Here is a 124,040-nt window from a genome sequence, read left to right on the forward strand (position 1 = left end):
TTTCCCGCGAGAGAAATTCCACGACTGGTTAAAAATCTTCAAGCTTACAGCAAACATTTTTCTTAATTTTTAAATTATGAATGAAAAGAACCTTGAGAAATTGTTTGGAAAAAGTGTAATTTTTTGTTTTGTGATAACAATGGAATAAAGCTTCACCTTAAAAACTCGGGGACTGGATGATTTGAACGCGGCACGCTGTAGTTTTTCAACATGGCCGTAGAAGCGTGCTTCAGTATGAAGCTGCAACATATTGATGTCAGACTTCTCTCATTTTCGGTGAAAAATTCTGTGAAATGAAAAGAAGAAACGCCACATATCAGTAAAAGAAACGTTTTTCATGTTATGCACGAAAACCTTTACGTAAAGTACATTCCGGGCTGCAAAATTAGTTTCTTGGGTGTTACCACATGAGTGGTTTAGTTCCATGCATTCAATCTTTTAAAATTTGCAAAATAACATAAATAAACTGACCTTTTTTTTCTCTTCACTTAGCCTCAGCAGCTTTGAAACTGTTGTTTACGGCGGTCACAACTTAAAATAGTTGGCCAAGGAAGGAAAACGCGACTTTTCTAAGCAAATATTTTGCGTCAACACAATGTTGTGGCGGTGTTTGTCATCTTTCCTCGCGATGAATGAATAAAGTTTTGCAAACTGCGCCCTTAACCTCTTCACCACGTGGGAAAATACGCTCCGTTCATTGGTTGCTTCAATGCACGGGCTTTTTTTTATATCATACTTCATTAGTTGTTGTTTTTTAATTGTCCTGGCAAACATGAATGAAATCTTTTTCTAACTTTGTTAGTTGTTTTTACTGTTCAAAGCTATTTTTTTTTTTATTTTGTTAAACAGGTGTCTGATGGTGGAGTTACGAAAGTTCCCTTTTCGCATTTATATAACAGGGAAAAAAGGATTTTTCTTCAGACCTGTCAATTTGAAGTCACTTTTGTCCCACGTGGGTCAGTTCTGGTTTTCCATTGGCTCCTTAATTAAGGATTAATTACCTCGTTTAGTTTGCACGAATTTGCACGGGCTTTTCTACGCCATACGTCTTTTCAGTGGAATTCGGCGTTTGTCAACATCAATCTAAGAGTTTTTTTATCTTAAAAAGTTGTGAATAGTTCTCGTTCGAAAGCTCCACAAAAATTTCTTGAAAGAGGTTAAATCTTCAGGTCGACTTGTCTTGGAGGTCTGGATTCTAAGGTAAGGTAAGACCGCGAGAAGTCTGGAAAACAAGATGGCGGTGAAGTTGGACGAATTGACAAATGTTAGAACTTTCCGAGCCTAGCAAAGTTCAACAATGGTCTTGGATTCAGGATAGTCCTCTGAAAAATGCTTACTCCAGTCTTTGAACTGAGCCAAGATGATGAGTTTGTTGTAGTCATCATCAAGACTCCGTATGTCAAGGTATGAATGATAAGGAATCATATTGTGAGCACTTCATGCACGTGGGAAAATTGTTTCTGTTTGCAAAATATATCGATCGTCTTAACTTTAGGTTAGCATTACTCTCTCGAATGTATTTTTTTTTAAACTGATATGCATCATTCTGTAGCCTGCCGATGTCGATTTCTGCATTAACGACACGGAATTTAAATTTTATGTCAAGCCATACTTCCTAAGGTAAGCATGTGACAAATAAACATAAGTTATAAGTTTTGCTCTTGAACTATGTTAAAATTCGCTGTGTCTCTATGTCTGGCAGCCTGACAGGTTTTTCAAAATACTCCGTGTCCGGCAGTCAAAATTATTTTTTAAAACTTGTAGTTAACAATGTCAAATCCTTGTTTATATGGCTGAATACTAATTTTGGTGAGCCCGGCACCCGGTATATTGGGATTTATAACGTAGACTATCATAAAGTGACCGGCAGTCAAAACGTTTGAATAGCTGTCCGGTTAGCCTAAAAAGCACTGCAGTTAGTCTAAAAAAGTACTGCAGTTAGCCTAAAAAGCATTCCGGTTAGCCTGAATAGCACTCCGGTTAGCCTAAATAGCTCTCCGGTTAGCCTGTGTACAGTTAGCTTTCAATAATGCTAAGGGTAACTCTATAATAATTAAAAAATTCCGAAATATGCCAGCCGGTTGCTGTGGCGCAGTGGTTAGGAGCATCGCTTGCCATGCCGGCGACCCGGGTTCAATTCCTCTTCGGGTCACCTGTCTTAAAGTTGTTTTTGCGGTGGTTTAATTAATAAAAAAATTTCTAAGTCTAACTGCCGGACACGGAGTATTCTAAAAAACCTGTCCAACTGCTGGACATGTAGCCACAGCACTTAAAATTTGGGATACTATGCATGGGATACTATTATCCAGTCATTTAGTAAACTAGTTATTTTAGTAAACTAGTTATTAGCTATTGACTTTAGTTAGGTGTCCCCAATTTAATAGCTAATCTATGGCTAAATGCACTGACACGTTAATAAAGTTTTCATTCATTCATTCGTTCAAAGCCAATTATCCACTAGTCGGTTAGCCCCCAACCAGAGGTCGAATACACTGACTATTTCTAGTGAATAGGAGAGCGGATGGTTGGGGTGAACACGACTAGGTGCAAAACCTCCACATATTTGCTCTCATGTTGGTGCACGGTATAGCATAAAAGTCTTATTTGGGGGCTAACGTCTAACTGATGGATCATGTGTACTAAAGACATTCGTGGTCGAGTGTTGCTCGATACCCTCGATCGATACCCTTGATTTATACTCAATCGACACTCCATCGACATCTCGGTCGCCAGTTGGTCCAGAGTTGACTAATTTTTGATCAATTCAAATGAGTCGGTCGACAGTACTCAGCCGATTATCAACCAACTGTTGGTCAAGTGTCAAAAGAGTTTCCACCGAGTATCGATCAGGATATCGATCAAGCTTTGATCAAGAAGCCTATCAAGGGTATTGATCAAGAGTATCGATCGACACTCGACCATGGATGCCATTAGTACACATGATCCTAACTGACCAGGGGTTAATTAACTTGGGGGCTACTGTAAATGATCTACATTCCCCACTCAGTAACTCACCCACCTGAGCTTGGCCCTGCATTCCACCCTGTCTCGCTAAGATCTCTGATCGGTGACATAACTGTCATACAATACACTGATGTATAGCCATCTGATTTCTTTGAAATGCCAAAGTATAGATATAGACTTCTAGTTAAGTGTAAGCCAAGGCAAGACTTCAGGAGACATCAATACTTTGGATCAATTTTATATAGCTTAAAATTGTATTTTTGTCTTAGGCTTAATTTACCAGGAGAGATTGTTGAAGATGGAAGGGAGTCAGCATCATATGATGTTGAGAAAGGTAAAGAAATGAAGTCTGGTTGCAACAGAACATGTACTGTGGGCCCCAGTAGGGGTACTCAGACATACTTTTTGGGTTGAAAATTTACACCCTCAGTATTTTTTTCGGTCAAAAGATCTGTCACAGTTTTCTTTTAGGTCTTAAAAACAATATACTGTAGTGTCACAGTGAAGACCTGTGTGATTATGTGGAGCACAAGGGAGGATGAAGAGGCATTAATGGGCATACTAATTTCATTAGCTTATTGATGTAAAATCTTTCATTAGAAGAGTCTGTTTGATTGAATAAACCAGTACTGAGGTATTTAAGTCTTGTGTTTTTTTGGGTAGGAAATTTTGATACCAGGTATTGTTTTGGGTTCACGATATAAAGCTCTGAAGCGGCTCATGCAATTTCAGCTTTTTGAAAAACTCACTCGTGCAAATTAATTCCAAATTGAACTCAAAACCATATGATTACCTATACTAACTGCAGATACGTACCCCATGTTATAAATGTTTTATTCAAGTGAAAAGTCAATTTCAAGTAAAAATCCGGTACTTCTCAGTGAGAAATTTCCATCTCCTGTACTACCCAGGAAATATGCGATAAGGTTACCACACCTTATTATCTTATTTCCCCTTTATTATCTGTCAAGTGGTCACTTACAGGAGGTTAAAAACAAAGGAAAATGTCAAACTTGTAGCTCTAAAAGTGGTCACGGTCGCTTATGAGAGGTGGTTGCTTACAAGAGGTTCCAAATATATGTATGGTGATTTGACTTGGAAACTTTTGGTATTTGTGGTCTTTATTTATGGAATTACTTATGGCTGCTGAGGAGAGGTGGCTGCTTACGAGAGGTGGTCACAACCAGAGGTTTGACTGTATGTGCAACCATTCTTACCTATCCAAAATTGTAATCCATCAAATATTATCACTTGTGCAGGGCTTGAAACCAACTTGAATTCGAGTTCACCCTTTGGACGAGCAGCTCTCAAATTTTGCTTGTCCTGGGCAAGTCTTAGTTTACTTTTTTTATTTAGTTGGCAGATGACTTACCTGGGCCCTTGCCCGTCAGGCAAGTAAGACTGAAATGTTACTTGCTTAGCAGGAAAATCTACTTGTCTGGGACGACTAGACGACACTTTTTTTGAGCCCTGTTGTGCATGATTGGTCTGAACTTCGGCTGGTTTACCACCAAATACGTTATTGCCAGGGCATTGTAGAATAAAGAATCCAATTTTTCAATACTGCAGGGACATTCACAATTAAGCTTCCCAAGCTACATCCTGGAGAGACTTTTGAGAACCTGGACCTATTAACAACACTTTTGGCACCAAGAAAGAAGTCCCCTGTGGGAATTAAACCCCTCATTGAAGTTGTTGGTATGCTATTATCAATGTTGTTTCTGCATTTTCTTTACAAAATTATTACAAGTGAGGTTATGTGAGAGGTTAAGCGCCATGCTGAAGATTGCACAGCAAAATGACTCCTCCCAGCACTCAAACCCAGATGCCATGACGCATAGTTTAACATGCTACCTATTACTGTTTTCAGGGTTACTATGTTTTATTGAGTTTTGATAAATCTATTGTATTGAAGGCAGTGATGACAGATGTAAAGACAATAATCAAGAAAATGAGAGTAGCAGCGATGATGATGATGATGATGATGATGATTACAATAACTTTGACTGGGAATTTGATCAACAGTTGGCAACATTGCATCAGGTAGTATTATTATGTATGAAATCATTGCACACTTGCCTTATAAAAAGTTTACTTAGAACACTCAAGCGTTACATTATTTTGATTTTTGCACAAAAGTGAAAAAATTGTTTTTAGAAGTGCATTTTTAACAGCAGAGCAAGTATTGCTTCATACCAGTAAATTTCTACCCTTTATAATTGTACATAGCATGCATGTTACATTGACTAAAAAATCTCCCTAATTTATCCTTCAGGAAAATCCAGACACCAGCCTTGGGAATACAAAATATGGATTTGCCAATCAAAAGAGTGGAATATTTAAAGGACGGGAAGTGAGTATGAACTGGAAATAAAAATGCTGCTGGGACAAAATGCCTTGCAAGTGAAACAAAGAAAGGACCCTTTTACCTTGTTGAGATAATTTGTGACAAAAGTAGCAGAGCTGTAAGTTATTTTTTACAGTTTTACTTGAATGCGTAGTATCACTGTCCATTTAATTTATCACTTATGCTACAAAAGAGTGTATGTAGTGATGCTATTACAGCAGTGCATGTAAATTTGACAGTCTTATGAGGGATTACTAACAGGAAACTATAGCATCCAACTGACATTGAGGCCTTAGGCGTGTCATGGCGCAACAAGAATGGATGATGCTGATGGTGATTGTTGTGATGATGATGATGATCCAACTGATCTTAGTGTTCAAACAATCAAGACTCTTTTGTAAGAATTATACAAATCATGCATACACTAAGTAAACCAATTTAACAAAATAACTGAATGTGTTATTGTGATGATGTCATGCTGTTTATGGTAAATGTATGTAATTTATGTTATTTAACAACAGGCAGAACTTCATGAGATATCAGAGATAACTGATCCTGACTCTATGACCCTGAAAGAAAGACGAGAAGCCAGGCTTGCAGCTGAGGACATCAAGTTTGATGAGGAATATTATCTGTAAGGGATTTATTATAAATGTAACTGGGAATCCAAGGTGTAAAGATCTTCGAGACTTAAAAAAAAAAAAACAAAAAACACAAGAACAGCTTTGTGAAGGATTTGTAATTCAGTTATACAAACAACATACATACGAAACCAAACAAAATATTCCAGTGTTATTTTCAGCTGAAGCCTCACAAGAGAGTTAATTACAAGAAAATATCTAAGTTAGGACCAAAACCAAAGTTTTCCATAATGGGACGTCCATATTATCAGGGTGTCTGTAAAGTAAGGTTCAAATGTAATAAAGGTAGTGAGAACAATAAATTTAAAAAAGATAAATAGTAAGAAAACACTTTAATTTCATTAGACCAGCCTCTGGGTTATGCCCAGCTATCTGCTAATGAAAACCCTGGAACTCACCTTTGATATATAATTGTAATTATGTTTTTTTTTTTTTAACAAAATCAGGGCTGATTATTTTAATGAAGATCAAATTCAACATCTCCTGGACTACAAGCCACCTTGGGAGGTCGAATATCTGCGATACAAAGAAAACCTTTCCAAGGTACATTTCATTTGCAGCTATGTGAATTGTTAAAGGCTAATAAGAATTAGTTTTTCATTTGTTTATGTTGTACATATAGTTCAGTTTTGTCCATGGTACAATTAGTTTCTGAACCAGTACAACATTTACAAGAAACATTGTACCACTGTATGCACTCATGTAACAAGATACAAGAAAGACTTAATTAAGAGCTACACTGTACTTACATGCATACATGCAAAGCTAATGAATTAAACAAATGTTTATAACAGAAAGAGCTAGGAAAACTATCATTTAGCGCAAAAAAAAAAAATGCAGGACACTTTTGACATAATTTGGTGATCCTCTTGCACTTGGCATGCTGGACGCATGTCATAAGGAACATAGTAAATGACCTGTGGCTTGTCACCAGTCTCACTCGGTGGTTGTATCATCTGCCCAGTGTGATGAAGGTCACAAGTTTTACCTCTGTCAAGATCTTAGATTTTTTTCTTTGTCCCAGACGTGACATCTAAATGAAAAGTTTCCCAAGACATCTACTTTCAACTTTTTTATTTATATTAATAATAAAAAGTTATTGAAATTTAGCAGCTTACATGTACTTCAGTTTTGCTCCTCCAAAATGTTGTAAACATTTTTATCAATACTGATGAGTGATTATACTGTCTTCTTTTCTGTTAAATTATTCTGCAGGATAAAACAGAACATTCAAGTGGGGCTGATGAGACAACAGGTACATCAACGAGTATAGAGAAAAATTACCACAATAATATTGTTGTGAACCCTGTAGTGTTTTATGGTACATCTCCATGTACTTGTACAGTTTTTAAAAAATATCATTAATTTTATCAGGTGAGTAGAATAACAGCTTAAGGTTGGTTCTTATAATTAAATAAAAGCATCTTTTTGAGCCATCTTTGTTTTTATTCAGTTCAGTTTACAGATGAAGAGAAAGACCAGTTAAGAAGGCTTCCAAATAAGGATTATATCCTTTAGGGTGCAACATTACAATGTTAAATACAATTTTAATAAATTGTTACCGTTCTGTACTATTCTTGTTCTGTAGTTTTAATTTGCTGGAAATCTAATTTTAGTTTGTAATTTTGCATTTAAATTTCCCTTAAAACGTTATTCATCCTCTCTTTTCAGACAAGCCCTATCCTTGAAAACCCTTAATTACATTTTTTTAAAAGGATTTTCAGGCTTTTTACTTTGTAGAGTGACTTGTAGGAGTCACCTAAAGTTTTTCTTTACATGTACAGTCGAGCATTTTTCCAGGGGGGAGGGGGTGTGGGGGGGGGGGGCAGGAATTGTGCCGTTGTGAGAGTATTTGCCTCCTACTAATGTGGTCAAATCCCAGACCTGGCATTACACTGTACATTTGTTGTTGGTTCTTAGCTTACACAGAGGCGTTTTTCAGGTTCTTTGGTCTTCCTTCCTCTACAAACACCTACACTCCAAATTCTTATTCAATCTTTACATATTGAATTAACATTTCATAACTTTTGTGGCTATTAAATAAGTCACAATGAATATTACCTTACATTTTGTACATTTTTACTGGCTGATGAAATTATTTTACCATAATTTTGGCCCCATTTTAAAATTTCTTTAAATAATATACTGGAAGCAATATATTTCACTCTTATTTGCTACCCCATAAAAGATAAACTGTAACATGACCTTAACTAAGTTCAAACCTTCTAGATGACAAAGAGGAGTTTCCACTGTTCCTTGGTCTTGTGGACATTATATACACATACACATATAATCATCGGACTACAGAAGGAGAAAATACGGTAAATATTTCATAGTCCTGCACTTAATAATTTCATATTAGTGGTTATAATTAGTGGTTATAAATGTGTCCCATGACCAAATATTCCCCAGCTAAAACTGGGGAACATCCAAGTCATATTCCCCAATTGTCCAAAGATCTTGGGTGTTGCCAAAAATATTTGAAGGATAATAAACATGGTAATCACCTCCATTTTGACTTCTTGGAACAGATACATGTAATGCCTGCAGACAAATATTCAAGTATATTTTTGTGCCAGATGGAGGCTATTGTTTATTTACCATAAACAGACTACAGTTTTGGGTGGTTCATAGTAGTGGGAGGAGTTTTACCACAGAATTGTGTGTGGCCAAGAGCAACATAATATTATACTTCTTTAAAGTGCTCTCTAAACTTCCCTACACTTATGTACAGTGTAGTGAGTTTGATAGCACAGCTTTGCTAGAGATATATGTTATAGAATATTTTGAAGAAGCTAGCTGCAGAACAAAACTAGAATTTTGCCAAGAATTTGAGATAGTTGCTAGTGATAATGATCAGTTGCTGGCTTCTAATGACAGCCCTTAGTTAGTTAATCTGATCCAAAAATTTACAGGCAGAAGCTCTTAACAAAACTTTTCATCTTGCTCAACATCACAACAGTAAACACAAAGATCAGTGTTCAGTCCTAAATTTTCTATAGTGTACTGCAATGTAGCTCTCAAATGTACTGGACCAGAGGGTGCCTTCCACTATTATTATTATTATCATTGTTATTAGTATTATTAGTGTTATTAGTATTATTAGTATTATTAGTATTAGTATTAGTATTATTATTATTATTTAATTTGTTGTTTCCAGGTTGAATCACCGTGGACTATTTCCAGAATAAGTTCCACATTCTCATGGTTTGAGGTAAGAAAAATTGTAATTGAAAACTTGTACAGGTCCAGCACATTTCAAGGTTAAGAAGGCAAAACTGTGAACCCCATCCCAAAGATCTAAATTTGCAAGTTGTGTAAAGAGTCTGTAAGTCTGGACAATGTTTGAAGTCTTCTGACATCTACTTCACATAAAACTCTGGAATGTCGTTGAAGTTGTAACAAGATGGTTTTTTCAGAGAGGTTGATGTCATCTACAACTGTAACAAAACTTTCTGTTGAAAATTTTGATTTTGATTGTTACCTTGATCCTGGGAAAGAGGAAAAGAAACAAATATGGCTTAGAATAAAGGGGGGCACCGCAATTATTAGAAAAATAGGTAGGATATTTTTTCATACAAGGATATTTATAGTATGTTACAAATTGCAATCCTTGAATTTATCTAACGTGGCAGTAATGATGGTCATGATACCAGATTTTTTTTGTGTGTGTTTCCAGTCTTTTAGCAGCATTTATGATGTTGTGATATCTTGTGTCCGTCGCTCATTGTCCTATCCTCTCTATCGCCACTGGTCACTGGTCATGGCAGTTTTAGAGGACACCAAGAGAATCTTCACACTTGGTATGTGAGTTGGATTTATGCAGTTACAGTGGAACCCTGCCTTTAACGGCCACCTGGTTAATATGGCCAGATTTGTGTGGCCTCTTGGTGACTGGATTAACAAGGTTCCACCGTACTTCAATTTTTAGCCTGCAAACAGGCTCCCAGCGAGGGCGGAAAAAAAATTTGGCATGCAAAAGCGTGATTCCATGAGCAAAGTGAGTGGGAGTCGGAGCGTGAATCCGCGAGCGAAGCGAGTGGGTCCCTTGTCACCAGACCGCTCTTGGCTTGTCCCACTCGCCCTAGACTACACTCAGCTAGCTCGCTCTAAAACCAACCGGGAGCCTGTTCGCAGGCTATTCAATTTTGTAAATGTCATGCTTCTTAAAAGTATCATTTACAGTGTAACCTTTTTATTCCAGTTGAAGTGTGCAAGCTCAAAAGTGAATTTTAAAAAATCCAGATTTTGTTCCAGGGAACAAACTTTGCAACAAGTGGGATTTGCCACCGTGTTTAGTATCCAAAAATAATCCTTGGGGCGAAGAGGATACAAGAACCCCAGGGAATTACAATGTAAGGGATGAGGACTACAAGTTGGGAAATAACCCCTGGGATGGGGTGACCATGTAATAGGAGATGATCATTAGGGAGAAGGTATACTAACCCCTAGGGGACTGAAGGGTGGGAGGCTGAACTGGAGAACAATCTCAAGGGCGACATAACTGTGCACAGGGGAATATAAATTCTCTGGGGGGACTCCCATATAAAAAGGGCGGGGTGCTCATTGTGCCCTTTGGGGGTTTAGAAAGCAGTTTTAGTACCTCTCAGGGTGTTCAGCCTCAAAAGTTCCACAGCGGGAGCTTTTTGCAGGGAGATGAGATGGGATGAGGAACTGTGAAGTATGGGACAATAATATGAGCAGCTTTGACTTTAAGATGAGGCAACTTTGCATTGGGAGGTAATTCGTGTGATGGGGTAACTATCCCCTGAGGGAAATTGGGTGAAGCAACTGTGTACAAGAGTGCTATCCTTGGGACATGCCCTCCATTATCAATGCCTTTTATATTGTATTCCTAGGTCGTAGACAGCTGTTAAAGTGTTTACTGGAAATCCACTCCCTGTGTCGTGAGGAGGACCCTTGGTTCCTGCTAAATGAACTTTACTTGACCGATTACTGTGTCTGGATTCAGAAAGCCAGGTAGCAACCTGTGTAATATTTCTTTTTGAGTTTTGTTATCCTTTCCAACGGAGGCAGGTTAGCGTAGTGTACTGGACTTAAGTCCGGGCATCCCGCCTTTCACCTGGCCAGCTAGTCAGCCTTTGCTGCTTCTGTATGCATTGTTTTTGTCAGTATTTGTTTCATAAACAGGGCCCCACAAGCTTCTAGCCTAAAGCACAAACTTTTTTGTTTCACTGTTTTTTTTTTCGCGAGGGAGGGGGCTTTTTTCAAACGATTGTAACGGTGTTGTATTTTATTCTATTAAGGTCAAGTGATGATGTGGTTCAGTGGTCAGTATATTTGATATCGTTTTCTTTCGTCTTTCTCTTGGAACAGCCGCAAGAAGCTTTCTTCTTTAGCGCAAGGCCTTCAGCAGGTAATCAAAATTCCAGTTACATTCTAGAGCACTTAAACAAATTAGTGCCTTTCCCTCAGTTTAGCTAAGAGACTAACTTACCTCGCGAGAGTCTCGTGTGACGAGACAACGAGGCAAGGGAATGGTTTCGGTAATTGTTTATACAATTTGAAATAGTAAGCTTGTGCAGCTTTTGATTTATTGTCGCGAGTTAGGTATATCTTTGCCTCTACACTCGCTTCTGTGTTGTTCCCATTGCAACGGCTGTTCTGCATTCTATACTGCACATTGCCCCAACGGAATCCAGATATTTTAAAGGCGTAATAGCAAAGGCTGTTTTCAACCTTTCTTAAGTAGAAATATTAAATTTGGTGTAAAACACTCGAACCGTACAGATAATGTTTATATACCTTGTATTTCCCTGTCCATTAGATCCAGATTCATAAAAGCGACTTGTCCTGGCAGTTAGAGGAACTGGAATTGGCTGCTAGTCTGGTTCTAAAAGAAGAACGAAATAACGAGCAAGGAAAGAGACTGGAATCATCGGATCCACGCGAATTTGAAGAGAGCGATGATTCTACGGAAACCGATGAAGACGAAGACGAAGACGGAGACGGAGACGAAGACGAAGACGAAGACGAAGACGGAGACGGAGACGAAGACGAAGACGAAGACGAAGACGAAGACGAAGACGGAGACGTCGACAATACCAACGACAAAGACGATGATGACGTTGTCGATGATGGTCGTGGCCATGATGAAAATGTTAAAGGGATTATTACTAAAGCTGATTTCAATACAGGCAGCAAAGAGCCGGGCTCGTTATTAGGCAATAACAATGACAAGGAAACGGACCTGTAGCAGTTACAACTTTCTTTATGAAAATCAGCGTTAATACCTCTAGTCTTACTTCCGCTGAATAATGGATGCCTACTTGGCTAATTGTACTTTGCGAAATGGTACTTTGCAAAACGAAACGAAATGAAATCTTTACTTTGCGAAATGAAAAATCTGTACTTTGCGAAGTACCATTTCACAAAGTGCAATAAGTCTTCCTACTTAGCATTGCCGCGTGAATGTTTCGTTACATAACGGAGCGATCGACGTCTGGTCATATCCGCTTTCAAGTGCAGCCTGTCACATTTTCTTGACAGGACAGTTGCTAGTGCGTCGAATGCACCTCAAAGGTCCTTTGGCTCAACTCCAGAATTATTACTTGATATGGACTGCAAACCAGTCGTTTTCGGACGTTTTCGAAAGGCGCGATCCTCGCGTGTGAAGTGCGCGAGCCTCACACGCCCGTTTTTCTCTCCCCATTCTTCCTCGCCGTTTTTACACTCGCTCCAGACCTTTCGTTCGAATATTGACCGTCTCTCGCGTTCGCAAAATATACGACTGTTTTGCAGTCTATACCTGATATCATGATAGTTTAAAATAACAAGGCTTTATTGGTACAGCATACTGAAATGTCAAGTTACTCGGGAAAAAACAGCCGACGAGTCAAGAATTTGAAACTGTAACAACAATGATAAGTGAAGATGGTGATTTTTTTTTGTAACAACAATCTTCACTGAAATGCCATTTTCGTTATTTTTTTTCACGTAACAACAATCTTTATTTACTTAAAAACAGAATGCCAATACAATGCGTCTTACACCCTTCTGTTGTGAGTTTAATGTTAAACTCTGGCCATGAGAGGTGAACACGTCATCTCGGATCGGACTCGATTGGAGATCATCTTCAAATGACTCAAACTCTTGTCATCTACATCGCAAAAACTTTATGAACACTAATGTTTTCTTGTACGTAAATGACAAGAGAGGGTTATCTTCTGCTTTCTCTGTCTATGGCTACCACCATCTTATCTTATCCTGCAGAATGAACGCGTGACGAGCCCGAACAACGTCTGCTTAGGAGGACCCTGGGAGGGTACCACCAGCTGGGCTGTCTCCAACTTGTCAATTCTTTGATTCATCATTTCCATAATCCTCGGAGCTAAGTTGAAAGCATATTAGATCGAAAATGGCCCATTCGTTCCGCAATTTTAACAGAATTAGCTTGCGTGCATTACTTCTGAAGTGCTGCACAATACCCTTTGTCACGATTTAACACCGTGGTCTTCGTTCCGCACCACTGACATGCATGATTACGAAAGAACTGTACGACACGCGTGCGTATACTGTAAAATTGAAAGGTCACCTTAAAAATAGATAAACAATGAAAAACCTTATTTAGTCTATAAGTTGGCTGGAGAGGGGAGTGTGTGGTTCTCGGAGTTTGATGCGGAAAAATTTCGAGAAAACCCAAACAGACGAGTACAGTCTGAAACCGTTGTTTTTCTCTCCCAAACTAACCTCATTTCTCCTCAGAAGTAGCTTTGCAAACCAAGGCGAAGTCTATATTTTGATATTCCAAAACTACTTCGCTTTACCATTACAGAGTGCTGGAAATAATTTCAATGATAGCAATGCTCCTTGACTTTACATTGTAACATCGAGTGTTGACAGGAAAGGCCAACGGTAAACCGATCAGATTTTGAATGCTAGAGGGCTGTCTTCACCCCTTCTCTAGTCTGGAATTGTTCTCTAGAAATTTTTCGGTTTTTGCTTTACAATGTCTTCCTACCCTCGACATAACTTGAAACAAGCTATTTTAGAAACAAAATAGTAACCGTTGCAGTGTCGCTCGTGTGTATTGCTTGCGTGTTTTGATTGTTGGCGCGCCGAGATAGGCGCGGCTAGTCATGCCGAAGTGATCTCCTCGATAATGGGAAACTACCGCGCTGGGCGATGATAGTAAACAAGCCCTGAAAATGTAGAATCTTACAGTAACCTTTCTCAAAATCCCAGTGTCTTCACCTAGAAAATCGCCTCATCAATGTTGCTTTATCACAGTTTGAATCGTGACTGAACCGCGGTATTGTTCAAGAGAATGAACAGTCTGGCGAAAGTGTCAAGTAATTCCATTCAAGATGTAGATTATTTCCGGGGGAACTCCCCGAAAAGGACGGGGGACGGGGGACGGGAGTGCTCGTTGGAAATTTTGAAAAGAACCCCTTTGGTCCTTAGATGTACCAAGATCCTGTTTTGTGGGCGCGGCTTGAAATTTTTTTCATCCTTATAGTAAGATCGTAACAATTCTAACGCAACACATTCATCTCCAGTCATATATTTTTTTTCGGCTCAATGTCCCAAAGAGTATTGTAAAAACTCCCGCTGTAGACCTTTAGAGGCTGAATGTCCTGAATATCCCAAGAGGTACCAAAAGCGGAACGACGAACATCCCCTCCCCCCCCTCCATCCTTTTCATATGGGAGTCCCCCTGGGAGATTATTTCTGCGATTGGGGTAATGTTAGCCTGATACTCTTACTGTGTGTATTGTAACAAGAGTATTTGTGTGTACGTGCACGTTATCTGCAAGGGGTCACAACCGACGGATCTGGGCAAGCTGTTACAACAATGGCAAAGGAGGGCGACAAAACAAACCTCATCTTGAAAATCCTGGTCGCTGTTCTCGCTTTATTATCTCTAGCTCTGCTCATCGCATTAATTGTGGTCGCCACGAGAAATAACAAGGAACCTGTGGAAAATGGCTCGTCCTTCGGCGCCGACGACTTCTGCCCGGAAACCACGGAGTTGACAGCACCAACTACGGTCCGCTCGAGAGGTCTGTACGATGATTTATCCAAAGAGGAACTCATTGCCGTACGAGATTACATTATTAAGGAACCGTCCCTGAATGTGAAAGCTTATGAAGATGCGAACATCAACGACAACTACATTTATTTGATTGAGCTGCAGCAACCTCCTAAAGCCGACGCGCTCGCTTACCTCGATGGCAACGCCCAGAAACCCGAGCGCAAGGCTCGAGTGATTATCTACAATGGAGGAAAAAACGTCCCAGATGTGAGAGAATACCTCGTGAGCCCGGTAGATAAACCGACTAAACATGAAGAAACAACTGGTCCAGGGCAGAAATATCCGATTCCGTTCAACTCGCGATTCCCCGACCCTAAAGAGATTGATATAATGGACAAAATGATACGCAACTTGACCAAACAAGTAGATGCGCTGCTCGAAGAGAGTTATGACGGCTATAAGATGTGGGATTGCAACGAGCGCTGCTTAACATGGGGTCTAGCTGCACCGAGTACGTTCAAGATTAACCAACGAAAAACCTGGACATGGCTGATGAGGGACTTGATCGGGTATTACATTCATCCCGTCGGGTTTGAAATTCTCTTGGAGACCGGAGGGAATGATGTGTCACTCTGGAAAGTTGACAAAATATTTTACAATAACGCAACTTATGACAATGTCACAGATTTGTTGAATGCCTTCAACGCTGGATCAAAGATGTTTGTTGCTGCCCCTGCGGATAAAGGGAAGTTTTCCTCTTACGAACGCCGGGGGCCCCCACAACCCCCAAAGCCCTTGAGAAACCCCCAGATATACGAGCCTGATGGGAAGCGGTACACGGTCAGCGGACGCCATGTGGAATACATGGGCTGGAGTTTTGACTTCCGGTCTCGCACCTCTTCCGGTATCCAGCTGTTTGACATAAAGTTCAAAGATCAGAGGATTGTCTACGAACTGAGCCCACAGGAAGCTGAAGCGTTCTATTCTGGCTGGGCTCCCAAACCGATGTTCACAAATTTCCTCGATACTGCTTGGAACATGGGCTCCATGAGTTTTGAGCTGCTGCGTGGTGTTGACTGTCCTAACACGGCCACATACTTTGATCTGACGCATTTCATTGGACGAAAAGACCCGGCCGTGTACAAGAACGCCGTTTGCGTGTTTGAACAGGACATGGGGATTCCCCTGCGTAGACATTACGATACAGATTTCAAAGGCAGTTACAATTTCTACGGTGGGGTCCCTGGAAGTGCACTCATCTTGCGCACAGCCTCAACAACATACAACTATGATTATGTCCTTGATTACATCTTCTATCCTAATGGAGTGTTGGAGGTCAGGACCACCACCAGCGGCTATGCTCAAACGACCTTCTATACTCCAGACGAAGACCCATACGCATATCAGATCCATCCCAAAATGGCGGGAAGCCTGCACGACCACATCTTCAACTACAAAGTTGACATGGACATCCTGGGCACAACAAATTCTCACGAAACTGTTGAGGTCGAACTGGAAAACATCACCAATCCTTGGTTCCCTGGTGACTACCACGTGCAGAAGGTTCTAAAGCGACGAGTGCGGACGACCGAAGATAACGCCGTGTACAACTACAATTTTCAGACTCCCACCCTGTTGAACTTCTACAACAAGAATGAGAAAAACAGCTTTGGCGTCTATCGCGGCTACCGCGTTCAAATCCGGGACATGATGAAACAGATGTACCCACTAAACTGGCCAATGATAAGGGGCGCGGCGTGGTCTTTGAACCAAATGACTGTGACCAAGCGAAAAGAGGACGAGGAGAAGAGCTCGTGTATCTATAATCAACTTGACATGGCTGACCCTGTGTTAGACTTCAGCAAGTTCGTTGATGGCGAGAACATCGACCATGAAGATCTGGTTGCCTGGGTAACCATTGGAATGATGCACGTGATGCACTCTGAAGATGTTCCTAATACAGCGACCCCAGGGAACTCCGCAAGCTTTTATCTGAGGCCCTTTAGCTACTTTGAAGAAGATCCTTCTATGAGCTCTTATGATGGGGTTGTGATCAAGCCCACAGAAAAAGGAGCCGATATCGACACTTTGGGATCTCCGAAGACAACGTCGACTTGTGCTCCTAACAACAAGCCCTTTGAGTTCTTCGGTCATTATGGCAACTATTAGAACAAACCTTCAATAGACAGAACTTTCTTTAAAGGATTTCAACTCATTAGATCTACAAGAACAACATATACATTCATTCTGAAAGTAACTAGAGACTGCGAATTTTCATCAAAATGTGTTGCCTAAGTGTATTTGAATTCAAGCCCTGAGCCATTCCTTCATTTGAGCGTCAAGCAATGCATCACGCAGCGCGAAAGAAGCATTGCGTGACAACCCAAACTAAGTTCCTCGAAGTTAAACATTTATATACTGAGTCATTATATTCCCGTTTCAAAGGAAAATGAAGGTTTTATTTGATTAGTTTCAATAAATTTGGTTTCGTTACTGAAAGTTTTCTTTCTTTGTTGTTTCATGCTTTGTTGTGTATCATTTTACAGTAAATGGGTTCGGTTGGGGGGCGAAGCAAAATAGGACAGTAGGGGATCACTAATCAAGTCTGTCTCTCTTTTAAGACAAGGAAGAAAGAACTTCAACAAGGGTAATAAATTCGTGTTCAGTTTTGAAAGCCAATATCCTCTTCAATATTTAGCTCGATTTTCACTGCCCTCTTAAGTCCTGTCTCTGTGCCTACCCGAAGAGAGGAGCGTCCGGGGGCACTCCCATATAAAGAGTACGGGAATGCTACTGGGAAGTTTTGAAAAGAACCCCTCAGAGGTACCAAGATCGTGTTTTGTGGGGCGTGGCTTGAAAATTTTTCACCCCTAAGGGTACACCAATTCTATAACAACACATTGTCTGCTGTGATATTTTTTCGGCTCAATACCCTAAAAGGTACTGCAGAAGCTCCCGCTGTGGACTTTGAGGCTGAGTACCCGAAGAGATACCAAAACCGCTTGTTTAACCCCTAAAAGGTACGACGAACACCCCCGTTCTTTTTATAAGGGAGTCTCCTCCCCTGGGAGGTTTCCCGAACAGCGGCTGCTAATCGAGCCTTCTTCAATAGTACACTAAAAAAGCTACAAATCTAATCAATTACTTAGTTTCAGAGAGCTCTTTAACTGTTTGGAGTCAATTTGTATCTGGCATATGGTACCTAATGATCCACAAAAAAGGTAAACCATGACGTCATCAGCGGTCGCCCTATTTAGAGAGTAACAATGTCACTGTTTTTTTTAACGTTACATTGTTGTCACTCCCAATAAAAACGTGCGTTGCCATGCATAGGCTGATAATGTGCGCGATCCGGTTTACTGTCGTGGTAAAATGCCAGAGCTTCCTGTGCAGTGGGAAAACGGAGTTACGCGCAAGCTCGTAAACGCGCATCTTTGTTGCGTGTTGTTTGCTACAAGTTTAGGAGAAGTTGCGCATAGATCATCAATTTGCGCGTACAGTTATGTTTAATTTACAAGTTAAATGGTCCACAAATTCTTTATTTGGGCGTGGACAGATCCCTGAACAAACATTTTCAATCGTTGTATTGTTTAACTTTTGTCAACCATGACTGGTTCACAAACCGCAATCTGAATAATATCAATTGTAATGCAGATATAGCATCCAAAGTCAGGAGTTTTTCGAGAGCCAAGCTACTTCACTTTAATTGATTCAAAGCGGACGGATTGAATGCACGACTTCAAAGACCCCGTCTGCACTACGACGGAGGAATTTGAAAACGGAGGTTTTACTCTGAAAACGCATCACATGTTTTCCATCCACAAGACGCCGGAGGGATTTGAATACGCGCTCCAATCACCGGTCATTTCAGTTGAATTTGTGTTTGAGGAAAACTCGGTTGATAGGGAAATGACATGATTATCTTGACGCCATCGTTTCCGAAAAGCTTCGTTTTCAAAACGTTTTCAGTCCACACGAAAACGAAAATTCGGCGTTTTCAAATTCCTCCGGTTTGAAGAGCGTTTTCAAAAAGCTCCGTTTTCGTGGCGGATTAATTAGTGTGGACGGTACAAGCCTAACCGTAGAAATAAAGCTGCGTTTTCAAATGCCTCCGGCGTACCGGCTGCCTTACATTTTTGACGCTATATAGTTATGTTGTGCTTTTACTTGCTTGGCCATTTCGTGAAGCGATAGGGTGGATTTTGACTGGCGAGACTTGTCCCAGGAGTTTTCATGGTTGTCCAGGAAAAAAAAATCAGTTAAAAAAAAACAATAAAAAATTAAAAATTAAAAAAACTGATATTGTGAGAATTAAGTCACCATTCAGCTACCCTGCCCGCCAATTATATTTAAGATGACGTCGAGGAACCAGTTCAGGTTGTAGTATACACTGCTTGGCAATTAATTGTGTTGAAATGTTGTTGTGATCAACTCCCATCCTTGAATTTCTTCCTGCTTGATGACGTTTCAGTAGCACATCTACCGGTGAATATTATGCTTCCGGAATTGGTTTTCCGTTATATTCATAATTTATGTATGGTCCGCAAGCTATGCTTTCCTTTAAATACAATAGCAAATGTTTCTCTTTGTAAACGTTCACTTTGGAAACAGATTAAATCGTGTGAGAAGCCTGAATTCCATGACAATAGAAGGTAGTAGCCTAGCTACAGGCAGTCCGCCCTCTTTGCCCCTACTATATGTCGAGCGAAAAAGCTAGGGGAAACAATTGTTCGCCCCGCAATTTTCACTCGCTTCGTTTTCCCTTCTTGCTTGTCAGGTTAAGGAGAACGAAGCGCTGCTTTTAGACAAAGGAGGTGGCTGAAATGCAGGATATTAAAGCTAATGAGCAGACTTGCTTGCGGAAACTTATTGATTAGTCTTCAACGCCCAGTTAGGTTGAAAGCTTTCTCTTTCTATTAAACTACAGTTCTCATGATGTGAGCTTAAGTCGAGAGTTGATGCCATAAAAGTCCTTCTCTGAACTATACTAATAAAATGATCACTTGTCAAATATAAGAGCAAACTTGTCGAGCGGTGAATATGGCTTCTCTTGACACGCGAAGCAGAAATTTATCCGAGCAAGAGATTTCTCTACAGGTTACGAATTTTTCTTTAAAATGTTGGGAAAATGCTGTTGAATGAATATGGGTTGATTAAGTCATCATCAATGCCGGTTCCTTAAAATAAGAGATGATTTTATGACGAATAGTAAAGCGTGGTAAAAGCGAAAACTATAAAATAGATATTCAGTCATCATGCAAACAATTACGTCATCGATCACGTGATCATGGCGCGCCCAGCCGGAGATGCCATACAATCCGCTCATATCAACCGTTGACTCGGCGAGCAGCTTTCAAACTTTACAGCACTGTTTTCCTAGATCGGAGCTATTTTCAACGAGTCTAAGCTTGGATTTTTGTACCCAGTTATTCTGAGGTGCCTGTGGAAAGGTAAGCCATGGCTTAACGTAAAGACTCTGTGTTTTCGCTGCCAGAATAAGCTCGAGTTTCTGTTGTTTGTACAATTTTGTCTTCTCAACTCAAATTGAATCGGTAGATAATTCCCTTACATTAGTTTGTGTTTTTGTGAATTGTGGCTTAGAATGAGTCACCGGTCTTTATATCATATACATCTTTGTTGGTTTTACCTCAAAAGTAGCTACAATTGATTCGTTTAAGCTCGATCACACAGACAGCTTCTACTCGTAAAGTGTGAGGTCAGTTTCAAGCCGACTTTTGATAGGTTCTGGAATCCACGGTTTTCATCAAGGAAATAGTTATATCGTTAACAAAATAGCTTGATGAAATATTTTTAAAACAGTATTGTAGATCGTAGTTAGCGCTAGGGGTTGTTCTACCGCAAATTGAGTTTAAGTTAGTTTGGGCACAACGTGAGTCAGCTTTCTTTCATGTAGTTATTGACGATTATTTCGAAAACCTCCAGCTGCCCTTTCTCCACCATGAGAGACGAATTAAACCTTATATGCCTGGTTGATCGAAGACATCCACATTTTCTTTTCGATATAAAAACCATCGTTTAAACTTTCTTGTTAAATGTAAACTTATTTGGTTTAGATTTGAAATTCGTGCGTGATATTGTCAACTCGCTATCGAGTTCCGGCTCAGCTTTTGAGCTTCACACATCTCATTTGGACTATTTTGCCTTGTTTAGAACTGCCCTAGAAATTATCTTTACGACTAATACATGTGTGTGTCATTCAACTTCACGACATATGCTATGTAACGAGCGAATGAATTGTTTGATTTCGTCTAAATGTAAGAATCGTGTGCCTGAATTACATTGTGCTGAGTTAAACTACTAAGTACACGGCATAAAATTTTAACCTAAGCTTTATATCTTCGCTTTTGTGTACTGGATTTACATTTGAGTATGACTCGATCTTTGTGGGAAGACATGTTCGTACAATACCGGCGCAGGTCTGTCTCTATAGTCCATTTCAAAAGGAACGTATTTAGTTTTTTTTATACTGTATATTTTATATCGAAGTGGCTCCCCGGGTGTAATTTACATGTACGTTGTTTGTGTGGAAACTGAGACATGAATTCATTTGCTGTTTACATGAATAAAATTTAAATTTTGTTTCGGGATCTAACCAACAAATAACCTTCCGGAAGATGCCATAGGAGCTATACAGACAGAGCTCGAATGTTCTCACGACCTTGTTCAAAGCAGGGCAAATGATTGAAATCAGAAGGCTATTGTACCTAATTGCCATTCTTGTCAAAATGGTGACACTTTGAACGTGGGTGTGATTCAATCCACATTTAAGTTCTCCTTATTTTGTCTTCAAATTGCCTATCAGACAGTTAATGAGAATAGCAAGAATCATCAATTCCATTTGCTAAACTTCAGATATTGTATTGATGTGCCACCAAAATGCAAATTTTCAGAGCAAAATCTTGGTTATGCATGGCCTTATGCACGAGCTACATCACAGCCTGGCTCTATATTTTAAAAGTTTTTGCATGCTCTTTTGCCTCTGAATGTAGAGAAAAAGTAGCACTAGAACATTTTTAACCACGCGGCCATGGGCCGAGCGCGGTTCATGGTTTACCCATGGTTTTTTTTTTCGATTTGTAGGTGACCAGACCCAAGCTTTCACTCGGCCAAGTTTTGAGTCACGCAACCAGTGATGTTTACTCGCCAAAAGCTGTTGAAACATTAATAAATCTCATCTCTGATACTGACTTTCGTGGGAAAAAAATTAAAAACCCAACTTTCGTCAAAAATTATATTTTTTCAGCAGAAATTTCGCTCGGAACATATACATATTTATATTCGTTTTAATCATCGATGAAATGACCTTTTCCGGATATTTTTCCTTCGGGGTCAACAAAAACCTCCGATTACAAAATCACGCCGAACCCACACGTTGCAAAAAAATCTCTTCAAAACCCTGATTTTGAAGCGATATATCACTTAAGCGTTAATAGCTACCACACATTGGCAGGCGGTAAATCTATTCCTTAACAAGCCAGCTTTATCGTGTTAAAATTTCAGTGAAATCAAACAAAACCAGAATTAATTAGAATTTTTTTGTGACCTCACTCCCCAGACTTGACCTAACAAAAGAAGCCACGGTCGCCCATAGCAACCGAAAAACACGAACATAACAAAGCTGACGTTTCGGCAAAAAAACTCCAGAATTATCGCCTGAGAGCTTAAACTTGAATGGGAACATCTTTTTCGAACTTTTTTCAACTGATTTAGACGAAAGACTGGCCTCGGCGGGCTACAAAAAAGACCAAGAGAAAAAACAGAACAAGACAGCAGAACAAACCGATAATATTTCATCGCGTGGCTTTCGGCGCAAAAACGAAAATACAGTTTACTTCTGGATAAATTCAGCCTTAGAAGCCAGCAACTGGTCCCAAATTACTTTCTGTATCCTTACAAATGTCCTGATTTCCATCTCCGAAAGATTTTGCCCCAATTTTGAGCAAATAAACATTTCTCCACGGCGACCGCCATTACGGTGGCTTGCATACTAAATTAGCTAACTTAACAAAATTCTCCCGAGGGGGGGATATGACATTTGGTGAGAATCAAAAGTAACGCCAATTTTCTGTCACGTTTTCAATCTGTGGTCACTGGAGTGCTAAGCGAACCGTTAAATTTTTAAAGCGCGGTTATAAGATCTAACAGATCTTCTTGTTGTATCTAGCTTATCAAGATAATTCATAATTTGTACTGAGCCATGTCCACCAGCATGTTGTGCATCCTTGCTACAGTTTTTAAAGAATTTTTTATCCACTAAAACTTCTTAAGGTTCGATCAATAATATCGTGTTCTTTCCCACTGAAGATTGTTAAACCTTTTTTGTTGCTACCTTAGTGACATCCATACACTTTCTAGCAATATTTTGCCCCTTGAGAAGCTACTCTGTAAAGCCCTCATAAATTCGAGAATACTCAAGTTCCCTTAAAATAACCGAATAGATAAAAAATTTTTAGTGCAACCTAAAATTAACCTACAGAGCTTTAAGGTGATTCCTTAGTATTGCATTGTGCATCCCTACTGTGCACGATTTTTGTGTCATTAGCGTGTGCGCATGAGTGCATGCGCGTACAAAACGCAAGAGATTTCCCTCAAACTAAGCTCTACAGTGAAATAAGTGCTCCTTTTCTCTTAAACGAGCATGGTGACCCTGACTTTTTATTTCATAATTTTAATGGGAACAATATCCTCAATAATTGAGAAAAAAATTAGCAGAAATCTATGGCTACTTTTTTTGGCAAATGAAATAAATACTACAAAGGGAGACAAAACGGACCCAACAGTGCATGTCCAAAATGACATTTTTAACAATCCCAAAACAACAGACATTCAATTTCTCATATCGCGAAAGTTTGAGGTGACAATCCTCCTAAGAAAATCAGAGGGGATTAAAGGCCTTCCAAACAGATAATATACCGAAACAATCCGTTGGGTGCCCCTGACAGGTGGCACAAAACTCCTCTACACTGCAGTTTCATTTACATGTTCATGCCTGACAACACTCGTAAAAACTGAATTCCAGCTTGCCCTTGGGACAAGTAGCTGTAAAGTTTTGCTTGCTCTGGGCAAGTCTTAGTTTGCTCTTGTAATGATTCAGTTGGCAGATGACTTGCCTGATCCCTTGCCCATCAAGCAGGTGAGAGTGAAAAGTTACTTGCCCGGAAGGAGAATCTACTTTTCCCGGATGACCAGCTGCCACTTTTTTGAGCCCTACCTGGGTGACAAAATTCAGTTTAACTCACTTCGAGTTAATTTATTTTGTTTCTTATAGGCAACTGAAGGGCTTGTTTACAATGCGGAGCATTGGTTTCTTAGTCTGGATTTCGTGCCTAACAACGTTTATTTGTGGTAATTATATTTAATATTTATTGAAAAGACAGACAGAGCTAGAACAATGCAAAATGCATCACATGGACAAGATCTGCTTTGAGCTTGATACTTAATTTGCAACAAACTGTAGCCAAAACTTGTTTGTCATCACGTGAACACTTTTTTGAATCCGTAACTGAAACCAATGGTGTGTGCAATGGCCTGAAAAAGAGCCATTTCAACAGAGGTTTGGGATCAATAATATATTCACCTCCACATTACATGAATTGGGTGTCTGCATTTAAGAAGTTAAATTGTATTTTTAGTCTTATTGTTATTTACATGTTTCTTTGCAATTATTTAAGAAGGGAAATTGCACAACTGCACTGATTGCAATCTTCACAATTACTTTGTATACATTTACATTTTCAGGGCAAGTCCAAAAACCCCCTCCAGGGATCACCAAGTTTTTGGAGGGTAATTTACTTAACAGAGATCAGGTGAAGGGAGGCAAGGAATATAATGAACTCAACAATGATGGCTTCAAACTCCCTTGTGAGGCCACAGGCGAAAATCTGCAATGGAGATGGCAACACAATGGAACCAACCTTGTCATATTTTCTGGAGGCAGATTTAAAGTCGAGGGCGATGGTTCTCTAATTGGAGAGAGCCTTCTTCCAGATCAAAGTGGAAATTACCAGTGCTTTGTGAAAGATGCAGTCACTGACAAAGAAACATTTAGTAGAAAGGTTCAAGTTTTAGTAACATGTAAGAGCTTGCATTTTACTCTCTTTTTTTAAAATTAACCTAAACCTTTTTTAGCAGGATTCTTCTAGTATGCTACTACAATTATTATCAGTTGATCAGGCACAATGGGAGTTTGGTGACAAAGTTTTGACCTTAAAATTACCATGTTGTCAGATTCCCATGAGTTCTTTATATACTAACAATGCGTGTGAAAGTCTCCTTGCATGTGATTAAAAGCTCTACAATGTGGAATGTAGAGAGTGTTAATTAGTATATGTACTAAATACATAGTTTTGCTTTAATTTGAGTCAGATGGAGTGTTCAGTTTAGGTTTCTTTTCTTGGATAAAGTGCGTTTCATAAATTAAGTATTCAGATTTCCCAGGACATTTCTTAAGGATGGTGAATTGCTCACAAAGATCTTTGTTCATCTGATTGTGGGCATCACACAGGTGTTTTCCAATAACTGAGTGCTTGTGTTCAAAAACATCCCCAAAAATTAAGCATTTGCTTATCATTTGTAGAACATGGTGTAATGGCTCATATACCGTGATGGCTAAGCCAATGAAAACTCTTGAATTGCATCATCCAGTGATCCAGTTTTTAACAAGAAGATCTGTTAGGTCTTATAACCGCGCTTTTAAAATTTAACTGTTTTCTTAGTATTACAGTCGCAACGCAGTGCATATTCCAAAGCAATCTTTGATGATTCATTGATTACTGTAGACATCACAGCACTTGATCAACATAAACTCTATTATCGCACCATCAGTCGTAGCCGTTGTGACATCTCCGATGACGTAATAGTCTTAATCTGGAAGTTTCTTCGGGATATGTATGGGCATGAAGATACGAACACTGTTACAAACCGCTTTCTTTCTTTAAAGTCACGATTAAATTTAATTGTTTTTTTCCCTTGAGTTAAGGGTTAGCAAAGAAGTCACACGAGTCACATAATTCAAGAATTGCGTTATCTACGGCTATCTTTAGTACGGTGGTTATTTCCCTATCAATGACGTAATCTTTGCACGTTCTGACACGTTCTTTGCTTGGCTTCCAAACATTTAAGAGCAGCTTCGCCTAAATATCAACTAGACTTGGAAATAGCGAAAAAATCGAATTTGTTCAAACTCGCCCAGAATGAAGCCCTACGGGCACTAGTTGCAAAAATATTGTTTTAAGTTCGATAAATCAAAAATTATTTTTTTTACGCAATTTTTTTGTTCGATGCCCCAAATCGGCCAAAATCGATCGAAAATGAGCGGCATATTCAGAGGCTCGTAAACTCAAAAGTAAAAATCTTCATAACAAACTGATTGCACGTTGTATTTGTACTTCCTTTCTTGTATATTTAGAGCTAAACAGATCGCGATTTGATTAGAACTAAAATATTTGACGAATTTTCAAAGGTAACAACCCAAGACAGCTAAACAAGAGGTCTACATTTAGCCTATTTTCAAATGCTAAAAAGGCGTTCTGGTACACGGCTTTTCCCAAAACGACTTGTTTGGTCTGAAAGAGCATTGTTTCTTCTTCAAATTAGTGAAATAAAATTTTTGGGTAAATAAAATCGCGAGCGCTGAGATAGCGAACTAAATGCAGTACTTCTTTCTGAAAACGTGACCTTTGACCCAAGCGTAACGAAACCGAATACTGCAAGAAAACCCGGAAGAAAAGCAAACGCTTCGTTATTTTGAAACATTTTCTAGTGATATCTCTCTGAAACCATTATTGCAAGAAACTATTTCCAGATATGAAATGTTACAGGGTCAAAGAAGGAGCTAAAGGGCGCATTTTGACACAATAACTTTGTTTGCTGAGAATTGAAGTCAATGACCGTTAACGAATTCCAGTGGAATTTGCGAACTTGAACTATGTTACCCGATACTTACCTGAATATTTATAGTGATTTATAGAAGAGTCGTCTTCTTGGATTAACCTTCAAAAGAAGCTGGATCCACATTTGGAAACAAATGTTTAATGTTCCGTGACCTGCCCGCTGCTATAAATTCCATGCACATGCCGACCGCATGTTTGTCGTAAAACGAACTGAACTCCACTGACAGTTTCCATAGGCAACCCCAAAATAAACAATGCCGCAAAATGTAAAGTGAAACTCGCTGTCTTCGGGAACAGTTAGAAGCTAGAGTCAAGATCCATTACCTTTAAAAAGTGCTTGATTTTATTTGTTTGTGTCGATTTGTTCACCCAGTATTTCTTACTGTCACGTTCGAATACCGCAAATCGGTCACGTGAAAATACTGCAGACCGTGCAGACTTGTTTGAGCCTTTAATTTTGACTCTTTTTTTTGGCGCTAGTTACAAAATGGTGTTCAATATATCTGAAAGTTTGTCATTTATCAACAGGCAGCACAAGCGCAGTATGTGACTTTTGATTCAATAGACAAACGCGTAAAAGACTTTGTATGGGAAACTTACTCAGTCTGCATGGTCTGCAGTGTTTTGGCGTGACTGATACACAGTATTCGAACGTGACAGTAACTACTGAGTGAACGAAGTAAAATCAAGCACTTTTTAAAGGCAATGGAACGTGACTCTAGCTTCTAACTGTTCCCGAAGACAGCCAATTTCACTTTACATTTTGCGGCATTGTGTATTTTGGGGTTGCCTATGGAAACTGTCAGTGGAGTTCAGTTAGTTTTACGACAAACAGCGGTCGGCGTGTGCATGGAATTTATAGCAGCGGGCAGGTCACGGAACATTAACCATTTCTTCTTTTAGAGGTTTCCAAAGCTGGATCCAGCATCTTTTGAAGGCTAATCCAAGAAGACGATTCTGCTATAAATATAAATATTCAGGTAAGTATCGGCTAACATAGTTCAAGTTCGCAAATTTCACTGGAATTCGTTAACGGTCATTGACTTCAATTCTCAGCAAACAAAGTTATTGTGTCAAAATGCGCCCTTTAGCTCCTTCTTTGACCCTGTAACATTTCATATCTGGAAATAGTTTCTTGCAATAATGGTTTCGGCGAGAAATCACTTGAAAATGTTTCAAAATAACGAAGCGTTTGCTTTTCTTCCAGGTTTTCTTGCAGTATTCGGTTTCGTTACGCTTGGGTCAAAGGTCACGTTTTCAGGAAGAAGTACTGCATTTAGTTCGCTATCTCAGCGCTCGCGATTTTATTTACCCAAAAATTTTATTTCACTAATTTGAAGAAGAAACAATGCTCTTTCAGACCAAACAAGTCGTTTTGGGAAAAGCCGTGTACCAGAACGCCTTTTTAGCATTTGAAAATAGGCTAAATGTAGACCTCTTGTTTAGCTGTCTTGGGTTGTTACCTTTGAAAATTCGTCAAATATTTTAGTTCTAATCAAATCGCGATCTGTTTAGCTCTAAATATACAAGAAAGGAAGTACAAATACAACGTGCAATCAGTTTGTTATGAAGATTTTTACTTTTGAGTTTACGAGCCTCTGAATATGCCGCTCATTTTCGATCGATTTTGGCCGATTTGGGGCATCGAACGAAAAAATTGCGTAAAAAAAAAAAATTTTTGATTTATCGAACTTAAAACAATATTTTTGCAACTAGTGCCCGTAGGGCTTCATTCTGGGCGAGTTTGAACAAATTCGATTTTTTCGCTATTTCCAAGTCTAGTTGATATTTAGGCGAAGCTGCTCTTAATTTTCTTTCCGATCTATGAACTCGCTGCGATGAAACAGTCAAAGGATTTAATTCATTTGCCTAAAACCGCAAGAAATACTCGCAAAATTACAAATAAATTAATGACCGTCGCTTCTGCCGAAATAAACTTCCAAAGTAAACACGATCTTATTTGTCACGTAGCGAAAGTGAAAGCTGCAACGTCAGCGCATTCCATGGCTGACGTAATACCTTTTTTCAGCGTATTAATTATTCCCTTTAAATCCAACGCTTTGATAAAGCGAAAAGAAAATATATTTTACCCACAAAAAAGAAAACAATATCCGTAAAATTGTTCGTGTGTTTATGTTTTAACAGCTTCTGGCGGAAAAACATCACACGTTGGGTGACTCAAAGTTTGGCCGAGCGGAGGTCTGCGTCTGGTCACCGACAAAAAAAAAAAAAATAAAAAATAATAAACCACGGGTAAACCTAGAACCGCGCTCGGCCCATGGCCGCGCGGTTAATAATACATGTTATCTTTCTTTTTGGAGGCAGTGAATTTACACGACAGTCCTGAACTAATTCTTCTCTTGTTCCCAGATATTAGACCTTTTCTGAGTACAGCAGCTCGGACGGAGACCGTTGATCTTGGCCAGTCTCTCCGGATTCCATGTCCTGCACATGGGGCTAGCTATGGAGCTGTCTACACCTGGTCTGGTGCAGAAAATATTGAATTCCCAAGAAATTCTCGTCGAGCCATCTCGCCTGATGGTGAACTGTTTATCATGTTTGTTACTGATGAAGATATTACTAAGACTGAGCAATTAAAAGGCATTAGCTGTACAATAACTGGTGCAAATGCCATTTACAGATCAGGCCCAATAACCCTAAAGAAGCGTCAACAAGGTAACGACTTGCTCTATTACAGTTTCTATTGTCTTACAGTTGGGTGCTGTGGGATATGCAATGAGCTGGACTCTGGAACAAGTGCCCAGGTTTGAGCTTTGGCAGAGGTCTTTGTGTTTCATTAATGTTCTTGGGAAATACTAGAGGTAGTCAGAAACTTATGCAAACCTTTTCATTTCTAAAGGCAATGCAGCTCAGACTATATTGGATGATTTTATGTGCTTAACCTAAAAACCATTTGGTACCTTTTACCAAGTGCCCTGATCACATTTTTCTCAGGTGTTGAATTTTGCCAGCAGCTGGCACTTAGCGACAAACTTGCCCCTGTGGTGGACTGATACTAATTCTGCTTACGTTTCCATATTAGACTTTAAGGATCCTGAAAATTAAAGAGTTGGATTATTTCTGTTGCGACATCATTTAAAAGCATTAATATTATTGTAATAAACATGTGGAGGTGTGATGGCCTGGTTGTTACTGCTCTCGACTCTAGATTGAGCAGTCCAGGTTCAAGCTTGACCAGGAGCATTGTGTTGTGTTCTTGGACAAGACACTTTACTCTCACAGTGCCTCTCTCCACCCAGGTGTATAAATGGGTACTGGCAAGTTTAAAGTTGGGGTAACCCTTTGATTGACTAGCATCTCATTCGGGGGGGGGGGGGGGGGGGAGAGAGTAGAAATACTCCTGGTTGCCTCAGGCTACTGAAATTGGAGATAAGGGCCAGCCAGCCTGATGGGCCACTTGGCCTGTATGTAGACTTTTCATATAAAATGGCTGTTGCCTGGGTGTTTGTAATTCTAGAGTAATAATGTGACACCATCCCAATCTACAACCACCCAGTTGATAGTCTTGACTGTTTTGGTGGTGCAATGTTGGTTGTACAAATGACATGTAAAAGGGGTTCAACTAGTGTACATGTATGTGTTAAAATGTTGTTGTATGGTGTAATAAATTTCATATCATTTTATTAAGACATGATTGATCCTGGGACCCCACAATCCCCTGCTTGGAGAGTAACTCCAGGAAGTGCTGAAACCGCTGTTGAAGGCAGAAACAAGACACTTTATTGTTTTGCGGTTGGAAGGTGAGTGCGACTCTAGTAACAAACAGACATGATCTCTCCTTGCAGTTCTGAAAAATAATTTTTCTTACTTAGCAGGACACATCTCTGTCTTGACCAGGCATTTCAAAGTATTATATGTTTCACACATGGTGGCAGTTTTCAAAGTTCATGTCATATTGTCCAGAGATTTTTTTAGATAATGATAAAAAAGGACATAGAGATCTGTATGAGGTATGATTTTTGACTTGTTTAAAGCAAACATAATCTGGAAACAAGATCTTCAAGACAGAAAACTAGTTGCTCAATTTGGAACTCATACATGGGGTGCTTTCTGTTACTCCGGGCTGACTGGTCAGAGACCCATAGGACAAGCTAAGGAAAATAATTGTGCACGCTCCAGTGGTCTGGATTTTCCCATGCGGACCCCAAATATGGACCATATTGGGAAATTCAGTGTTGGGCCATGCTCATTACTAAGGACACAGTTTTTCCCAACACGGACATCCTGGCCAGCAAATAACATATATTTCTTGATTACTTGCAGGCCTCCACCGACTATAACCTGGAAGAAAAATGGGCAAACTATTGTCACAGGAGATGACTTTGAGATCGCTGGTACCTTTCTAGGAAGACGTCTTGATCTTATCAATGTGAAAAAGGACATACATGAAGATACATACACTTGTGAGGCTGAAAATTCTCAAAACAGTGGAAACCCAAACGTTTTTACAACAATAGTAACAGTGAAAGGTATGTGAAGTTTTAATATTTATAGCTGTTATGTTTTAGTATACATTATCATGGGATAGAGTGTTTGCATTACACGTAAATTAATAATCTTTTTCTCTGCTACAGTTACATACATGGCGAAAAAAGACATGCAAGTGTAATTTATGTCTGCCAGATCAAGAGCATGACAGTGTTCTTTGCAGTTCTGTTGATATATAAAGAAAGAACTCTTCAAGTGATTATTTATGTTTTGTTTCGAAATAAAGTACTTGCGTGAATGTGATATAAATAAAATCCCAGGGAATGAGAAATGAGGAATTTGATATCAAGTCTTGTTTGATTAAGCAGTAGTTTAATGCAGTGTACAGGAGTGTGGCGACCATCTATGCACATAGGCACAAGCTTACCTCTGGAAATCCAAGAAATAATATATTTTCTCTGTAGTCATAAGCACAAATCTTTAGTAATTAAAATCGGCTGGTTTGACAGTCTCTAGTCTCTCCCATTAAACTTGTTATCAAATAATAATTTCAAAGCATGACATATAGACAACATCAAGTTACTAAATAATTGGCATTTTTTTTTCCTTGTGCTTTAATTTATGAAAGTATTCCTTAGGTACAGGGTAGTGGGCCTACCCCCATACTCCCTAGCGTGATTTTCATTTACAGCTTCAACCAGCTTCAACTTCAACTTCACTTTATTTTGCACTTACAGTTTTGAAATTACAATATTAGCATAAAAAAAGAAAAAGCATACATATATAACAGTTAAAGGTGCAATGCTCTATAGTTTGTGCATGGAGGCTAATAGAACCACGAGGTTATCAAGTTAGCCTCCATCTTGTTTGAGTGAACATAAAAAAACATGGGAGTAGAAGGACAAATGTTCATGATTAAATTATGTGAAACATCACAGGTGAAGAGATGCAAATTTTGTAGCACAAGTAGAAACGATTTTCAATTAACTAAGCACACATGGTTGTGCATATTTGTAATGCTGTTAAATGCAATTCAACAAAGTTAACAACAAAGATTAGCTGGTACTTCTGGTCAGCAGTATTTGTATGGTATTATAGGCTCAGTGCACTTTGCCATTGTATTAGCGTGTTTTAGCGTGGCAGTCCCTGCAACATTTTGTCAACATCTTTCTCCCCCTTCCCCTCCATTGCCAGCCATGGGAAAATGAGACTGTCTAGGGGCCGGCTGGTCACAGTGGAGGCCCATAGATATCCCAGGCACCTATCTTCCATACAGCATGATGCAGTTGCTAAAGAAATTTAATGAAACAATACATGTAAATCGCGTCAAGTGGGAATTAAGGACATTCATGCTAATTGTTTTTGTGCGTCCTTACTACGCACGCAAATTCACATTCCACATCATGCATGAGAGCGCGCGTGCGATGGCCATTGCTATAGCTTTGCCTGGATTTAACAATCTGGGAGGTTCGGTGACTCCTACTTTTCTTTCCAGAAACAGATTTTGTTTACAATTATCTCCACATTGTCCAAAAATGAACAAAAAAACAGTGTGGGAAGTTTAAAAAAAATTCAAGATTTCTGTCCACGGGAAATTGAATCCTGCCATCTTGCAGCTGCAAGGCGTGTGAAACTATGGTCACTAAATGCAAACTTGTTCTTTAAGGAACCTCACCAGTTGAATAAATTCACTTAATAGGTCCTCTTAAACAATATTTGGTAGAGAACATTTCACTTCAAAGATCTAATTGCAATATTTTTGGGCTTACAGACACTGTGGCCTTATTTGCTAACAAAGCACAATTTTTTTCAGATGTAGGGTGTTCTTCCAGGCATGTCCTCTCGAAAATGAAGTCAGTGACCAACCATTTTTTTTACATTTCTGACATAACTGACTCATCATCTTTCAGTGGTAAAAGTCTCAGAAAAAAAATCAATGTTGGAAAATTTTTGCGTGAATGTCCTTAAGTTGAGGGACGTCCTCATTTTACAAGACAATCATGTATTGGAACATTTGCTTCCATAGTTCCTCCAAAATGGAAGGACTCAAAGCCTCCTCCAGAAAAGCAAGAGATTGACATCCAGGGAAATGGTACATTACTTTGTGATGCAGTTGGAGATCCTGCACCAGCATTCACGTGGTTCAAAGATGGCGCCAGGATTGTTTCCTCCACGTAAGATTTGAGTATACACCTATATACCACATTCCATGTGTCAATGTGCAGTTCCAGAAAATATTCATACCCACGCTAGGGAAGCTCACTGGAATCTCCATTGAACTATAAAAGTATGAGGTAAAACTGTTTTTTTAAGACCTTAAAGTGGTACTATAACGAAAATCCCATCTTTCCTTTCTAAGCCATTTTAAAACATAAACAAGTAGTCTGCATGAGAAGAAAAACACTGTTTACTATTTTCAAATATCTCTTTTCGTTCCAGAGATATTCAAGTTTTTAAAATATGCAGATTAGCTAAGTGATGACGTCATACACTCAACCGAATTTTCATCAAATATAATGAAGAAAGATATCTCAGCCAATTTGTATCAGAAATGTTTGATTCTTTCCAGTAACATTCTACTAAATGTACTCCACAGTATGAGCTTGACAGATTTGTTACCATTGCAACATACTGGGTTCCAGACCTCTCCAATATCAATGGCTTTTCTGGCCACCTTTGGCATTCCATCTTGATATTTGCTAATAGTGCCACATGTGCATGATCCAGTAAGCATATGAATATGTTGGGTCAAGTTCATGGCCTTTTTAAATATTTTTTGAGCTGAAAATCACTAAAATATTGAAATCAAGTGGGTGGGACTGGAAAAAATGAGTTGCCATGGGAACAGAATTTTTATTGCCGTAGGTGTGTTATCTGTAGAGCTATTAGCCTAACAAGTTTCAGTGGTCTGTGCTGAAAATTGACCAAGATAGCTCTATTTATATACTTGATATAATATTGGGTTGAGTATATGATGTCATCAGTTATCTCATTTGCATATTTTACACATTTTTCAAACTCAAATATCTCCAGAACGAATGCAGATATTTGCAAATGGTAAACAGTGTTTTTATTCTTTCATGCCATTCTATGTGATACACCAAAAAAATCAAGAGGTAAACATTTGATCATAGTACCACTTTAAAGTCAGAGGAAAGATCTGGTTGGTATAAAGTAGTCATGGTCTCTTACCGCCACAAGAGCAGGTGCTTATAGCGCTTTCAATTACAGCATTTGAGTGACATCACAAATGCATGTAAATGTGATTTAGCAGAGTTAACAACAAGGAGTGCAAGTCTTGCCTTTGCGGTCAGCGACGTTTAGATCTACGCATGCACCAGGATTCCATGTGTTCTTGGGCCACAAGGCATTCAAGTAGTTTTGCAATGAGTCAATGTTTCCCATGAGCGCGAAGTTTCAAGCATGGGGACTCTTCTCAGAGGTTGTTTCCCCTCTCCTGTCCCTTCTGAGCAGGCTGCCAATAGTGGAAGCTCCTGGATGTCTTAGGCACTGAACCTCTACTTTGCAAGGCAGTTGTTAAAGAGGGTTTTACAGTAATGATTGAAAATTGAGTTAGTTGTTTCAGACGTGAGAGCTTTGCAGGGTTTTCCCAACAATTTTTCCTTTGGGAGTCCCTTGGACTCCTTCAACCTAAGGTTGAGGGTCCAGAAGAAAAAAGTAGGGGTCCCATGGTTAGAGTTTTAAATTCCAGGAGAACAATCTAATCTTTTGGCCTTCCCCTTTTAGTGAAGTTTCTTCCCAAGGCAATAACAGACTGGTACATATATGTAGTGGTTTGGGAAATACAGTACTGTACTGTATTCCCTAATTTCTTTTCAATGGAGATGTCACATGTTTCATCAAGCATCAGTCCAATAAAAGGTGTGCGAGAATCATTTAGTTTTTTTTATCAAGTTATCTTCAACACATTTGGCCAAAACAGATTCCATCTCCGAAACAATTTTGGGTTTCTTGTAAAAAACAGAAGCATCACTACATCCATTAGCAGCCTGAAGTTCCATTATTGGAATAAAGTTATCAGCAGCAATGTTGTTCTTCACCATAACATATACCGTTCTAAGCTGGACAATGTGTCTTCTTGTGATTTCTGTGTTTCATACTCAGTGTTCTTCTTTGCATTTGCAACTGTCGCTTGAAAGCTTTTTCTGTGCTTGAGGTCACTGATACTCGTAATGTGATCTTTCGAATTTTGGTGCCTTTTCCAGGGCTGACTTCTGATAATTGTTACAGCCAGTTGTTGTGAAAGGGTTTTTCTTACCTGTCATCTTAAAGATTAAGACTCATTTTCTTCTTTCAACCTTGTGAATTCTTCCATCCAAGCTGGCAAGAAAGGCCTCTTTTTTTGCGGGCTGTAATTCCAAATCCACCATCTTGTATTGTGCCCCACAATGCCTCACAATCGCGCGTTAATTCTCAAGCCTCTGCGAGTGAATGTGCCAGATTTGGGAGTTGAAAGATGGACTAAGAAAAAAGAACAAAGATTCCAAATTCTAATTTTATTCTCAAAAGAATTTTTCGCAGATCTATTCAGGTTCAAATTAAGTCAGTAGTAAACTACCATCCTAAACCATGTGCATCCGAGACAACCCGTTCTCCTTGCTGTTTTGTGTCCCTTTAGCATTTTTCAGCCAAACAGTGCATCTCGGATGCGCATTTACGCGTAAGGGAAAACCCTTGCTATGACTGATGCTTGTTATTGACATAATGAGCGGATTTTCCTGATGGAAGCTTTTCAGTTTTATATACTATAATATCTTTTCAACATTATCCTTGTTCATGTACTGGTAACTTAGAACGGTATCACAGCAGTGTGTAAAGAAAGTCGTGTTTGATATGCCAGGGCTAGTGGATTTTCCTGTAACATTAGTAAATTTTGTCTTGTACTTCAGGCTATGAAGATGGAGAGAAGACTTAAAGCTTACCCAAAGAGCAAGCTAAAAATTGGTTTTCTTTGGCCCCTGTAGAGGGAAAAAAATTTGTTGGGGTCGGGGGGGGGGGGGGGGGAGGGGGATAAGGAAAAATGACATACACAAGGATTCCTTGTTCCAGCTTCCTTGTTCCAGCAGGCTGGAAAACTGATTGTTTTTGTTACCCTAAGTTTTTCTTTGTATCCTTCTGCAGTGCCCGGGTACAAGTGACTTCAAATAAGCTGACGTTCAAAAATGTGGAATTGGAAGAAGACGGAGTGTACCAGTGTGTTGCAGAGAACAATCTAGACATGATTGTGTCTTCCACTTGGGTCAATGTGCTAGGTAATTGTTACTCTTAAAGGGGATACAATGGTTTCAATAATATCCGTCGCAGATGGGAAGAAGAGCCTTTCAAACATATACATGATCTCTTAACCTTTTTCATGTAATTGCAGTTCCTGATCATTGACCAACATAACAGTGATGTTATGGTTGGTTTCAAATGCAACTCGGCAGAAACAGTTTTCTGTTGCTTGTTGCTCTTGTTATGGAAAATGCCTGAAAAAAGTTACCGTTTGTTCGTTTTTTAGTAATTTTTTGCTTTTTCATTATATTTTGGTACCTGTTACATGTTATTCTTGGCTGTTGTCTCAGGGTTAATTTCAATTGGCAGTTTCTTTCCACTATAAAAATGCCTGACAATTTCACCAGCCATTTTGACTAGTGAAACCCCAAAACCTACTAGCCAAAACTGCATTTTTACTGGCCTGTTGCTTGTTACATGTAGCTACCAATGGCCTTAAGCCCTGTCCATTCATACATTTTTTTTTTATTGCGATAACATTACATTACATACAAAAATTACCTACTCTACTTACAATGTTAACATAACTTGCAATTTAACAATACTAACAAAACTTACAATGCTAAAATTATTTACGATTTGTTAACATTACTTTCATGTAGGGCATTGGCTAGAATAGGAGGCTTTCTCGCATATTAATTTGTGACTTAGATTTATGTTTCTCAATTTTAATTTTGTTTCATTCATACATTGTGAATGCACTTTAAAAAGAGCTTGACTAATATCCCGCCATCTTATGCTTGGAAATAACCTGTTATATAGTAACAACTGATAACTCTGATTTTCATCTCTGCAGCTAAAGCACCATCATTTAAATTTGGATTTGGTCCATTTTACTTGTTCAAGGATAGTGAAGGCAGATTGGATTGTGAACCAGATGCAGCACCTCCACCAACATTTGAGTGGTCAAAAGTCACTGGAAACAATCAAGGTGACATCAAACATGGAGGTCGCTATAAATTATTTTCAAATGGGACCTTGATGATAGCCAATGTTACACAGAATGATGAAGGGCAGTATAGCTGTAAGGCAACAAACTTCTTGGATACAGACAGTGCGACAGCAGAAGCCAGTGTTCTAGGTAAGTAAAGTCATTCACATACATTATGGTTTCCACCTAACAGGGCTGACAACAACAACAACTTTATTGGTACTCATACCTAGAATTAAAGGTTACAAAAATAAGTTTTAAATAAAATGAGTACAGTACCTGAATACCTGAAATAACTTTAATGGGCTAATTAAGACAAGGCAGCCATCCTTAGTGATTACAGTAATTATTTATCAGGGCCAGATACTAGAGGAGAAAATAAGAAAAAAACACATGCAACAGCACACAAAGCACACACAAAAAAAGACTAAGCATGCAAACAGATTAAGTGACAAATAGTTGGATAAATACCTCTCACTAACCGAGTTCGAAGTCCATAATGTAAGTTATAGACCAAGTTTTTCCCCCCATTGATTTATGGCATGCGTACTTCATGCTTGGGCACAAACAAGGATCTGTAACTTACAGTACAGACCGAGAAGACGAGGTTAGTAAGATATTTATCATATCTCTACTGTGTGTCTGATAGGTTCGGGAACGATTTCTATTCACGCGGAACGGCTTCAGATTTCTGAAGCACGTCGAAAGTAATACAAGTCAGTTTGAAATCATTGTTAAGTTGTTAGCACATTTTAATACACAAGTAATTTAAGGTAAAAGAAATTTTTAAACTTTTACTTGCTATAAAAGTCAAGAGCACTTGGTGATAAATTATGAACCATTTTGGCAACAAAAACAGTGTTAAATTTTAGTGGGCCATACAGTAGAGTATGGCCTGCTAAATTGACCAATCACAACATGCAGAGTAACTGGGAGATAAAGTAATACAGGGTATCGATGAGAAGAGTTATACTTTGCACACAGAGATACAGATATTCAATATGTGCTACAGTGAAACCTGTATTAAGCAGACTCCATATTAAGCGGACAGCCTTTATTAAGTGGACACCAGCTTGAGTCCCAAAATTTTCCGCCTACCAGCGTTCCAAGCTCACTTTTTCAAAACGTTGCCCTTTGGTGACCGTCAATTGTAAAACGGTCGCCATTAAAGAATTTTGGTTGCAAAAAAAAAGAAAAATGCAATATCCAGAGGAGGACACTTTGTGTAACGTTACATGAAGATCTACTGCACTGAGTGGCACGTTTTCAACACTTTCCTTTGCCAAATTGTTACATTCACTTGCTTGCCGATTTAAAGATTGTAATAACAGGTAAGAGAAAGAGAAGGAAGCAAAAACCTGCAATAAGCAGACACTTCAAGGGCTTTTTACTTCTAATACCTCAGCTCAGATTCATTTAACATTGTTCAGCGGTGTTTGTTTTAAAGCTAAGTAGGTTATTCTTATATAAAAAAAGTAAGTTTTCCCAGTCACCCAAGGGCAAACATTAGTTGCCTGTGGCATCTATGCATATCTAGAGCACAGCGTTGCCTAGTGAAACCTTGGGTCAAGATGGGCATTGCAAGGTTTACCAGAATTTGTATTGCTGTTTGTCAAAAGTATTTTTAATGTCACTTAAATGATTGACCTCATTAGATGAAGAGCAACAGAAACTGTAGGACAAGACAAATGTTGCAATGTTTACTGAGATTTGCATTGCTGTTGGTCAAAGTGTAACAGTCCTGTCTTTAAAATCCTTGATCTTGTTTGATTGATGTGCATAGAGAGAACAAGAATTGTGGTTAAGCCTGAGGACAAGTTGGTGAAAGAAGGTGATGCTGTTGACCTAATGTGCAGGGCAGAGTATGACAAGGAATTGGAGATTAGATACTTTTGGAAGCGTGATGATGCCAGAATTGACTACATCCAAAATGTTGTTGAGTGGGATGTGTCGAAAAATGTTCTGACAATTTCGAACATTAAGGTCGAGGATGCTGGTGTTTATACATGTATTGCATATACACCTGAACCAAAAAGATCTGAGGATAGTGCCTCTGCTATCATCAATATTCAAGGTATGTTTGATTTCTCTTGTGTCACATGATTGAGATCTTTTATTTTACAGTGTGATCTTTCAACTCTTGCAGACCTCTCAGTCCCAAGTTCAAAACATTAATACTTCATGAAATAGCAACTGTACAGTTGTTGTAATGCCAGTTTTGAGAGTATGGTGCTTAAGGAGATGCTTTTTATAAGAAAACTTAAACCATTCGTAAACGTGTAAGCGGACTCGATTCGCGCAAAGGTATTCACTTGAAGAACTTGTGATCCTTTGTAATTCTGCTAATTCGTAGACACTGTATATGAATCAAATCTTTGCCTTATTTATTCACTTTGCCTTGAGAATGATGTCACGATGACGCCGAAATGTTGGTTTTTAATATTAATATTCGCCTGCTTATGTTTTAAGAAATCCAGGACTCGACACTAACTTTTCAACTTACTAGCCAAGTGGCTAGTGATTACTTAGATGTTACTAGCCAAAAATATTTATTTACTAGCCAAGTGTTGAGGTTGGCTACCTTATTACATGAAATTTTCACGACACATTTATTTCGCGGTTCGGGTGTGCGCATATTTCGTGACACTTAAATTCACGATTTAAAGACTTTCAGGACTCTGTTTTTCTCTGAGACTTACTTGGAAAAATATCGAGACCCCCAAGACATCACTGTAAAAGCTGTCGAGACTTCTTTACAGACAGGCACCATAGAAATGTTTCAAAGGCAAAACAACTATCTGAACAATACTGTAAACTGTCATTGGCAAAATTTGACTGCTAAAAACAGCTGATTTAAATGTCGAAGGAAATAAATCTTTCTCATCTAATTATTTCTGTAGTGGTAAGTTTGTAAGTATGCATACAACGACAAATCACCCATATATTGTCATGCTAAATGAAATGTTATCCCTTCACAGTTCCGCACCATTTTGCGCATAAAAAAACTTTCGTAACAAAAAAGAGCATTGATGTGTGCTGTCTGGTCTGTCAAATATTTCTTTCAACAAAATTAACATGTTCAGTTCCCCGTTTACGTACCACGTGGTGAAAAGTAGACATACATGCTTAACAGCACATGCCCGGTACCATGATATGTCCACAATGAAATTCTGACATTGTTTCCGAGAAAAGTGTAAATTTTGTGTTTGTCATCCTTGAAGAAGACAGGAACTAGTTCAGCCAATTTCATTTTGTTTACTAGCCAAAGTGGCTAGTGGAAATCGAAAACCTACTAGCCAAAACTAAATTTCTACTAGTCTGTGGCTAGTTGGCTACCAGTAGTGTAGAGCCCTGAAACCATTATTGATGGTGCTTGGTACATCAAGAAAATAATACTTGAAGTACTTTATTGTTTTCTTTGTCCCTATGCTTATCATCATCGTCGCCATTGTCGTCGTCGTCGTCGTCGTCATTGTCGTGATTATTTTGTATTTTGACAAATTTTGAAGTGTCTGGAAATGTGTTCAAGCATGGTCTTGGGTGTTATATCTTCTAAATGAAAACTTAAACTAAGGAGAAAACAGAGAAATGAAACTAAAAATCTATGCCAATTATGATAAGATATCCAAATACCATGTCACAGTTGTGATCTCATTTGCTTAAACTTAACGAATTATTAATGAGTTTGAGACTGCTTTATCTTTACTTAGAACTGAAGTACATGTAGGTAAATGAGACTCTTAAATTCACATTCAGTTTTGGATAATCTTATTCATTATGTTCCACAGGCGTTCCTTTCCCTCCAACCAAACTTGCAATAACAGACACCTGTCAGAATCGAACGACGACTCTCACTTGGGTTACCAGTGCTTCCAATGATGCACCCATCTTGCATTTCCTAGTGGAACAAGAATCAAATCATGAACCTAATGTCTTCAAATTGATCTACAATGTCACAAACCCTAATGCCACTTCTGTTACATTAAATCTCACTGGCTGGGCTACTCTTCGCTTCCGTCTAAGAGCTGTAAACAGACTTGGTCCTAGTCGCCCAAGTGAAGCAACAGGGGCAGGGATTTGCAAAACTTCTCTTGGAAGTAAGTTTTAATTCAATGCCGGGCTTCTTTGAGACAGTACGCAAAGAGCCAAACAGGGGAGCTGTTAATTTGTTGAGCCCTGGAAAATCCCTTAGATCACCCCACATTAGCTGAGGAGACTGCTGGCCAGCATTGTTTCAAGTTCAATATTGTTGAGCCCCACTAAAACAAGTAGAAGTCAGTCTTTTGTTGCTATTGAGTCTTTCCTTACCCAAGAGCATGTGATGATTATAACAATTTTTGACCAGAGAAATCTGTACTGGTAATGGAACTCTACACAGATCTGTTGTCTCCTGGATTAATGGTTTGCATTTTTATCACACATGACAACAAATGTTATTTCACTCTGAAAACTGTTAAGTCTTTAGAACTAAAATTTTTACTAAAGAAGCCCACCACCAAGCCCTTGTAGTTTAGGTGACTGTTTTGCTCGCAGCTTTGTTGTGTGGTGTGCCTCACCAAAAACCAATGACAACAGCAAAAACATTACCCACTCCATGAACTTGGCTTTCCCCAGGCCCAGTTATCAAGTGATCAGCATTGGGAAATTGTTTTGATTGATTAAATAATTCTCCTGATAACTTTGTAAAAAAAAAAAAAATACGGAGACTGTTAAGGAGAAGTTTTATGTTGACAGAGGGGCTTAAAGGGCTTAAAATAATTGTGAGGGGAAATTGATTGTGAAATTGTTCCTACTTTGTTACCAGAACCAGATAAATACCCTGATAACTTACGAGGAGTGCCAAAGGAGGCAGAAAAACTTGACATTGCCTGGACTGTAAGTTTACTAATAATTGTATATAAATTATACTGTAAGCTACTAATCTGTGTTAGGGGTTTCATTAACGTCTTCAGCAGGAGAGGAACTAGTTTACACAGGCAGGCAAAACTATCAGAACTGAACTTCTTTGTAAGAAAATTTTTTGTGCAGGTGGTCAAACCAGTCGGGCAAAATTGTCCTCACAGCCGGTCAATTTGCCAGGTGCCCCTGGCCCCTAATGAAACCCCTATGGTACAGGTGTAGATAAGCTCAGTTGGTATGACTCCTGATTTTTAAAGGTGTTACAATCGTGGGTTCCATTAAGGACCAGGCACGGGGCAAATTGACCAGCTGCAAGGATAATTTTGCCCATCTGGTTTGATAATCTAGGGAAAGTTTTTCTTTTATAGAAGTTCAGTTCAAAAAGTTTCCCAGAATGTGAGAACCAGTTGCCCTGCTGCAGAAAACCCCTGAACAACATGCCAAGGTGTTATGATACAGGAAGACAATAAGTTATGATGCTTTATAAAGAATATGTGGTTTGATAAGTGAAGTATTTATTTACATTTTTCAGGTTGCTTTCATGAACGTCTATTTGTCTGCCAAAAAAATAAAGGGAAAATGATTTTGTTTGTGTGATGTTTTGAAAAATCAATTAACCAAAAGTAATAATATTTTATTATTTGTGAAGATGCAGTGCATCTTAGTGACCAGTATTGCTAAATTCTGACCACGTAGAGAACTAATTGATCAGGCTTCTGCTTTCCATCTTGGACCAGTTTGCTGCATGAAACAGAGTTGATTTCTTTGCTGTTTTGATTTGTCAGCCTATGCCAAGGGTAGATTGGAATGCACCGCAACTCAAGTATGAGCTTAATTACAGAAGAGTCGGAGGTGAACCACCTGATCGTTGGATAGTAGAAAGGTTTAACAGTACTGTTGGTATACTCACTGTACCCGATGCTGGTTATTATAAGCTTTGGGAGTTTAGGATTCGTGCCGTGAACAGTGAAGGACTAGGACCCTGGAGTCCTACTGAACAATCATATTCTGGACAAGACAAACCAGACGGGAAGCCAGGAAATCCAGTGATAGGAGTAATTACGGCACGCAGTGTTGAACTTTCTTGGAATCCTTTACCTGTACCTTCCCGAGGAAGTGTTGATGGATACAGGGTGAGTGTCTTGAAGCCAATGTAGTGTGTGGTACTTAGCCATTATTCTGAGGATTAGATGGCAGCAAAGAATGACAAACAAAAGAGTGTTTGAAATGGCAGAGACAGACAACATAAGCTGCAAGATACAACATACACTATAGGAGGTTGAACTGGTTAGGACACGTACTCACGAGAGAGGGTGTTAAGAACATCAACTGTTCACAGTATTGGGCTTGACACCAAATAATGGCTAGCCCCTGAGGAGATTTGCTTGGTATACATGCATATGTATATAACCCTAATTTTGTTTACAATCTAGATTTATTACTGGGGTGTGAGCAAACTCACCGATCAGACAGCGAGGAGACGTAGACGTGCCATTCCAAGCTACGCAAAGTCTACTAATGTAACTGGAGGTACTACTAAAGAGGCTACAGTTTATGGACTCACACCTTATACAGGGTACACTCTGGCAATCAAGGCATTTAACAGTGGTGGTGAAGGCCCATCAAGTGACGAGGTTACATTTGATACAATTGAGGATGGTATGCTAAGGAAGATTTTCTCTGAATTTGTTACCTGGCGTTGTGTAGTAGAAAATATCCATACCTCCCCCACAGAAGGGATTTTTTTTCCAAGACCCCCCCCCCCCCCCCCTCCTTCCCAACCATCAGGAAATTCCAATTAAACTTGATACATTTCTTTAACTGTTTTGGTCTTAGAGAACCCCCACCCCCACCCACCCTGGAAATTTCAATCCCTTCTGTGGGGAGAGTATGGATTGGATATTTTCTGGAGCTGCACATTATAACATAAAATTAGTATGCAGTAATTTTTCGCACACATTGCAGGCCAATGGTACTGGGGAATTTTATTAGGTAATGAATGCTAGCATGAGCTGTGCGAATGAATTATTTGCAAAGATCACCTAATGAACTCCAAATCCCCTCAGGGCCACCCCACAGGTCACCTACTGTCGAGGGAAAAATCACTGGTTACATTGGTTCAAGTCTAAATTGGCCTAAATGATATTTAGTCACATGTCATACTCGTTGTTTTCAATGCTAGATTTCCAAAAAACGGTAACAGTGTAACTTGTGCGCTAAATTTGCAATGCATGCACATGTATGTGGAAGCTTAGTTGGAAAGTCAGCTTTCTAATCTTCCTGTAAAGAATAGGCTAAATCCTGCCATCTCAAACTGCAAAGGGAAACAAAAATAGTTTGAGATGTCTTAGATTCCCGAAAGCCAACAGTAAGTGACTGAATACAGTCAAACTTCCAATAACAGCCACCTTTCTACAATGGCTGCTTTCTTTTTTTCGCCTGGCAGACAGTCCATACATTCACTCTAATTTTAACCTCTCTACAACTGCCAGAGCATAAGCCTTTCTCCAGAGTACAGAACATTATTTCCTTAAAAAAAGGTCTCTTGGGTGCGTGAACAATGCCCGATTCTTTTTATGTCACCAAGTCTGGAGGTAAGCAATGCAGCACTGTCAAGATCTTCATATTGTTAAGCAGTGTCATTGTTTTTTGTTTAGTTCCTGGACCTCCATCAGACATAGAGGTGTATCCATTTGCGGAGTATATCCTTGTAACATGGAAACCTCCAGAGGAACCCAATGGTGTCATTACGGGGTACCAAGTTGGGTCTGCCGAGTACACAGGCTCCCAGTTCCAGGATATCAATGTGGATATGACAGAGGTGGGTGCTGGTGAGCGTAGGCACCTGCTGTCTGGGCAAAAGGAGTTGTCAGACTATGTCATTGAAATGCGGGCAAAAACTGCACCAGGGTGGGGCGAGTCCGTGAGGAAGACGACAAGTACAGTTAAAATGTCTGGTAAGTCTTAATATGTAAAAGTGAACTCAATTGCCTGCAAATTAGGTCCTTTTCAGCATGTGATCATAGAGCAGTTTTCAATTGAGTGTCGTAAAACCAAGCTTTGGAAAATTGTGGAACTTTGTTTTTTCTCTTTGATTTATGGCACATGTTGTGTAGGTGCTGTGGTCTTTGCAGTCTGAGAAATAGAAAAAAAAAGTTTTGCCTGGAATTGAAAGTATTTCTTGTCATTTCTTCCAGTCATGAAGCAATGATTTTAATTTTTTGTAATGTCCCTTTTCGTTTGTGATCAATTTTTTTTTCTGGGAATAGTGTCTGGCATTAATTTCATTGTTGTTGTTATTGTTGTTGTTTTACAGCTCCTGCTAAGCCAAAGAAGCCGACTGTTACAGGGACGGCAGTTGACGCTGTCAACGTGATTTACAACTTTGACATCGGTGGAGGATACACTCATGAATTCAGAGTCATGTACAGAAAGAAATGTGAGCTTCTTTGATCAATTAGTTATTTAGCTCTCTGTTTCTGTGTGCCAGGAGGCACATAAGTTTGCAACTCTCTCTCTCCAACCAGCCCTGTCTTGTGCCGCACCTTGGCTTTGGCCCAGCTGGCCCACCCCTTCTGTCAGCACTCCTTCTCCACTGTCCTTTCCCTTGTGATCTTTGAAAAGAAAACCTTTGCAGCTTTGCTAGAGAGCTCAACAGGAGACAAATTATCTAGATTTGGTTCCAGTTCCCAGAGTAGAGATTGAGACTTGACTGTATAAATATAATTTTTCACATTTTGTTTTAAGATAGTTGTGCGACGGTATGTAGATTTGTTGGAATGCAGGTTACGTAATTATGTTAAGAAGTGGATTTTTAAGGAGTTGGTGCGTTAGGAGTTGTCACCCGACAGCATCTCCGTTTTTTTATCACTTCATTAAACAAGATGTCCCCTCCTGTATGACTGGTGTTTTCTTACTTGAACTAAGTAAAAAGTTATTTTGTTTTAGTTTCACTGCAGAGTGATTAGATAACAATAATATGTTATATTTTGCAGTGCCTGACGAGGAGTTTGTAAACACATCCTGGGTGAACCACTTTGACGTCCAGAACACAGACATTGGTAACCTTGACAACGAGCTTTACCAGTTCAAGACTGTCGGCAGAAATCCATTAGGAGAGAGTCCACCGAGTGATGTCACTGAAGCAAGACCTCTTCCTGGAGTTGCAGGTACGTTCACCCCTCCCCCTCCACCCCCAGAAATACACCTGCCTCTTGTGCTCGGCTGATGTAGTATTTTGCAAAATGCCAAACCAGCTAGAAGTAGTTAAACTTTTTGGTTTGATACCATAAGTTATCCAGCCAGTGCCTCACCTTCCCTTTCCCATGGGGTGAAAACAGGAAAAACCACTTGTTCCAGGCAACCAGAGTGGACTGTTTTGATCCCTGAAATGTTTTGGGTGTGGTGTGACTTGGGTGTGGCTTTTGGAACAATCTATATTTTATTATTTTTTCTTCTCTAAAAAATTGTGGTCTACTCTATAATGGGATGTTGAATTCTCAGGTCAGGGTCTGGTTACCTAACTAACATAGAGTTTTAAACAGCAGCTCATCCTCCTGGGGTTCCAAGTGCCAATTTTTGTAGCGGAAACTACAAACAATCTGGTTCATGTTTGCTAACAAACTTGTGATTTCATCAGTCACGCTGTATACAGATTTAGGCTATTGAAGCTTTAGCCTGTTCCCGGCTCTCGGCCAGTGGAGACGATCAAAAAAGCGAGAGGCAACCAGCAGAGTCTCAGACCCAACTCATCGCACGCTTGCTTCTTTAATCATTCCTACTGACCAAGAGCCTGGAACTGGCTAATGAAGCTTTGTCATCATCAACTGATTAACACAATATTTCTCTTGTATCTGAATATGACATCAGACTTGATGTTTTCTCTTTGTCATTACAGCTGGCCAGCGTGCTACTACTCCCATACACAAGAGTGCTTGGTTTATTGCGCTGCTGGTTCTGGTCGCCCTCCTGCTCCTGGTGCTGATCATATTTGTTCTCTACACCAGACACCGTGGTGCAAAATATCCTGGTAAGTCAATAAATATTATATCAGACTGGCAATACTGTCACTCGCAGGTGGGGAAACAAGTGACTTGTTAGGTGCGAACCCTGTATTGACTGCAGAAAAGTGATGGCATCTAAAGAAAAGAGAAACTTGCTGGCTACAGGCCTTTAAGTGGCTCGGATCTTGAATTAATTTTTTTTGTCTGAAATATGTAGGGGAAAAGACCTTATAATGAACACCACTATTACTACTTAAAAGGTGTCATTAAAAAGACCAATCACTAGGGTTCCATACGTTACATCCACGTCCGACATAATGAATGGTCACACACTAGGGTTTCATCCATAGACCAGAACCATCTTGTACAGCACAATAAACAGTACCACATGAAAGTACTGCTCAATAGCTTTCATATGGTCACACAAACACCTTTCATCTTCTGACTTAAAGTAAGAATTTCGTAATTTAACCATGTATTGTTTCTGTATAGTTGGTAAACGTGAGAGGAAGAGAGCGGCGCTCATAGATCACGAACCATATGATGAAGAAGAAGGTCCTTTCAACAACGGGTAAGCAGTTGTTATCAATATCTAATTTTTCCTTATGATTTTGATACGGTGAAACTCGTTTAATACCACAGAAACACAAAGTAAATCAAAACATGAATTGCACATCAGCCTTAGCTGGTTTTCATGCGGGTCTTCTATCCTGGTCGAATTGTAATTTGGTGATGTTGGTTTTTGTGGAGGGAGGAAAACTGGAGTACACGGAGAAAACCCTCAGAGCAAGGCGAGAACAAACAACAAACTCAACCCACATATGGCACCAGGCCAGAATCGAACCCGGGTTACATTAGTGGAAGTCGAGTGCTCTGACCACTGTGACACCTACTGCTCCCTTAAAGATGTCCGCATTACGTCAGATGTCTACTTGGGTCAAACACCGTGTACCTCTGAGATTTTGGGGCAAAAAGTTTGTTTTCATTAGCAACATGAGTTTAAGATTAACAAGGATAGCAGCCACATACGGGTCAACACTAGGAAGGGAGAACTAATAATTTTATTGTTCTTCATGTTTGTGCATATGTCCAGTGTGAGGGCGAGGTAAGAAGATGGAATGTATTCGTTCTTCAAGAATTTATGATTGCGCTTGCATTTATGTTAATGTCGGTAGCGAGAGCCAACGCTAAAGAGAGTAATCTTTAGCGTGTTAAGTGACGGTTGTGGCTACAAACGCCTTGCTGATGTCGGCTGTGTTGTTTCTCTAGTGCTCAAGAGAACCCCCCACCCTACCCCAGTCAGGGTTCATTGGACAAAAAGAGTGGGGAGAGCGACCGGGACAGCCTCGACGATTATGGGGAGGGGCCACAGTTCAACGAGGACGGCTCCTTTATAGAGGAATATGGCGACGAGAAGAAGACAGCCCCCGACGAAAAGGACCAGTCCGCATTTGCTACCTTCGTTTAAGGGCCATGTTTTAATGTACCACTGTAGTTTGACGGCTGTAAGAAGTTGAGTGCAGCTTGTTAGCTTAAGAGTGCTGATCAGTGTACCAAGCAAACTGCTTGCCTAAAGAGAAGAAACACCAGCCAGTTAGCTAATCGTAATTGTTGTGTTAGACAAAAGCCTGCGTTAAGGGAGAATGAGCCAAGACAGTCAACGGTTATAATCCTGAGGTAAAGCTAGAAAAAAAAAGTCTCCCACTAAAAAGTTGTTGTTAAGTAGAGTGATAAATTAGAGTTGTTCTTATCAAACTTCACCGGAAAAGCTGATCAGGAAGAGACACGGAAAAAATATGGCAGATGGCGGCGTAAACTGCGTTACACGACGGCGTTGCTTTTTTTAGTGCCACGGTATCTGCTTGCGATTTATTGCAAGGAAAATAGGGTTTTCGTCGTGAATTCTTAATTAAGATTGTATATAAGAACTAGTTGTAGCGAAGCTGTATAAGCCCAGGTTAAACTATGGTTGTTGCGTTCAACGCATTCGAACTGCACTAGAACCGCGCGTGTACCGCAATTTCACCGTTGTCTCACCACGGTTCTCTCCGCGGTCGTGTTCATCGAGAGTTGTCGGAAATTGAGCTTTGACTCGAACAAGTCAATTTATGAATCACACATACGTGTATTATTTATTTTTAATTTTACTCTTCGTACTGTTTAGTGCAAGATTTCGGTAGCTTTTGATTTAGTTAGTCCGAGTTAAGATCATAAATTGGGTCCCTGGCTGAAACCTCGGCGAATCATTCTAGTCTCGCCCTTGAAATGGCTCGCTAAAAAGAGCAAGCTTTACAACTAGGTCCGTATCCATCAGTCCAAAATGATTTTGTCTCCCCATGTCATATCTGTCGAATTTCCATCAAATCGGCATGATCTGAGTTGAGTGGTAAATCTTAAGTGGATCATAATCAACAAGCTTTACTTTTTCATTTTGCTCAAGCAATGAATTAGCGTCTCTCCCCAGTACTACTCGTAATTTTTTCGCTCGTGCCAGGTCCTTTTGGAGAACGGCGTTTCGCTCAACAAATTCCTAAAAGATGAAAAGTTCTGGAATCTAAAAAATTAAGAGTTAATCGTCTGTTAGGTTCGACGTAACTTAAAAACAGAAGGGAAATACCCAAGAGTTGGTCCTTTTTAGGATGAATTTGAATTCCCTCATTCTCAGGCCCGTAGTAAGTGAACTTTAAACGCAAAAAAGGGCGTTTCCCGATGGAAACAAACATTTCTTACAGCAGTTTTGTTATAATTTGTTCATACTTAGGTAACGTTATACATAAGTAACGGTTTCTTCTCATAGTAATGAAAAGGTAGAATTAGTTCTGGTGAAATGTCTCCTGCTGTCGTTTCGTAAATCACAAATTTGTGAGGTATTTTGTAGTCGCTCACTGGCGAAGTTGTGTTTACATTTAATTTTCAATACGTTTTTTCATCAGTGGCCTTTAGAAGAGGTAATGTACTGGCGATTCTGTAACTTTTTGGACATTGGTATATACTAGTAAAAAGAAAAAAAAATTCTTTAAAACTGCTTTTTAGACATGTACAGCGAAATTAAATCGAAAACGATGGAAGCTCTTCAGATCATCTTAAACATATTTACGTTTTGGTTTATACCCAGGTCTCCCACGAACATTTGTGGTACTTGGGAACTCGGTTCTAGTTCCGTTTTCATAGCTATCAATGCGACTAGGCTTGCACGTAATAGTAACGCAAAATATACTTCACAACTAGCTGCGAGAAGCTTCCTAATAGATGCACTAATGTAGCTAAACACATAATGTATCACGTAATTTTTTTTAACACTTGTAGATATAGCGTAGCGGTCCTTGAAAGGTACTGGGTTCGTACGTCCACCCAAAGCAGCAGCAACCTGTATGCATGTTTACCCCCTCCAGGACCCCCTCCGTTCCCCTGAATTCCCCACCCCCACCGCGCACCGAATGTAATTCCCGGTCGAATTTGTCGAGACTAGCCTCACACGCAGACATTCTTTGGACTCGTCACGAGGTTGCGTGACGAGTCCAAAGAACTTCTGCGCGGGAGGCTAGTCTAGACTCAGTCTTCACCCGACCCATTTCTCCAAAGGCTGCGGTTACTCAAAGGTAGTTTTACTCTTCTACTGGTAGTGTTGGATGTACATTTTATTTTACAATGGTTAGTTTGATATTTGTAGAAATAAAGCTGCTAGCGAAGGATGTTTCGTCCACCTGACTTACATTATAAAGCCAAGCCCGTACTCTCGAACTCTCGAGGGAAATGAAAAAGTACGAGTTAGCCCATAGTTGATGGCTGAAAAGCATTTCCAAAGATGAATGATTTGAGTCCACTATGGCGGGGAGTTTCGAGATAACGAGGCTAAACATTGCAACGACGGATGAAGGGAATACTTTCCGAAAGAATTATAGGTTTTACTAAGCGCTTTTCTGTAATCCTCGTTTCTGATTAGTTCTCTGGGGATTTAGTTGTAACAATTGGTGGGTGATCAAGTTTCCTCACTGTTTAGCAAGTCACAGAAAAGATGATAATTCAGCAAACGGTAACCTTTATTACGTAAGATGCACTGCTAAGCTTAATAAGTGATGCGAAAAAGCCACTCATTGCCGGCAAGAACAATTATTCTTGGGGTTCTCATTAAAGCGAATTCAGCGAATAAAACAGCGAGTAATTTAGCTATTCGGAACATAGGGTTGAGACCCAAGGGAACTCCTATATAAAAAGGACCGAGCTGCTCGTTGGAAATTTGGAAAAGAACCCCTAAGAGGTGCCAAGATCCTGTTTATAGGGCGTGGCCTAATTTTTTTTTTTTTTTTTCACCTCTAAGAGGTACCAATTCTAAAAGAACATTGTCTCCTGTCATATTGTTTTCGGCTCGAAGGTACGACTAGCACTCTCGCCCTTTTATATGGGAGACCCTCCGGGGGTAAAGAGCTTCAGTCCAACCCTGAGCAAAAGCCTAATACACTGTCTAACAGACAGTATACAAGTAACATTTCTTTGCGCTAAGCGACTATCTTGGTAAAGCATTGCAATTGAAAGGCGACAAATTTACAACTTCAAAGCAAAGATAACCTAAATCTACTACAGAGGTACGCATTTAAGAACAGATAGTCGAAATCAAGAGAGAATGAAGGGTAACAGAGGTAACCATCCACATAGGCCTTGTTCTCAAGTTATTTTTAGATCTGGTATCCAGTTCTCCTGCGGTTGTTACCACGTGCGTTGCATGCGTAGATGTTTTCTTGGGGGGTGAAAATGCGTGAAAAGTCACGGGCTGTCCACGTAAGCAAAATCCGTGTCTCTGGTTTGGCTACTTCCAGGCCTTCTTCGAATTTCTGAAACCGGGAATGATCTAATTAAATACCTGGAGAGGGCTACCTTGGACATTAGTCCTGTATTATCCTACCCTTTATCCTCTCTTATTGAAATGTGAGGCGACACTCTCCGTTTGATATGTCGTCTCGGAGTTTCTGCATTTTGATTGGCCATTTGAAACTAAGGCCATCAGAAAGTTGTCAAAAAAATGTCGAAAAGTTGCTCAAAATTAATCCAAAACTTTGTTACGTAGCAGCAGTGCGGCGATCTTCATTGCAAGATATTTCAACATAAAACATTTTAAATATGTTTAAGATTTAGTGTGAACAGGACGCTAATGTTAGTGTATATTTGCATGGTGATCAAACAGGAAAGATTATCTCGCTCCTAAGTAATGCACTACAGACTAAATACAGTCTAGGAAACAAGTTCCTTTACAAGTCAGAACCGTCTCCGAGAATTAACTGAGCCCGCAGTTTTCGGCGTAGTTGCCTAGCAACAAAACGTATACTCAATGGCGGCAAACTGACGTGTCAACGTTCGGATATCCCTCGAGTGTGCTCGTCCTATTTCTGATTGGTTGATAAGAATGGGAACCCCTTCGAGCACATCGATAAAGGTTTTCGTAAACGCACTTGTTTCCCTGGCTGAGAAAATTCTTAAAACGATTTGCATTTTAATCTTAAAACAACGAGATTGAAAAACAGTTTTACAACGCTTTTATGGGATACGTGTAGTCTTCATATTTTGCCTCAACTTGTACGACTACAACAATATAGAAAGAGTCCTCATTAAATTACTCAGCTGCAGACAGCACTTCTAAGCTAATTTCTATCGTCACGCAACGCATCTCTAAGGTTTTGCGTGACAAGCTACCTTGGCTGTTGATTGAGTCGTTTTAGAGAAGTATTGCGAGAGAGGATAGGCAAATAAAGACAGCGCAAAAAAGATACAATGAAATAAAATTCTGAGCAAAAAGTTCGCAGCGAAAAGCTAGCAATTATCAAAGAACGAAAAATGTATTTTTTTTGAACGCCACACTGTCGTCAGCCTTCACAGAACTGAGATCAAGGGAACACTTTCCTATGGACCTCTGCTACACAACTGGATGTTTAACCTCTTCTTGTGAAGGTTCCTGCTTATCAATGCTAATTTCACCTACAAAGGAACCGTCTTCTGTGAAATGTGCGTCCGTTCTACCATACTCATCCAGGCTGTCGTGACTCTCGCGGTCGGCCTCCTCCAGTCTTCCTCTCCAGTCCTCGCGCGGTTTGAAGTCGACACGGGCAGGGATCTCTTTTTCTTTTTCTTTTTCATTTTCAATTTCCTTCTCGTGTTCGGCAACTGTTAATATCACAAAATAATACGTTAATCACAGCCCCTTGTATGTATGATAATTTCTGTAATATAGAACGATATCTCTTCGTGGTACTTAAACGTTGTTCCTCATGAGATCTAGGAAAGAGTGCGCGGGTGTCATTTTGGCGGGAAAAATGTGGTAGCCACGTCTTTATAATCCGAGATTTTGCCAAAAAGTTGTTGTGGCGAAAATCAAAGAAAGTTCGCAAAAGGTAAGTCAAAATTGTAAAATAACAAAATGACAAACTTATCAATGGCAGACAATTTTAAATTATCAATCCTACTTCTCACAAACAATAAAGACATCTTCACTGTTAAGATAATGGAGGGCGATATGCTTTCTGTGTAAGCTTATTCACTGAAAACTTGCTATTGAATCTCCACCGTACTCGTAGTCTTACGTATCTCTGCGTATGATTGAAGTTTTTTTTGCCAGCCATGCCAAAGGGTTTACTAAATTTCTCCAGTTCCATTGTTCCCATAAATGTTTCGTCAAACTTTCCTTTAATCGTTTAATATCCCTTGCTCCCTCAAATTAATCCCAAAATATCCCTTGTCCCCTTGAAATAAATGATCATGTTGCCATATTCCCCCAAACCCCAAATTATTATCTACTTTTAGAGCAGATCGGGTCTTATTACAATGTAATTATAATGTTAGAGTGTTGTCATCCTGCTTGCACTTTGCTTTAGCGTTATAGCTGTGGTAAGAATAACGCATGTGTGAAGAACTTCTTTTAAACTGACCTCGAAGCTGGCGCAGAATGTTATTATCCGAGTTAATCAGCCGTTGGATTGTCATAACATACCTAATTCAATCAGATACCAACTACGTTTCCGCGACATGAAATAACTAACGGTATTTCTAGTCCACCCTGGATGGGAGCAAGTCTATCGCAAGGTCACCTCCCCTCCCCCCTCCCCCTCTCCTCCAGCATTAAATTTGACCGTACCCATTTATATCTTTGGGTAGGGAGACACTGGGACGGTAAAGTGTCTCGTCAGAAAATGCAAAACAATACAATATGACTCCGTCCAGGACAATGTAAAGAGAAGTAACGATTAGATCAGGGCAACTCCTTACCTCTAAAATTCAAGCTACGCCTTCGTCTGTGACGTTTAACCAGAACAACAATCACCAAAAGAAGAAAAACGCAGCCTGAGACAATGATGAGTGTGATGAACCAATCAGACTCATACATCGGCGAGCCAACAGCTTTACCTGAAATTCAGTCATAACAAAAATTAGGTTTGATTCAGGCGGTATTATGAATTATTACCGGCATTACCGGCCAGCAGCTAGCATGAAAATCCCTGAAACATTCATTTAATGCTGCCAAAACGCTAGGATGCTCCGGTTCAAACTGGCTACGACCACTTTTTTAAACAGCTTACCGACAACAGGGTCGCCCGCTACAAAAGCTTCAGTGATGTTACTTTCTGGACTTGTTCCGACAGTGTTTTTACCAATAGTCTTGATTTCATACAGCGCGGCAAAGTCCAGATCTTTGATTACAGTAGACTGCATGCGGAAATGATCCACCCATGCAGTTTCCTGAAATTGTTCTCCTTCTCCTGTAAAATGAAAAGAAAAGAATCTCTCTGAAGGGGATTTTACGTCATTATTGAACAGTGTTAAAACGGTTGATAACTAAGGTAACTAGGTCTTGTGTTCTTATCGTTCTTCATGGTCAGTGAATTATTTCGTATTTAGCAGGATCCAATAGGAAATGTCTCTTTGGTTAAAAGGATTGTTGAGTCATTACTGTTATCGTTATCGTTATCGTTATCATTATTATCATTGCTATTATTATTATTATTATTCTCACCTTTCTTTTTGTATAAAACTTTGAACTCGTGTGTCCATCCACCTCCGACACCAAAGTTGTACGTCACATTAAACGCGGCCGGTTCTCCTGTTACGACTACAGTGGGTTTTTCTGGCTTAGCAGGAGCTGTGAAAAGACAACGGACGGATGTTACTAAAACTGGTAACGGGGAACCGTAACACTTCCTTACATTCCCCCAAATTGTTCCCTTTTCTTTTCCTTTGTCTGCCATGTCGAATTCTTAGGCGGGTTACCGCTGTACATTCGTTCCCAGACTCCCGTTCCCGGTTCCCCGTTCCCGGTTCCCCGTTCCCGGTTCCCAGTTCCCCGTTACCAGTTTTAGTAACATCCGACAACGGACATCTATGAATTATCCTGCGAAATTCTTCGCAGAATACTTAGCTGTCGAGTTGGCTAAAACCTTGCCATATTTTCCACAGATCCCAGAAGAAAAACAGTCGGGAACAAGAAATATCCTCCTCATAGTCTATTAAGACTGTTTGTACATGTTAAAGTGTTTCACACGTTCGAGAAAGGGTTATGCTGAAGACGCCAAAACGCCATAGAAATGTGGATTCCAAACAATACATCACGGAGTTTTGATTCAGTTGGGGACCAGTCTATTTGAAACGAATAATCAAACCGCACAAACGGGACTTTTTTCTCTCGATCTACGGAAAAGTTGCGCAATTGGAATTAAAAAAAGGTTACGCTTTTAAATCTTGCGGTATGTCATGACGTAGGTAGTCTATCGCTTAAAACGTCTCACCTGACTTTTTCATAGTTGTTGTAGTTGTTCTTAAGCTGGCACCCCAGCCCTTCGACGTTCTCGCTCGCAATTCCACAACATAGCTTGTTTCAAATCTCTCATTACCCAACAATTTCTTATATACATTGGGTTGTACTGTCTCCATGGTAACTACCACACTCTCGGGCGATAACGCACTGTACTCAGCGGACCCCACTTGGTAGTTCGTAATGATCCCGTTGGGCTCCTTGGGCTGTGTCCACGTGACCAGTAGGTATTCTCCGAATGGAAATATTTTTACGTTTGATGGAGGGCCTGGTACTGATAGTAAATCAGATAGCATATTTGAGTAAATGTGAATCACATATTGTGTTTGGCTTCATTAGCTTTGACTGACTTTTGTGTTAAATTTCTTCTATCATTTATCATGGTAAATATTTAAAAGAGGTTTTATGAAGCTTTCAAAAACAATTCGATACAGCTAACAAAAGCACACTTGTACTCGTGATTGGTTCAATCAATCAATTAGTAAATCAACTGATCAGTTTGTCAGCCAGTTAATCAGTCCATCAGTCAACCGGTCACTTTCCCAGTCAATCTGTCTATCAGTCAGTCAGTAAGTTAGTCTGTCTGTCTGTTTGCCAGTTTCTCTGTCTGTCAGTTTGTCTTTCTGTCTGTCTTTGTCCGTCTTTCTGTCAGCTAGCCAGTCAGTCAGTCTGTCAGCCAGTCACTCTGTCAGTCAATCTATCAGTCAGTCAGTTAGTCCTTCTGTCTGTCCGTCAGCCAGTCACCCTGTCTGTCAGTTCGTCTGTCTATCTGTCTTTGTCTGTCTTTCTGTCAGTAAGTCAATCGGTCAGTCTGTCTGTCTGTCTGTCAGTCAGTCACTCTGTCAGTCAGTGAGTCAGTCACTGTCACAGTGTCAGTCTGTCTGTCTGACCGTCTGACAAAACTAATGATTAGTTCATTGCATTGCTACCTTTCAGATTGTTTTGGTCCGTTCAGTATTTTGACCTATTTTGACCTTCAAGCAATAGGTATTCGCTTACCACCCTCCAAAGTTTCAAAGGACATTGCAACGCTTTCAGGGCCTTCACCAGCGGAGTTAAAAGCTTTCACGACCACATTATAGTTGGCGTATGGTTTGAGACCAGTAAGGGTAGCTTGTCGAGTATCGCCTCCAAGAACCTTCAGAGAATTGGCCGAGCTGGGTACATCACGTCTTTTTCTTCTGATGCTGACTGAAAGACTTTCACCCCAGTAATAAATCTACCAAAGTAGGACAAAAAATATTTCGAAACATTATTCAATATTCAAAATTCAAATTCAAATTTTGTTGTGTGGTCAATGCGCTTAGCTACACGTAACTAGTTCACCGGCATGCCACTTAACTGAAGGAAACAAATATATCAAATACACAAAATAGGGATTCCACGGAAATAGATGTCCAACAGTAGCAACTAAATGAAAGAATGAAAGATGCGAATGCAGCCATAACACTACTGGAAAAATGACCTGAAAAAATTTCAGGCTCTGAACGGGATTCGAACCCACGACCTTTGCGTTACCGGTGCAATGCTCTACCAACTGAGCTATCAAAGCCACATGAGAGCGGTCGCATATGAATTCCATGCAGTTCATATGCTTGAGCCGAGTGTTACGTCCACTGAACATATAAGGCCGAACTCACACACGACCGCTCTCATGTGGCTTTGATAGCTCAGTTGGTAGAGCATTGCACCGGTAACGCAAAGTCGTGGGTTCGAATCCCGTTCAGAGCCTGAAATTTTTTCAGGTCATTTTTCCAGTAGTGTTATGGCTGCATTCGCATCTTTCATTCTTTCAAACAAAATAGGCTTCAAGACCCAACTGGCGGGAGGCAGGCCAGTCGGCTATTTACAAGCATGACCGAGGAGTTGAACAGGGTCTTCCGAGAAACAACTCCGACTAAGTGGACTTGAATCCGCGACCTCCGGGAGCCCGGCGCCCTGACAACTGGGCCACACTGCCTCCTAATGGCAGCATCAGTTTCAGTGTTTTGTTTTTTGAGGATGCGATGATGTTATTAGCTAATATAATTCACAGTGCCTTGATACTGAAGACTGAATTTTTCAAAATCCTTTGCTCCGAACTTATGTGGCGAAATTTTACCGCCTTGTGATGTGAACATCTAGGGCAGTTTTCAGCTGAGTGTTGTGAAGCCAAAACCAAAAGTTATCACTCTAACCAATAACAAAGGACACGGACAATACAGTGAACCAATCAAAACTCGAAGCAAATGTATGTAGCTCACGCGAAGCGGCGCGGGAAATCGAGTGCGAGCGAGTTATGATTCATTTTGGTTTTACTTCTGATTGAATGAAAAAGTAGCGCGAGTTTTTTTAAGCCAATCGAGCAGAAATAAAAACGCGAAATAAAACCAAATAGAACGCGATATACTTTTGTCACTAACGTGAAAACCGCTCTGTATATTCTGCGGATGAAACATAAATGAAAGCAATTGAGTAGAATGTTCAGGTAGTGCCTATAGGTTATAAAAATAGAAGAACCGTAGCCAGGACAAAATATATTAAAAATTAATAAAAACGTTCACTGGCTATATAAAGTTCACTTATAGATGATGTTACACGACACGATTGCATGGCGCACAGGGTGACTTTTAACGCAACATTTCGTTGCGGCGACATGTTGCAATTCAAAAAATTGCAATATTGTTGCCCGAATTTTGCATGTTGCAATAAAAAATCGTCTTGAGTAACATACCGTTGCCGCAACAAAGTTGTGTGAAAAGTTGTCTCGCGTAACATACATTAAAAATCGGCGTGAAAAAAAATCGGCTCATGTATAACATCACCTGATGCTTTCCTAATAAAACGCTAGGAAACTTTGTAACCTTTAATTCTGGAAGTTTTCAGACTTAAAGAGTTCACCTTGTATCCATCAACACTTCCTTGTTTGACTGCAACAGGTTCCCAGAACAGTGTGACATTGCTGTCTGTTACTGTTCCTACTTGAGGGTTTTCCGGTTTAACAGCGGGAGGATTCTGACCAGAATACGATCTGTTAACAGGACTGACCGGTCCTAGTCCCTCGTGATTACCGGCGTTAATTGTAAACTCCCACTGCTGGTAATAACCGGGATCGGACAATGCAAACACCCCGACTTTTGAATCACCGATTTTTTCCTCAATCCAGTCCTCTAAAATGCCATTGACTTTCCTGTATTTCAGTATGTAATAGCAGCCGGGAGCATTCCAATCTTCCTTGGGCATAGGCTAGAAGAACAAAAGGAAGTGAGCGACTGAGAAGAGCGCCCAGAGAACTGCGTCAACTCTTCATTGCTGAAATATACAACGCCTATAGTGTTGAATAATTTTAACATGTTGGCACCCTTACGTCCAGGGAACACGCTTCCGCACCAGACTCCTCCGGCCCGATCGCTTCGCTCGCCGACTCGTTTCTCGCTTGCGTGTACGACTCAAAGGTGAGTTTGCTCACAGGTTTAACATTTCTCTTTCCACCCTACCCCCTGGGGGACCGCCCGTGAGGAAGCTCTTTTGGAGTGGGGGTGCACGCCCTATTCCAAGAGAACTTTCTCTTAGGCTAGCTATCTGGAGAGAGAAAGTGCTAACCCTGACTTCCCTTCTTCTTCTGAGCTACCGTCTATGAAGATAAATTAAGGATATTTTAATGAAGGTTGTACTTTAGTGCACTTTACTAACCCCCCTCACTTTCGAGGACGAATGTACTCAGAATACGACATCTTGTCCAGTGTAACAATGTCTACAACCGCACCATTTAAAAACAATAACAACAAAAACAAGATTTTCAAAAGCTCATTACTAATTCAATGCTAACGGAATTTTTGTCTTAAATAGAATGTTTTGTATATTAACGATTTTTTACACGAGTTTAATTTATTCCCATCTGGTCGGTAAGAATATCTAGTTTATCTTATACTGGAGTTATTGTACTCACGGTCCAGGTGATGGACAGCTCATTTGCCTTCACAGGCACACCTCGTAGATTAGCAGGATATTTCTCTGGGACTGTCAATGAAATTGGTTAAGTGATTAATTCATCAATTATTTTGAGCTGAAACAACAAACATTAACCAATAAGGTAACTAACTATAAAACTATGAACTAAAAAGAGTTACATTTACGAGAAGCAGCTTCATCAAAAGACAAGACAGTTTGATTCTTGGAATGAACCTGATGAAAAGTAAATTGCAAAGATTTCTCTTTCTGCTAAGAAAAATCATATTGTACTGAACACTGTAAAATGTAAGATACCACGTTTTCGCGCTAAATTATTTACGATGCCACGTTTGGTAACGACTAAGTCCCGATTATACGTTGAATGACGTCCGAAAAATCTTCGGATAGTTTTCGGAAAACTTCGTACTCTACATTTGAATTAGTGGTACGTGTGTGTATATCACGTGCCATTTTCAACGGTTACAAGAAACTCACATCCAACTGAAGTCGTGCAGATGCCTTCTGCTGTAGGTATACTGGGGCGACTTGGTCCAAAGCTGCTCACAGCCCTTATACGGAAACGCAAAGTAGCCCAACCAGGCAGGTTTAAGGTAACTGACGTAATATTAGGGCTGGTGACATTGTACACGAGTTTGAAGACACTCGATTTGTGATCGGATTCCTGGTCAATCAGGTAGTGAGTAACGCGAGTGTCATTAGAGACTACAGGACTCCAGGAAAGGTTAGTCTTCCTGTTGTAGCAGTCTGTTATTTGAAGGTCACGTGGGGGAGGTGGGGCACCTGAGAAGGGAAATGAAATAAATGTTTTAATCTATGCATGGAGACAAACGGTAAAATGGATCAATTTCATGTCAAAATCATTGCCACGTTAACTTTAATTAGGCTAGCACCAATTTTTTTTTTTTTTTGGTCAACGTAACTCGGCGAAAACGATTGATCCAAAACCAACATAGCCTAAATTCACTGTAGCACATCTAAGAGAATCTGTGTAGACAGCAAGCGCATTCTCTACATCACACCATGAACTTATTCGCACTACCTTGTATTGAAACAATGGCGGACGCAGTGTCTTCCGATCCTTTGGGATCCGGTGTGAACACAATGCAGGTGTAAACACCGGCCTCTTCAGCAGTTATGTCTGGTATGTTTATCACTCTGTCCTCTTCCAACAACTGAACGTTTGACTCATAAGCAATATCAGCACCGTCCTTTCTCCAGATGTATCTCAGTTCTAACGAGGGATCCGCAGTGGCTCTGCACTGTAGAGTCACACGTGTACCCTTGGTAACTGTTCTGTTTTGTGGTTTGACAACAATCTTTGTCCTCTCTGTTTTAATGTAAACCAAAGAAAATTGTCAAAGAATAAGGTAACTACATTCATAGTTAATTTTGTTGTATCTCATGAAGCAATGATTACAAAACAAATGACTGACTGCAAACGAGCCTTAGTTTTGATTTTCGGTTTTCCATTGCCTGTTGAAACTGATAATACGGGTGGTGAATGGTAAAAGCAAGACTTTGAGAGATGGCGAGACTGGCGTTTTTCTTTGCGTGTCGAGACATTTTTACTTCTCCAGTTCCGACACAGAGACTTCAAAGGGTTTTATAAACAAAAAAAGAAAAAAAAAACAATAAACAAATTGGTACTTCGAGACTGTCGTAGCCTGGCGAAAAATCGAGACTCCGAGACAGCTTTGTGAAAACACCTAGACTATGAGACACACATAACCCTTTAAAAAACGAGACTGCGAGATCCGTGAAATTAGACGAAAATTTTGCGAGACCCATGGTTTTGGAAGAACCACTCGCGAGCCCTGTTAATGTGTTTGCTTAAGCTATTCGTTTACCAACTTAGTTAGGAAACTAGAAATATGCGCTATTAACACAGGTTTAAGATAAAAATAACTTTAAGCCTTTTCAACACAGTTTCTCTTACCAAGCAAAATCCCAGGAGCTGTTGCATTTGCTTTTCCCAAGTAGTTCTGAGCCATACAAGTGTATATACCACCATCATCATCTGTCACTTTGGTTATGACTAGAGTACCATCTGCTTCTAGTTTGTAGCTCGAGTTCTGCCCATAACTTACCGCTGTACCGTCTTTGAACCATTTTACTGATGGCTGAGGTTCTCCCAGAGGTTTGCAAGGTAACCGAGCCTGGCTCTCCTTAAACAGGTAAAAAGGACCAAATCCAACACCTAAGAAGGATGGTTTCCAGGCTGCGAAGAGAAGCGTAGTCATGTTATTAATGTTCTATTCATATCAACCATTTAAGTGTGGTTCAAAAAACCCGTTTTTTTTTTGTTGGTTTGGTTGATAATCACTTCGAACTATTCGAAATTGTTAATTTTGTTGTGTCCCCTTTGAGCATTTTTAACTATTTTCGATATAAACGGCATGGTTGATGGATATTCAACAATTCTTCATCCAAACCAACCGAAAACGTTTTCCACAATAGTAAACAAGAGAATGTAAACAATCCAATGAACGTAACTTTACCTTATATTTTGTAAGTGGTTGGTGTGTTGCCTTACTGGCTCTTACGCAACTTCGTTCCCAGGGTCTCATCTTCCTGCCCTACCCTGGGAACGAGGTTGGCTCTAACGAAGTACAAGTCAAGTGGTCCAAAGAGCGTTTATACGCAAAAAGGCGGGAAATTGTGCGCGCCGCACCTTTGTTACGTCCCAGTTCTTTCTCGTCTTAAACCTTAGTTTCCAGTACTCCCTAAATAGGCCATTTCCGAGTTACCTTGTGCCTCTGTTTCAAAACGAGTCTTCGTGCAAACCTTTCTTATGAAAACAAGTTTGATTTGCACGAAGATGACCCTGTGAGCGGAACTCATTTTCATATGAATGGTTTTGCACAAAGACTCGCTTTGACACAGAGGCAAAAAGGAAACTCGAAAATGGCCTATTGCGGAGGAAGACCAGATTGCAAGTAGTCAAAACATAAACAAGCATTTGATAAAAATCGATTACAAAGGTCTCACCCTTGACAGCGATATAGAGTGTGGCTTTCTGTCCAGACCCAGCGCTGTTGACGGCAACACAGGAATATGAACCGCTTCTTTGAAGCTGAAGGTGATAAATACCAGTGTTGTTGCTACCAAGGAGTGACTGATCGCGGTAAAATCTGTACTCGTCGACAGCTGGACGTGAATCTGCCGTGCAGTTAAATTTGACGGAACTATCAAATTTGACAGCACTGGTGATATCTGCATCGACTGAAAGGTGCGTTCTTTCTGGTTTGACTAAAAAAAACGAAGATATATATCAAACAAAGTTATTACATTAAAACAATTTTCAATCGAGTATTGAAACTTATCTGGGATTGTTGAGTTACGCTTTGCCGCGTGCACCTATTTGCAAAAACTCGCGCCCCCTACTCAGCTAATCAAAATACAAAACCAAATCTATACCAATGGTAACTTAGTCAAAGGCATGTTTTCCAGCGCTTGTTGCCTGTCAGGTGTATCTGCTTCGCGTTTTTGCTGGTAATTATTTTGATTGTTTTGATTTTAGTAAATCTTAACTGGAGGAAATCGTTAAATTACGTTTTGGGTGCTTTTTTTGGTCGCTTACAATCTAAATAAATAACTAAATTACAATATTAAGAGGGAAAGCCACATCAGCCCTAGCTGGTTTTCAAGTGAGTCCTCTATCCTGGTGGATTGGAATTTGAGGTGTTGGTTTTTAGGGATGGAGAGCACACAGAGAAAAACCATTTGAGCAAATTTAGACGAGAATAAACAACAAACTCAACCCACATATGGCACCGGGCCGGAATCGCAGCCGGGCCATATTGGTGGGAGGCGTGCGCCCTCACCACTGCGCCATCTCTGCTCTCTACGTTGAACTATATGTAAAGTAGTGTTCTTTTTACAATTTACATTAAGAGAAACCATCCAACGAGAAACAGGAATTCACTTACAGTGTACTTCCAGATAGCCGCTAGCATTAGCAGTCGTGTTAAACGTATTTTGTGCAGAGCACCAGTAATATCCAGACTGAGTTCTGTTTGCCTCAAAGCTCAGTGTGTCCCCTTGACCCACAGTCATACCATCTTTCATCCATGTTATCTTTGGAGCTGGGTTCCCTGTGGCATCGCAGTGGAATGTTGCGAGGTTTCCCTCAATAACAGTCTGGTGGGTCAAGCGTACCGAGCAACTTGGTGGAACTACAATTTATAAAAAACGTATTTTAACCTTAGTATCTGCTGGGTAAGATTCATCGAGTTAATACCGCGTATTAGGCTCAAGGACTGGTTCACACTAGCAACATAACGACATAAACGACATAATCGCTCATGTCGGTAATGTGAACATCGAAATAAAGACAAGGAAAAGATCAGTTTTTTTCCTTATGTCGTTATGTTCATGCTGTTATATTGTTATTATGTCATTATGTCGCTAGTGTGAACTAGGCTTAACGGGTTGATGTGGGCCTATCTGGAAGAGAAAAACTTCTCTGTCCTTCACAGAACATTCGCCAGGACATCCCTTTACCTTTTCAACAATATCCCATTTGCCAGTACTTACTGAGTGAGTAAGTTCAGAACAGAGAGTAAAGTAATTGGTTTTTAGTAATTTTAATCGGTCCTGACACATTGACCGTGAGCCGAATATTATGTAGCCTTTTTGTGTGGATAGGGCCATAACTACATGCCCACTGAGAGGCGATGTCCACATATAGGACCGTATAAGATGCCTATTAGCTATTATTTGTCTTTAATATATGGCTTGTGTTTGTAGCCGATATAACGCGCTCGGATTGGCCAACTATAGGTCATTATTCTTCCGTAATGCCCACGGACCGATTAGAGGCCTGCAAAGCCAAAGCAAAAAGCCATATAATAAACAACTTATCTATCGTTTGGTCAATACGGTTAGGCCGAGGTTTGAGATTTTCCGTAAACACCTCACTCTAGGTTAATAAGTAATTAGTACTGCACAGATACTAATTCATACTTACACTGCACATCAAGGTAAACGCTGGTATTGATATAGACATCCAGTCCATTCTCTGCTGAACACCAGTATTTTCCAGATTGATTCCTGTTTGCTGTTAACTTAAAAGGGTCTCCCGAGGCCACAGTCTTCCCATCTTTAAGCCATGTTATTGTCGGGGTAGGGTTACCAATGGCTTTGCAGTGGAATGTGGTTTCGTCGTCCTCCTTTACACTCTGGTTACCTGGTTTACTTGTAAAACTTGGAGGAACTGAAGACGATAAAACAACCTGATTATATTACATATACAGCGGTTTTTTTAGCGTCGAAAAGTGATCGGTTTTACAACAACTACGCTACACGATTGGCTTAAAAAAACTCACGCCACTTTTTTTTCATCCAATTAGAAGTAAAAACAAAACCAACTGTGACTCGCTCGCAATTTTTTTCCCGCGCTTTGCGTCAGCTACATGATTGCGTTAGTTACGAGTTTTGATTGGTTCACTGTATTGTCCATGTCCTATGTGATTGGCTAGAGTAATTACTTTGGTTTTGGTTTTACGACACTCAGTTGAAGAATTCTCTATGTGTATGGTCATCCTGCCTATTTATTTCATTAGCTATAAACCTTTTTCAACGATAGCACGCATGATTGCCATTTTTTTTTCTTTTTCTCACGCCTGATCCGAACGAATGACAAACGCTGTGACTATCAATCAAGCCCAAGGAGTTTTATTTCGTTCCTTACTGCGCAAGCTTGACGAAACGATCGATTCTCGAGAGCTCCGTCACAGGCTCAATTTTGATTGGTTTTAAAAACAATGGAAATGAGCGGAAGTAAAACACCAAGCGTCTCGTCTGAGCCACTTGTTTGCAGCAACTGAGGCACGCGTAATTCAACCGGAAGTCCGATATTTTCGGACTTCAAATCAGATCTTTTGAGTGTCGCTCGTTTCTCGAGCGCTGGTCAAGGGGAGCGAAGACTCTGGGTACGAGGTTGGCAATCCTGGCGAAGAGGTCATCATTACAAGCATGTACAGCGCACCAGCAGATACTAAGTCAATGCAATTTGTTTGCAGAATATTTCATACTTACACTGCACATCAAGATTGACGCTTGTGTTGACAGTTTTAAGTGCGTTCTCAGCTGAACACCAATACTCTCCAGACTGATTCCTCGACGTTTTGAGGCTCAATGTGTTTCCTGTACCCACAGTCTTCCCATCTTTAAGCCATGCAATATTTGGCACAGGATTACCAAGGGCACTGCAGTGGAATGTTACCGTAGCGGCCTCAATTACAGTCTGGTTAGTTGGCCTCATGATCCAGCTCGGTGGATCTATGAAAACAGATTAAAAAAGACACGAAATTATATCCTTCGTTGCCTGGATGTAGTTTGAACAGTACTGCACGTATCAAATTGCGTAGCAAGCGTCGCCCTACAAACCAAAAAGCTTTTTCCGCATTCTGGCCGAGCGCCCACACCTCCCTTTGTGCCATAATAGGCTTCGATGTACTTACACTGAACATTAAGCTTAGCACTAGCGTTTATCTGCGCATCCAAGCCATTCTCTGCTGTGCACCAGTATTTTCCAGAATGATTTCTTTTGGTTTCTAAGGTCAGTATGTCTCCTGTACCCACAGTCATCCCATCTTTGATCCACTTTATGGTCGGCACAGGATTACCATCCGCGGTGCAGTGTAAATTAGTTTCATCGCCTTCATTTACAGTTTGGTCAACAGGCTTTGTTGTGAATCTAGGTGGAACTATAAAAAGATGCAACTGATTTTAATATCAAGCACCTTATGTCATCCAATTTCCTCGTAAACAAAGCTGTTTTATTAAACAGCATTCCGAAAACTTTAAACTGAGAAACACTACTATGGTACAATAAATTAATACAGCTCTTGAAAGAATAACAAACTTCGGCTAAAATAATATATTAGTTCGACGTTTCTTCTCAGTGGCTAACAGATCTTCTTCTAACTTTCGCATTGTCACATTTTAAAATCTCCAGTAAATACTTGGCACTGTTTGGAATCTCTGACAGCCTGGCTTCACTAGCCCCTATGATTATTCCAGGCAGTCAGTGCTCCAAAATGTACGTTAGTTCGTAACTACGAGTACAAATGAAGGTTTTTGTTGCTGTCTGACGTGTCAATATATTTACCGTACTTGTTTGAAAGAGACTACAAGCATGGTTCTGAAGACCTCCGTTTCGCAAATATGCTGTATGTTATAAAATACTGAAAAATGTTTAGGCCATCTTGGGGAGCCAAAACTTAGCAATTAAAATCCACCGTAGTTTAAAAGATGGCGGCTGTACGTTTCACCACAGTACCATGCGAATCGGCCTTACACAACCCATAAAGTACAAGGAGAGCCATATTTTGCAATGTTTGTCTCTGTGCTAACGACATTGTGTATGTTAGGTTTGAAGAGTTTAGAACTTTTCTGTACGTTCTTATGAGCGTTTTTAAAGTTTTCGCGCACTAAGAATTATCTGTAAATGTACCGGTCACCATCTTTTTGCTCTACGGAGGATTGCAATTAGGGGCGGGACATATTCAACCAGAACATGTCTCTATCCAAGGATGCAGTCAATACTTACATTGTACGTTTATATTTGCATTAGCATTGACAGCTGGTTTTAATCCATTCTCTGCTGTGCACCAGTATTTTCCTGAAAGCGTTCTGTTTGTTTCAAAGCTCAGTGTGTCTCCTGATACCACAGTCTTGCCATCTTTAATCCATGCTATCTTTGGAGTTGGGTTACCAGTGGCCTCACAAAGTAGTGTTACTGTGGCACCCTCAATAACAGTCTTGTTAAATGGTCTTGTGATAAAATTTGGCGAAACTGCAAAAAAAAGCAGATGCTGTTTTCCTCAAGACTATACCGTACTTGTTTTTCGGGCTTTTAAAAGAAATAAACGTTCACGCGATACCCCTACCCCCAACCCCCCTCCCCCCCCCAAAAAAAAATAAATAAATAAAATGCATGACACTCAATGGTATCATTAACCGTCCCAACTCCAAAGACATTAAGGCTTTTGACTATCCTGGTAACTGAACAGTCATGCTTACAGAACAATCAGGATCGTACTTGCTCGCTGTTAAGACTGAAATTTTGTTTGAAGTAATTAAAAACTATTGTATTTTGAAGAACATCGTCTATTTTAAAACTTACACTGCACATCAAGCAAAGCGCTAGCGTTGAGTTTTACACCCAGTCCATTCTCTGCTGAACACCAATATCTTCCAGACTGATTCCTGTTCACTGTGAAGTTCAATGTATCTCCCGTAGCCACAGTCTTCCCATCTTTATGCCACATTATCTTTGGGGCTGGGTTGCCGGTGGCCTTGCAGAGGAATGTGCTTTCATCACCTTCTTCAATAGTCTGGTCTCGTGGTGTTATAATGAAACTTAGTGGAACTGTAAAAGACGATTTTAACATGTTTTTAAAGGGGAGCGGCTTCCATTTGAGTGTCGATAAGTTATTGGTTTCGCATCAACCACGCCACGCGATTGGCTGAAAAAACTCGCGCCACTTTTTCATCCAATCAGAAGTAAAACCAAAACCAATCGGGACTCACACGCACTCGTTTTCCCGCGCTTTGCGTCAGCTACACGTAATTACTATGAGTTTTGATTGGTTCACTGTATTGTCCGTGTTCTTTGTGATAGGCTAGGGTGATCACAATGGTTTTGGCTTACGACACTCTGCTCGATAGCAACTTCAGGAGTTCTTCCTAAGCTAATTTACGTTACTTTTTTATCTTGAAAAATAAACCGAAATAACTGAACTATACAAATATTCTGTATAGCACGCAAAACATTTCAAGAAAAATCCATCCTTTCATTAATCGAAGATCCTTTATATGACAATTTCATCATGAAGCCAAAGCAAATTTCTTCAATTCATTTTATGTTATCTAATTCATACTTACACTGAACGTTAAGATAAGCACTTGCATTCACTGTTTCATCCAGTCCATTCTCTGCTAAACACCAGTATCTTCCAGAATGATTCCTATTGGTTTGAAAGCTTAGCGTGTTTCCTGTAACCACAGTCTTTCCATCTTTTATCCATCGATATCTTGCGGTTGGGTTGCCGGTGGCATTGCAGTGGAACGTAGCCACGGCTCCCTCAATGACAGTCATATTGGATGGTACTGTGAATAACCTTGGTGCATCTAAAACAGATCAAATAAAAGGTTTCGTTAAGGTGAGAATTTACGCGAATGGACCACATTCGTATTTTCGGTATTGTACTAGAACTAACTTGTAACTGGGGCTAATGCGGACAGTCTTTTCAAATGTAAATGACATTAATCTCTTTTTCATGATATCCCCCGCATGCGTCTTTATTGCAAGCTAGTTCCAGTCCAAAACCGAGAATAAGAATATGGCCTATCGGTAGCCGTTTCCGGAATCCCAAAAAGTCTTTTTACGATAAATGCAAAAATTCTCACGCGCTCATTGGCTAAGTTTCATCGGCTACCGCCTCGTGGATCCACAGCTACTTTGACAATGTTAAGACGAAATTCATGATCAATAACAGGACAAACACGTGAAAACCTAACGTCAATTTGTTAAACTTATGTACTATAGTTTCACAGTCCGTTAGCAAATGGGAAATTTTTAATCTTACATTGCACATCAAGGTCAGCACTAGCATTGATGGTCACCCCCAGTCCATTCTCTACCGAGCACAAGTATTGACCAGAACGATTCCTATTGGCTGTAAACGTTAAATTCTCTCCTGAAGCCACAGTCTTCCCATCTTTCAGCCATGTTATTACTGGGGTTGGGTTACCAGTGGCAGTGCAATGAAATGTGGTTTCATCGCCTTCTGTGACAGTTTGATCCACTGGAGTTGACGTAAAACTCACTGGAACTGTAACAGATAATAAATTGTAACTTAATACAGTTGGACCCCGCTAATTTGAACTCAGTTAAATAAATTTCCAATTCCTCGTTATTTCGAACTCAAAAACCATTTTCCTTGGATTTGTCCTTCAGTTATTTACTATCGGCTATTTCAAACTCCCCTATTTAGAACTATTTCTTGTTTCCCCTGAGAGTTCTAAATAGCGGAGTTCAACTGTACTAGGAACATGGTTAGTTCAAATTTTAGAAAATAATTGTAGTTGCGGAACCAAGAAACCGCACAAAAAGAAATTAAAATTCACACTCACATTGAACATCAAGATAAGCACTAGCATTGGCAGTTGAATTAAGACCATTGTCAGTTAAACACCAGTATTTTCCAGAATCTTTCCTCTTGGTTTCAAAGCTCAGTGTTTCCCCTGTAACCACAGTCTTCCCATCTCTAATCCACTTTATAGTTGGTGTTGGGTTCCCAGTGGCCTCACAATGGAAAGTTGCTTGGTCACCCTCAACAACAGTTTTGTTGGCTGGTCTTGTGATTAAACTTGGTGAAACTATGGCAGGAAAAGAAATATTGGTTAAAAACAACTTGGCAAAATACCTGTTTTTATAATAAACACTTAGATCAGGAGCTCGAGAGTCGACTATCACGCGATAGAAATCGAGACCGAATAGTCGTTCAAACCTTTATCTAAATCCTCTTCACAGACACTTCGAAAACGCAAAGAAGCGGCCGCCAGTCCGTTAACAAGCGCACACTGCTAAGCTACTCAGTATCTACAACAGAATAAATAGTAAGCCAAATAGGTTTTTATAAACTTACACTGTACATCAAGCAAAGCACTTGCGTTGATATTCACGTCTAAACCATTGTCTGCTGTGCACCAATATTTCCCAGTGTGATTCCTGCTGACTTTCATGTTAAGAGTGTCTCCTTGACCTACAGTCTTCCCATCTTTGAGCCATGTTATTGTTGGGGTTGGGTTTCCAGTGGCACGGCAGTGGAACGTAGCCCCATTGCCTTCCTGGACAGTCTGATCAATTGGTGTTGTTGTAAAACTTGGTGGAACTGTAACAGGCGGGAGCAGAATATTCAACTCATTAATCTACACAAGTTCGGGTCACTGATAACAGCAGGGCTGAGACTGAGGGAAGGATGACTAGGTGTAAAAAGCGAATATGATGTAGTTTTACCACCCCTTTCGAGAATCCGATGAAACAAAATTGTTCTACAACTGAATTAAAATTGTAAATAATTATAAAAAAAAACTTTTCAAGAAAGAATACTCTAGAAACTGCAACAGATTAGTTACATTGTTGTAGGCCATTAGTTACAGGGAACAATGACTTGCAGAGCACAAAACGTTGCTAGAAAAGAAAAGTAATTAACACTAAGTTAATTCATTGCGCTTACATCAAAAATGACTGTTAACGCCAAGCATACTTACACTGCACATCAAGATAAGCACTTGTATTGACTGGATCGTTTAGTCCATTCTCCGCTAGACACCAGTATTCTCCAGATTGATTCCTGAAGGCTTCAAAGCTCAGTGTATCTCCTCCATCCACAGCCTCCCCATCCTTAATCCATGTTATCTTTGGGGCTGGGTTACCAGTGGCATCGCAAGAGAAAATTGCCAAATCACCCTCTGTAACAGTCTCATTAGTTGGTTTGAGGATAAAACTTGGTGAATCTGCAAACAAGGAGTAAAAACCAAGTTAAACTTTGGATTATCATAGTACAGGTTAAAACCCCCGGGTGTACTCTACAAAGTTTTATACGGAGACCCTCCGCCCCAAGGTCCAACGCTTTACCCTTTTGACGTAATATGTCAAACACGAAAGACCATGTTTGACCGCATTTCCAAACACCAAGAGGAGAGTTGAAAATACGACGCGTAGCGGAGTATTTTTGATGAATTTCGAGGTGTTTGGAAATGTGGTCAAACACTGTCTTGAGTGTTTGATATATCTTCTCAATCGAAACTAGAACTAAGGAGAAAACGGAGAAATAAATTCGTGAAAATCTATGCTAATTAAGATCAGATATCCAAACACCGTCACGGTCATGATTTCCTTTGTTTAAACTTGATGAATTATTAATGAGTTTGAAAAAGAAAGGTACCCCTTTCGAATACCTTCTTAAGAAGACTGCACCGCTTTTCTAAACCCTTGAAATGAGGTGAAATCTTGATGAACAAAATTACCGGAGAACATCAAGCATAAACAGAAGAGATGTTAACCAAAAAGAAAAGGTATTTTATAATCATCAAGTTCGTGTTCACAGACTTTAATGACAGATTTCGCTACCCTTTCATATATCTCAACTTGTGAATCCCTACCCTTTTAAACACCTGAAGCCTGAAAAAGGTACTCTTTCCGGGTACCTTTCCTTTCGGGCGGAGCCTCCCTATTTAGCCATGATAGGGAGAATTCCCCACCCCGCTGCGTAATAGTCAAAATATGACGGTATGTGTGGGAATTTAACGAGCACATTTGAGAAGAAAATACGATTGATTTCTTCAATAGAATAGTCTTACATTGCTTCCATGCATATGGCAATATTCACTGAAGAGTCTATTATATACTTATCGCATTAGCTCCCGAGGCATATTCGTTAAATTCCAATACAAACCCTCGTATTTGGACTGTTATGAATACGCAGTAATGAGGTTCAAGTCAAATAAATGCAGGTGGGAAACCTGTCAGCAAAAACCATGTTTTTCAACTTACACTGCACATCAAGCTGAGCGCTGGCATTGATCCTCACGTTCAATCCATTCTCTACTGAACACCAATATTGTCCTGATTGAGTCCTGTTTGCTACAAACTTGAACGTTTTTCCTGAAGCCACAGTCATTCCATCTAATAGCCAAGTTATCGTCGGGGTTGGGTTGCCAGTGGCAGAGCAGTAAAATGAAGTTTCATCGTTCTCTCTAACAGTTTGGTCAAGTGGAACGTCAACAAAACTTGGTGGAACTGCAAATGCAACAATGGGCAGTGAAAAAAAAAAATCACAACGATGTCACCGAGAGGTGACATATGATATATTAAACTTTATATCCAAGAGACGATGATCGCACAGGTTGGTCATGTGCATAGTCAGTAAAATATAGGTTGTTTTGGACCTAAGAGTGGCTCGACACTAGCTGACACTGAGCTAGCAGACTATTTCGTGTTTGGTGTATCATAACCTCGTTTGTGTTTTAATTTTCTACCTTGCTAAACTAGTAGCTTACAGTCACTAACCACCTGAAGGAAATTTTGTACATGCTTGCAAAAAGTATGACAAAAACAGATCATAAGTATGGCTACTTTAAAGCATACAGCTCTATGCTCGCTCAGCTATGCTCACAGTTTAAACTCTTGATTCAGTCTCATCAAACCGTAACCTGGTAGACTTCAGTTTTTCCACAAGATATATAGATTATTGACCAAGCGTGAGGTCAAGATGGCTGTATATTGGCACGCAAAAAAGGAGGCCAATATCCAGCCATCTTGACCGAACAAGCTTGGTCAATAAAGGACTTATTATATGGTGAAAGAACACTATTTTCTTGGGGGACACAGCAGGTAGTCTTAAGTGGGTGAGATAACGCCATCTTGCCCGCTCTGGTAGCCAATCACAACGCAGGATTCAGTTCATCTTGTCTGCCCACATAGACTAGCCATATAATAAGTTTTCATACTTACACTGGACATCAAGATAAGCACTAGCGTTGACAGTGCCACTGAGCCCATTATCGGCAACACACAGGTACTCTCCTGAACTTTCCTTGCGCGTTTCAATTGTCAGTGTCTTTCCCATCTCCACAACTCGTTCATCTTTGATCCAAGTTATTGCTGGGGCAGGGTTACCAGCTGCATGGCAGAGGAATGTTGCCGTGTTACCCTCAAGTACAGTCTGGTTTGTTGGTAACGTGGTGAGACCAGGAGCAACTGCAACAAATCACAAATTAAAATGCGTTTATAGATTCAGGAAAAACGCATATTGAATATCGCATATCGCGCATATTGAAAAATTGAGCCCAAACGTTTTAAGTTCGTCTTTTATTAATTCATCTTAGTCTTCTTCGATCCCCAATACTTGTTCCTTTTAAGTTTGTTATTCCTTCGGGTGTCGTTCACCGTTGTAAAGTACTATTCTTTTGAGCTTTCCCTCAATTTGAAGGTTATCTTGTACATCTCGAAAAATTGACTTAGTATATCATAGTACTATAGTCCCTTGAAAGCTCTGGTTAGAAATCTGAAGACAGTGTTCTCATGGATGCCATATAAGAGAAACGTTATCGAGGCTGAAGTTACTACAATATACCGTAAACTGTCGCTTATAGAGCGGTTTTCATTTGAGTGTCGAAAGTAATTAGACAATTACTTTGGTTTTGGTTTTGGTTTTACTACAGTTTGAGATTAGAGCGGTTTTTATTTGAGTGTCGAAAGTAATTAGACAATTACTTTGGTCTTAGTTGTGGTTTTACTGCAGTTTGAGGTTGGCTGAGTATTCTAATTGGTAAGTAATTGGTTTGGTTTTGGTTTTACGACACTCAATTGAAAACTGCTCTAACCACTGGGCTTATACAACTTCGTAAGGGTTTTTAGATGGGCTTTTAAACGGAGGGGCTTATGTCCGAACCGGGCTTCTAACCGGAATAAAAAAAAACGTTCCCAAACGAGCTATAGCTGCACATGTTGATAGAAATATAGGTTTTTTTTATTTACTGGTAATGAAGCTTTAAAACGTCATAATAAAACGAATTCAAAACAAGGAAAACTAGAGGGGACTTATATCCGGGGGGGCTTATAACCGAATGTATTTTTGGTTTACAGGTAAATATGATGGGAGGTTTATAAGCGGAAGTTTACGGTAGTCCAGGTTGTTCACAATTGAAAACTGATTGCCTCAGCCACCCACTGAATAGATATCAAGTTCTCTAGCAAACTATACGTATTTGCTATCTTTTTCTCTCATACTTACATTGAACATCGAGGTAGGCACTCGTGTTGATAGCTGGACCCAATCCATTCTCAGCTGAACACCAGTATTTTCCAGAATGATTCCTTTTGGTATCGAAGCTCAGTGGGTCTCCTTCACCCACAGTCTCCCCATCTTTTATCCACGTTATCCTTGGAGTTGGGTTCCCAGTGGCAGCACAATGGAATATGGTTTGGTCATCTTCGTTAACCGTTTGGTTAATGGGTAGAGTTGTAAAACTCGGTGGAACTGAAATAAAAGATGCATAATTCAGGAGCATTTTATTACAACATTTTGTTGAGTTGCTTAAATCGTGATGTTTAGAAATATGTTCGCATGCTTATTTTCTCAATTCCTCATCGTCTGCAACTACAATAACTTACCTGGGCGTATGAGAAAATGTCCATTATTAGTAATCCATCAAACAAGAAAGACCGTCTTTGACCCCGTTTCCAAAGATCGAGAAGAAAGTTGAAAATACGACGCGCAGCGGATCGGAGTATTTTTGAAGAACCTCGAGGTGTTTGGAAATGTGGTCAAACACTGTCTTGTGTGTTTGATATATCTTCTCAATCGAAACTAAAGCTAACGAGAAAAGGGCGAAATAAAATCGTAAAAATCTATGCTAATTAAGATGAGACATCCAAACACTGTCACGTTCATGATTTCCTTTGTTTAAACTTGATGAATTGTAAATGAGTTTGAGAATTTAGTTTGAAAACACCAAAATCCTTAATAAGTCGCTAATGAGCCTTACACGTCATGAGCTCCAAGTAAATAAGTTCCTTATTCTGTTACAACCGAGTCTGATACTTACATTGCACATCGAGATCAGCACTAGCATTGACTGTATTATTGAATCCGTTATCTGCCGAGCACCAGTATTTCCCTGATTGGTTCCTTCTAGCTATAAAGCGTAGTGTTTCTCCTGTAACCACAGTCTTCCCATCTTTAAGCCATGTTATCTTTGGGTTTGGGTTACCAGTAGCGTTGCAGTGGAAGGCTGCAACGTCTCCCTCACTAACAGTCTTGTCAGTTGGTCTTACGTTGATACTTGGTGAAACTGTAACAGTTGTATTAGAAAATTATTAAATAAAATCTATCGAGAATCGCTATTCGTAAGTTAGACTACGCTCAAAAATCCGCGGGGAAGAACGTAAAGAAAAACGCAACATAACTGAGCCGTCGCATGCGTGCAAGCACGACATACGAAGCCGCGAGCCGAAAGTACTGTGGGCGTCAAAAGACGAGCATGTCATGCTGGCAGTCACGCTCACACGCTCACTTGTTATGCGTTCTTTCCCACGGATTTTTGAGCAAAAGAGAGACTGCTCGCAGTTTATTATAAACAGTATGTATTTCTTTCGAGTTACGAACGATGCGCAATACTGACGTTTCAGCGTCTTTTGAACTCTTTCTAGATCCGCTCAGTTATAGCACGATAAAGTATGACAGACGTTGACTTCTCCCATCTACAATTTAATTTTTGCATTAAAATAAAATCGTTTTGGATATTCGTCGAAAGTCCCCTGACATTGCGTTTCTGAGCTTTCTTATCGATTCATGTTCATGTGTCCTGGTGTTACCAATAATAGAGAATATGTTTTTCCTCGGCCAGTCAAGTGTAAAAAGAAAATCGATCGTGAATCGGGTTCTTTAATTTTCCCGCCTTTTCCTCCCGTTGCATTGTTTTTCCATGAGCTGATTGGTTCGTTGTGGTAGTTAAACGCGTTGTGATTGGTTAGAGGTGGCTACCTTGGTTCTGGTATTCTACCAAATGACACTTATTTCAACTTACATTGCACATCAAGAGAGGCACTAGCGTTGACAGTAACGTTCAGTCCATTCTCTGCTAAACACCAGTATTCTCCTGAATGAGCCCTGTTGGTTGAATCGAAGCTCATTGCGCTTCCTGACGCCACAGTCTTGCCATCTTTAATCCATGTTATCTTGGGGGTTGGGTTTCCAGTGGCGGTGCAATAGAATGTTGCCATGGTACCTTCAATGACGGTCTGATCTCTTGGTTGAACTGTTAAGCTTGGTGGAACTGGATATATATTTTTAAAAATATGTAAATGATATCATTAAATTAAATAATAACCATTAGATAATATAGGTCGGGTAGTGGATTAGTGTAAAACAAAAAAATCGCGTTTTCATTGTCTTGAGATAATACGAAAATTTAATTGCCTGAAGAATTGAAATGCAACAGCCAATCGTATCGCGTTTTCAACGATTTAACCTGCCAATTAAGTCATCGTCTTAAGGTGGCCGAACACAGTTTTCGCGCGCGCTTTTGCTGATACAATTCAGCGCGCGCACAAGGATTGCAAAAACAAACATGCCGTCAACAGAGCGATCATTTTATTTACTCAACACCCGCACTATCTGCTCTATTTTTCTCTATTATTGAACGCAGTATATTGATGGCTTTAGTCTTTTATTACAAAGATATGTTAGAAAAGGTAACGACGCAAAAAACCCAGCAATTCTCAGCTTTTTCTTTGTTACCGAAAGAATCCAGTTAAATGCAGCGCATGCGCAGTTGCTCGAAAAATTGAGACCGATTGCTTTTGCAGAAACATGCCGATTTCTGACGATCCAGTCGTTAGAATTTCAAGAAATTTGGCAAAACAATAGTTCAGAAACCACGTGAGTAATTTATCGCAAAAAATTTGAATTTTGACATAGGGAATTTTTAATAATACGGAACATGCAGTGAAAACGGTTAACGGCGAATTACGAAAATCGCTTATGTCAAAATTTTATTAGAACAGTGTTGACAGAAGGGATTTAATGTCAATTCGTAGTGGGCAGATGATAAAAAAAATCTACCGACCGAATTTTTTTTAACTAACCAAAAACCATTTTTTAAGCCTTGTTTTTAACCAGCCCCGTTGCCATGGCAACAGCACACACCTTAGCCAAAATGCGATAATAAACCCTTCTGTGGTTCACCTTGACGCTTGCAAAAAACGGGCGCCAAAGCATAAATAGCTTAAAAGTAATGGTGAATTAGGCATAGGCTCTTGAAAACTGTGTTCGGCCACCTTAAATTAATAAAATAAAACTAAATTACAATATTTAGAGATAATGCCACATCAGCCTTAGATGCTTTTCATGCTGATCCTCTATCCTGGTCGAATTGGAATTTGGAGTGTTGAGTTTTGTGAAAGGAGAAAACCGGAAAACCCGGAGAAAAACCCTCGGAACAACAACCCACACATGTATGGCACCGGGCCGGAGTCAAACTCGGGCCACATTGGTGGAAGGCGAGTGCTTGAAGGAAATCTCTTATGTTATGCACGGGCACGCGCTCATGAGCGCGCGCTAATGACGCAAACATACGATACGATACGAACATCGTGCGCAGTAGGGATGCGCGATGTAATTCTGAGGAATCACCTTAAACGTGGGACTTTCCATCCTTCTATAGCAGTAGAAGATTCTTGTTTAAGGATGAGTGGTAGGAACCAGTGTATAATTCTACTTTTTTCACCAAGTGGAAAACGAAACATAGCCTCGATACTTACACAACACATCAAGATAAGCACTAGCGTTGGCAACAGTATTGAATCCATTGTCAGCAGAACACCAATACTGTCCAGAATGATTCCTATGTACTGTGAAGCTCAGTGTATCTCCTTTCTTCATAATCTGGCCATCTTTTATCCATGCTATTTCTGGCACAGGGTTACCAATAGCAGAGCAATGGAATTCGACCACGGAGTCCTCTCTTAGAGTTTGATTGACTGGTTTACTTGTTAACATAGGTGGATCTACAATCAGCAATACACAGTATAAATGACATGAGTATATATGGCATTCCAAATAGCTTGAGTTGAAAGAATAAATTCGATACATTCATGATCGAAATAACAGGACATTTTGATAGACCAAAAAGGACGACCTCATCATTACGGTCACCTTCTTTTGAACTAAAGGAAAACCTGCTAATAAAGCGCTTTTGGTAGAGCCATCTGACTAATACGACTAGGTTTGGGTAGCCCGTGTACTTCTCTTTTCTCTGGTGCGATAGAATAAAAAATTGAAAAGAAGAAACATGATTTTCCTCTTCGAAAATCATGTGCATTATGATAACAAGGGAAAATTTCGTATTGAGAAAACAGCCTAAGAAGTACTCGGACCGCACTGACGACTCCTTCAACTCTGTTTCTATGTCATTAATTCGTTACCTTAAACCGTCACCGTAAACGATCAGGAGAGGTTTCTAAAGGGCCCTAACAAGTTTTCCTAACAAACTGCAAGTTGGAAAATGACTTCTAAGCGTATTTGCATTGTTTTGCTACTTACACTGCACATCAAGAGAAGCACTGGTGTTGATAGCTTGCCCCAGTCCATTCTCTGCTAAACACCAGTATTTTCCTGAACGACTTCTGTTCGCTGAAAAGCTGAGAGTGTCTCCATGAGCCACAGTCTTGCCATCTTTCATCCAAGTTATCTTTGGGGCTGGGTTTCCAGTGGCAGTGCAGAGAAACACAGTGTCCTCGGATTCCTTTACGATCTGGTCAGGCGGTTCCATGGTAAAACTTGGGGGATCTGCAGTTAAAAAGTAAATTAGTTTAAGAATTATCAAAGACAAGATGCTCATAGCACAGTTGATTCATGATTTTGCGTGCATCATCGAGCTATGATACACGCAGGAAGTTTGAAGAACACAAAAGAAGTTTAAAGTTGTTGGAAGCGCAGCCGAAAGCTTCTTGAGTGCTCTCCAGACTTCTTAATTAGATCATGATTATGATGTACGCGTACGTACATACTGAAGGCTTTATTCGCCCCATGGCGCGACCAGGACTAATGACTACCTATACTAAGCTTGATAACGCGGCTTTGCTAGCTTTGTTACATTATTAAGGCTATTTTACTCACACGACAGAAGCATAAGCATAACAGATAGCAGTGGATATCCACAGCCAGTCTTTCTCCCAGCTGCACAGTATACATAAATATACACATACGCGCGCTAAAACAATGGTTTTCATATGTCGCAGCACGCCTTTGTTTACTCTGTATTCATGGACGCGCTTTCCGTGCGTGCGTACCAGTACAGGTTTTCGTGCGACGTGACTCGCTACTGAAGAAAGGCTAAGCCTGAAACCTCTAGGAAACGCAATCATTTGACACTTTCATGAGCTTTTTCAGCCTCATATTCAGTTTATCGTTATAGTGTCACGCATCATATGAGGTTTTTGCTCTTTTTTACTTTTATATAAATGTCAGCCTTGGATTAGGATTAGAACACGTGATAATATTTGGATCAGCTTGTCAGGACCGAGGGCCAATCGAAAAAATACCGTGACCTTACTTACACTGTACATTGAGGAATGTTTTCGCTTTGATTGTGACATTTAATCCGTTGTCAACTGAACATGAATATAATCCAGAGTCATTCCTCAGAGCTGTAAATCTCAGTGTACCGTCTTCAGCCACAGTCCTACCATCTTTCATCCACGTAATCTTTGGCACAGGGTTACCAGTAGCAGTGCAGTGAAATATCACCTCATCAGATTCATTTACCGTCTTGTTATCTGCTTTAGCTGTGAAACTTGGTGGAACTAACAAAAATAAGATTTGAAGTTGCCATTAGTTGATGAACTTTTGTTGTTGAATCACTTTCCGCCATATTCCTGCCTATCCTTTTTATCTGTTAGCTCTCTTTGCCAAGAAAGCACATGGGCTTTTATGTTGATAACAGTGTTACAGTTCTTACAAACAGTGAAGCCACTACAAATCGAGATAAATTCTTCAATACTTCATTACGTTCAGCTCTCATTTCCCTCTTTTTGGTAAATAGTAAAAACCGGAAATCTACAGTCATGGACAAAAGTTTTGGGACAAATTTGCACTTGTGGTTCTTTTTTACACTCGCCAAACAAACAGTTTCTAGGTAACGCAACTTCCTTTGTGGTTTTTGCTCCTCGAAAGTAATGACCCCTGGAAAGTAACGAGCCTCAAATGCTGCTATTTCCGAAAGTAATGAGGGTCATTCCTTTCGGAAGTCTACGGTAATAACGTTTTCAGACTTACACAGCACGTTAAGATAGGCGCTGGCATTAACAGTTGCATCGAATCCATTGTCTGCTATACACAAGTATTTTCCAGAGTTGGTCCTGTTGGCTTTGAAGCTGAATGTTTCTCCGGTAGCCACAGTCTTCCCATTATCAATCCATGTTATCTTAGGGGTTGGGTTACCAGTGGCAACACATTGCAATGTGGCTTCGTCGCCTTCTTCGATAGTTAGATTGCTTAGCTGAGTGGTTAGACTTGGTGCAACTACAACAAACAAAAATACAGCTTACAGTCAAATATAGTTGCTAGCAATCGCACTCGAGCAATTTATTTTCATTGCATCATTGTTCCAGCAAAACCTACCTGAGAAAGGGGCAAGAAGTTAAGCTATCGAGATTATAATGACCACTTTTGGTAACACGTTGCTCTGCCTGAAAATGTAAAGATTCTCCAAACAAACCTGTATTGATTGCTTCATAGACATTGTCACATATATATGCTCCATTTTGCTGCTATGAAAGTTTAACACTCGAAACTTCATAGACTACGAGATGTCCCTCTCTTGCTCAGCTCATGGAGCGAGATGGTCAATAACACGCAAGGAAAATATGGCCGCGCGAAATCCTGGGGACGATTCCTCCTTTCGCGCGCTTCTCGCCCCCAAGGATTTCACACGGCCATTTTTTCCTCGCGGTTTATTTACGGTCTCGTTCAACGGACTAAGCGAAAGAGGGACTACTCGTGGTCTAGAAACGTCACGTTTTCCCAAATTTGTGGTGGCGGTTAATTCACTTTCAAGAGCTGCAATCTGATAATAACGTAATTGTTTTCCATGAGCTGACTGGTTCGTTGTGGTAGTTAAACGCGTTGTGATTGGTTAGAGGTGGCTACCTTGGTTCTGGTATTCTACCAAATGACACTTATTTCAACTTACACTGCACATCAAGAGAGGCACTAGCGTTGACAGTAACGTTCAGTCCATTCTCTGCTAAACACCAGTATTTTCCTGAATGAGTCCTGTTGGTTGAATCAAAGCTCATTGCGCTTCCTGACGCCACAGTCTTGCCATCTTTAATCCATGTTATTTTGGGGGTTGGGTTTCCAGTGGCGGTGCAATAGAATGTTGCCATGGTACCTTCAATGACGGTCTGGTCTCTTGGTTGAACTGTTAAGCTTGGTGGAACTGGATATAAATTTTTACAAATATGTAAATGATATCATTAAATTAAATAATAACCATTAGATAATATAGGTCGGGTAGTGGATTAGTGTAAAACAAAAATATCGCGTTCCCATTGTCTTGAAATAATACGAAAATTTAATTGCCTGAAGAATTGAAATGCAACAGCCAATCGTATCGCGTTTTTAACGATTTAACCTGCCAATTAAGTCATCGTCTTAAATTAATAAAATAAAACTAAATTACAATATTTAGAGAGGAAGCCACATCAGCCTTAGATGGTTTTCATGCAGGTCCTCTATGCTGGTCGAATTGGAATTTGGAGTGTTGGGTTTTCTGAAAGGAGAAAACCGGAGAACCCGGAGAAAAACCCTCGGAACAACAACCGACACATGTATGGCACCGGGCCGGAGTCAAACTCGGGCCACATTGGTGGAAGGCGAGTGCTTGAGGGAAATCTCTTATGTTATGTACGGGCACGCGCTCATGAGCGCGCGCTAATGACGCAAACATACGATACGATACGATACGATACGAACATCGTGCGCGGTAAGGATGCGCGATGTAATTCTGAGGAATCACCTTAAACGTGGGACTTTCCATCCTTCTATAGCAGTAGAAGATTCTTGTTTAAGGATGAGTGGTAGGAACCAGTGTATAATTCTACTTTTTTCACCAAGTGGAAAACGAAACATAGCCTCGATACTTACACAACACATCAAGATAAGCGCTGGCGTTGGCAACAGTATTGAATCCATTGTCAGCAAAACACCAATACTGTCCAGAATGATTCCTATGTACTGTGAAGCTCAGTGTATCTCCTTTCTTCATAATCTGGCCATCTTTTATCCATGCTATTTCTGGCACAGGGTTACCAATAGCGGAGCAATGGAATTCGACCACGGAGTCCTCTCTTAGAGTTTGATTGACTGGTTTACTTGTTAACATAGGTGGATCTACAATCAGCAATACACAGTATAAATGACATGAGTATATATGGCATTCCAAATAGCTTGAGTTGAAAGAATAAATTCGATACATTCATGATCGAAATAACAGGACATTTTGATAGACCAAAAAGGACGACCTCATCATTACGGTCACCTTCTTTTGAACTAAAGGAAAACCTGCTAATAAAGCGCTTTTGGTAGAGCCATCCGACTAATACGACTAGGTTTGGGTAGCCCGTGTACTTTTTTTTTCTCTCGTGCGATAGAATAAAAAATTGAAAAGAAGAAACATGATTTTCCTCTTCTGAAATCATGTGCATTATGATAACAAGGGAAAATTTCGTATTGAGAAAACAGCCTAAGAAGTACTCGGACCGCACTGACGACTCCCTCAACTCTGTTTCTATGTCATTTATTCGTTACCTTAAACCGTCACCGTAAACGATCAGGAGAGGTTTCTAAAGGGCCCTAACAAGTTTTCCTAACAAACTGCAAGTTGGAAAATGACTTCTAAGCGTATTTGCATTGTTTTCCTACTTACACTGCACATCAAGAGAAGCACTGGTGTTGATAGCTTGCCCCAGTCCATTCTCTGCTAAACACCAGTATTTTCCTGAACGACTTCTGTTCGCTGAAAAGCTGAGAGTGTCTCCATGAGCGACAGTCTTGCCATCTTTCATCCAAGTTATCTTTGGGGTTGGGTTTCCAGTGGCAGTGCAGAGAAAGACAGTGTCCTCGAATTCCTTTACGATCTGGTCAGACGGTTCCATTGTAAAACTTGGGGGATCTGCAGTTAAAAGGTAAATTAGTTTAAGAATTATCAAAGAGAAGATGCTCATAGCACAGTTGATTCATGATTTTGCGTGCATCATCGAGCTATGATGCACGCAGGAAGTTTGAAGAACACAAAAGAAGTTTAAAGTTGTTGGAAGCGCAGCCGAAAGCTTCTTGAGTGCTCTCCAGACTTCTTAATTAGATCATGATTATGATGTACGCGTACGTACATACTGAAGGCTTTATTCGCCCCATGGCGCGACCAGGACTAATGACTACCTATACTAAGCTTGATAACGCGGCTTTGCTAGCTTTGTTACATTATTAAGGCTATTTTACTCACACGACAGAAGCATAAGCATAACAGATAGCAGTGGATATCCACAGCCAGTCTTTCTCCCAGCTGCACAGTATACATAAATATACACATACGCGCGCTAAAACAATGATTTTCATATGTCGTAGCACGCCTTTGTTTACTCTGTATTCATGGACGCGCTTTCCGTGCGTGCGTACCGGTACAGGTTTTCGTGCGACGTGACTCGCTACTGAAGAAAGGCTAAGCCTGAAACCTCTAGGAAACGCAATCATTTGACACTTTCATGAGCTTTTTCAGCCTCATATTTAGTTTATCGTTATAGTGTCACGCATCATATGAAGTTTTTGCTCTTTTTTACTTTTATATAAATGTCAGCCTTGGATTAGGATTAGAACACGTGATAATATTTGGATCAGCTTGTCAGGACCGAGGGCCAATCGAAAATATACCGTGACCTTACTTACACTGTACATTGAGGAATGTTTTCGCTTTGATTGTGACATTTAATCCGTTGTCAACTGAACATGAATATAATCCAGAGTCATTCCTCAGAGCTGTAAATCTCAGTGTACCGTCTTCAGCCACAGTCCTACCATCTTTCATCCAGGTAATTTTCGGCACAGGATTACCAGTAGCAGTGCAGTGAAATATCACCTCATCAGATTCATTTACCGTCTTGTTATCTGCTTTAGCTGTGAAACTTGGTGGAACTAACAAAAATAAGATTTGAAGTTGCCATTAGTTGATGAACTTTTGTTGTTGAATCACTTTCCGCCATATTCCTGCCTATCCTCTTTATCTGTTAGCTTTCTTTGCCAAGAAAGCACATGGGCTTTTATGTTGATAACAGTGTTACAGTTCTTACAAACAGCGAAGCCACTACAAATCGAGATAAATTCTTCAATACTTCATTACGTTCAGCTCTCATTTCCCTCTTTTTGGTAAATAGTAAAAACCGGAAATCTACAGTCATGGACAAAAGTTTTGGGACAAATTTGCACTTGTGGTTCTTTTTTACACTCGCCAAACAAACAGTTTCTAGGTAACGCAACTTCCTTTGTGGTTTTTGCTCCTCGAAAGTAATGACCCCTCGAAAGTAACGAGCCTCAAATGCTGCTATTTCCGAAAGTAACGAGGGTCATTCCTTTCGGAAGTCTACGGTAATAACGTTTTCAGACTTACACAGCACGTTAAGATAGGCGCTGGCGTTAACAGTTGTATCGAATCCATTGTCTGCTATACACAAGTATTTTCCAGAGTTGGTCCTGTTGGCTTTGAAGCTGAATGTTTCTCCGGTAGCCACAGTCTTCCCATTATCAATCCATGTTATCTTTGGGGTTGGGTTACCAGTGGCAACACATTGCAATGTGGCTTCGTCGCCTTCTGCGATAGTTAGGTTGCTTAGCCGAGTGGTTAGACTTGGTGCAACTACAACAAACAAAAATACAGCTTACAGTCAAATATAGTTGCTAGCAATCGGCACACGAGCAATTTATTTTCATTGCATCATTGTTCCAGCAAAACCTACCTGAGAAAGGGGCAAGAAGTTAAGCTATCGAGATTATAATGGCCAGTTTTGGTAGCACGTTGCTCTGCCTGAAAATGTAAAGATTCTCCAAACAAACCTGTATTGATTGCTTCATAGAAGCATATATATGCTCCATTTTGCTGCTATGAAGGTTTAACACTCGAAACTTCATAGACTACGAGATGTCCCTCTCTTGCTCAGCTCATGGAGCGAGATGGTCAATAACACGCAAGGAAAATATGGCCGCGCGAAATCCTGGGGGCGATTCCTCATTTCGCGCGCTTCTCGCCCCCAAGGACTTCACACGGCCATTTTTTCCTCGCGGTTTATTTACGGTCTCGTTCAACGGACTAAGCGAAAGAGGGACTACTCGTGGTCTAGAAACGTCACGTTTTCCCAAATTTGTGGTGGCGGTTAATTCACTTTCAAGAGCTGCAATCTGATAATAACGTAATTGTTTTTCCATGAGCTGATTGGTTCGTTGTGGTAGTTAAACGCGTTGTGATTGGTTAGAGGTGGCTACCTTGGTTCTGGTATTCTACCAAATGACACTTATTTCAACTTACACTGCACATCAAGAGAGGCACTAGCGTTGACAGTAACGTTCAGTCCATTCTCTGCTAAACACCAGTATTTTCCTGAATGAGTCCTGTTGGTTGAATCAAAGCTCATTGCGCTTCCTGACGCCACAGTCTTGCCATCTTTAATCCATGTTATTTTGGGGGTTGGGTTTCCAGTGGCGGTGCAATAGAATGTTGCCATGGTACCTTCAATGACGGTCTGGTCTCTTGGTTGAACTGTTAAGCTTGGTGGAACTGGATATAAATTTTTACAAATATGTAAATGATATCATTAAATTAAATAATAACCATTAGATAATATAGGTCGGGTAGTGGATTAGTGTAAAACAAAAAAATCGCGTTCTCATTGTCTTGAAATAATACGAAAATTTAATTGCCTGAAGAATAGAAAGCCATCGCCTTAAATTAATAAAATAAAGCTAAATTACAATATTTAGTGAGGAAGCCACATCAACCTTAGCTGGTTTTCATGTAGGTCCTCTATGCTGGAAAAATTGGAATGGGGATGTTGGTTTTTGTGAAAGGAGAAAACCGGAGAACCCGGAGAAAAACCCTCGGAACAGCAACCCACACATGTATGGCACCGGGCCGGAGTCAAACTCGGGCCACATTGGTGGAAGGCGAGTGCTTGAAGGAAATCTCTTATGTTATGTACGGGCACCCGCTCATGAGCGCGCGCTAATGACGCAAACATACGATACGATACGATACGATACGAACATCGTGCGCAGTAGGGATGCGCGATGTAATTCTGAGGAATCACCTTAAACGTGGGACTTTCCATCCTTCTTTAGCAGTAGAAGATTCTTGTTTAAGGATGAGTGGTAGGAACCAGTGTATAATTCTACTTTTTTCACCAAGTGGAAAACGAAACATAGCCTCGATACTTACACAACACATCAAGATAAGCACTAGCGTTGGCAACAGTATTGAATCCATTGTCAGCAGAACACCAATACTGTCCAGAATGATTCCTATGTACTGTGAAGCTCAGTGTATCTCCTTTTTTCACAGTCTGGCCATCTTTTATCCATGCTATTTCTGGCACAGGGTTACCAATAGCAGAGCAATGGAATTCGACCATGGAGTCCTCTCTTAGAGTTTGATTGACTGGTTTAGTTGTTAAAGTTGGTGGATCTACAATGAGCAATACACAGTTTATATGACATGAGTATATATGGCATTCCAAATAGCTTGAGTTGACAGAATAAATTCGACACATTCATGATCAAAATAACAGGGCATTTTGATACACCAAAAAGGATGACCTCATTATTACGGTCACCTTCTTTTGAGCTAAAGGAAAACCTGCTAATAAAGCGCTTTTGGTAGAGCCATCCGACTAATACGACTAGGTTTGGGTAGCCCGTGTACTTTTTTTTTTCTCTCGTGCGATAGAATAAAAAATTGAAATGAAGAAACATGATTTTCCTCTTCGAAAATCATGTGCATTATGATAACGAGGGAAAATTTCGTATTGAGAAAACAGCCTAAGAAGTACTCGGACCGCACTAACAACTCCCTCAACTCTGTTTCTATGTCATTAATTCGTTACCTTAAACCGTCACCGTAAACGATCAGGAGAGGTTTCTAAAGGGCCCTAACAAGTTTTCCTAACAAACTGCAAGTTGGAAAATGACTTCTAAGCGTATTTGCATTGTTTTGCTACTTACACTGCACATCAAGAGAAGCACTGGTGTTGATAGCTTGCCCCAGTCCATTCTCTGCTAAACACCAGTATTTTCCTGAACGACTCCTGTTCGCCGAAAAGCTGAGAGTGTCTCCATGAGCCACAGTCTTGCCATCTTTCATCCAAGTTATCTTTGGGGCTGGGTTTCCAGTGGCAGTGCAGAGAAACACAGTGTCCTCGGATTCCTTTACGATCTGGTCAGACGGTTCCATTGTAAAACTTGGGGGATCTGCAGTTAAAAGGTAAATTAGTTAAAGAATTATCAAAGAGAAGATACTCATAGCACAGTTGATTCATGATTTTGCGTGCATCATCGAGTTATGATGCACGCGGGAAGTTTGAAGAACACAAAAGAAGTTTAGAGTTGCTGGAAGCGCAGCCGAAAGCTTCTTGAGTGCTCTCCAGACTTCTTAAGTAGACCATGATTACGATGTACGCGTACGTACATACTGAAGGCCTTATTCGCCCCATGGCGCGACCAGGACTAATGACTACCTATACTAATGACTACCTAGCTTTGTTATATTATTAAGGCTATTTTACTCACACGACAGAAGCATAAGCATAACAGATAGCAGTGGATATCCACAGCCAGTCTTTCTTCCAGCTGCACAGTATACATAAATATACACATACGCGCGCTAAAACTTTTATATAAATGCCACCCTTGGATTAGGATTAGAACACGTGATAATATTTGGATCAGCTTGTCAGGACCGAGGGCCAATCGAAAAAATACCGTGACCTTACTTACACTGTATATTGAGGAATGTTTTCGCTTTGATTGTGACATTTAATCCGTTGTCAACTGAACATGAATATAATCCAGAGTCATTCCTCAGAGCTGTAAATCTCAGTGTACCGTCTTCAGCCACAGTCCTACCATCTTTCATCCACGTAATCTTTGGCACAGGGTTACCAGTAGCAGTGCAGTGAAATATCACCTCATCAGATTCATTTACCGTCTTGTTATCTGCTTTAGCTGTGAAACTTGGTGGAACTAACAAAAATATGATTTGAAGTTTCCATTAGTTGATGATCTTTAGTTGTTGAATCACTTTCCGCCATATTCCTGCCTATCCTCTTTATCTGTTAACTTTCTTTGCCAAGAAAGCTCTTACATGAGCCTTTGTTGATAACAGTGTTACAGTTCTTACAAACAGTGAAGCCACCACAAATCGAGATAAATTCTTCAATACTTCATTACGTTCAGTTCTCATTTCTCCCTTTTTGGTAAATATAAAAACCGGAAATCCACAGTCATGGACAAAAGTCTTGGGACAAATTTGCACTTGTGGTTCTTTTTTACACTCGCCAAACAAACAGTTTCGAGGTAACGCCACTTCACTTGCAAAGCCCCACCCACCCCCCCCCCCCCCCCCCGTCGCACCCCACTTGCAATGTTGAACACTAACTAGCGCATGCAATTTTTCTTGAATTTAAGCATTCGATTGGGTGGGGAAGGGGGAACAGCAACGTATTTTTTAAAGGATAGCAGTACTTATTGAAAACTTCAGTTGTAAAACACCGATAAGTCGTTGCATTACATCAGTGTCCCATGGACTTTTGTCCACCATTGTAGCAACGTGTGGAGCGGGAGAAGATCCTGATTTGGACATCCTCCAATAAGACACACTGCACTACCCTAAAAGTCCGAAAGTAGAGACCCCCCGAAAAAAACGTCAGGAAATTGTGACCACTGATTAATTTCGAAAGTAGTGGCCCCCCGAAAGTAGCAAGCCCGCCGAAAGTGTTTGAAGTACTGTTTTTACGAATGTCCGTGTTTTATTTCGTAAATGAGCTCAGACGTACTAATTTCCTACGGTTTTTGCTCCTCGAAAGTAATGACCCCTCGAAAGTAACGAGCCTCAAATGCTGCTATTTCCAAAAGTAACGAGGGTCGTTCCTTTCGGAAGTTTACGGTAATAACGTTTTCAGACTTACACAGCACGTTAAGATAGGCGCTGGCGTTAACAGTTGCATCGAATCCATTGTCTGCTATACACAAGTATTTTCCAGAGTTGGTCCTGTTGGCTTTGAAGCTGAATGTTTCTCCGGTAGCCACAGTCTTCCCATTATCAATCCATGTTATCTTTGGGGTTGGGTTACCAGTGGCAACACATTGCAATGTGGCTTCGTCGCCTTCTTCGATAGTTAGGTTGCTTAGCTGAGTGGTTAAACTTGGTGCAACTACAACAAACAAAAATACAGCCTACAGTCAAATAAAGTTGCTAGCAATCGGCACACGAGCAATTTATTTTCATTGCATCATTGTTCCAGAAAAACCTACCTGAGAAAGGGGCAAGAAGTTAAGCTATCGAGATTATAATGGCCAGTTTTGGTAGCCCGTTGCTCTGCCTGAAAATGTAAAGATTCTCCAAACAATTCGACAAACATTTCTGATTGCTTCATAGACATTGCTACATATATATGCTCCATTTTGCTGCTACGAAGGTTTAACACTCGAAACTTCATAGACTACGAGATGTTCCTCTCTTGCTTAGCTCATGGAGCGAGATGGTCAAGAACACGCAAAGAAAATATGGCCGCGCGAAATTCTGGGGGCGATTCCTCCTTTCGCGCGCTTCTCGCCCCCAGGATTTCACACGGCCATTTTTTCCTCGCGGTTTATTTACGGTCTCTCTCAACGGACTAAGCGAAAGAGGGACTACTCGTAGTCTAGAAACGTCACGTTTTCCCAAATTTGTGGGGACGGTTAATTCACTTTCAAGAGCTGCAATCTGATAATCACGTAAATTTTTTGTTTCCCCTCTGATGTCGCGCAAACAGTTTGTTTATAATGATACACCAATTCATCTTCCAATGAGAAAATGTTGAAGTAATAAAATAACCTCAAGGATGATTACTGGATACTTACACTGCACATCAAGGTAGGCACTAGCATTGATTGCTGTCTTCAACCCATTCTCCGCTAAACACCAGTATTTTCCTGAATGAGTCCTGTTGGCTTCAAAACTAAGTGTACTCCCTGTAGCCACAGTCGTCCCATCTTTAAGCCAAGTTATCTTAGGGGTTGGATTCCCAGTGGCAGTGCAGTGGAATATTGCTGTGTCCGCCTCCTTAACTGTTTGGTTAACTGGTACAATTGAAAAACTTGGGAAATCTGTCGTAAGAATTAAAGATGGCAACTCAACTCACTGAATTTGATTTTACACTAAAGATTATGATCTTAGTTTGTTACTTACACTGCACATCAAGATCGGCGCTAGCATTGGCAGTCAAATTTAATCCATTCTCTGCTAAACACCAGTATTTGCCAGACTGATTCCTGTTGGTGTTTATAAAGCTTAGAGTATCTCCTGAAGCCACAGCCTCCCCATCTTTAATCCAGGTTATCTTTGGCACAGGGTTTCCAATGGCGTTGCAATGGAACGTGACATTGGCAGCTTCAAGGACAGTCTGGTCGCTTGGTCTGGTTGTCAAACTTGGGGAAACTACAACAGATAAATATATGTAATGATAGTATGGGCAAACTGATAAACTAGAGGTTTAGCCAAACTGAAGTGATCTGCTAAGAGACCATTGCTTAAAAGTAAATGGCTTTTGACAAAAGTTGCCCAAGAGAAACGTATAGGCGCAAGCCACAATGTTGAAGAATATTATAGATAAGAGTAATTTTCCATTGTTCGCTCAACATCAATGGAGTGTTTCAGTGCTATATAAATTGAAAGCATGAATATGTACATGCATTCATGATTTGTCTTTTTTTAAATGAAATGCCGTGAACTTGTATCAAGTAGCAGTAAGCTATCTTTACCCCTAATTCCTCTGGACACTGTCACATACATTTTTATTCGTATGCAGGACACTCCAGGACAACCTGTTTAGAAGCAGTATTATATCCCTAACAAATAAGGGATTGTCCACATTTCCATAACCAGTTATTAATAGTTTTATGATCAGTAGAGAACGTATGCTATCAGAGAAAAATACTTACAGAGGACATTGAGGGATGCACTTGCTTTGACAGTTACATTCAGTCCGTTCTCTGCTGAACACCAGTATTCTCCAGAATGATTCCTGCTGGTTTTAAAGCTCAGCGTATCTCCTGTAGTGACGATCTTCTCATCGTTTATCCAGGTTATCTTGGGGTTTGGATGCCCAGAGGCAGTGCAATAGAATGTTGCTATGGCACCCTCAGTGATTGTCTGATTTATCGGCTCAGTTGTTAACCTTGGGAGAACTGCAGATAAAAGTTGTTGATTTGAGTTAATTGCAAGTAGTTCTGGGCAGAGATGGTCGTGGGGGCAACCATCAGGCCACGATGAAAACTGTTTGCATCTGGGACTGGGTAAAGGAGGGTTATTGGGAATCGCAAATTGACTTTGGGCACTTGAAGATAAATAAGCCTACATTTTAATGGGTTTAAAATAGCACATCGCTACGAGAAAACAACTCTTAACATAACATAGGTAAATATTAACAGTTAGGTTGGGAAATAGACCTTTTCACAGTTTCTGACACCATCTTGCTTGGGGGAGGGGAGGGGGGGGCAAACACAGCAAAAATCGCAGTAAATGTATGGGAAAAGTTCAAAGATCGATGTCCAATAAGCTGAGAGTGATTGACTTTCTGGGTATTTTATGAGCTACAAGGAAAAGATACCCAGCAGAAGGGTTTTTGGTCAAATTTAAAGTACACATATTTGCTGTGAGGCGAGGCATTGCACTTTGAATTTTTCATGCAAATGTCTCCATATTTTCTCGCGAGTTGCGGCTCGGTTTTGCAGCCAAATATATGGAAAAATAAAAACCTTAACTGTGGCTTTTCTAGCCAGGCTATTTCCCTCAAATTTGATCAGTAAGTTTGTAATTCTTAAATACTTCAGAACTCGAATTTTCCGTGAGTTGTTAGACATTAGATTCTCCACTTTCCCCGTACATTAACTGTAATTTTTGCCGTGTTTGGGCCCCCTAAATAAGATTAAGAATAACAATCAGCGATAATAATTTCGAATGACGTTTCGATGACTCGTTCATCATTTTTCACATTAATTTGAAAATGATGAACAAGTCATCGAAACGTCATTCGAAATTATTATCGTTGATTTTTGTTCTTAATTGTTTGTCGAAAGCCTTCATTATTAGAATTGTAAATGAGATTGCGCCAGAAACCGTGAAAAGGTCTAACGTCTTGGTTAAGGGAGCTTAACCAACATAATCGGGGGTGAATCTTAAATTTAAAAGTTGCAAGGTGGGTGTGCCTTTTTGGAAGGGGGAACGGGTGGGGGGTTCAGTTGATTCAGTTTGTATTGCAATTTATCTCTTACCACGAATAATTGGGACCGTGGTTACAGAATCTTCACCCTTAAAGTTCTTTGCCTTGCAAGTGTAGTTGACGTTATCTTTGTCCTTGTCTACTTCTTTTATAACTAAAGTGCCATCCATCTCCAGCCTGTAGCGACTGTCCTCGTCATAAGTGATTAATTCATCATTTTTCAACCATTCATATGTTGGAGCTGGTGCGGCTGTACTGGGCTTGCAGGGCAACTTGGCTTCTTTTTTATTCAGCAGATGAAAAGGTCCAAACTGCACATTGGCAAATGACGGTTTCCATGCTGTTATAAGAAATGTACCAAGTTCTTCGCAAATATTTTTGTTAAACTTTAGTCTAGTATAATTTCAAAGCAATCTGGGATATAGGGGAACTGCAATTCGTGATTGTAGTACTCTTTTTAATTAGTAGCGGTTACACCGTTCACTAAATCACCACTTTAATCGTGAATAAGGTAATTTGAGTGCAGTTAGTTACAAACTCGGCTTTTCTTCAGGGCGGTCTGATCACCATATAGGCAAACCAAAGCTAAGTACTAAACCATTATTGCAGAGCCATGCTGCGTTCTGTAAGTTTCCAAATGTTGCTGAATACTTATACCCAATAACTTTTTGATAAAGAACTCTAAAAAGTGAAAATTTGTTCCTTTCCGCCTGATCTATTTTCCGTGCAAGATCTGGTTACTTTATCAAAACTGCAATGTAATTCAGATGTAATACTTATTTACACGTTGATCGTTGTTCTTGATTACATTACCTGCCACATTTATCCAAGTCGCCGATATTATCATGCCATGCACATTAACTGCCACACACTGGTAAACTCCAGAATCGTTAAGACTGACATCTATCAGGTGTAAACTGCTTCCATCCAGTATATGACGCCTAAGATGACAAAAATTACCATTTTCATCGTATCGAAAAAATATTTTCTTTTAGTTCCTACTTTTTAACAAACTGATGTCTCTCCTCGATCATCCCCCATTCGACGGATGTCTGAGTTTCAACCCAACCAGGGGTAGCTGGGATGGCGCAGTGATGAGAGCGCTAGCCTCCCACCAATGTGGCCCGGGTTCGAATCCAGGCTGGCGCCATATGTGGGTTGAGTTTGTTGGTGGTTATCGCCTTGCTCAGGGGGTTTATCTCCGGGTTTGCTCCCTCCACAAAAACCAATATCTCCAAATTCCAATTCGACCAGCATAGAGGACCTGCATGAAAACCAGCTAAGGCTGATGTGGCTTCCTCTCTAAATACTGTAATTTATTTATTCTTTAAATAGTGCCAAACAAAGATCTGTGTTCGGGCTGATTGGTGGTTTCTCGATTCGGAATTTCCCGCGAAAGAAACAGCCAATCCAAGAGACTACACGGATTTCTGCAATGGTTCGTCAACAGTATGGAAACGTTTTAGATGGAATCTCAGTCCTCCTCAGAAGAAAACTGTGCATGCGAGAGAGATCTGGTCATTTTCATCTTGTTTTCGATATTGAGACGGGTGACATACAAAAAATCAAAGTGAACGTACTCTGAAGGCTGTAGCAGTTTTCCATTTTTGTACCATGACACTTCTGCTGGGGGGCTGGCAGTCACTTTGCACTCTAAGGTTCCATTCTTTTCACTGACAATGGTGATATTTTTGGGTGGAGCATCGGCGGCCCATTGCGGTGGAACTAAAACGCGAAAAAACATATATGTAAATTGAAGGGTTCTGGCGTGTTAATTAAACGTCATTTTCTGTTGAAAATGCTGTTAGGTTTCAAAAATGCTGGAGCTCAGGGATATTGGGTTTCTGATATCTTGGGTACATGTGAGAACAGCATGTGGTAAGTCATTACACTCATATCTTAACGGTACCAAACAAAACTAATACAGTTAATTTAACATTAAAATATAACAAACTGTGAACGGTCTCTATGCATGCTGATAGGAGACGAAACACTGAACAGCACGGCGTTTATCATCGAAAGGCGCCATTATAATCTATACGAGCTTAATGTGAGCTTGATTATTATCAGAGGCACCTTAGCTCTGTTGATAAGCCTACGTGACTTTTGGGAACGATTTGGTATTCTTATGTTTTTGGGAGATTGCAGAAAGTTTCGCGTACCTTCTACGTTTAGTGTAAAGTTGAAAGAGATAGGAGTTTCTTCGTTGAGGTCGTTTTGAGCTTCACATGTGTAGGTGCCCTCGTGCAGTTCCTTGTCCACATTTTGAATGGAAAGACGTCTCCCATGGAAGGATTGGGAAATCTTGAAAGAGCTCTCTTCGAGTCGTATTCTCTTGCCATCTTTTTTCCATGTGATCTTGGGTGATGGTCTAACATGAAAGAGATTTAAAAGGAAACAACGCGTAAATTACCTCGATCAGACGTACGTTTTAATCCCGCAAACGTCTAGACGCATTTGGGTAATATTGAAAAAGTTTGGAGTTACTTAATGATCAAACCCTTCATGATTCAGCACCATTGCATAATAATGCTCAACAAAACTTAATTGAGCACCATGAGTTTTTTTATCATGCTAAGGTTTCCTTTGATGGAAATATGTCTCAGTGTTCGGTTTTGACTCCTGGAAGTCGTGCCCGTGATAGTGCTACTCTTGTGCTACTTTAATGAAGAGGTGTCCTTATATAATTATAGAGTGTCCGTAGGGGAAGGTTTGGTTGTAGCTTAGATTGTTCTGTTAAATGCGTAAGGATTGGTTACTTGCCTCCCTGAAGCAAAGCAGAACAAAGTTTTATTCCTTCCTTGAACAGCGGTTTCTTGTGCGCTTGGTGTCACGAACCAGATAGGTAGTGTAGAGTTCTCAGAATCTGTCACATAAAAGATTCATGTTAATACCAGCCATAGTGTGTAAGGCTGTGCGCTCTGTACATGCGAACTAACCCTTTTGTCAAACATAGTAATAAATCACGGAAAATGCAATAATGGGAAGCAGACTATTTCATTTTAACTTTCTGGGATTAATCTGTGTTCAACTCCCCAAATGGTCATATATTGCGCAATTTGAAGAATTTAGAAGTTTCGAAGGCAAGCATCGCAAACCTCTGCAAGGTAACCATTAAATTATCACGTTTATCTAATTTTGTACTGGCCTAGACCCCTTGAGGTCAAGTGCAACCGTTCTGCAAGTCATCGCTGCGAATTTGACAAATTGAATTGAATGGGCCACCCTGCATAAATAAAGTTTTACCTACCTACCTACCCTTTATTTGTTGTCAAATGGTGTTTTCGGTTATCTCCAGGTTTGATTTTTTTTTTGGCTATGTTCAGACTTGGTGCCTGAGCACGGTGCCCGAATACGATTCTAGTTGGGCACAAATGTAAACGAACCTGTCTTCCAAGTAGTCACACCAAAATTCGGGCACCGTGCCCAGGTACAAGGTCTGGACATTGTACTCGGGCACTAGATGGTACTATGGTACTGGGGTACCAGTGTCTGAACGCAACAATATTTTGTGCCGGGCCCAGGCAACAGTGCCCGGGCCGACCAAGTGTGAACGCCGCCTTAGTATACGAAAGGATTGAGGAACTCACTGGTAGTTGACACTATTCCTTAATACTTCAACAGTATCTTTCACTGTTCCATCGTCTTTAATTACCTTTTTGATCTTTGTCAATCTTCTCAAGTTTCAATGTCCCAGAGCGCTGGAAGGAATTAGCCCCAGAAATGGTGCACCTTATACCCTTATACCTTTTTATCTCGTCAATGTCCTCTTGCGTTAAATACATTATAAACAAAGTGCCATTGCTTGAGATGGAACGACGCTCATTTCGCGCAAACGTGTGGTGAGCATCCCCATCGACATTTCCCCAACTGTACACCACACCGTAGCTGTATTCATGAGGAGGACAGTCGTAGGAGAAAGGATCACCAAGATTGACGTTTTTTACCACACTTGTAGGATTGATAAAGGCACCAACAGCTAAGAAGAAAATTAAAAGGTATTGTTACTCCTATTACAACTGTTTAACATACCCCAGTGAGCCGCTTAATGAATATTAATCAACTACCGAACAGTTTTACTGTGTGGAGTATGGTCTATATTGCAATACAATGCAATAGACGTTTATCGTGTAATACACTTATATCGTGTAATACGCTATATGTGAGGTGTGACATCACCTGAACGATAAAATTACACCTGCTAATTTGTAGGTATTCCATATGAATTAAAAATATAAGTAAATACAATATACGGGTAAAAATTTTTAAAAAGTTTAAGTCAGGAGCATGAAATACAATCTAAAATAATTACACGTTATGCTAAAAAGTAAACACGATTATCATATGTACAGTCGATATCGTCAACGTCGATATCGCTTAGCTGGCCCAAACATACTCCTCGGGGAAGGAGATCGGGGAGGTTCCCGTTACTGGAGGTTACAAATGTTTTTAATGTGTTTTTGGGTTGATGACTTGGTGCTCTTATACGACTTTACAGTTGCATAATGTTCACGTGGCTGGAGCCATGAATCAGTGTCCAGACCCTTATACGAGCTGCCTCTTTACTAGACGGATTATATTGCTTTTGTTAACGACCAGAACACGACAGTGCTCCATTAAGAAATGAATTCACGAAATACGACTTCGTGCTTCTGCCAGGCCAAACAAAACTCATCAGTTACATTAATGTATTTTGGCGGGATTGCGTTCCCAGGAGAAGTCACGAGGAGAATTGTTACGTGGCTTCAGTAAATCCTGAATTTGGTACGACACTGGCCGACATGACGTCTAAATCTGAGACGTGTTTCCGCCGTGCTAAAGTCGAAGCAAATTGCAATTGGGTTCGGCACAGCAGAAGCACAACGTCTGAACTGGGCCTTAGTCTTACCTGTGACTGCAACTTTAAGCTTTCTACTGAATGCTACAGCACCAGTTTTCTCGTCCCCCACTAAACACTGATAAGTACCACTGTCTGTAGCAGTTAAGCTACTGCCTATCAAGGTGCCATCGCCGGTAAGTGTGAAGGGTCTACCATCATAGGCGGCGATAGTTGTACCGTTATGCTTCCAAGTCCATTTTAAATTTGACCCTGTGGCTTTGCAGGGAAGTCTGAAGCCAGTCTGAGCTCCTGCCTTAACGTCCTCTGGATAAACCAAATCCCTTTGTAGGAAATCTGTTATCACTGGAGGGCTGCTTTGAGCTAAAGAAGTGAAATGACGAAAGTTTGTAATCAACATCACACAACAGGTACCTTTTGAAAGGAAGACTTTGCAGTCAACTACTAGACAACTGTTAGAGTATACATTGGAGGTAACGTGGCAGTCATTGGTTAGGTGACGCAACGCTTTGAGTTGCAGCCCAAATAAAGCCTGCAAAGGGCAGTAATTCGTACTTAATTACCGCCAGTGTCCATGCAGAATCGTGCTAATGCACAAAGTTCAGCCTCTTGGCGCTCTGGTTGTAAAGGGTTGTTAGGTGACCATCATGGTTGAAAGCTATCTTACTCTACAAAAGAGTATGATTTTCGGAAACGAGGCCTCAGTACTACTGCGGTATTGGGCTACAAGGGTCTTCACAAACACTTGCACCACTATGCTACCGCAATCAAACAAAATAGGCAAAATATTTACCTGGGACTAGAACTGTAAGCGCAGTCCAAACCCAGAGTGAAACAGCTTTGTACCACATCTTTCAGTGGCAGGTTCTCTGGAAAAATTAAAATATAACGATAAGTCAATGTTAAGTAGAAGTCACGGGGATTGCATTGGCCGTGTCAAACAGAAAAACAAATAGTTAGAAATAATGTGTATAAACCTGTTTAAGTTATGTTAGTAGTGATACCACAGCTGAAGCTACCTTGGTTAAATGGCACAGTGAAAGCCGTAGTTTTCATGAGGTTTGAAAACCGAAAAACCGCCTGAAACGTTAGAAAAAGGAAAAGCCCCCGAACATAACGTATATGAACTTGTTAAAATGATGTTAGTAGCGATACCACCTCAGTTGAAGCTATCTTTGGTTTAATGGCACTGTGAAAGCCGTAGTTTTCAGGAGGTTTGAAAAACGTTTAAAGAAAGGGGCATTGGAGCCTGCTAGAAACCGGAAAATCGCTCAAAATATCCGTTTGAAAACCGAAAAATCCCCCCAAAACGATAAGCCTGTTATCCTCATTAAACGCTGGAGTTTAATCCAAAATCAACCATTGGTAAGCGAAACATTTAAAGCTATTTTTCATACTGAATGGACAAATCCCTGAAAGATACACAGACTAGTTCGAGCAATATTACGCGTGGGTAAGAGTCGTTTAGGCCTGTCACCCCATTGTTGTCACCAAAAACCCCAAACTGAGTACTATAAAAGGAAAAAAACGCAACAGATATAAAAAAAAACGATATTTTTACTGCAAAAACCGATCTGGAAACTGACGAGACCTGAAAACCCCAACGCCATTTTAGACAGTGCCAAATGGACGAATATTTACACTTTCTTGAAAACATAGAACTTCTTCGTGGCTATGGAACTCCTCTTTACGACCAATGAGTAAATATAAGCTTGTTTATAATACCATTTTCAACATTTTTAAACAAAAACTCATTTGGACAAGTCAACAGAATTTAACTTCACCCTAAAATTTCATTAGAGCATTCCAACCGGGTAATAGGTCTCTTTCATTCTTGTTGACAAATATAAACTCGAAAATGCATTCCTCTCACCCATCCAAACAAGAAACACTCTATTTTACGTTTGCAGCCTAATTTTACACATCTCACGATCGCTACTGATAAGTAAGCTTGAATGGGCCAACAAGAAAGATTGTTCTAAAAAAACAAACAACAAAAATCAAATATTTGCTTCTGAAATGAGTTCTCTTTGTAAGGTCGGAGTCGAGCGAATTTAATTCTTCCACTTTTAAAATGGGGCAAACGTAACGTGCATCTGAAAAAAAACAACAAACGATCGTGTTTGTGTTGGAATGGAATGTCAAGTAATATATCAAACAAGGGAGACTGTGTTTCATCAGGATATCCAAACACCGAGAAGAGAGTTGAAAATACGACGCGCAGTGGAATATTTTTGACGAAATTTGAGGTGATTGATTAGCCGATGAAACACTGACACGAGTGTTTGATATATCTTCTCAATTGAAACAAAAACTAAGGAGTAAACGGAGAAGTAAAATCGTCAAAATCTATGCTAATTAAGACCTGGTATCCAAACCTCCTTCACTGTTGTGACTCTCTTTGTTTTAACTTGATGAATTATTAATGAGTTTGAGATACGTTTACGAATATTCACAGGGGGTAAAGTAAAACACGAAAGATTTAATAGCTCAATTGACCTAATCCACTATTGCCATGTACCAGTCCAGCGTCACAGAGAGAACCTTGAGCACACGATTAGGACAGTAATAACTCTCCACGAGTGTGTGTAATTTAAAACCCGGTCAAAGTCCCCTGGACGTGTAACAACTGAGGATGTCAAAATCGAATTACGTGATTTTCTCCTCGATCTTCATGAGGTCCTTAAATTTAATATCGCAGAACAATCTATTTTGTCTATAAAAACTCTTTTTTTTTTCTGGCACACTTGTCTCCAGAGTTAACCTTCCCAACCGCATTTATACCAGAAGAGAATTGTTGTAGTCTAGTGAAACACAGAACTCCCTTAATTCTACTCGACCAGCCAGTGTCCTCGACTGTGATCCAAGAGTTTTGTTACTATATAAAATTCCAAGAGGGAATTAATCGGACAGTGGGCTACCTAGAGCAGCATATCACTGCATTGTTTATAAGGGTAATGAGACTCCATAAATTGTTCTAAAGAACACTACAGGTACCGCGGTTGTTATCAACACTCACGGGTCTTGAAAAATAATCGTTATCAATTGTAAGGCTTTTTTTTTTTTCCTTTCCCATTCAAAGACTACTAATCAGCCGCATGCATGAACAAGTGTAGCGTTTACTGACTTATTTAGTAGTCTAGATTAGACAAGTTAGTTGCAATTTTCGCTCTAAAATTTGCCAAAAGATAAAAAGAAAGGACTTACATTATACGTTTTGATGTGTTGGCTTGCTCTGTTCTCCAGTTAATACAGAGAGTCGATTAACCAGTTGTTCGACAATGAAATGAAATTAAGCTCACAGGAAAAGCATTGAAATGGTTAATGAAACAGGAAGGCACTTTTATTTAAAATAAGCTGGATTAAATTCGATTTCCGAGGAAAATGCATCCTTTTATTCCCACCCAAATCACAGAACTGTAACCCATTAAACTAGTGTTGTCAGTTTCAATCCCCTGGGTCGATTTGAAATTTCCGCTGACAATTGCGTGAGTGTTAATCTGCTTTTGAGGCAACAACATCACATTGCTGACTCATAGAAACAAGTTAAACCCAGTTTAGTGGCAAATATCGGTTTTAGGTCACGTAAGCTGCTGTACTTGTACATAATGAATACGATGTGGAAAAACAATGATTCAGATACTAGGTTATAACTGTGCCACTGGTTTGGTTTTTGGTCGAGCATTATTAGTGGAGTCGCAATTAGATAGTTGATGTTGTGTGAGTTGTAGGTAAAGCATGAGTCAAAAGAACGTGAATCGAATTATGTTATCATTGTATGTAATCTATCATGATTAAATCGCTGTCTGCCGATTTTTGAATTTGCTTTAAAACTGAGCTCTGAAAGACTTGACAACATTTAAGTTGTCTTTTTTTTGCTTTCAGAGATACTTGTAATTTCAAATTGTAAATCAGACCATGCTCATTGAATTGTATCTAGGAAATAACTATACACATAAAGTGAACCCTGTGTGGGTCTTTGTGACTCGACGATTAAGCAGCACTTCAAAGTTAGTAAGTTTGCCAAGATTCAAAGTGTTAAGGTTTCTTTTTCCAGTGGTAAGTACACTGACGCATAATTTCACTCAGTAAGTACTGAAATAATTCCAAGGCCAAGGGATGCCATTGTAACGTGCTAGTCTAGCCTCTTAGATCTTTGCCAGCCTTGCGTGTAAGTAAACGTTACATAATAGGTAATCCTGTGAAAATTTGGCAAGGAAACTATTTCTGAAGAGTACTTTTGAGTGGAGGTATTAGTCAACGAGGGCTGTTCCAGAGTAACTTTCTGTAAATCCCCTTTGCTTGTCTGCTGGGGTTAATTCGTTAACTTCGATCTGTAAAATTATATTTTGAAGGAAAAGAAACACCTCTTGTATTACACATTTCTCTGCGTTAAACATTTAGAAGAGTTGCGTACCGTTAACTTTACGAGACGGGAAGATAACCCTTAAAATTTTGCGAAAAAAAAACTAATACATTTGACGTGCTATTTTCCACCATCTAGTCAAGAAAAGGTCAAATCTGACTCGGGACTAGAACTCTCTGTCGCGTATCACCCATCACGGTATAGTTAAGTATGGATTACATTCAGTAGTAAAATTTGTAAACAACTTGTCATATAAAATAGTATAATAAAGACTTCACACTTGAAAGCGAATTTCAGAAATTAAAAGGCTTATATACAACCTGCAACTGATTAGGATACGGCAGATATTTGGCTAAGTTTGGCAACCAGTATAAATTTGAGCAGGTTAGGATGGGAGATGTGCCAGTGAACTATTTTTAAACAGAAGGAAAGTACAAAATAAAATGTTATTTGAATAAGAAAAGATCAAAGAATTAGATCAAACTTAACAAGGAATTAGATCAAACTAAACGGGAACAAGGATTGCTTAGTCTGGAGAGGACGGAGACGAGGATTAAGAACAACAAACTAAACTGAAAAAACAAACATTGCGTATCCATGATAAACAGATACGAGTGCTTATTTTTCAGTCGATATAAAAGGCAAATAAAATATGTGGACCACCTTCGAACTAATGAACTATCATGAATAACCCTTAGATTAATTAGATTCAAAGTATATGCACAACCTAGAACACAACGGTAACACTTCGGTCCCGCCTCGATCGGTGAGTGATTAAGTTTTGTTTGGAGAGAGTTGACAAGCATCAGAACGCGAGCTCTGCACCGGTCAAATGACACCGTTTGTGTTTTTACTTGTGTTGCTTTCCAGTTCGCATGTCAGTGAGTGAGATATTCTATACCAAGGGGTAAAAGTTAGAAGGTAAAAGTTTAAAACGTTTAATACTGTTGAATCTCGCAAGTATTGAAAGCAACGTTGATTTCAAAAAAGGTATGCTCCAATGAGGGAAAATATAGTTACTCCGGCCGGCTGGAAGGTTGATACTAAATAAGCAAGTGCCAAGCCCGAGTGGCCCATTCGTCAATTCTATGATTACCATAGGCAACGCGAATCAATTATGTAAATTTAAATGCACGTGCAAGCTATATAAAATGTCCTCACCTGGAATCACTCTATTTTTCCAGTTACAGTATTGTGCTTGCTTGCCTATGTTTTGTTCCAGATTGTTTTGCTCTGGAGAAGTCGAGTGAGGGCGCTGTAAAAAGGATCTAAGTGAGCTTATGTCTGGTTTTATAGGTCTCCGTAACTGACGTGGGTTGCTAATCGGCTATAGTCGACTAAACACGCGTTAATATGACTCCAAGACAGCCACGCACGGAAAGAATGTTTTTATTTCATATTTTTTTATATACAAATTCAGTTATTTAAAGCACGCGAAGGTTAGGCACGAAAACATTGTTTCTGCATTCGGGGAATCAGAGCTTGATAATGTATAAAACATATTTGGACCTGATGCTCGTTACATGAAGACCTTACATTTACGATACTGAAACACGAACGAGATGTAACAAAATGCAATGGTACAAATAAAATTTGCGTTCTGTCACGTGTTTCTCTCGTGTTAAAATTTATCCTTTACAATCTTCTTTTCCTACGGGTGAGCTATCTCTTACTACCAAAAAATTAGGTGCGACCCTTTATTTTTCTCCTCCAAGCTCTATTTCTTAGTGTCAACTAACTCAGTAACTGCCTGCCTTGCTATTTTCCCAATTTGCCCCCTCTACTCTGCAAGACTAGTTTGTAAGAGCATGAACAATGAAGAAAGAACCGGAATATAATTTTGTAAAACTGATTATTTGTTTCCTCTTGAGACAACTTAGCAGTCTTTGTCTAGAGGATAATAAAAAAAAGAAAGATTCTAGGAGTACTTCTGACAAACATAACTCAGGACCTGCCGCTAAAAATACAATAATGGCTCGTTACCCGACCTACTGCGTTGTCCGGCTAGGACTAAAAACCCTTCTCAAGCCAGGATCTAGCAAAATCTTTTCCTTCTTGTGAGAGCATTTATGGGTAAGCACTGGAGAAGGATAACCTTTGTTAAATATGAAATGCCAACGAAAAAATACAAGCTATATTTATAAGTTAGTTTGAGAAAGAGACGGTCCTAGGTTGACTAGTTGCCTATCGCACAAAACTAGTGATGTATTGATATTTAACGGGGCTATGCAGAGCTGATCAGAATTTGGTAGATTTCAAATGCATCCATATGCTTGTGAGGAAATATTAACTAAGGATTAGGTTAAATAACAGTTTAAAAACTGTTATCTGACCTAATCTGGCGCTTGATGTGACATGGTAGTTGATGCATGGTGCATCACAAACGACCATAATTAACAGTAAGAGCTATGAGTTGCTATATAGCCACATTTTTGTAATTTTTGATTAGTGCAATAATTGCTAAGTTTTCGCATGACTTTAGCTTGGAATTCAATCATACAAACTGCTAACGCCTTCTTGCGTACGCTTGTATATTTAATATTAAATATAAACACTTCACATCGTTTCGGGCAGTGACAATCGGCTTAACGTTATAGCGACGCGTTCATTCAAGTCTCTTTGACTTCTGGTTAGGCCACGATGTGGCGCTTTGTAGGCTTTCGCAATTATTTTCATGCTGTCTTATTTCGAAGGTCTAGCAAAAGATGAATACCGAACAGGTGTACAGATAGCTAAACACCTTTAAAGATTTGCCCAATTCAGTGCAAATAAGCTGCAATGCAGACAAAACTGTGTGTAGAACAACAAAAGAAATCACCTATTCTTGACCTGGGAAACCAGATTTAGTAAAATAATTAATTTGTCTGAAGGATGCTCCGACGTTCTTAAAGACAGAAAATAGCCGGAGGCTATGAACTGGCTGAGAATATCATGGAGATTATAATAGCACTTTGTTCTCAGCACTGATTATTAGTAGTAAATGTTGATTTTCCAATGCTACACAGAGTTAATCACAGTAACTGAGGTGCTCGTTAAGGTTTTTTCCCTCCAGTTCTAAATTGCAAGAAGAGAAATTTGCTTGCAGGCCAAACTACGATTTGTGTTATCTAGACGGACTGGAGCCAAGCACAGTTATATTTGGCTGCAGGGTCAACAGTGCCAAAGCAAACAAAGTAGACTGAATGTAATATTATTACAAGCTCTGATCTGATTTTCCACAGTCCTGTTTGAAGTTATTTCGCATGAGTAAACTGAGCACTGAAAGTGCTAAACAAGAGAAGCACTAGCAGTGACGAGGATCGCATTTTCATGCTATTCTGCTTGTTCATTTGTAATTTGTCAGGTTCAAAATTCAGTCGCTTCACGTTTCAAACTTTTGGACTCGAGCAGGGTACGTGTTAACGATAACTGGCAACTCTAAGAAAGTGTTTCGTTGTCAATTTTGCCATGCACTTGTCCTATTTTAGACATTTTCTCCAAGTTAGCCATAAAACTTGAACAAAAACCCTGGTCCTTCCGGTGCCTGAAGTCCTTGGTATATATCCCAATCAGTACTCTAAACCGCGGTTAAAAATGGACATTGGACAGCGGTGTTAATATCATATTGAGTACATCAAAAGTGACCAAACTGACCACAAAAGTTGTCTCTAAAAATAATAACGGCAGGAAGATAAGCTGAGCTTTTTTTTGCAGTGCATTATTTGTAAGCGCAAGGAGCTTGTGGTCAGTTAAGATAAAGCCTTTGTACTGTGTTTCTTCCACTGTCGCCGCACCCAGTACGAAGAAAAAGAGCTGGTCAAGATGTCTTGGAGGACAGCTTTAAAGAACCTAATTTATGTCCAAAAAAAAAAAGTTCGACGTACGTTCGAATGACACTCAAATTCCTGGTTGCTTTTAGCTATAAATCTAGCGATGTTTTACTTGTCTATAGTATAAAGGCTGGGCCATTTTATCGACAGGAAATAATGTTGCGTTGTAACCATGCCATTCTAAATTCCCAAATGCCCCATTTCATCAGTTGTAGTGTGGTGATTTAATTTATTTTAAAGCCGCAACCAGTTGTAGTGGTTCACTTTTAGCCTTTAACATCTGCGTGAAAATGCGTGCTATATGTTGATCGAAGATGACCTGTGTTTCAAAGCTGAACGCGAAAACCATAGGTCTTGCGGAAGGGTAAATAAAGGTTATATATATTATGTAAAATAAAGTACAACCCTCCACTAAGTGGTGACCAATAGCTAACTGAACTAACCTATCAGATGTTCCCTAACCTGTCATAAAGAACTTCCATGATATTTAACTTAAGTCCATGTTTCCAGAGTGCGGAATCCCAAACTAGCTGTGATCAGAATTTCTCTGAAGTATCGAGGATTTTTAAAAGAGATATCTAAATATCCCCAGTTTTTGCAGGTGTGATGAGAACTTCGCAAAATCCACCTTTTATTCTTGAGCTTATCACGTGGTTTTAAAGCACGCCATGTATGGCAAAGAAAATCAAAACTCGCCTTTCTAATGACAGGTTAATTACACTGGGTTTACGCAAGTTATTTTTAAGTTTTCTTTCAAAGCACAAGCTTATTTTTCTTTTTGAAAAATTTCAACACGAAAGACAGTGGAAAACTGGTTCTGATAAACGTGTGCTGGTAAGTACACAGAGGCTAGGCCTGATCAGAACAGTGGCAGGAAGGGTAGATTGGGCGTAGCTGCGAGGAGAGGGCGAAGTAGTCTATATGGAGACCTCCTTGGTGGACACATCTCAAGTTAGCTTGGACCTGAAGTGTGGTGTAAGTTTGTTGAAGGGTACACTTCTTATCTACCAAGTTACTGATTATCAATGCAGTGCGGTTACTAAGACAACGTATTCAAAGAAAATCAAACACAAGTGTAATAAAATTGAAGGGCCATTTTACTTTGCAAGGATTAGATTGTGGTCTGCGCTAAATGCCAGCGTTAAAGAATAGCTTCTGTAAGCATAAGTGTCTAGGTAACTATGATCGAAGAGTATAGCAACTCGCCCCAAAAGGAATACTAGTCCAGCCTCCAGAATTGTCAAGTTGTGCCAACAATTTACCGAATAGATGCACAGAGAGAATAGAGTTACCTGTCAAAAAAATACAACATGACGGGACACTGGCCAGACCCCTTGAACCAGAGTAACATAAACCCGGCGTATCTCTTAGTAGTGCGGTTGGATGGAATAAGTTTGAGAGCAGAATTGGCTGGAATGCATTAGAAAGGATGCGGTTTTACATTCGTGGGATGTTAGATTAAATGTGACGGTGCTGACAACGCGTTTGAATAGCTACGTTCAATTGAAGACATGAAATACGCCTTTGTTTAAAGAATGACACTACGGTATGCACGGACTTTGGACGTCTCGTGTAAAATTATCACGAAAGTGTCATTGTGACAAGCAATGTTCGCGTGACTTGTTTTCAATAGCATGCTAACGGCCTATATGTTGCAGTTATGGTTTTGACCTGTACATTGTTCACTTCTGTTTATCACAATATTGTTATGTTGAGTAGTTTATGGTCAATTAGACAGTCATCAAGGCTGATTTTATCTGCGTGACTCATCAATTATTTTCAGATCTCGATATTACATGTGCGTGCATGCCATGGGTATCTCCGTAATCATAAGCACCCGGTGAGTTGGAGTGAAAAGTCAACTAAGTCGCAAGACTCTAATCTCGTATTTAACTTCGTTCTATGCTAAGAGCTGAAGAGTCACTGGCTAGACTAAACTGTTTTCTCATCGTGTAAGAAAGGATTTCCGGCTTAAACAAATGGCAGAAAATCTGTATTTTCAAAAGCCTAAATCTAGAAGATGCAACAAATCCTATCTCGTCGTGTTGTCATAGCAAAGCCGGTTACTACACATTGTGAACAAAGTGTAAGCTAACAGCTCAAAGGCAAGAATCGAACGCACTTAATGACTGACCTCGAAATGAGAAAGTATTAAGGCTGAAGTGTTTCGAACAGTCCACAATTTTCGCGCAATTGAAAGCTTTTGTGGCAAAGGGTGCGCAAATGCGCTTCACAGTTGTCTTTCCTGCTTCATAATATCTTATCTCGTTCGTAAGTGTGTGCTTATTAAAGTGAATACATAAAATAATCAATGAATATATGTAGATAATCAGATCTAACCACTAATACTGACTCGTTTCCTTCTTAGAGACCACGTTTGTTGAAATCGTGTTTACACCCTTCCTTTTCGATCAGTTCGAAGAAAAAAAAATTGAACTTTTTTTTTTCTCAATAATAGCTAGTTACTCTAAATTTGTAATTATCATAGTTCACATCAACCATATTGAATGATGTTACCTGGATAACTAAAGTCCTCTTCAATCTTTGCCTATTCGTGCCTCGCCAGTTTCTGCTGTGTCAGCCGCTCACGCAAACAGTGCGATTCAATTAACTATTGTACAGTACAGTTGAAAAGCATGTGTTAAAACCAGCAAGCCTCTTGGACTGTGGACCATGTGCGATGATCGATGGACTATTTTATCGTCACGTAATATATGATATATATGTCCAATATCGGTACATATGTACGACTGGATCTATCAGGGGCACCCAACGGATCGTTTCGGTAAATTATCTGTTCGGAAGGCCTTTAATCCCCTCTGATTTTCTTCAGAGAATTGGCACCTCGAACTTTCGTGATATGAGAAATTTAATGTCTGTTGTTTTCGGACTGTTGAAAATGTCGTTTTGAGTACCGAAAAAAGGTCAGCTATCATTTTCGGAAAGGCGATAAGACCTAAGGTTTTCGGGAAATGGACAAAAAAGCCCTAATAAATTCGAGAATACTCAAGTTCCCCTAGAATATCCGAACAGATAAAATTTTTTTAGTGCAACCTAAAATTAACCTACAGAGCTTTAAAAGTACTCCAGATAGCCTAAAACAGCATCTAACAGCATTAGAGAGAAAACGGTCGTTGGGTGCCCCTGATCTATGAAAACCGTGTCAGTACTTCACGACAAATCACCCATGTACACTTATATCTTTGATTTCACGTCTCCTGAAGGCCTTAAAATCACTCCAAGCGATGAAACAAAAATAGAGAAGAGCAAGGAAAAGAGGGTGAAGAAAAAAAAACCGAAATTCCTTTTAATTTTTATATCGTCTACCGATTGAGCGTCTATCGCTTAAGCAGGGCGCAATTTCTTTGACACTGTTTTCATAAATCCAGACATGTATATATGTCTAAGGGTCCAGGTTTTGGTGCGTGCCTTTTCAGGAAATGATACCGCGCGAGTCATGTCGGCATATCAAGAAGACTAATTAAGTGAGTCAAGTTGATGACTAACACTGAAGAATGATAAAAGCCACAGAACCTAAAGAAGCTAGTTTTGTGAATCCTGAAAAACTTCTGTCTAAATGTTTCAAGTCCATCACAATCTTGGATTTATTTTTACCTCTCCAGTGATTATTTTACTTGATACCAAATATTTGGACAGTTCAATTCATGTAATGAAAATCCCGCTCGTTAAATTCGAAATATGAACAAAGATAGCAATAACGTGACTAAAAATATAAATACAAAATGTAAAGAGAAACGGAAATTCTCAGTGATATATGATTGAACTTCAGTCTGGCAGCTCGATCAGTAGAAAAATGCCAAACTCAGTTGCTGAAAACGCGCTTGGAATTTCTGTGATATTCTTTTTCGAGCATGTTCTGCAAATAATTACATGGCACGCAATCTTAGCGAAGACTAGAAAGTCATGCAAACTCCGGGCTAACAAGATCCCATAACTACATTTAACGTACACACTAAAGCTCGCTTCTTGTTTAAGTTTGCTCCGTTAAAAAAATGACCCTCTCCCTTCCATGTGAGTGACCCCATAAAAAACTGACGCTCTCGTGAACTTCTCGTCTGGTTTGCAAGATCTACAAAACTGGCGTTCAATTACTTTTAATCTGATTGAGTGGGGAGAAAGCAACCTTTTATCCAGGTGGAAATACAAAGATTATAAGGCATAACTGATATGCTGTTATATCAATATAACAATAGCTTCAGAACGATAACTGAAATTTCATGGCATGTCTAGAATTACTACTGTTTCCAAAAACTGAGTGACCGGCTTTCAGTCAGACTGTAGTACAGAAATAAATCATTTCCTACTTAAAAGGGTGTTAAGAGTTAAGCGTACTTAAAGAAGGATCAAAGCTGTTTAATCCACGATAAAAAACCAAAACCCCAATGAATTAAAATTTACCCCCGTTGTAGATCGACACGTGAGCCGTCTAGCTGTGCGCTACGGCAGCCGGTAAAGATAACAGAACTCTTACTGGATTTTAGCCTGTTGTGCTCGTGATCGAACTTCATTACGGCAGACAACGGCTTATCAAAACAATTAGACTCTGTTTGCAGTTTAATATGAACATCTTTCAATGTTATTATTTTTTTTTAAATTGAGGCAAAGCTTCGGTTTTTGTGTAAATCACCCACAATTCCCCACATTCACTAGGAATACGAGTGGTAAGTCCGAGATTCGCCGAGACTTCAAGATCCGTGTTTGAAAATCGGAGAACGGTTTGCACATCTTGAAATATTTAGCCTAGATTTTTCAAGTTTGTTTGTCGTTCGTAATCCGTGTTAATCTTCTCCATCCTTAACCATACTTGTCTCTTTATGGTTTATTATTGTCTCTTTGGTGTTTTTCCATCTTAGAAAACTACTATTTTTAGGTTTCCTTCAATTTAAAGATAACTTTGTAAGCGGCCAGAATAACTCAAAATGCCGTGAATGAACTCCTTTAAAAAATTTAAGAATCCCAGACAGTAAGAAATATACACAAAAAAATTCTTCGCGCTTCTCACTAAGGATTTCGAGATCGGATCTAAAGGTTTCCGAGATCCACGATTTCCTAGATATCAGATTCTCCACCGCTACTAGGCTGTGTGTCCCTTCTGTCCTGAATCACTCTCTACCCCTGTGTGCTAGAAATTTAAGGTGGCTCGCTGTATCGCCTGTTTCAGTATTTACGGTTGCCTAGCGGGCGGAGAAAGCTCTTGTAGTATGCTTAAATTACTAACAGCATAGTACCGTTTCGCTGTCAAAGGTACAGTTTTACCGCTCCCTAAAAACTAGGTTGAAACTGAACGCGGAGACTTAGTTTGTTATACTGACTTTCAATATAAATTCTTACTAACGCGCACAAGATTTCCTTTAAAATTTGGTCCGAAATGTCCTTGTAGTTTCCTAATTTGGTAAAACTAATTTGATAAAATTAGTTCCATGCAACACTAGAAAATTCTAATTACGTTTGAACGATAGATCGAATTTTTGACCTGTGCATGTCACAAGTCTGGTAAAGTAATACCACTCAGACAGCCTACTACACCTTACAGTAGCTGACAGGAAATAAGCTTTTACTGAACGACAGCCAGCTGTTGATTCATGAAAGCTCATAAGAATATTCCCATCATAGTGACTGAGATAAACTTATAAAGTAATATGATATAACAGAAACTAAACCCATCCGTGCGTGATTCGCATATCCAAAGGCAACAAAGTGCAATAAGTTTCGTATTGACCAGCCAGACAAATACCCCAGTAATGGAATGAAGCTAAAAAAAAATATGGCTAAAATATATATCCTTCTAAAGGAAATACAGGTCAGGACTCAGGCTTTATTTTTCAAGCTGGTGATGAACGATTGCTTGAAAATGAGACGTAATCATTTCCCAGCGCATATCACATGTTTTTTTAAGTCTGCAAGCCACAACACACCCTCGTCGTACCCTCGTCGTTTTGTTACGTAATTATCTGAGTCGTTCTAAACATGGACAGAGACTGAGAAGTAAAAACATTTCAAGAACATCGTGTGACTATGAGCCGAACTGTGCTAATGATTTGATTGTTTTACAAATCCTTCAACGCAAACTTCTATAACTGCCGCTGTAACCCGAGGACTGGAGAACTATTTTGACTTTTTTGTATGGCTCGGATTAATTCTGTCGGTGTGTTGTACTCATACACGAAAAATCCAAGTAAGTTGTGTATTTAAACATATATTAAACTCTTGGGAGCTTTGTAACTCGCTAAAACGCGTTAGAATCAAATTCTTCACGGATCAACTGACCACCGGTACCAATTCTACAAAAAACACAACGAAAGCGACGCAACACAAAATAACCCGTCTTCAAAAGTATACAAATAATACAAAGTACGTTAGGTACTATTTATGTAAAACTTACAGTTAAGCTAATTATATGCCCTACCTATCAGATTTATCCTCAGTATATGAGCTGTAGCAGTGGAAATCACAAATAAAGCGCTCGGGAACTTTTAGCCAGAGTCCTGAAGTAATTTTACGCTTCCAAGTAAATTTGCGCGCGATCCACGTCTAGTCCCAAATTATAGTGGTCAGCGGTGATGTCAGTTTTAGGAACCAAAATTGGCAACCCGTTTTACTAGTTTAATTGCTGAAAAGGCATAAATAATATGAAATAGAGAATCTCACTAAACCACGAATAAGAAAGCGGTCGCCCGCTAGAAAGACAAATAGTAGTGAAAACCGATTCTGCATATAGAATTTTAACCACCTATATTTACTGTGCGTGCTCGGGTGTAAAAGCGCGCGAGGAGTGAAATGACACCAACAATAATTTGAACTTTATCCTCGTTGCATCTTTGAACTCTAATAGCTAAAAAAAAAAAATCAACTTTGTGTGTGCGCCTTGTAGCCACACCCAATTAGCTGAGGACTTAAGAGCATTGTGTTTAGTGTTTCAGGTTCTTGCTTCATCGCCAGTAACAAAAAATTCGTACGTTCGAAAGTTCGTAATGATTTTTAAAGACTTGAGAAAAAGTGGTCGGACTGCTCAAATCTAAGCCCGTCTTCGAAAAACATCATAATGTAGGGTATTAAACAATCATTTAAGAGCTACTGAATATGAGAGAGCCTAGCCTAATCTTTGGACTTTGCATCTAAACATAATTATGCGTTCTTCGAGGTAAATTAATGTTAAGTACAAATCGTTCCAGAAACTCGTATTAAAGGGAAGTTTCTGATGGTGCCTATGGTTACATGCAACTTGCTACTGATCGAGGAAAAATCTAGAACAACAGCAGGAGAGGGCACTTACATGAAACCCCCCATTTGTGTGGGACGATGGTGAAGTGAACTACCTAAGAATCTAGCAGATGCTCCCTAACCTGACACATAGTCCTTCCTTGACACTGAATTTTAAAAACTTTCCATCATTCCACGAGCAGTGAAGTTCTGTGACGAAATACATTTCTCAAAAAAAAATTATGAAGCACTTCTATCTATGCCAAGCTTTGTACTGACGTAAACCTTCAAAAAGTTGAAATGCTCTGATCTGTGAAAGTTCTGACTCAAATTTAAAAAAACTATCGGGATTTATATTTAGCGAGGTGATCACGTGCTCTCCATATATGGCCATTCTTACCAAGGATCAGGGTTCAGTTTCACTGATTTTTAAGCAAGGGACCGGAGACAAGGGATCCTTTTTTTCTAGCTGAAATACCATGTTGGCATGGCTATCCTTAATTTACCGCTAAAGATATCAGTGATGGTGTCATTTGAAAAAATTCCATTTTTTTTTTGAGTCGTTTAGAGGTAGATATCTTGTAACCATAGGCGGTTAACATGGTCACTGAATGTCCGTCTCGACTCTCTCAGCTTAGTCCAAGTGTAGCGAGGTCGGGGCAAAGAAATAACTACACGTATCTTAATTTCTTTTTATGATATTCTAGAGATGATTGATGCCATTTTACTAATGCTGCGTTTGCCAGACTTATTCAGTTATGAGCTATAAACTGAAAAGTGTGGATTCTGAAGGGCACACGCAAGTTATAAACCAAATTGCAATGCCGGCGATTGACCTAAACATAGGCAAATTTGCCGGGTAACAATCCTTTGTCTTGTTTTCTCACTAAGTCTGCATGACTCTTTAGTGGAATTCTCTTGTGAAAACTGTTAAGAAAGGCAACGCGAGACCTTTTGTAGACTTTGTATTGAAGTACCCAAAGTGGAGAAAAGGTGCAGTATATCAGATGACTTAATCTGCATGCAATCTTACACTGTGCACTTCCTATAAGTAATAAACTGTTGACTGATCACATTTAGTCCTCTGAAATGAGAACAAGTACGCGCTGATTGACTTTCAATCTCAATCGCTGGCGATTTTCTTCCTTCCTGATGCCTCTGGTTTGAGCAAACATTTTCAAGACACTTTATGGACAACGAAATCTTCTAGACTTGCAAAATCATAACCTTTATAGTTGCTTTTGTGTGTTACCACTTAAATGCCTGCTCTTGCCTTGATTTTGCATGCAATTTTCCGACCGTCTCAAGTCTCTCTGTTGAGAATTTTAATTGCATGTTGTTACGCCGCATTCCTAGTCTGTTCTACCTCGTTGCGTTTCCGTTCTAATAATTCTAATCAGATTACTGACCCTTTACAAACACATCGTCGTGTGCACATGTGTCGATTGGATAAACCTCTAGTGGAGGATGGAAATTGAACACAAGCCCTAGTGAATACCTTACCGGTGAAACTTAGAAATGTTTTCACACAAAACTAGGCCTCTTCAAGTTAAAACATCATCAATGGGCTACTTGGTTAAATTTCACGCGGGAAAAAGAAGGCTTTTGAAGGCTGTCTTGGAGAACGTGAACTGTGCATTAGACATAAACAACGCGACGCAGCGTGCGAGACACTGTAAAGTTTGCCATGGCGATAATCCAATATTTTAATGGTGTCAATCAATCCCATTAATCAAGATATGTCACAAAAAGGCAGATATCACCGAGATATTAATCCTCAAGTCCTGGAGGCAAAACAATCGCCGCTATTCGTATACAGAAGTTGTATTGCTGTGTTGATAGTTTTAGTCAATCAAAAGCGCATCATTTACGAGCACTAAAACGCCGCACACATTTTTAACCCCTAATGTATAAAAACATACCCCTCCTGGTTCCACTTTACAAAGATGTTGTCTCCTTAAAGATCATAAATCTGGTATTCAGTCATGACCACTTTGCAATATGATTTGCAAATAGCATGTTGGCAGAATTACAAATCCATACTGTTATTCTATGGCATATAAGGAAGAGAATTCTGGTTTAAAGACAGGAAATCCATGTAATTTAGTTCATAAACAACAAAACTCATAACAATAGTCACAATACAACATGAAAATATTATTGTCTATATTTTCCCAGTGTGTTGTCATTGCAAACGCTTTCACGTAGTCTGAGACATGCTAAGAACTGTGAATAAATGTTTTGACCGCCAATGTTTTTTTGTTGTTGAGACTGGCATTGGTCCAGACCTCTTTGAATTGTGTCAAGCCTAGACAACAAACTTTGTACTCTTAGTTGGACTTTCAACTCAACTTAGATTTCATCTTTTTCACTTGACAACTAACAAGCTTCTTACCTTTAATTCTCATATGGTAGAATATTCTCTGTTAAAGTAGTATCTATCTATCTATCTATTTTATAAAAACTTATGAATTAAATCGCTCGTAGTTTTTTTCGTGATGCCGAAAGTTAAGAATGCCTCTTGCAAGATTTGCAACTATGAAGAGAGTACTTTTGGAGTTCTGTTTACTCTATTTTTCTCTCTTTCAAACAAAACGGCACAAACGATCGACTTAACCGCATGCCGGTAGTCGGTCGAAGCATCCCTGTAGTATACCGCATGACCCTATATTTTGGCTGTTCACTTTTAGCTGTTGAATGAATCAATATTAATCACAGAAGTCAAACAGTTAAACACTAATTTACTCTAAAGCTATGGACTCAGGAACTTGAGTTAAGTGAAGAAAATAAGAATAAAGAACAATATAATCTACAACTAATCAATAAAGTCCAATCACATTACACGTATATACGTAAAACCTAGAGGGAGATGTTTTGATTAAAATGTCAAGATTGTTATGTAACTCTGATAACTTAGCAACTGAGCTTAAACCAGATCGAGATGAAATATTAGCTATATGAATATCATTGTTTCGAGTTTATAATAAGGCTCCTTATTTTAAAGTTATATTTATCGGAAATAGCAGACATTTCTGACATGAATACCACCAATAACTTAGTTAGAATATTCTTTTCCCGAACATTAACATATTGCCCTGAAGGGTGTCCCGCAAATTTGACTTTATTAGAAATGCTGTAACGTAAGCTCTGCTCGATTGACAAAAGTTGGAATGAATTGAATCCATGTAAGTAATTCTACACTACACTGGTGTTGTACTGAGTGATCTAATAGTGACTGATTTAATTTACTATGTAAAAGTAAGTCAATCCATGGAAATCAATGCCTCTGTAAGGTTAAAGTCACGAGTTTATAGTTCGTGGTTTAGCTCCAAGCACGTTGCATTTGTGAAACGACACTTCAGATGTGATTGAAGTCAAACCAAAAGAGCAAGTGTAATTTCGTTACAAGACAGATTTCTCTGCTTTAAATTCTGATCGTGTGCCTGGCTTTAATTATATGTACCCTCAAATTCCTCACTATGCTAGTAGCATATGTTCTGTGTTCAAACTGTCAGACACGCGCTGTCAGCACCCGTGAACGGGGAAAAAAAGACAAGGTCAACCTAGCAGGGCTGTAGCCAGAAAAAAATATGACTGAGACAATGGTCATAGTTTAATTCCTTTCCTAGGTATTTAGGGTGTTTATGATGACTGAAAACCATGAACAAAAACGAAAAACAATGACTGAGGCAAGTGTCTCTGTTTGCCTGTTACTTGCTAAGGCTCTGCCTTGGATCATTTTTGGCTGAGACTGTGTTTGTAGCTTATCGAGAAGGAACATTGCCTTGTCATGCCTAAACCCAACCAATCTTAGCTTGTGCGTTGATAGCATGATTGTCTTTCGCGATATTGTTCACTCTCACTTGCGGTTGTGTAGCCTTTTAGTCGCGACTTCAAGTTAAACCTAATGATTTCTTCACTAATCTCCATGCGCTTATTATATTACTACCCTGGTTCCAGAGGTTTTCCCCTTCCCATTTTTCAAACTCATTAACAATTCATCAAGGTTTCAGCGAAGGAAATCATAGCCGTGACGGTAGACGGTATATTTTGTTTCTCGTTTTCTCCTTAGTTTAGGTTTTGATTGAGAATATATACTACACTCAAAACAGTGTTTGACCAGATTTCCAAATATACCTCGAAGCTCGTCACAAATAGGCGTTGCGCGTCGGAATTTCGTTGTATTACTCTTTTCTCAGTGTGTGGAAACGTGGCTAAACACGGTCTTTTGTGTATGACGCTTCCACGGCAGTCGGCAGTTTATTAAAACATTTATAGCATAGAGCAACAGGACGCGCGGAAACGAGGAAAACTTTCGCGCTTTGTCTTAGGCCGGAACTCTCATAGGGGGCAGATGGACGCGTATTCCTTAATCGCAGACTAAATAAGAAGTCCGGCCCAAACAAAGCGTTAAATTGTCTGTGGCTGGGTATTCGTGACCACGTACGTTTTTCAGCCAAAGTGGCTTGCACTTCTTATGGCGTGCGTCGACAAACTGAAACTTGGGAAGACAGATCATGTGTAGATTTTGTGTTAACATGACTTGGTTGTGGAGTACTAGTTTTGCGTCGGTGTTCATCAAAGCTTCGCGTTTAGATTAGGTTACCTAATTCTGGGGTTTGTTATAAAGATGCCACAATCGATAATCACGATATAACTTTTATCGACATATTTAGCATGTAGGAGGGTTTTGAACCGTTTACAAAATACTGAAGTTTGCACCGCACGTTTGAATATCACCCATGTTAGTATAAACAACGCCTGGGCGTCATATTCTTTTTAACCGTTGTTCCCGTCTGACCTCGTATGAGCTCAGCCGGAAACTTACTCTCTAAGAGGATTACCAGTACTTCAGCTATCAAGTGCCCAAGAGAAGTGTCAGAGATGGAAATGCGAAAAAATTTGCATGGAAAACTTCGTTCATCACGTCTGTCACAATGTTTGGCGTCATACTTCAAAAAAATACTGAGAAATTTCATCAACTTTTTTTTTTCGTTATAAGATCTGATTATCGCGTGCTAGAGTGATCGATCAAATGTACAAATGCGTGACATTGTGTTAGGGAAAGTACTCATTGTTCATCAGGGGGGATGAGGTGTGGGCGGGATAATTAAAATTGAGTACTACTTTTTCTTACACGAAGATGAAAATGTCACGAAACGACTGTGTTTAAATGAATTGTTTAAAAAACCTGACCTATTTGATCTCACGGGGTTTTTTTTTCTTGGTTACTTGCATAGAACTCATATACATACGTTGATTGTACCTGTGCAGTCCGATATTTTACGATGTCAGTCCGATGAAACGATGAAATATCTTGAAGACAACGTTGTCTTGACCTTCAAGACATTAAGCAAAACGGCCATATAACTTTAAAAAAAACGTTTGATGTGATATTATATATTAGATAAGTCAAGCTATTTCCTCATGAGCATAAAAAGATTGCTTATCAGTTTAAAAGGGCCTGCTAGGTACATGCGACACCCGTTTCTATTTATAAACTAAAAATTATTCTAGAACGGCGACCGGCAGTAGCAGACAAAACAATCTCGTATTTCTCGTCTGTACTGAAAAAAGAACTAGATTCCTGGTAGATTTGCCGAAGGAACTGTGATTGTCAAATATATTTCCAGATTACAAATTAAAACTGGGCGAGGACAAAATTGCATACATGTTGCCTAGGCAAACGATAACTCCAGAGGACGACATTCTGCGAACACTCGTGACCCGCGTGTTGCTCTATAAAAACCAAGTCTACTAATTCAGCATTTTTCATTACGTACGATTTCATTTTTTCCCCACCAAATTCAAGGTGAGGCTCTAATCCAGACCAACTCTTTTTCTGGGACAGCACCTTAGAGCCAGCGTCGAAAGAACGAGAGAATAATGCTGAATGATCGGCGTACATGTTCCAATAAAACAATAACGAAGCTTTCGGTTTTTTAGCGACTCTATAGGATGCTTAAAATGTCAGTTAAACGTAAGTTGAAATTTTGCAAGATAACCAGTATAGCAAGAGTTGAAATAACTGAAGAGAGCGTGCTATTATAGATCGACTGGCTTTCGGCCTCGGGAAACTTAAGCCACAGAATTGGTAATTGGCTCTTGTAGCTCTTTCTACAAAAAGCGAAAGAACAAACCTTGCACGAAGCAATAACTTTTAACCGTTTTTACAGCAAAAGATGTTAAGCTAACAAAAACGCCCTTTCATGCATCTTTACCTGAATTCTGTTGTCCTCCTCTTCAATGCTTGCTCACTCGCGAGTCTACTTGCAGTCAACCTGTTCTTTCTGGAATGAACTATTGTACCCACAGGGCTGTGTATTCAATACAATTTGAAGTGATACAGTCTGTCTGGCACACTGCCCTGTGTGGACACCTCTAGGAGGATGAAGTCTTTTAAATTGACTGAAGACCAAACAAAATGGCAAATAGTTGTTTCGTTAACCCCAGAACAAAACGCAAGCTAAAATTAATTGTGAGACCTTTGCTTTAATTTAATAATAATTTGATGTTTATGTGATATCCGAAATTTGTCCCATGTAATTTAAGCTCGTATAATCTCGGCGGGGTGTGGGCAGTGAACTATAACTTGAGCTGGGTTCTCGAGAAGAAAGCTTTACCGCAGAATGAAGATAGAGATTTCAATGTTATTGGTTGACTCACAGGCGCGTTTTGAAAAAATTAGTTCTTTTCTATTAACTTCTGATTAGTAACAGGGAACAAACGAAGTCCTTAGGTTTTCTCGAGTGGATTACTTTGGCGGGAAGGTTGAAAAACTCCTGATCAAATCATCGCTCGAGTGTGTAACATAAAAAAAAACAGAGAATGGTATTGGAACATTGACAAGCTTTGTTGCACTAGTCTTACCCAGATTTACATTCCTAGAGGTTATGCCTGTACAGGCCTCCTCCGCTGAGTTCTAAAAGAAGTTTCAGTCTAGCAGGAAATACCATTAACAAATGGCAATGAACACACCATGATTACGTAATAGGTACTTCATTTTCAACTGAAGACCGACTAGTCATTTTCAGTACAACACTGAACTATACTCTCCTTTCACCGTGAGTATGCAAACCATAATCAACATGTCGATAACAAATCAACTGAACAGAAGGTACATAATATTCCTGTGTATTGATCGTTCAATTATATTAAAAACAGGCGGACTCTAATCCCTCGTGTCCCTCGATGGTAGTATCTTATGACCGAGCTAGAGCTTTTGACCTAAAAAATTCTTCAAAAAAAATCAACACGTACTTGGCCTAAGCAGATTTATTTGCCTAGCCTCCAAGTTTCAAGGACCTCGTGGCCGAGGTATTTTTCCTATTGTGTTACACCTTACAACAAAACCTGGGGGGGGGGGGGGGGGACTCCCATATGGAATGGACGGGGATGCTTGTCGTCTCGCTTAGGGGTGTAAATTTCGGATTTTGGTCTCGCTTAGGGTTTTCTGGGCAAAATGTCATTATTTTTAGCCGTCAAGGTCTCGTTAAGGGTTGCACACGAAGAAATAACAAAACAGAAAGAATTTTGATTCTTTATATTTAGTCAATTCATATAAACAAATTCGCCATCATTAAAAGTCACTGTACTTTTTATTTGTCTGTTTTATAAACTGGTCTCTTTTAGGGGTCTGCATAAGCTTCGGCCACGCCCAGATTGGTCTCCTTTAGGGGTTAAATTCAAAATTTCCGACGAGCATCCCCGTCCACTCCATATGGGAGTCCCCCCCCCCCCCGGGCAACAAAAGCCCGACCACGTACTGTTCACGTTGACTTCTGATACATGGCAACAGATGTTAATAAGTAGAGGCAGTTTAAACTTTGGAACAATATTTTTCTCGCCACAGCACCTACTAGGGGACTCTATCAGAAATTTTAGCCATAAGGAGATGAAATCTGAATATAAACAGAGTTTGTCTGGAGGTCAGTCAATGAAAGTCAAACACCGTGAGCTTACACTATATCGTGGAATCACAACGAACCGGTGAAAAGAATCCTTCGTTTATTACTGCACGACAGAAAATTCACTACTGCCTTTAGCATCTGTGCCTTCGTCTGGAGCTACTCCTTTGTATAAGTTACTTAGGTATGCGTGACACTAACGAGTATGGTTTTGGCGCCATTTTGATCTCAAACAACGCTTGGTAGGTGCACTCTGTCAACATTCTGATCTGGGGCCTGTTTCTCGAAAGTCCCGGAAACTTTTCGGGCCCGTAAAGCCATTTTTAGTTCATCTGTATCTAAAGACGGAGAAGTGCATAATCCTGAAACTTCTTGTATGAAGGAAACCTCTGTTTATATTAAGAATATATGTGAATAAAACAGCTCTGTAATCGTAAGGTCCGAGATTTTGCAATGGCTTTCCGAGCTCGAAAAGTTTCCGGGGCTTTCGAGAAACGGGCCCCTGGAGTTGAATGAATTTAAGTTTAGATACGAAACTACAAGGTATCTATAATTGTCATTATTATTATTACTTATATGTTGAGAAGTGTGATCTGGGTTGAAATAAGGTATCAAGTTTTAGTGCAGGTCAGAAATAGGGTGATGAATTTCAAGAAGTTTGCGCCTCGCAACCACACCCAAATATTTTGGGAGACACGCGTCAGGGTTCGAAGTTCGTCTTACCCGAACACCTCTTCAAATCACTTAAGAAATTTTGAGATCTTCTTGCTGGAGACCCTGTGATAAACAGCTTTTTTTCTGCTGTGGCAATACGATAATATGAAACAAAACCCTCCTCTCCGTAAGCTTTCTCGCATGACGTATGTCTGATATATGCCGACCCCGTGGGCTACTCTACAAAGTTTTATACGGGAAGGTTCCGCCCCGAGGTTCAACCCCTTACCCTTTTGTAGACCATTTTGACAGAAAAGGTACCCTTTTCATATAACTTTAATTAAAAAAAGGTACGCCTTTCACATACTGTCATACCTGACCGGCGTGTTATGAATAGATCGCCAAAAAAGGAAGTCTTCGTGTCATTTTCATGTTGTGCTTAATAAATTAAATGATACAGCCATAAGGTGCGTCTGTTCTTTTAAAAAAAAAATAGATAACAGATTTCCCTACCTTTTCCGTTACCTCAACTTGTGAAATCCCTACCGTTTTACATACCTGATATTTGAAAAAGGCACCCCTTTCGGGCGGAGCCTCCCCGTACGTTAGCCGGGAGTTTTAAAGCGAAGGGACAATATTTCTTTTACAATACGGCCCCTACTGGGACAGACACTCTCGAGAGGTTTCGCTAAAATTGCCTTCAAACATTTATAGTAATAACAGCTGTGATTGGGGATCGCCATCTGTCCTCCTGGTAATCCCACACGGCAAACATGTAAATCAGATTTTTTTTTTTTTTAATACATCTCAATCTTGTAACTGATGATTTTACCGTGTCTAAATAAAGTGTGTATGTATGTATGTATTGCTCCACTTGAGAGTTAAACAAATTACAAAGGCACAGTCAAACAATTTCTTCGTTTACAATTACTGCATCGCGTACATTGAGTAATTTAAAGCTGCCAGGGATCTTTAGAAGCATTAAGAGGCTGTCCGCGTAAGAACGGATAAGGCAAATTTCGAACCTTCGATTCACCGATTGGCTTCACTTTTTCAGTGAAAGTCAACCATTATATCCAATGTACAAATATCGCATTTATTTGAATCGAATCGATTTTTTTCATTTTCACGAGACGGTTTCCAAAGTGACCTCGAAACTGGCTAATTTGCCTTGGCAGACTCTGACATTTTGCTATCAACGTCGTACGCTGCCAAAACACAGTTTTTTATTCTAACAAGCTGAATGTTTTACATGCAAAAGTTTCATCTTTCCTCGATATTTTAACGGTTTAACGATTTTATTCTGTCAAAGTTTGCCGGAGTTATGAATTTACTCTCGGGGGGGTACTCCCTTGTATGGGCTAAATAAGTATGTGCGGCCCCAAAGGGTATGCTTTTTCAGCTGTTTTGGCCATAAATAGGGTATCAATTTTAGCTGATTTTGGCCATTTTGGTCATAAATAGGCTATAGTTTTTGCTCTCCAGCCTTGATGTGGGTAAGAAGCCACGTTTTCATCATCATCGAAAACAAAATCAACAAAAGCCCTTCACAAATTATGTTTATGGTAATTTAGCATTGGTCTGAACTAGGGAACTAATTATAACGCATGTCTGAAACAGGGTTTTGATTTAAGGGTCAGGTGATAAATAGGTTCCGAAGTTTTGGTCAGGTCATAAATAGGGTAGGGAATAACGCAGATTTTGGTCATAAAAAGGGTAAGAGTTTTGTGAAGCGGGCCACACCCCCCACCTAATTTTTCTGGGAGTACCCCCCCCCCCTCCCTCCGGGCTCCTACCAAACTCTGGAATGTGTGAAGCGTGACATACCTAAAGTTAAAAGCTATTTTCTCAAATGTGGGACCTGATCTAGAAACAAATCAATGATAACTCAAAAGTACTAACATCAATTTAAAAACATATAGAATAAAATTTATGGGCACTCTGCATTGCGCGCCATACAGAGCTCCTCGC

At 39.8% G+C, this 124,040-nt stretch overlaps 3 protein-coding genes and 1 pseudogene across 9 annotated transcripts; 3 read left to right on the top strand and 1 right to left on the bottom strand.

The window, feature by feature from the left end:
- The first annotated feature begins 809 nt into the window (after positions 1-809).
- LOC110059516 (protein SHQ1 homolog) lies at positions 810-13,538 on the top strand. Of its 2 annotated transcripts, XM_089276048.1 has the most exons (16): positions 811-1,404; positions 1,553-1,620; positions 3,234-3,298; positions 4,534-4,662; positions 4,880-5,007; positions 5,240-5,317; positions 5,833-5,945; positions 6,399-6,495; positions 7,168-7,207; positions 7,406-7,459; positions 8,173-8,273; positions 9,113-9,166; positions 9,632-9,755; positions 10,812-10,932; positions 11,290-11,329; positions 11,741-13,538. In XM_089276048.1, exons 1-16 carry the CDS (start codon positions 1,330-1,332, stop codon positions 12,167-12,169), a joined length of 1,716 nt encoding a protein of 571 aa, XP_089132174.1. In that variant the 5' UTR covers positions 811-1,329; the 3' UTR covers positions 12,170-13,538. The 2 variants fall into 2 exon arrangements, with proteins under 2 accessions (XP_089132175.1, XP_089132174.1); XM_089276049.1 differs by lacking the exon at positions 4,534-4,662 and having other exon boundaries at positions 810-1,404.
- A 1,171-nt stretch (positions 13,539-14,709) lies between these two features.
- LOC110059515 (diamine oxidase [copper-containing] pseudogene) lies at positions 14,710-17,446 on the top strand (annotated as a pseudogene).
- A 2,790-nt stretch (positions 17,447-20,236) lies between these two features.
- Positions 20,237-51,128, top strand: LOC110059513 (fibronectin type III domain-containing protein-like). Its single transcript, XM_020766209.2, has 20 exons — positions 20,237-20,397; positions 24,237-24,313; positions 24,707-25,042; positions 29,230-29,535; positions 30,509-30,620; positions 31,144-31,349; positions 33,335-33,482; positions 36,451-36,581; positions 37,400-37,684; positions 39,318-39,608; positions 41,323-41,631; positions 42,339-42,409; positions 43,219-43,566; positions 43,867-44,092; positions 45,091-45,390; positions 45,750-45,872; positions 46,429-46,602; positions 47,331-47,462; positions 47,929-48,007; positions 48,706-51,128. Exons 2-20 carry the CDS (start codon positions 24,259-24,261, stop codon positions 48,902-48,904), a joined length of 3,831 nt encoding a protein of 1,276 aa, XP_020621868.2. The 5' UTR covers positions 20,237-20,397; positions 24,237-24,258; the 3' UTR covers positions 48,905-51,128.
- Positions 51,129-51,458: 330 nt separating this feature from the next.
- Positions 51,459-119,973, bottom strand: LOC110059559 (hemicentin-1-like). Of its 6 annotated transcripts, none has more exons than XM_089276082.1 (54): positions 119,730-119,973; positions 98,906-98,981; positions 98,164-98,475; positions 96,931-97,254; positions 96,039-96,141; positions 95,438-95,646; positions 94,856-95,000; positions 94,089-94,216; positions 93,328-93,615; positions 91,996-92,241; positions 91,244-91,492; positions 90,916-91,161; positions 89,982-90,227; positions 88,792-89,037; positions 88,021-88,266; positions 87,239-87,484; positions 86,333-86,581; positions 85,421-85,666; positions 84,703-84,948; positions 83,687-83,932; positions 82,906-83,151; positions 81,950-82,198; positions 81,034-81,279; positions 80,316-80,561; positions 79,300-79,545; positions 78,519-78,764; positions 76,784-77,032; positions 75,803-76,048; positions 74,989-75,234; positions 73,707-73,952; positions 72,747-72,992; positions 71,462-71,707; positions 70,837-71,082; positions 70,322-70,567; positions 69,775-70,020; positions 69,071-69,316; positions 68,310-68,555; positions 67,734-67,979; positions 66,643-66,888; positions 66,218-66,460; positions 65,148-65,393; positions 64,108-64,353; positions 63,167-63,427; positions 62,115-62,396; positions 61,218-61,505; positions 60,653-60,958; positions 60,156-60,226; positions 59,108-59,452; positions 57,227-57,446; positions 56,202-56,501; positions 55,433-55,558; positions 54,999-55,178; positions 54,688-54,825; positions 51,459-53,589 (listed from the first exon to the last, which is right to left on the bottom strand). In XM_089276082.1, the coding sequence occupies exons 2-54, from the start codon at positions 98,961-98,963 to the stop codon at positions 53,342-53,344; spliced, it is 12,459 nt and encodes a 4,152-aa protein (XP_089132208.1). In that variant the 5' UTR covers positions 98,964-98,981; positions 119,730-119,973; the 3' UTR covers positions 51,459-53,341. The 6 variants fall into 6 exon arrangements, with proteins under 6 accessions (XP_089132208.1, XP_089132210.1, XP_089132211.1 ...); XM_089276084.1 differs by lacking the exon at positions 119,730-119,973 and adding an exon at positions 112,715-113,172; XM_089276085.1 differs by lacking the exon at positions 119,730-119,973 and adding an exon at positions 108,805-109,567.
- Between the last annotated feature and the right edge of the window lie 4,067 nt (positions 119,974-124,040).

Source organism: Orbicella faveolata, unplaced genomic scaffold, assembly GCF_042242905.1.
Source record: "Orbicella faveolata isolate gen_17 unplaced genomic scaffold, um_ofav_v1 contig_4, whole genome shotgun sequence".
Taxonomy (NCBI): domain Eukaryota; kingdom Metazoa; phylum Cnidaria; class Anthozoa; order Scleractinia; family Merulinidae; genus Orbicella; species Orbicella faveolata.

Bases quoted from the DNA above. Each gene is read 5' to 3' on its own strand.
- LOC110059513 (XM_020766209.2), top strand. From the start codon at position 24,259: ATGCGGAGCATTGGTTTCTTAGTCTGGATTTCGTGCCTAACAACGTTT. The intron at 45,873-46,428 runs GTGAGCTTCTTT...TATATTTTGCAG, and splicing joins AGTCATGTACAGAAAGAAAT to TGCCTGACGAGGAGTTTGTA. The intron at 46,603-47,330 runs GTACGTTCACCC...TTGTCATTACAG, and splicing joins ACCTCTTCCTGGAGTTGCAG to CTGGCCAGCGTGCTACTACT.
- LOC110059559 (XM_089276082.1), bottom strand. From the start codon at position 98,963: ATGTGGTACAAAGCTGTTTCACTCTGGGTTTGGACTGCGCTTACAGTT. The intron at 92,242-93,327 runs GTAAGAGATAAA...TTTTATCTGCAG, and splicing joins CACGGTCCCAATTATTCGTG to TTCTCCCAAGGTTAACAACT. The intron at 65,394-66,217 runs GTAAGTATGAAA...TATCGTCTTCAG, and splicing joins CGTCAATCTTGATGTGCAGT to TTCCTCCAAGTTTTACAAGT.
- LOC110059516 (XM_089276048.1), top strand. From the start codon at position 1,330: ATGCTTACTCCAGTCTTTGAACTGAGCCAAGATGATGAGTTTGTTGTA. The intron at 1,621-3,233 runs GTAAGCATGTGA...TTTTTGTCTTAG, and splicing joins GTCAAGCCATACTTCCTAAG to GCTTAATTTACCAGGAGAGA. The intron at 6,496-7,167 runs GTACATTTCATT...ATTATTCTGCAG, and splicing joins ACAAAGAAAACCTTTCCAAG to GATAAAACAGAACATTCAAG.